The sequence below is a fragment of the Panicum virgatum genome, chromosome 8K, assembly GCF_016808335.1.
Source record: "Panicum virgatum strain AP13 chromosome 8K, P.virgatum_v5, whole genome shotgun sequence".
Taxonomy (NCBI): Eukaryota; Viridiplantae; Streptophyta; class Magnoliopsida; order Poales; family Poaceae; genus Panicum; species Panicum virgatum.
The window spans coordinates 53057614-53178364 of NC_053143.1; the positions used below are offsets into that span (position 1 = coordinate 53057614).

At 46.7% G+C, this 120751-nt stretch overlaps 3 protein-coding genes and 2 pseudogenes across 9 annotated transcripts; 4 read left to right on the forward strand and 1 right to left on the reverse strand.

Moving 5' to 3' along the window:
• The first annotated feature begins 2951 nt into the window (after positions 1–2951).
• Positions 2952–10184, forward strand: LOC120645210 (G-type lectin S-receptor-like serine/threonine-protein kinase At1g61360). Of its 7 annotated transcripts, none has more exons than XM_039921990.1 (10): positions 2953–3138; positions 3222–3423; positions 3457–3936; positions 6343–6395; positions 7472–7521; positions 7727–7824; positions 8464–8731; positions 8867–9083; positions 9208–9352; positions 9476–10184. In XM_039921990.1, the coding sequence occupies exons 3-10, from the start codon at positions 3514–3516 to the stop codon at positions 9770–9772; spliced, it is 1551 nt and encodes a 516-aa protein (XP_039777924.1). In that variant the 5' UTR covers positions 2953–3138; positions 3222–3423; positions 3457–3513; the 3' UTR covers positions 9773–10184. The 7 variants fall into 7 exon arrangements, 6 of the variants coding, with proteins under 6 accessions (XP_039777924.1, XP_039777925.1, XP_039777921.1 ...); XM_039921991.1 differs by having other exon boundaries at positions 3222–3319; positions 3466–3936; XR_005664179.1 differs by having other exon boundaries at positions 2952–3423; positions 8867–9069; positions 9476–9705.
• Positions 10185–34294: 24110 nt separating this feature from the next.
• Positions 34295–40547, reverse strand: LOC120645212 (annotated as a pseudogene).
• A 5171-nt stretch (positions 40548–45718) lies between these two features.
• LOC120645959 lies at positions 45719–59056 on the forward strand (annotated as a pseudogene).
• A 29734-nt stretch (positions 59057–88790) lies between these two features.
• Positions 88791–90608, forward strand: LOC120645960 (scarecrow-like protein 33). The gene has a single exon (XM_039922659.1). It carries the CDS (start codon positions 88791–88793, stop codon positions 90606–90608), a length of 1818 nt encoding a protein of 605 aa, XP_039778593.1.
• A 21797-nt stretch (positions 90609–112405) lies between these two features.
• On the forward strand, positions 112406–113729 carry LOC120645961. Its single transcript, XM_039922660.1, has 3 exons — positions 112406–112806; positions 112912–112995; positions 113091–113729. The coding sequence occupies exons 1-3, from the start codon at positions 112411–112413 to the stop codon at positions 113727–113729; spliced, it is 1119 nt and encodes a 372-aa protein (XP_039778594.1). The 5' UTR covers positions 112406–112410.
• Positions 113730–120751: the final 7022 nt, after the last annotated feature.

Consider the following 120751-nt stretch of genomic DNA (forward strand, 5'->3'; position numbering starts at 1 on the left):
GCCCTTGTAGGCATGTACTCGCCATGTACAATCGCCATTGACACACTTCACCTCATATTCTTTGCTGCTAGACTTCACAACTCTGAATTCCTTCCTCAACGATATAGCCCAAAGCTTCACAGCATCTTTCACAGCTTCAATGCTAGGATACTTTGCCCCCTGCACAACCTCATTCTCTCTGTATTCGTACTCATTACTCCTAATATCATGTATCACTGGATTTCCAAAACCCTTGTCTCGCCATTCACCTAGCAACGGGTAGTCCTCATCGTCTGATGAGTCCCCACATTCTTCCATCATTCATGCCTCTTGGTCTTCATTCTGTACAACTTCCACTATTCTAGGTATCCGCTCCCCCTCATCAGCTAAACCTTGCGGCTCAGGTTGAATGACATGCATGTTCTGATCTTATTTTTCTCCTACCTGATCAGCTATAACTTGCGGCTCAGGTTCTGTGTCATGCATGTTCTGATCTTCATTTTCTTGTTCCACTGTTTGGTTCATATGAGATGATGTACTTGTTGACCCTTCACCGAAATGGGCTTCCTTCTGGTGAATCTGAATTAGCATTGCAAGATGCCACCCGCTGTCAAGGGCTGCTTGCATGTAAGTCCACCATTATTTGGTGTTTGCTATAAGCATCAATTCCCAGAAATCCCCTTCAGTTCCCCAATTCGTCACAGTCTGAACGGTTAGGAAATGAATCTTTGGATTCACATTGAATATCTCGTGAAGCCATTTGCGTATGGAACCAAAACTCCTCTCTAAGGGTTTATCTACTCCGCACTCTATTCGTTCAAAAGCTGATAGATCTACTCCATACGCATCATGAGAAATATAGTAGTCACCATAATGAACTTGAAAACGAAGCTTGCTCGACATATCTGGACACACAATCATGATATTAAATTGATTGCTAATCTACTGTTTCAATAAAAATAATTACAACATAATCTATTTGTAAAGCGTAGAAGAATTTTGGTTACCTGCAGTCGCCGGCTCGAAAATCCGGCAGGGCTTCGCCTCTCTCCCTCCATCCCTCTTTTTTCTTGGTTTCTGGAATTTTAGTGCTGCAAATGAGGAGTGGGGGGATCAGCCAACCCTTATATAAGGGTGGGAGAGCCGGTCGCCCTACAAGCGGGCGGCCAGGGCTTGCCGCCCCGCTGCCGGGCGACCGGCCCCAGGGACATGCGCGCAATTTTCTCCGTGAAATTTTTTTAGAAATGCCCCTGCCGCCCCGCTGCCGGGCGGCCAGGTCCCGACCGCCCGGCAGCGGGGCGGCCGGGGTATATTCTTGTAAATTTCCAAATCGAAAATATATTTTTGTAAAAAACGAAAATAAAAAATAAAAAAATAAAAAAACCGCCTAATTACATTAGAAATCTGAAGTTTGAGTGGCGGCCCGTGCCGCCACTAGGCCCAACGTGGGTCTGCCCCTGCAAGTGGTCCCCATCACGTGATGGGAGGAACTTCATTTCACATTCTTTACACGGACACTTGTTCATTCTCACTTCATTGACTTCGCTGTCGAATCTTTTGCTTTTATAATTTACACGCTTCGTGAAATCGTTTACACTGCGTTTGGATATTGGCATTGAGGCTCTGGAATTGGAATTAGCATTGGATAGCACCAAATGCTGCTGTTTGGAGGGCTTAGACTTTGTAATTGGAAATCATTCTCAATGCCGAAGTGGTATTCGCTGCACCTGCACCTCCTCACCCTCAATACAGAGCCATCACCGTCTGTATTGGGCGGAATTGCAGATAAGGTGGGCGACGACGCGAGGCGAGCGCTCTCTTCCCCGTGTCCGGCAGCTCGGTGCCCCCTTTCCCCATCATCGAGCTTCTCCAATGACCAGCGCCGCCGCTCCCCTTTCTCCTCCTCTTCACGAATGCGTACCCCCACGGGCTTCCTCCGTCTTCCTCCCCAGCGGCCCTCCGACGTGCCGGAGCGGGAGGAGGCGAAGGCCGCGGGGCGAGCGAGGAGGCACGCCGCCCCTCCCCTGCCTCCCTCCGCGGCGAGCCCCTCGCCGCCCCTCCGCCGGCGAGCCACATGGCGCCCCTTCCCTACCTCCCTCCACGGCAAGCCCCGCCCCCGCCTCTCCGCCGGCAAGCCGCACGGCTCCTCCTCTGCCTCCCTCGGCGTGGACAGAATCAGATGCCATGGTGTGGACATCCAAACATGAATCAGTATTCGTCTTGCAATTTCATATATATTCAAACAATGGCTTTGGTATTATAACTTAGGAAAAAGTGTATTTTTCATCCCTCAAGTATTGCAAAAGTTTGAAATTCATCCCTTATATTTTATTTGGTTCAAATCAACCCCTTAACTAACTAAATCGGTGCATTTATCATCCCTACCTTAGTTTAGCAATGGTTTAGTGTCATATAATATTAATTTAGGTCATGCAATATCATTCTAATCATTGCTTAGCCACATCTAATGTTGAGTGTATCACTATAACAGTTCGGTGCGAAGGTTCCGTTAATTTTTCTGACAAAATTTTTATGGGTACCTAATTTAGAGGATTTACTGAATTTCTTAAAGGCTTTATATCTTCGACTCAGTATATTATATTGCTAAGCAGGAATTCATCAGATGATTGCGTGGCATAAACCGCTATTAGATTGCATTAAATCATTGTTAAACTAAGGTGGGGATGATAGACACACCGGTTTGGTTAGTTGAGGTGTTGATTTGCACCAAATGAAATATGAAGGATGAATATTACACTTTCGTAATACTTAAGGGATAAAAAATATACTTTTTTCACTATAACCTAATACTAATACTAGGCTGATTTAGCATTGAACCCAAATTAATGCCAAAGCCTCCAATATCGATATCCAAATGGAGGCTTATTCATTTTGGCACTTGGCACAGAAAAAGCGTCGCCAACAACCGCTCCATGCTTTCCACACGGTTTCGCGAGCAGACAATACGTAGTGGGTGAGGGTCCATGCGAGCGGACGAACAAAAACCTCTTCCATCCTCACCTCACCAGCGCCCAGAGAAACACAGTCCAGGCTTCAGCAACTCATCCTCAGAGCAGAGTTGCTGCAGAGTGAATACAAGGCCCGGAAATTCCCCAGTCTCTGGCTCTCCGCAGACCGCAGGGTAGGAGGAAGCTCGAGGTGGGAAGATTTATTTGCTCTGATTGTTGCTCTGCAGATCTTCCTTCTAACCTGACAATCCGATGAACTCGGAACCGGAGTAGTAGTTTCCAGGGAAAAGGAGTGACTGTTAGTGACAGAGTCATGCTCGGCCATCGATAGCTATAGCTTGGTACTACATGCCAGCTAGAGGAAGCTATTGGTGAGAAGAATCAATCCATTTCATTGATTGTGTTGCTGCTGTACTTGACAATAAAGTTTTTTTTATCACTGTCTGCTCTTGAGTTCAGTTGGGTGTATTCCAAGTTCTTGCAGCAGATTTGTTTTTTGAAAGACAAGTTCTTGCAGATTTGTACCCCCCCTGTCCTGTCCTGAGTCCTGACAGGAGCGGCATAGATGGCCGACCCGGTGGCCGGCGTGGAGAAGATCGTGAAGCTTGGACTCGCGATCAAGGATGCGGTGGACACGGCTCGCCACAACGAGGAGTGCCACGAGATCAGAAAGAGGGTGCTAAGGTTCAGCGATATCCTGTCGCATCTGCAGCAGACAGGGATGATTAACGACAGCCCGGCGATGAGCGGCGCGCTAGAGGACCTGGAGGAGAGCCTCCATCAAGGCCTCGAGCTCGTCATGGCCTGCCAGGAGAGGAGCACCATCCGCCGCCTCATCTCGGCAGGGGACCTGTCCAAGCAGCTGCGCCGGGTGAAAGAGGACATCCTGAACAAAGTGATGCTCGCGTCCTTCGCTATCAATGCCCACACAACCATCGTCTTGCATACAATCCAGGCTGGTGGTCATCCTCCGCTCCGGCTGCCAGAGGTACCATTACTTACCAGTATAGTAACTGTTACTGACATCACTCGTACTCTAGTACTACACTCTTTTCTTAACAGTAGTTCTTGTGAGCCATGTCGGAATCTGGAGCAATTTTATTTTGGTATATTTTAATGCAAAAATAAATCATGACTAAAATGATAAAAAAAACACACAAACAGTATTATTCGCAATACTTGTGCAGTTGTGCTGCGCTCGCTAACTAGCATATATAGATACCATATAGAATAATACTGAAAAAAACAAAGACATCCCCGACAGAGAAGTCAGTACTTGGGGCATGATTGCGATGTTGTTCAGGTTAGGTCTCGTTTAGATCCAAAATTCAAACTTCCAAAAGTGTCGCATCGATTATTGCGGCATCTGCATGGAGAATTAAATATAGATAAAATAAAAAACTAATTGCACAGTTTGCTTGTAAATTGCGAGCGAATCTAATGAGCTTAATTAGATCGTGATTAGACACTAAATTGTTACAGTAACATATGCTCTAATGATAGATTAATTAGGCTTAATAAATTCGTCTCGTAGTTTAGAGACGGATTATGTAATTTATTTTGTAATTAGTCCATGTTTAATACTTCAAATGTGTGCCGGAATATTCGATGTGACATTTTACACCAAATTCCAAATGCATCTAAACCTTAGTGGATATTCTGACCGAATCTGTTCGATGTAGCTGATTTGGCCCGAATAGAATCTTGCTGAGGACCAATTTTAGAGAATTAGAGGCCTGCTCTTCCAGCATTCTGTTGAGGTTCAGGTGCGCACGACGCTCTGCCGGGGAAGACGATGAACTGCTGCGGGGAGGACCTTGTTGTGATTTTTATGTTACTCAGGGACTTTTTCTGCAAGAAAGGAATGTACTGTGCTCTCTTTCTTAATATAAGTTACGTTCCTTCTCGCAAAAAAAAAAATCATTCTGTATGTGCACAGGGATGGAGATGCAGAAGCGCATGCACGTGTGGCAATCCAGTCTTCTTTTCCAACTTCACAGACAATGTACTGAACATCCACATATTAATAGGTTGCTTAGGATCCCCTCCACTTTCCACGTGGGATTAACTGGTTTTGAACCCCCTAGCACTTATTATTGTCCTATTTATTTATTTCAAGGGAAATAAATGGGCCAAGCCCTATTGAATCCGACAAACCATGCACCAGCATGAATCATTTGGGATGCATGTCATTAATTAGCTTATAATCACATTTTGGTTTGCATAGAGTCAACAATTATAATTTTGATTTCAAATTATTTTTTATGTCATGTATTTGACTGTTGGAGAATGATATAATAATATTTATTTTAAAAAGTAATTTCATAAGACTATATTTTTGGTATTTTCTATCTTAAGTAAGCCATTCCAAAATTTTATTATAATTTGCATTTTGTGTGTTGAGTTTCGATATTTGAAAATGATATGAGTAGTTTAATTTTGTATCAAAAATAATTTCCAAATAATATAATTTCATTATATATTACAAATATAATATAAACAGAATAAATTGTCAAAGTTGTGGTTGAACATCTGACATGTTTAGAGCATGTGTTAGCTTTTGTTATGTAACAAATATGTTACGAGATTTTTTTTGGAGAGCCTCTATATTAGTCCTCATGAGACATGCTAAACAAAATACAAATCTTATAAATCCTAAAAAAAACATTAAGCCATCAATTCAATTCTGTAGGCTCCAATCATAAGTTATAATAATTAATATATATTCTGTTACCTAAAAATTTACCTACTTCTACCATTATGAAAGTACTCTAAACTAACCCACAGATGAAGATAATCTAAAGTAACCCTCTAATATTTATCTAATTTACCCACCTATGTCTTCATGAAAAATCTGAAAAATAATGTAAAGTAACCCTACATATGTATCCACGGTACATAGTCAATTATTATTTATTTATTCACTATAAAAATTGATTGTCCTCCTCATCGTGTGATTAGGTTCATAACTCTGAAAATATAGTTTCAATCTCCAAAACCAATTGAGTGGCTCCAGATTCAATCCTCCCTAATCAACTTTCTCTTCCCATAATAAACACACCACATTGGCAGCTCAATAGTCTAGTAAATGATTTGCAAACTGAACGTATCTCAATTGATAGGTTCCTTGTGTGGTGGAACCTGTCCACTCACGTTCGACTATCGAATTTGGAATGGATGCTCATATTTTTTTGGATTTATGCCGGAAAGAAGGTGTGTCCGTGTATGCGAACATTCGTGTATGTACTATATTTCAAAAAGAAGTTTGATAAATGATTCTACAAACAAGTTTAGTAGATGACAGTACAGTTTAGTCTTGCAAAAATTTAATTATTGCTTATACAAGCTTCAATTGGATACCGAAAGTGAATCATTTTTTTCCTATATATATCAGGATACAGGAATGGCAGAGACATCACGTAACAGTCATTCAATAAATGATGCCAGGTCAGATATCATTGTCAATCTATCCTTCTTTGTCATGGCACTATGATCTAATTAAGATATAAAGAGAAGTGCACTGCAACATTTAGAACTTGTAATCTCACCTAGAGTAACTCGAAAATCGACTTTACAATTATATAGACTAAAAATTATGTCACTTATGTCATTTCAATTTATCCTTCGTGTTGGCAGTTGGCAAAAATCTGATGTTGTAGGTGAAAATCAACTGAAACATTATGTTGTTGGGACTATGGTTTGCTGTTCAACTAAGCTGTTGCATTTGAGTCAATTCAACCACAATTTTACCATTCATATACAATTCCCTAGAGCTTTTCCAATGCACCTCTAGCATTTATCTATTTTTTGTGGGTAAAGAGAGAGCTTTAATGTTTAAGTAAATTGTCATTATAATCCTGCAAAAGTAACTCCCTGATACATAGCGGGAGATGCTGACTCAGGCGTGTTGAACATTGGAGACGCCAGTGTTGCACTTTTTTACCTTCCATGGATGGTCTTTTAGCTTAAGGACTGATTATCAATGTTGGTTTTGATGTTCTCAAACTATTGCTTGAGGTCATGTTTGGCTACTATGTGTAATACTAGTGTGCTTTTGTACATCTGAAAACCACATGGAAAACCATCTTCATCCTCCTGCTTGCTGCACATAATGCTAGTGCCATTGAAAGTTAGTCAAGTGCCATCTCTTATGGTTCTGCTGTGTTGCCGATCCTTTCGGAGCGTTGGGGCCATCAGTAGTAGAGCTCGACTTTCCGTAGTTTTAATGTGATCACGTAAATGTTCATGCAAAATTCTCTTAATTCAATGATGAAAATTAAAAACATCATTGAATGCAATATAGCCAGACAATCTACAACAGTACAAAAATCATAATAAGTCCAACATCTTAATTCAAATAGTACAAAAAATGCTCCATGATATTTCTTAGGGTGCCATAGCTTTTAACTTTTTAGATCAATTACTCAATGTAAAAGTTAATTAGTTGATTGCATAACTTGCAAATATTAGGGTATCCCTTTTTTAACCTTTGGATGGAATGACATATCCAAATTGAACGACAGGAGAAACAATGTACCAGCAGGAAGCAAAGCACCCTTTCCACCCTTACTAGGTAAGTCGTATCGTGTGCTATCTTTGTTTGGATCATGATAGCTTAGCTAGTTATTGTCATTATCAATGTTCATCACCTCTTTTCTTCAAAGCTATCAGTATTTAGTTATTTACGTCTTTATTCCATCAAATTGAACAATACAGCTACAGTTCACAATTGTATAAGCTAAACTAATTTCTATATATGTGTGTTGTTTCCACATCAGGATTGAGAAAGTTCAAGTTATCTGAGTTGGAGGCTGCTACAAGTAACTTTTCGCATGACAACATCATTGGCCAAGGTGGTCATTCTATTGTCTTCAAGGTGTGTATCTGAATAAACTTATTGTGACATTACCTCCAATATGAGACTATTTGAATTAAGATGTTGGACTTCTTATGATTTTGTATTGTTGTAGATTGTCTGGCTATATCACATTCAATGATGTATTTATTTGCCCTTTGCATCATTGAACTTTATTGTGGAGAATGATATTTATTGAGATGTTTGTGATTTTGGTTAGAAACACAAAACATTACTACGAATTGGGATTTCATTGTTTTAGGTTCACTTTTACATTATCCTATAGTTATTCTGGTTTATTCTGGTTTCTAGTTTTTATAAGCTGATTTTTTAATTGAAAAATTGAACCTTCATAACTGCACCAACTGATTCTCAGCATCTAATTGTTGGGCGGATCTATCTCCTATGATGGATACAGACGAAGTATGCACCATGTTAATATACGATACAATTGTTTGTCATGTATAATTTACTTGTATAGCAATGGTCACGTTACATTTGTATAATTTACTTGTATAGCTCGACTTTCATCGTCTTTGGATTGCTCCAAGGACCAGTGTATGTGTATATATATTCAGATAGGGTGACATCATAAATATTATTCATGGTCTTATTTTATTAACATGATCCTATCATATGACATGGTGTTTTATGCTTCAGGGTGTATTAAACGACGGATACATGGTCGCAATCAAGAAAATCTTAGATCCAGATAAATTTAATTGGGCGCACACTTTAGATACTCATCTTCTTGTTTCAAAGCTTCAGCACAAAAATATAGTAAAAATTCTGGGATATGTCAACCATGAAGTCCGAACTACACCATTTCCGTGGTTTTTCAAACGCAGAGAAGGTCGAGTTATAAAAACAGAATATTTTTTGGTTGAAGAATATGCAACGAACAGAAGCTTGCACAACATTATCATTGGTATGTTAACACCACTTATTTACTAAACTATTGATCATACTTCACACTTGGCTAACTTTTTGTTCACACGATCAACTTTGTTGTATACCAGTGATTAATAGTTTCTACCCTGGGACATGATTTATATTTCTGCAGGGTTTGGACTTCGTTGGTCCTCACTTTTCCAGATAATTGAGGGGGTAGCCCAGGGCATGCACTGCCTACATGAGCAAGGCATTGTCCATTTGGATCTGAAACCAGGCAACGTCCTCTTGGATTCTGATATGAATCCAAAGATTATTGATTTTGGAATATCTGAAGTGTTGCGTGACAACATGATCTATACCCGTGTCGATGGTGTAAGAGGCACATTGTACGACGTTATTCTATATTATCATTGTCGTAACTACAAGGCATTCATGAAATCCTTTTCTTCATTCTCCTTTGTTTTTATTTTGAAAGGAACATTGTATTCCATTTTTTACTTGACCATTCAGGGGATATATAGCTCCAGAACACATGGCAGACGGCACTGTGTCAACGAAGAACGATGTGTACGCCTTTGGCATGACCCTCGTTGAGACTATTGGCAGTATCCTCAAATCGAAACCACCTAGAGATGAATACCCCTTAGATGGATGGGTAAGTATTTAGATGCACGCATATCGACTGTAACAACTATTTAATTTTGTTTCATGGTGACCTTCCAGAATATAACAGATCATTTACTTAAATTATGCATAATGCTTGTAATTGATTTGTCAGGCTTGGGATGCTCGGGAATATGGTACGATGGACGAGTTATTTGATCCGACACTGTATAATAATGATGAGTCTCAGCTAATGGAGATCAAGAGATGCGTGGAGGTAGCACTTCTGTGCACTCAGTGTGATCGAGCAGACCGGCCCCCCATGGAGGATGTTCTTCAGATGCTACGTGGCCTGAAAGAGTTGCCGACCCCAAAGAAACCAACTTATATATTACGTCCTTTTACAAAACAAACTGTAGTGAATTTTGGACTCAACGCCATCTATACTGAGAGACGTGCCATTGAGTCCTAGATGAGCATTTTCTTTTAGATTAAGGAAAAACATCCGGCCTTTATTAATTTACATCCACAAGTGAATGCTGACAGCCAAGTCCTAGATGAACATTAGTTTGCCCTTAGCTTGTAAGGTACTTGGGTCGACATAAAAAAAATGATGGGACGGCGAGGATGAGGAGAATGATCAGACGTGGAGAGTTGCAGGTGAGACATTTGCTCACCTTTCTACCAGGAAGACCTCCACTGGGTAGACATATCATGGGTGTATCTTATCTTCATCTCTAAATCGAACTACTCCATCTGTATTTATGGACATAGCAGATATGAACTCTTGTTGTGTATTTGGACATAGCAGTGTGAATGAGATTATTTTTTGAACTTTGCTATGTGCCATATGCACGTAACTAGGATTTAAGACAGTTGTGATTCCTTGCCTTCTTTTCTATCGATCCCGGTTTGTTGTTCTGCTGGCTTTGGTTTCCAGTGCTTATGAACACTGCATATATTCTCTATCAATACCAGTTATCTGCACGCATATTCTCTGCTGTCTCATCCACAAATGAAGATCCATGTGTGTGTATCCTCAGCATGTCGATGGCTGCTTCGGTATTTGATCCGGAAGAAACCCACAGATGATAAATTCGCCTGCAATTCTGATCCCTGTCAGAATCATTTGATCTGCCAATCATTTGAAACGCCAGGTACCAGCTCCTTTCTCCGGACTCCAGGCTCCAGCTGGGACAGGAGCCAACGTGAACACGAGGCAGCACTAACTGTGGCGGTGCGCCCGCGCGTGCGTGCAGCTGCCGGCGCGCGGCGGGGGGTAAATTAAAGAGGGAGGCGCCGCCGAGAGCGCACGACGACGCCAGTGCAAGGGCGCGGCGACGGCTGCGGCGGCAGGGTCTCCAGGAGTAAGCACATGTGATCCGGCGTCCGGAGGGACTCCCGCGGCGTGCGGCTGGGACGGCGGCCGGCGATCACACGAGGCTGTCGCCGCGACACGCGGCGCCGAGCACCCCGTCGCGGTCGCCCCATCCGCCTCCCCCTCCCGGAGCGTGGCGGCGGCTAGATGCCAGATGGCGAGGCTCCCAGACGCTCACGAGGAAGCGGAAGGAAGCGAGGGGCGCCCTGAGCGCGGCGGCGCTCCGGCGAGCCGCGGAGGAGGACGCTCCCAAGGGTGGACGGCGTTTGCGATACTTTGCGATACCGTCCACCCCCTGGATGCCTACCGTTCGTCCGATGCGACCTGTGCGGCTGAGATTGGGCCTGTGCGTCTGGTGGCGTCTTCCTCGTCAGGGCGCGCGGCAGCTGGCCGGTGGCCGCGGTGGTTCGGTGGCTTGGGGGAAGCAGCGGCTTGCTGGCGCCGTGCTGCGAGCGCGGCCATACATGTTCGTGGAATCGGCAGCAACCAAGAGCCTGTTCACGACGCGGCGTGCCGGCGTGGCTCCTGCAAGCAGGGCGTAGTGCCGCGGACGAGATGACCGCTGCGAACGCTTGTGGTGGCGCGCAGAGACCGCGTAGCATAAAGGACGAAGAGATATGGAGGCAGAATATGGCCGGAATGCGGCGGCGCCCCGGCCAGCCACGGCGTGCGGCATGAAGCACAGGAGGTGGGCTTCAGTTTTCCCTTGCTGCGTCCTCGTCGTCATTTGATCACCCTTGCTGCGTGCAAGATGCAGCGGCACGAAGCTGCCAGGATCATGGGGGAAGGTCGCCATGGACGGCCGGGGCGCGGCGATGCTCCGGCGAGCGGCGGCATCAAGCGGCCGCGGCGTTTCCTGCGACACCAAGGGTCGGGGGGTAGACGGTATTTCAGATACCGTCCGCCCCCAGGGTTGCTAGCAGCCGTCCGATCCAGCTTCTGCGGTTCAGATTGCGCGCATGATCGCAGGAGACGTTTTTGTCTTGAAGCTCCGACGGATCCAGTCATCCAGAAGCCCTGCGCCGGGGAAGCAGAGGCCGGAAGCCTGCTCGCCTGCTCTCTTGGCGTGGCGGCGGCCGAAGGTTCACACCGGAGGCTACCCAACATGTGGTTCTACCTCCTGCCGCTGCCGCCGGAGCTCTGGTCGCCATGGGCCACGGATGGTGTGGTCTTGATCCATCCAGGTTCGTTAAATTTCTCTGGCTGCTCTACATGAGCTAGCTTTCAAATCCTTCCGTCTGTACTAGAGCGAGCTTCTCTACGCCATGAGCTAGTTCTTGTCAGTCTCTTATACTATTTTGCTCAGGAGTTCAGGTGCTTTACTTGCATTGGAAGTTCTCCTAGATCACTTGCAGTAAAGATTTAAGACTATATACCAAAAACTAGAGGAAAATGCGAATGCAAATTAGAAGTGTCAAAGCCTGGAGTTTCTGTAGCTGATCATGAACAAATCCTCTGTACAAATTGCTTCTTCAGAGAAGCAGCGTGTGTGGATACTGACACACATCTGAAAAATTGCATGACTATAACTATGACTGTACCACAGAGTAGCTGTACAGACTTTGAAGAATACGAAACTCTGAAGGTCAAGGCAAAAATTGACGGCAAGACATGTCTGACATTTTGGGTCAGTGTTCTCCATGGAACGGTTATTCCGGTCAGGACTGCCAATCGCCAATCATTCTGAAGTTTTCATGGTTCAGTGTGGATTGAAGAGGGGACTTCTGCAGCAGTAGACACCTCAACATGAATACTGATCCTAATTGCTCTTTCAGGTGAGACACATCTTGTCACGACACCACACAGTAGCACCTCATTTTCAGTGTTTTTGTATCTCAGAAAATTATGAAGATTTTTTTTAGATAAAGGAATATTGAACAATATCCCGGCCTCTATATCAAAGAGTTATATCCGGCCCTTATTACAAACTTTGAGACCTAAACAGGAAGCAAATTACAAGCCACAAAGCCTATTACTAAACTGCCACCCGTTCCGCGCAAAGATGTCCATCGCCGTCACTTCCAAGGCGCAACATGCATCTGCAATTAAGCCTCTATCCTTCTCCTTTTGCAAAATCGCCCATGTCCTGGGAAAATTATGAAGATACACAGGAAAAGGATTAAATCAGAAGATGAGGTTATTGCAGGCTGGCAATACCGAAATGAATTCGTTGAATCTTGAAGCTGAAAGATGAAACATCAGTACTGAAAGATCGGTGGTAATTTGACAAAAATGACAGGTTTCTCTCTCTGTATATTCAGCTTTCTGAACAAACATGAGTATTGCTGCATTATTCAGCCCATGCTATAGAACTAGACATCCTTTGACAAAAATGACAGGTTTCTCCCGGCTGCTGCCCACGCCCGCACGTCTTTGATCCGACAGCTCTCAGGGACGCCAGGGGTGGACGGTATCTCGTCCACCCTAGGTCGGCCCCGTCCAGACCCTGCTCATCGCGAGGAGGCCGTAGGCGCCACTGCTCGCCGGAGCCCTGCGCCTGCGCCGGCCCGGGAGTTGATGGTTGATCCCCTTCCCTCCCACCTCTTCGTCCAGGCCTCCTTCTCCGGAGACGACAGCAACTCGCATGGCACCGGCCATGGATAGAATTGCCCGCCTGAAGGAGCCCAGATGGCGGCATCTGTGCAGCTCTTCGCCAATCCGTAGCAGCTGTGCAGTTCTTCACAAAGTGTGAGGCACGAAAGTCAAAGCCTACAGAAGGAGAACTCAATGGCAGTATCGGAAAGCCAGGCGGTGGCGGCGGCGAAGACGGCGACACGGCAGGCGGCACGTAGCTATCGAAGCTTGCGGCCTCGACGGCAAGGTTCCCGGGGTCCGCGACGGCCGGCGGGCACTCGCCGATGACGACGAGCCCGAGCGGCGCCGCGCCGCGCTCCCGCGTCCGCCTGACGAGGACGACCGAGCCGCTGACCACAGTCAATGCCTGATCTGGGACGCTCGTGCTTGATCTAACGGACGGCAGGGCTTCCAGGGGTGGACGGTGTTTCAAATACCGTCCACCCCCTGGTCCTTGTTCTGCTCGCCGTCCGCCCCTGACGCCGGAGCTACGCGGCGCCCTAGGACCGCCGCCTCTTCCGTCCAGGTCTCCTCCCCACGTGACCTCGTGACGAAACCGGCTCGGATCGCGTCTTCTTCCATGGCCACGGGCAGTAGGCAAGGAGCAAGGAGCGGAGTTCATGCCGGCCGGCGTTCAGCAGTGGTGCCTGACGGAGCCTAGGACGGCGGCGGCCTCCGCTGCTCAATAACAAGCTTGCTGTTTCCGGGGGTGGCCATGGCCGGCGGGTCCGAGCAATGCCGCGTCGAGCTCCCGCGCCTGCCTGCCTGATGAGGGACGAGGACAAACTGAGTCGCTGACCAAAGTCCACGCCCCACCTGGGCCGCTCGTGTTCGATCCGACGGACGGCAGGGAGTAATTGAAATACCGTCCACCCCTGGTCGGTGTTTGCTTCGCCATCCACCCTGACCGTCCCGTCCGCCTTCGCTGCACGCCGACGATCTCGCTAGCCATGCGATTATGCTGACGTCGTCTGCGGTGACGCAGGAGCAGGACGGCGCGGACGTCGCGCCGCCGCAGCCTGGAGAAGCTGGACGGTGTGAGCCAGGCGGGGGGCTAAGAGATGGAGGAGTGGCACTGGGAGCGCAGGACGCCAGCGCACGGCGGATGCGAACTGCCAACTGCGGCGGCGGCGGCGTGGTGTGCAGGACAGCGCGGCGAACTGCCATAGGCGGTGGTCTCCGGGAGTCGCCGGCGCTCGGGCGAGCCATGGCGTGCCGCGGAGACGGCGTTCGTCGCGGCCAAGGGGGCGGACGGTGTTTGAGATACCGTCCGGGTGGACGGTATTTGAAACACCGTCCACCCCCTGGGCGCCTACCAGCCGTCCGATGCGGCGCGTGCGGTTCAGATCAAGAGAGTCTCCTCTTCATCTTCCTCAGTCAGACTTGGATGGACTTTGACGGGTCCAGCCAGCGCCCAGGTCCACGAGCGCCAGCCATGCCGCTCGAGTTCCTCGCCGGGTCGGAGCTCCGCCGCCGGCCGGCCCCGCTCCTTTATCCGCGCCTCCTCGCTGCCTTTTGCCCAGGCAGAAGGGAGGAGCTGAGACGGCGGCCGCACGCCCACGCGCAGGCGATGACCTCGCCGGAAGGCCGCCAATAGTGGAGGGTTAAATTTGCCATGTCCTGCAATTAGCCTTTTATTTTGCCATGTTCTGTTCACCAATGGAGTGTGTGTCCGGGTCCGGGAGAATCGAGTGAAGATGGTGGCGAGCTGGTACTATACAGCTGAGTTAAATGGAAGGTTGACAGTAACAGCAACAGCACCCTTCCTTGCTCTCTTGTTAAGGTTCATTGGTTACACCAGACTTCAGAGCTAGCAACAGTGCAGTGCAACACTAGTGAGTCTGCAGACAGGTCAACTGGCATCATATCATACGAATTTCTGCAAGATTCCATTTTCTCGCTGGATGATGCTTCAGTAGGAAGTGCTCCCTGGGACTATATTTCAGCCGGATCCTCTGTTTCTGAATCCTTTCAGTTTGGTAAGCAAAAAGTTCAGTATCCTGTCCATAATGGGGTCAGATGTCTTGTTTCCCCCTCCCTCTTCTCTTTAGTAATTCTTGATTTACGTGTCTTGGCGATGCACGCGTTTGCCGTTTCATGAACAGCTGAGTGAAAAGATCTTGTTCAGAGCAAAGTAATTTTGCCACCGCGCATACTGACATCAGTTTGTATGGACGCCGTTTTGCATCCTTCGGCTCTGCTCCGCTCAGTTCATCCTTTCTGTTTGGTAACCAGGGGATCAGATCCTGCTCGGAGCAAAATAATTTGGTAGTGTTTCTTGTTATCTGCTAAGCCATTCTGGCCATGCTCCAGTTCACTTGTATGTTGGTTTCCTTCTCTTGGTCATTGGCAAATAGTCCTCTAAACAATTCTGTAGATTTGTTTCTCCAAGCAGTTGCTTCTAATCTCCTTGGCCTCACTCAGTCAATACACTGAAATAATGGAGGATTGATTAATATGAATAAACTGTTTCTGCAAGATGATTACTATCCATCCTTGTTATCAATTGCTTTTCCTTGTTGGGTAATACAATTTCTAAGGTAGGACTTCCAGCTGTGGTTCAGATAGTGCATCCCTGTTTACTTGGTCCCATGATGTTGCTGCAGTGAAATATGATAGCATGACACAGAGCAGAATCACCAAGGATTCACATGCTGCGCCCTGATCGGAAAAATTCAGATATATCACCACTTCACCAGTACCTCTCCTCTCTCTTCTCTTTTGGATTTTGGGTACCCTTAAGAGAACGCAATTTGGTTTTGTACCACTGAATCTTTTTTTAGTTCCCTATATTAATACGGCTGTTGTCACTATTTTTTCATTGGTCTTGCCTTTGATTCTTTTGAGCTACCACAAAATTGTTAACTCCCTAATTATAATTTGCTGGTCTCGGTAGTACCTCTGATACATACCGAGGAGTAAAAACTCAAATTAGTATTATACACCACTAATGAAGTACAGTTCTGGTAGGAACTAGGGTTCCACTATGCAAGGCGTATGCAGCCAGGAAGAAGAACGAGAGCGAGAGAGAGGAGAGGGGCGGCTAGCGCTTCCAGAGAAGCCGGCAACAAAATATTTGTTGCAGCTTAATTCCTCAATCACTAAATGTTTACAATATATATGAGTCTCTAGGGTTTTTCCTCTAATCAAAGGACTAATGATCCCTGGCCCATGGGCCTTGCGGCCGGCCGTGCCCCCCTAGCCACGTCCCCTGCGCCGGCTATAGGTGATGCCGGCCATAACATCTCTCGCCCCCTCGACGAACAGCTCATCCTCAAGCTGGAAGGCGGGGTAGAGGTCCTGAACTCCTGGAGCTGCTCCCACGTAGCCTCCTCTGTAGGCAGACCGTGCCACTGGATAAGGATGTACCAAACACCCTGGCGAAGCTGGGCGTGCAAGGCACGGTCTAGCGCTGGAAGTAGACAGCCGTCCAACACTGGAGGAAGAGCTGGCGATGTCGTCGGCGGAGCCCCCTTGTACGGCTTCAGGAGACTAACGTGGAAGATGCCATGCAGGCGAGCGCCCGCAGGGAGGTGGAGTCGGTACGCCACCGACCCGATGCGCTCCAACACCTGAAAGGGCCTAGCAAAGCGGGGGCCAAGCTTGCCCTTGGCGCGCGGCTCCAGGGACAGGGTCATCCGGTGAAGAAGACGCAGCGACACCCAATCGCCCACTCCGAACTCCAGATAATGGTGAGAGGCATCGTAGTACTTCTTGGAGAGCTGCTGCGCCTGGAGTAGCCGTTCACAGTTCTCTGCTAGTACCTCGTCACGATCACGCAAGAGGCCATCAACAGCCTCAGTTCGGGCCGACCCCACGCGGTAGGCCAGCAGGGGCGGCAGTGGGCGCCCGTAGACCACCTCGAATGGAGTGGCGCGCAGGGCGGAGTGGAAGGATGTGTTGTAGCAGTACTCCGCCCCAGACAACCAATCCACCCATGCACGCGGACGATCACCTGTAACACAGCGTAAATACATGGCAATCACCTTGTTGACCACCTCCGACATCCCATCGGTCTGGGGGTGGAACGCCGTGCTCATACGGAGGGTGATGCTTGCCATCTTGAAGAGGTCTCGCCACACATGGCCGGTGAAGACAGGGTCCTGATCACTGACGATCGATGTCGGGAAGCCGTGAAGACATACAATGCCGTCAAAGAAGGCCCTGGCAACGGAGACGGCGGTGTAGGGGTGGCCGAGCGCGATGAAGTGCGCGTACTTGGAGAAGCGATCAACCACCGCCAAGATGACCGACTTCCCGCCGACCATGGGCAGCCCCTCGATGAAGTCCATCGAAATATCTGCCCACACCTGGGACGGCACGGGAAGGGGCTGAAGTAGGTCGGTCGGCTGCAGGTCCTGCGTCTTGTTCCTCTAGCACGTTGTACACGTGCGCACGAAGTCTTGGACAAGAGCGCGGTCGCCTGGGATGAAGAAATCCACCCACAGCTGATGGAGCATCTTCTGCACCCCTTCATGACCAGTAGAATGGGCCAGGAGGAGCGCCTGGTGCCGGAGGTCGTCATGTGCTGGCACGAAGATTCGGGAGCCATGAAGGAGTAGGCCGTCGGTGAGGCGCCATGGCTCGCCCAACTTGCCTGCCTGTAGCTGGTGACAAAGGTGGGCGGCGTCGTCTGCAGTCGCCGTGGCTACATGGATCACCTCGAGAAAGGCGAACGACGGCCCCAAGATGGTGTGGACGGAGGGAGGCACCGCCTCGACCTCCATGTCACGGCGAGAAAGAGTGTCCGCCACCGTATTCATGCGGCCGGGGCGGTATTCCACCACGAAGTCGAACCCGTAGAGCTTGCTGAGCCATTGATGCTGGGGGACCATCAAGAGCCGCTGGTCCAGCAAGAACTTCAGGCTGTAGTGGTCGGTGCGGATGAGGAAGTGGCGTCCCCAAAGATAGGACCTCCAATGGCGTACTGCCTGAACCAAGCCGATCAACTCCCGCTCATAGGCCGCCAGCTTGAGGTGGCGAGCGGCGAAGGGGCGGCTGAAGAAGGTGCGGGGTCCCGCGTCCAGATGAAGGACCGTGCCAAACCCCACGCCCGACACATCACAGTCCACCACGAACTGCTTGTCGAAATCGTGCATCTGGAGCACCGGCCCGATGGAGAGGGCGCCCTTGAGCGCCTAGAATGCCTGGTTCGCCTCTGCGGACCAAGTGAAAGCGTCCTTCTGCAGGAGATGCGTCAGGGGAGCTCTGATGGTGCCGAAGTCGCGGATGAACTTCCTGTAGTAGCCCGCGAGGCTGAGGAAGCCCCGCAGGCCGCGGGCCGACTGTGGCACTGGCCACTTGGTCACGGCCGCGACCTTGTCGGCATCCATGGCCACCCCACCAGCGGAGATGATGTGGCCCAAGTATGTGTGGCAGAACCGCCCGACATAAACCGGCTTAAGTGCGCTAACCATCGTTGCAAAGGCAATTAGGTTTAACACACACAGCAGACGGAGCACATCGGAGGTCTGTCGTGTAAACTCCCGATAAAACCACTTAAACTTAGATCGAACAAAGCAGCATAACTCACGCGAAGGCGAGTCCAGAGAAAACAACACTATACCATATATTACAACACAGAGATTTTAACATAAAAGTAGAATTACAAACGAAGTTCCAAATTTCAAACCCTACCACTTTTGTTTCAAGTTTACTTTCATTTGGGACTCAAATCAAAAGTTAAATTTGAAAACCGACGAATGTACGTTATTACCCGATTCGAGTTTGAATTCAAATTTTCTTCAACTTTTATATGGAAACTCAAAAATATTTGAACACGAAAGTTGTTTCGCATTGAAAAAGCTACAACTTTGGTTTTGGACAAAATTTCGTTTGAACTATGGATCAAGAATTATTTTCAAAGCACGTTTGGTAAAATTTGAATCTATTCAACATTTCATGTGACCTTATTCAATTGGAATTTAATTCTTCATGCCAAAATTCTAACATCACCTATAAAAGATATTGTTGCATTTTATTTTGCATTTCATGGTGAGTATGAAAAATTACACTACTACCCTAAACCAGATGTATCCCACCCAAAGTGCAAATACAAACACACATTTATTTATTGCGACGCTTCTTGGTTAAGGGTACATGATTTGATGCTAATGACCCTGGTTTAACTAATTAAACCCATGGGGTGTTACAGCCTACCCCCCTTAAAAAGAATCTCGACCCGAGATTCGAGTAAATAGGCTAAGTGTGGAAGGTATGTGTACCTTGGAGAGAAGCTAGAAAACCACGGTAATGTTCATTTAGATAAGTTTCAGTCTCCCAGGTGGCTTCTTCTTCCGTGTGATGACTCCACTGGATTTTGTACATTTTAACTACTTTTCTTCTTGTTACTCTTTCTTTCCGATCCAGAACTTTGATAGGATATTCCACATAGGAAAGGTCCGGTTCTACCCGTATATCCTCTTGTTCAACAATCTCCGTGGGAACTCGGACACATTTCTTAAGCTGAGAAACATGGAAGATGTCATGTATTGTGGATAGTTGCGGAGAAAGTCTCACTCTATAGGCCACGGGTCCACAAGTTTCGATGATTTCATAGGGGCCTACATACCGGGGAGCTAGTTTTCCTTTCACTCCAAATCTTTGTACACCCCTGGTTGGAGAAACCCGAAGGTATACATGATCTCCAACTTCGAATTGCAAGGGATCTCTTCTTTTGTCGAAATAGCTCTTTTGCCTAGATTGTGCCGCTTTAAGATTTGCTTGGATTACCCTCACTTTTTCCTCTGCCTCGGTTACAAGATCAGGTCTGAATACCACTCGTTCTCCGACTTGCGACTAGCTCAAAGGAGTACGACACCTTCGACCATACAAGGCCTCAAATGGTGCCATTTTCAAACTCTCTTGATAGCTATTGTTGTACGAGAATTCTGCTAGAGATAAGCACTTATCCCAACTCTTGTCAAAGTGAATGACACAAGCCCTCAACATGTCTTCTAGGATTTGATTTATTCTCTCTGTTTGTCCATCAGTTTGAGGATGATACGCTGAGCTTCGAATCAGTTTGGTACCAAGAGAAACTTGCAATTGTTCCCAAAAGCGTGCTGTGAATTGAGTACCACGATCAGAAATGATCGTTTTAGGTACGCCGTGTAGGCAAATAATGCGATCGAGATAAATCTCGGCATATTTCTTGGCAGTGTAGGTAGTGTGCACTGGAATAAAATGCGCCGTCTTTGTGAGCCTATCCACGATAACCCAAATAGAATCGTGCTTCTGGGATGTGTTTGGCAATCCAACAATGAAATCCATACTTATGTCTTCCCATTTCCATGATGGAATAGACAAAGGTTGAAGAGGGCCGGCTACCTTCAAGTGGCTGGCTTTTACTCGCCGACAGTATCACATTCAGAAACATATTTAGCAATTTCCCTTTTCATCCTAGTCCACCAGAAGTTTTGTTTAAGATCTTGATACATCTTGTTACTGCCTGGATGAATGGAGAACTTGGAAAGGTGTGCCTCATCGAGGATTTGCTTTCGGAGCTCATGATTCTTTGGAACGACTATGCGGCTTTCGAACCATAGAATTCCATTGTGGTCTTGACGAAAACATTTATACTTTTCTTCCCCTTGGGAGAGCTTCTGCTTGTTGATTTTCACACCTTCATCATGTAGTTGCGCCATGATAATTTGATCGTGGAGGGTTGGTTCAATGGAAATGTGGTTTAAAGTGCCTTGGGGAATCATTTCCAAATTGAGTCTTCTCATTTCAGAACACTGTGTCTAGTCATAAGATCCCACAGCTAGGCAATTACAATGAGTCTTGCGGCTTAGTGCATCCGCGACTACATTGGCCTTGCCCGGATGGTAGTGCACCTCGAGATCATAGTCTTTGATTAATTCCAACCATCTTCTTTGTCTCATATTTAAATCGGCTTGGGTGAAGATATATTTGAGACTCTTATGGTCTGTGTAGATATTGCAATGAGTGCCCATAAGATAGTGTCTCCAAATCTTTAGAGCATGAATGACAGCTGCTAACTCAAGGTCATGGGTCGGATAATTCTGCTCATGGGGCTGAAGAGATCGTGAAGCATAGGCAATGACTCTATTGTCTTGCATGAGCACACAACCAAGACCCGTACCCGACGCGTCACAAAACACGTCAAAGGGCTTGGCATTATCAGGTTGAGCTAAGACGGGGGCCTTAGTCAGCAACTCCCTTAAAGTGTGGAAAGCTTTCTCACATCTTTCATCCCAGACAAATTTGATTCCTTTCTTCAACAGTTCGGTCATAGGCTTAGCAATTTTTGAGAAGTCCGGAATGAATCGACGATAATATCCAGCTAGACCAAGAAAACTGCGAATCTGATGAACGGAAGCAGGAGGTTTCCAATCCATCACTTCTTGCACTTTACTAGGATCAACGGCTATGCCTTCACTGGATATAGTATGACCCAAAAATTTCACCCTGTCTAACCAGAATTCACATTTGGAGAACTTAGCATATAACTGATGATCTCTAAGACGTTGAAGAACGATGCGCAAGTGTTTGGCATGGTCCTCCTCATTCTTGGAATAAACAAGGATGTCGTCAATGAAAACCACGACAAACTTGTCAAGCTCAGGCATGAACACCGAATTCATAAGGTACATGAAATAAGCAGGTGCATTTGTGAGGCCAAAGGACATGAATAAGTATTCATATAATCCATATCTTCTAGAAAAGGTGGTTTTAGGAATATCACAAGGTCGGATTTTGATCTGATGATATCCAGAGCGAAGATCCAACTTGGAAAACACCCTAGCTCCAGCCAACTGATCAAATAAAACATCAATGCGGGGAAGGGGATATTTATTTTTGATTGTCACCGCATTGAGAGGCCGGTAGTCCACACACAACCTCAAACTATCATCCTTTTTCTTCACAAATAGGGCCGGACAACCCCAAGGTGATGCACTAGGGCGAATGAAACCTTTGTCAAGAAGTTCTTGAAGTTGGATTTTTAATTCGGCCAATTCCTTAGGTGGCATTCTATAGGACCTTTTAGAGATAGGTGCAGTTCCTGGCTGCAACTCAATAATAAACTCGATGTCCCTATCCGGTGGCATTCCTGGCAAGTCATCCGGAAAAACGTCGGCAAACTCGCACACTATCGGGATTTCTTCTAATCTGGATTCTCTCATGGCATATGCACAAGAATTGGTGCACTCTTGGGAGGGCAAATAAAGAGTAGTGGCTCCATGGGTAGGGGAATTGATTTCCACAACCCGGGAAGGAATATCTAAGACTACTCCATGTCGCGTCATCCAATCCATCCCCAAAATGATATCCATGCCTTCAAGTGCCAAAAGGATCAGTTCAGTTCTGATAATTTTACTACCCAGCTTAAGGGGTACGTTTCTTATAACCTAATTGGAAGCAATTTTTCCACCCGGTGCTGATATCATATAGGACCCTTTTGTGTGACAGAAATCCAAACCCACTTTTGCACCAAATTTTGCATTAATGAAACTATGGGATGCACCGGAATCAAATAGTATAACTGCAGGCTTGTTGTGGATAGAAAAGGTACCCGTCATCACTGGTGCACCCTCAGGAAGTTCTGCAAGAGTGGTGAAGTTGACTCGCCCTTGCCTGACTTGAACAGTCTGCCTTCTTCCCTTGTTTTGGTTGTTCTGAATAGAACCTTGACCCTGGTTTTGTTTCTTAGGCTGCGGACACTCTCGGGAAAAATGAGATGAACTCCCACAGTTGAAGCAACGATTTTTATCGCCTGGACGGGCTGGTGGTGGGTCAAATGGTCTGGGACTAGTTAGCTGAGGAACAGGGGGTCGCATCACACCCTGTTGCTGTGGCGGCCTAACAACCCAACGCCCTGGCGGAGGGGCCTTCTGAGGAATTGTAGGAGAAACATTCTGCATGAAACGATACCTCGATGACTGAGCACTCGAGGGTCCAGGGGGAGCCTTTCGCTTCTTCTCGGCCCGATGAGCCACAATGCAATCCTCTTGTGTAATTGCCAGATTAACCAACTCATTGTATGTATCGACTTTAATGGGGTTCAGACGTTCCTTGAGCTTAGTATTAAGTCCTCTGCGAAAGCGGTCACGCTTCTTAACATCTGTGTTAGCATGATAGCCTGCGTACTGACAGAGACCATTAAAAGCTTGGGCATATTGGATAACTGTACGAGTCCCTTGAGTGAGAGCCAGGAACTCATTCAGTTTCCTTTCCATAAGACCCTCTGGAATATGGTGGTCCCTAAATGCATTTTTGAATTCATTCCAAGTAACCACGTGATCGGCCGGAAGCATGCCATGGTAGTTGTCCCACCAAAGACGAGCAGAACCGCGAAGCTGTTGTGCGGCAAAGAGAGTCTTATTTTCCTCCGAACATGGCACCGAAAGTAGTGCAAACTTGGACTCGATTGTGCGAATCCAAGCATCCGCATCCAGTGGTTCTTCTGTCTTGTGGAACAGAGGAGGCTGGGTTGCAAAGAAATCCTGATAACCAGCAGCTTGAGGTTGATGGGCGTGGTGTCCACCTCGCTGCTGCCCTTGGACAAGTTGGCGAAGCAACTCAGTCTGGGCGGCCAGGACTTCCGCAATGCCTGGTGGTGGGGGTGGCGGCTGCTGCGATCCGCTACCACTCGCGTTCACGAAACCCTCCGGATTGCCACGCGTAGATCCCACCATCTGTAACATGCAAAAACTCTTTTGTGAGCAAGTGATATACCATGCCCCAAAGTACAAAAGAGTAAGTGCAGATAAATGAAACTTGCATGAATTATATAACCACATGGACAAAAGGTTGTTCGTTTCAAGAACAACTCTTGACAGCAGAGGGGTATTTTAACATTCTACACCTTTGTATTCTACTCAAGCACTTCGGCAAATAAAGTCCTTCGCTGAGTTCGGTAACTTCCTATATCCAGACACGGCAGACAACAGAGTCTAGATAGACCTTAATCGTGAAAAAATAACACGTGCTCAGGTGCAAACCTCAGTATTTCCCCATTACCAAATGTACTTTTTATTGATTTCCAGTTTTAAGATCATTATGCATGCACGACCTATTCGTCCTCACAAGACAAACAACTGCCAAATAGCTTTGGACTTACGGGGTTAGCGCCGGTAGCATAGCACAAAATTACGTCTCTCCCTATATATGTCTAGCCGAATTCTAACTGTTCTAAACTTAATGTAATCGCGGTTAGTGTACCTGCAAAAGATGCATAGCATGTATATATATGAATATCCATGACTGGACCCTTCGTGCCAGCACTCACGAACGGCCCCCATGTGTCCTACGCCACATGAGTAACGCATATGCAGTTGCCCACATATTCACCCATACATTGCCATTCACTATAGAAACAACAGCCATACAATTTTCAGTCGTATGGCCAACATTAACATACGCCACTGAGATAGCGTATTCACCAGTTCCTTTACTCCCAATATAATCGACTGATGGTCGATATATTGGCAGCAGCTCAAGTAGGCCACTGCTTGAGCACAGCGTTCGGTTCGCATCACCGACGGGAAGGTCAGTCTCCCTCAGCTGACTGAGTATACTTTACTCCCAATATAGGCAACTGATAGTTGGTATATTGGCAGCACCTCAAGTATGCCATTGCTTGAGGGCAACGTTCGGCTCGCATCACTGACGGGAAGGTCAGACTCCCTCAGCTGACTGAGGATCCTTACCTTCTTACCTTCGCGTAGGTGCGTCGTTACAGAATTTAAGAGTTGATTGTGCCCAAAAATAAGGTCTGACAGAAAGTAAAGTACTGGAAGCCAGATATATAGTGACATAAGTTAGATAGCCACCTAGTAACTTCCCATAATTCCCCTAGGGCTTTACGGACTAGGCACCATCCTTAACGAACCAACGTATTTTGCAAACACAATTGTTACGGTCAATATTTTAATAAAATCCTTCAAAAACTCGTCACTAACTCTGGTGCACGCTTTGTTCGGCTCTGATACCAGCTATGGCAGAACCGCCCGACATAAACCGGCTTAAGTGCGCTAACCATCGTTGCAAAGGCAATTAGGTTTAACACGCACAGCAGACGGAGCACATCGGAGGTCTGTCGGGTAAACTCCCGATAAAACCACTTAAATCTGGATCGAACAAAGCAGCATAACTCAAATCAAAAGTTAAATTTGAAAACTGACGAATGTACATTATTACCCGATTCGAGTTTGAATTCAAATTTTCTTCAACTTTTATATGGAAACTCGAAAATATTTGAACACGAAAGTTGTTTCGCATTGAAAAAGCTACAACTTTGGTTTTGGACAAAATTTCGTTTGAACTATGGATCAAGAATTATTTTCAAAGCACGTTTGGTAAAATTTGAATCTATTCAACATTTCATGTGACCTTATTCAATTGGAATTTAATTCTTCATGCCAAAATTCTGACATCACCTATAAAAGATATTGTTGCATTTTATTTTGCATTTCATGGTGAGTATGAAAAATAACACTACTACCCTAAACCAGATGTATCCCACCCAAAGTGCAAGTACAAACACACATTTATTTATTGCGACGCTTCTTGGTTAAGGGTACATGATTTGATGCTAATGACCCTGGTTTAACTAATTAAACCCTGGGGTGTTACAGTATGCCTCCGAAGCGGCCCCAAACGAGCACTTGGAGCGCTTCAGATGGAGGCGGTGCGCCCGGAGCGCGTCGAGGACGGTGCGGAGGTGTTGCAAGTGTTCTGACCACGACGAACTGTAGACGAGAATATCGTCGAAGAACACAAGGACAAACCTGCGCAGGAAGGGCCGCAGCACATCGTTCATCAACGCCTGTAACGTTGCCGGGGCATTGGAGAGCCCGAACGGCATGACCAAGAACTCGAAATGGCCATGGTGTGTGCGGAACGCCGTTTTGGCCACGTCCTCAGGGTGCATCCGCACCTAGTGATAGCCCAAGCAGAGGTCCAGCTTGGAGAAGAAGCGGGCACCGTGTAACTCGTCGAGGAGTTCATCGACCACCAGTATAGGAAACTTATCCTTGGAGGTCTTGGCGTTGAGGGCACGGTAGTCGATACAGAATCGCCAGGAGGAGTCGGCCTTGCGCACCAGCAGCACGGGCGCGGAGAACGGAGACATGCTTGGCCGGATAATGCCCTGGTCGAGCATAGCAGTGCACTACCGCTCGAGCTCGTCCTTCTAGAGCTGGGGGTAGCAGTATGGCCGTACAGCCATTGGGGCAGTGCCCGGCAGGAGATGGATGCGGTGGTCGTTGGGGCGCGTCGGGGGCAGTCCACACGGTTCCTCAAAAACCGGCGCGAACTGCAAGAGGAGGTTGTCTAGGAGCGGCTGTGCTGTGGTGGCCGTCACGGCTCTGGAGGCCAACTCGGTGATGTCATCCCGATCTGAGCCCAGGCCCTTCCAAAGGAGGCGTCGGCCCCCTCGGTTGAAGGCCATGCAGAGGTCCTCGAAGTCCCAGAGGATGGGGCCCAACATGCGCAGGAACTCCACGCCGAGGATGATCTCGAACCCGCCCAGGTTAATGCCGAAGAACCTAAGGGCGAATTCCTCCACACCGATGGCGAGGGCCATGTCGCGGGCGATTCCGAGACACGGCGCCCGGTCTCCGTTGGCCACCAAGACCTGCATGGTTGGGTGTGGCGACGAGGCGAGGCGAAGACGGCGCATGAGCTCGGCGTCGATGAAGTTGTGCGTGGAGCCGGAGTCGAGGAGGGCGACCAAGCGGTGCCCATGCACAGTCACCGGGAGGCGCATGGCGTTCTCCATCCGAATCCCAGTGATGGCGTAGAGGGAAACGGTCGGAGCGTCTCTGGTTCGGCTGCTGCTGCGGCGGTCTCGCTAGCAAGGGCAGCTGCAGCAGCGACGGTCTCAGCGTCGGGATCATCAACGAAGTCCGTGCACTCCAAGTAGAATAGGCGCTGACACTGGTGGACCCGCACGTAGGGCTCATCACAGTTGTAGCATAGCCCTTGCCGACGATGCTCCCGTTGTTCCGCCGGTGAGAGGCGACGGAACGTGCGCGACGGAGGGTGTGCGCCCGCCGCTGGTGGTGCCGTTAGGGCGAGCTGGGTGCCCTGGCCAGCCGGAACTGCTAGAGGCAGGCGAGGGAGGGCCGAGGGCCCGGTACGCTGCGGAGGGCGTGTGCCATGGGGGACCATGGCCCCTGGTGTGGCGGCCGTGCGGCGCTCGAAGGCACGAGTGAGTTGCATGGCCGTCTGGAGATCCTGGAGGTTGCGCAGCTCGACGTCCACACGGATGTGGTCCGGCAGGCCGCCGGTGAACAGCTCCACCTTCTGTGGGGCGGACAAGTCCCGTGCATGGCACAAGATGGTGTTGAAGCGGTCGGTGTACTCCTGTACTGTGGAAACAAAAGGGAGGCGCACCAGCTCGGAGAGGCGCGTGCCGTGGAACGACGTGCGAAGCAGAGAGTGCACAGCTCCCTGAATCGGTCCCAGGCAGGCAAGCCCTCGTCCTGGTCGAGGGCGTAGTACCAAGTCTGGGCACCGCCGGTGAGGTGGTACGATGCCAGCCATGTGCGATCCGAGGCTGGGGTACGCTATCCTCGAAAGAACTGCTCACAGTGGTTGAGCCAGTTCAGGGGTTCAACCGCGCCGTCGTACGTCAGGAAGTCGAGCTTGTAGTAGCGTGGCGGGTGGGGAGCGCCGCCATGGCTAGCCACCTCCTCGTAGGGCAGGGAGCCATCAGACGAGCCGGAGTGGCCGCCGTGCTCGCAGTGGGCCAGCGGCAATGTGGCCGTCGGCTGGGAGCTCGCCATGGTGAAGACCGGCAGGGGCGATGGAGGTGGCGGCATGCTGAGCATGTGGATGGGAACCGACCCCATCCCCATCGTCGTCGATCCATAACTAGGGGGACCATATGGAAACCCTGGCGGCATGGAATACTGGGGTGGCGGCGGCGCCAGATGGAGTGCCGCCAGGTGGCCGTAGATGTCGCGGATGGCGAACAACATGTCGGTGAGCACCTTGATCAGGGGGTCCGGTGACCCTTGGGCGCCCGTGGCCATGGCGTTCGTCGAGGATGGCGGTGTGGAGGTGGTGGGGGGGATGGTGGACGCAGGCGGGCGACTTGACATAGCTGATACCAAATTGGTAGGAACTAGGGTTCCACTATGCAAGACGTATGCAGCGAGGAAGAAGAACGAGAGCGAGAGAGAGGAGAGGGGCGGCTAGGGCTTCCAGAGAAGCCGGCAACAAAATATTTGTTGCAGCTTAATTCCTCAATCACCAAATGTTTACAATATATATGAGTCTCTAGGGTTTTTTCTCTAATCAAAGGACTAATGATCCCTGGCCCATGGGCCTTGCGGCCGGCCGTGCCCCCTAGCCACGTCCCCTGCGCCGGCTATAGGTGATGTCGGTCATAACATCTCTCCCCCCTTGACGAACAGCTCGTCCTCGAGCTGGAAGGTTGGGTAGAGGTCCTGGAACTCCTGGAGCTGCTCCCACGTAGCCTCCTCTGCAGGCAGACCGTGCCACTGGATGAGGATGTACCAAACACCCCGGCGAAGCTGGGCGCGCAAGGCACGGTCCGGCGCTGGAAGTAGACGGCCGTCCAACAGTGGAGGAAGAGCTGGCGATGTCGTCGTCAGAGCCCCCTTGTACGGCTTGAGGAGATCGACGTGGAAGACGTCATGCAGGCGAGCGCCCGCAGGGAGCTGGAGTCGGTACGCCACCGACCCGATGTGCTCCAACACCTAAAAGGGCCCGGCAAAGCGGGGGCCAAGCTTGCCCTTGGCGCGCAGCTCCAGGGATAGGGTCGTCCGGTGAAGAAGACGCAGCCACACCCAATCGCCCACCGCGAACTCCAGATCACGGTGAGAGGCATTGTAGTACTTCGTGGAGAGCTGCTGCGCCTGGAGTAGCCGTTCACAGATCTCTGCTAGTACCTCGTCACGATCGCGCAGGAGGCCATCAACAGCCTCAGTCCGGGCCGACCCCGTGCGGTAGGCCAGCAGGGGCGGCGGTGGGCGCCCGTAGACCACCTCGAACGGAGTGGCGCCCAGGGCGGATTTGAAGAATGTGTTGTTGCATTACTCCGCCCAAAAAAACCAGCAGAAGCCCAAAGGGCGCGCCCGCGCCGTCCTGGGCAACAACCTTGCCGTGGCTGTCGTGGCAGCTTCCAGTTTAGATTCAACCTGCCATCGGGGAGCTCGGCAGTCTGTGCGAAGGCCTGCAGGGAAGACACTGGTGGGTCCAATTGGCCCCCGGCCAGCCACGGCGTGTGGCATGAAGCAGAGGAGGCGGTCTTCAATCTTCTACTGTTGCGTCCTCGTCGTTGTTTGATTTGATCACCCTTGTTGCGTGCAAGATGCAGCGGCACGAAGCCGTCAGGATCATGGGGGAGGGTCACCAGGGACGGCCGGGGCGCGGCGACGCTCCGGCGAGCGGCGGCATCAAGCGGCCACGGCGTTTCATGCGACACCAGGGGGTCGGGGGGTGGATGGTATTTCAGATACCGTCCGCACCCCCGGGTTCCTAGCAGTCGTCCGATCCCGCTTCTGCGGGCCAGATTTCGCGCATCATCGCAGGGGGCGTTGTCGTCTTCAAGCTCTGACGGATTCAGTCATCCAGAGGCCGTGCGCAGGGGAAGCAGAGGCCGGAAGCCTGCTCGCCTGCTCTCTTGGTGTGGCGGCGGACGAAGGTTCACGCCGGCTTCCTCCTCTCTCTCCCTTTTCTCCTTCCCCCACTCTCTTTGCTGTTTCCTTTTGTAATCCTGAGACCTTTTTTATAACTTTATTTAATTTCTGTATGGGCTTGCCAGTACAGCCACCTATGTTGTCCAGGACAAAGTTCATCATGCTTTTGTGTTCAATTCAATCATACATTGCTGTGCAGTAGAGATTTAAGACTACAAAAAACTGGAGGAAAATGCGAGTGCAAATTAGATGTGTCAGAGCCTGGAGTTTCTGTAGCTGATCAAGAACAAATTGCTTCTTCAGAGAAGCAGCGTGTGTGGATACTGACAGATATCTGAAAAATTGCATTGACTCTAACTAAGACTTTGAAGAATACGAGACTCTGATGGTTCATCATCAATGGGTCAAGGCAAAAATTTACGGCAAGACATGCCTGACATCTTGGGTCAGTGTTCTCCATGGAATGGTTATTTCGGTCAGGACTGCCGCTCGCCGATCATTCTGAAGTTTTCATGGTTCAGTGTGGACTGAAGAGGGGACTTCTACAGCAGTAGACACCTCAAGATGAATACTGATATTAATTGCTCTTTCAGGTGACACATTTTGTCTTGACACCTGATTTTCTTTTTTTTTCAACACCTGATTTTCAGGTAGCACCTCATTTTCAGTGTTTTTTGTATCTCAGAAAATTATGAAGATACACAGGGAAAGGATTAAATCAGAGGATGAGGTTGTTGCAGACTGGCAATACTGAAATGAGTTCGTTGAATCTTGAAGCTGAAAGATGGAAGCACATGGTAAGGGGACATGACAGACATATGTGGCTGTACTGTATAGTCAGCTTTCTAAACAAACATCAGTACTAAAAGATCAGTGTTAATTTGACAAAAATGACAGGTTTCTCCCTCTGTATATTCAGCTTTCCGAACAACGCATGAGTACTGCATTATTCAGCCCATGTTGCAGAACTAGACGTCCTTTGGCATTCAGACGACAATCTACTATCCATTTGGCCTTTGTAGTTTTTCAGGAGGACTGCTCTTCAGTTCAAAGAATGCCAAAAAGATAGACAATGCAAAAATCTGTTTAAAAAAAAGATAGACAAAAAGTTGTTCAGTTCCTTATTGCAGCCCAGACAACAATAATTGAGATCATATTATAACAGTTCAACTTCTTCAAATTTGTACAGTTCTTCTTTGTACTTCCGGCCATCACTGTATTATTACATACACAGAATCACAACCCTGCAATTCAGTATGCGTTTTCACATGAACACATGTTGCTTGTCTGAAGATTGACATGGTTCCTACTTTTGTCATTTCTCTCTTGCATGACTTTGATTCAGAATCCTACAAATTACCAGGATATTTGCTCACATCCAAACATGCTGCTTCAATGAACATTCAAATCGCACTCTCCTGTCATTTCTCTCTTCGAAAAATCAGACTCAGAGTGCACTGCTTTCTACAGAGCACAACGCACTGCACCATTTATTCAGACTCACTCATCCTTGGTCTTCAACACTGCAACGGCCACCGTCGTCCACTCGTCCTTGCCATGCAACGCCTTTTTCTGCAACCACCGTCATCGTCGATGCGCGTGCAAGAGGCCGGCCGGCGCGAGGCGAAGGCGCTGAGAGGATGAGCACGCGGAACCGAGGTCATGAGAGATCGTTCTGCTGCGCGCCATGCCGGTCAGCCGCGCCCAGGAGCAGGTCACTGCCTCACTGGGACTGTAAGCGCACGACGCCAGTGCGGTGGCAGCGGCGGCACGGTGTGCGGGAGGAAAGAAGCCATAGGCGGTGGCCTCTTGGAGTCGCCAGAGCTCCGGCGAGCCATGGCGTGCGCCGTGCGGCGCCGCGGCGGAGATGGCGTTCTCACGACCCCGCGGTGTGGACGGTGTTTGGGATACCGTCCGGGTGGACGGTATTTCAAATACCGTCCACCCCCTGGGTGCCCTTTATTCGTCCGATCGGGCATGTGTGGTCCAGATCAAGAAAGTCTCCTCTTCATCTTCCTCGTCAGACTTGGACTCTGACGGATCCAGCCAGCGCCCCAGGTCCACGAGCGCCACCGCCAGCCATGCCGATGCCGCTTGAGTTGCTCGCCGGATCGGAGCTCCGCCGCTGCCCGGCCCCGCTCCTTTATCTGCGCCTCCTCGCTGTCCTTTTCCCAGGCAGAAGGGAGGAGCTGAGACGGCGGCTGCATCGCCGACGCGCAGGCGCTGAACACCGCTGCCTGACCTGGTCTCTGCAGCTACCTCGCCGGAAGGCCAACAGTGGAGGCTGAAATTTGCCGTTTCATGGACAGCTGAGTGAAAAGATCTTGTTTGGAGCAATATAATTTTGCCATCACGCACACTGTCACCAGTTTCTATCGACGACGTTTTGCATCCTTCAGCTATGCTCCGCTCAGTTCATCCTTTCAGTTTGGTAAGTAAAAAGTTCAGTTATATCTAGTCTTCAGTCTATAATGGGCTCAGATCCTGTTCGGAGCAAAATAATTTGGTAATGATGCTTGCTATCTGCTGAAGCCATTCTGGCCATGCTCCAGTTCACTTGTATGTTGGTTTCCTTCTCTTGGTCATCGGCAGATAGTCGTCTAAACAATTCTGTACATTTGTTTCTTCAAGCAGTTGCTTCTAATCTCCTTGGCCTCACTCAGTCAAGACACTGAAGTACTGAAGGACTGATTAATCTGAACAAACTGTTTCAGCAAGATGGTAAATATCCATCCTTGTTTATCAATTGCTTCTCCTTGTTGGGTAATACGATTTCTAAGGTAAGACTTCCAGCTGTGCTTCAGATATTGCATCTTTGTTTACTTGGTCCCATGATGTTGCTGCAGTGAAATATGATAGCATGACACAAGCAGAATCGCCAAGGATTCACATGATGCGCCCTGATCACAAATATTTTGTTTGAGCAAAAAATTCAGATAAATATCACCAATTCACTGTTATCTCTCTATCTTCTGTTTTGGATTTTGGCTACTCTTAAAAGATCGCAATTTGGTTCTGTACCACTGAATCTTTTTTTAATTCCCTATATTAATATGGTTGTTGTCACTATTTTTTCATTGGTCTTACCTTTGATTCTTTTGAGCTACCACAAAATTTGGTAACTCCCTAATTATAATTTGCTGGTCTCAGTGGTACCTCTTGATACATAGCAAGGAGCCAAAATGACTCAAATTAGTATTCTACTAGTCTATCAACCCGTGCTCTTGCACGGACTAGTTAGATATATCTAATAATTATCTAACTCACGCTCTCTTTAACCAATTAAATATTCTAACCCAGTACAGATACATATTTATCATTATGTAATCGTAATAAATGTTATAGGTTTAGTTACTAACAATTTTTTCTCACTTTGCATCACACTACCATATATGTTTGATATGTATTTAATTGAACACTTTGTTTGAGCTATGGGAACATGGTATTCTTATCTCTTCTCTTATACAAAAATATATGGTGACATACACATTATGGTTAGTATTTTTATATAAATAATAACATAAATAAAATTTTAATAATGATAGAATTAGTAATTTAAAATTTTATATTGATGCACTTTAAGATTTTATTATAATATTATAATTTTGATTCAGATTTGGGATTTACTTTAACTTTTCATTATGATATCATTGGATAATGTATATAAAAATTTAGGGGTTTATTTGATATTATTTTATAACGGCATAAGTGGGTAATTTACATAAAGATTAGGGGTGACTTTAGATTATTTTTTATAATAGCATTGGTGGGTAATTTAGACACACGTTTACCGAGTTACTTTAGTCTATTTTCACAATGGCAAAGGTGGGTAATTTATTAGAAAAATATAACAAATCCAATGTCTATTATGATTAGAGTTACCGAATTGATTGCCGGATGTTTCTGATTTTTGTTAGAATTTGTAGAATTTATCTATTTTTTCAGACTGTCCACTTAGGATCCTAGGTGGTTTTATCTGGAGGCTTCAAAAGGAGCTTCCAATTAGTAATAGTAAGATCTCTAATACTAAGGGGGTGTTTGGGAGCACTCTGCTCCACCTAGGATGGCTCCACTCCAGGAAAAAAATATCCAAACAGGTCAGCCAACTCCACTACACCTCCAATTGACTCCACTCCATCTTTTTTAGAGAGCTCCTTAAGAGGTGCTCCACCAATTTATGGAGCTGGTGGAGTTGGGGGATAATTACCCACCTATCATTGATTACAGTCCCTCTAGTATCAGTTCGCTCCAAAAAAGAAAAGTCCACGGTCTCGTCTCCCACACACGCTCCTTTGCCCCCACCAAGGCACTAACACCTCCAACACCGCCGCCGCCCTCGGGCTCCCCGCCGTCGCCGAATGTGCCTCTTGAACAATCTCTAGTCATAATTCTGCGTATCAATCTCTAGTCATAATTCTGCTTATCGATCTCTAGTCATAATTAATAACAATGAAACATATTAGCATATCTTCTGCAATGCAAACTTAGTTGTGGTACACAATCATCTCCATAATTACATATAAAACACACAGCCACTAAACTGTGCTAAATTGTTCTCGTGCAACATAAACAATTGGCAATTTCACCACATCCACCACCTTCTCCGCCATGACTTTTTTGAAGAATTCTTCACTGATCTCATCAGATTCAGCGAGGCCCTCGCTGATACTAACACACTGCACAATGAGCATGTCATGGCACTGCATATTCAGTGGTGCCTCCTCTTGTGCTCGCAGCGTCACTGAGACATAGCACTTCGAACATGGTGGCAACGTTCCTATCTTTGGCTCTGCGCGGTACTTGGTTTGGTTGGTCATTATATTGAAGGCAATGGAGCCGCCCGTCTTGTTTGTTAGCTGGAGGCAGCTCGATATGTCCTTTCTTGTCTCGAAGAGAAAGCGCAGCTCCAGTGTCGGATCGACAGCAAGAACGTTGGAGTCAGAGCTCCTCTGCAAGAAAGAATGGATGTACTAATGCAGCGTGGAAGTAACTGATCTAGTATGTGTCTGCAAACAATCGTACCTGCTCGACAATATGACGTTTTGACTGATCTGAAGATAGTGTCATTTTCTTAATCTTGGCTTCTAGTTCTTCCAGTTCATTGACAATGTATTTTATAGAAGGCCTTCTGTTGGCGCAGATTTATGACCAACACACGAATGCGCACGATGCCCAGCGAGCGACGGCACAGGTGCGGCGCCGATGCTCAGGGCGGTCAGACCATTCAAATAGACCGGTCAGACCGGTCGCCGGGGTGAGACGGCGAGATCCGACGAACGCTCGCCCAGGAGGGACCCGTCAGAGCAGGCGCACGTAGGGTTGTTCTAGGATCGGCAGGCCACCTAGAACGCCTTCAGATGTCGCGGAGGCCAAGGAAGAACAGCAGAAAAGGGTTGGAAGGAGCTAGGGTTTGGAGATAAAAATAGAAACAATAAACATAAAAAAAAGTAATGTATTGATGTGTTTTTTGATCGATTGGATGTCTCAATCGGCCGTGGCCCTTTATATTTATAGGGTGGGTGGACTTGTCCCGCAAGAAATCCTATTACAAGATCTAAATATATGAAAATCTCTAGTTGTACTCGGACTCTGCTTGGACCGGTCAGACCGGTCATACCTACCGGTCAGACCGGTCGGCTCCTGCCGGATCGGCTACATCATCACAGACCAGTCAGACCGCCTGGGGCGACCGGTCAGACCGGTTGGTCTAGTCTGCTGCAAATTTTGGTCGTCAACATATGCCTCCCTGTTCTTTGGCAAAGCTTGCGTGCTAAAGAACACTCTTCTGGACCAAAATTGTCTAAAGGCGATGATCAACGATAAAAATTATCGGCCATGTCTTGCTTTTCTTCAAGTTGATGATGAATCAATTTGCTTCGGTCTCCAAACTTTCTTCATGGCTATTGGCTTTGTTGGCTTGACCTCCACTTCTTGCCCCATCGTTGCAATCTTCGCTTTTGGGTATGAGACAAGCCTGAGGGACACCACCTCGGCTGTAAATATTTTGAATCTTGTCTCATGTCTTCTTTGCTGCAATTAAAGTCTCTTTTGACCAGATCATTGCTAGCAACAATCGGTCTTTTTGGTGAAGCATAATTTGGATACATAGGAGGAAATTGAATATAATATGATTGCATATGCATCCTACTATAATCTATAGACGTATCAAAATAAGGATGAAACCAGGGAGTAAACGGCCCATAACAATTATTTTGATGTGAACAACAAACCGATTGCTCTTGAAGTTTTAACGATAAGCTCACATCCTTAGCTTCATCTGATCGCTTCTCCATCTTCTGAATAACTTCTTGCCTCTCATACTTATCCAAGAGTTCTTTAAAACTCGGCCTTGTCTTGTTTCTGGAGGAACTCCCAGATTCTCTGCACGCACCGGTCAGACCGGTCTTCGTACCGGTCAGACCGGTAGACTTGTTGTCGGTCTTCCTTTTGTCTTGCCCCCCGAGCGTTGAAGGATCTCGAGAGGTTTTGTTCTGCTGCATCTTCTTCTCAGGTCTCTCTTATCCAATGATCATGTTTTTTTCCCTTTGTTGATTCGGCTTGATTCGACCGAATTAAAACTTTGGGATTTTTCAACTCAAGCACATGTGTATGCAATGGAAAAGGATTTTGATCGACTTGCATTCCAAAAATAACTAATCGTCCTTCGTCTATGGCCGATTGTATTTGTCTACGAAGAACATTGCAATTATTTGTAGCATGAGAGAAGGTATTATGCAATTTACAATAAGCACGCCTCTTCAACTCATCTACTGATGGAATAGTGTGAGAAAACTTAATCTTTCCAAGCTTTGCTAATTCATCAAAGATTCTATCACACTTAGACACATCGAAAGTGTATTTAACTTCATCATGCCGATTTTTTGGAATCGACTTTAAAGAAGTACAAGTGCTAGGTTTATCGCTAGGTGACCACACAAATTCAGCAGCATAAACCTCACTATTCTCATCGTCTGAAGAATCACCATGAATCATATGCATACCAAGACGATCAGATTTACACTTAGACTCTTTGCTTCGGCTTTTTTGAGCCAAAGCCCTCTGCAACACTTGATTAACAGTTAGAAACTCATATCCTTCTAATTTTTCTTTAATATCAGATCTCAAACCATTAAGAGCTAATTCGCCAAGATCCTTTTCAGAAATAACCAAGCTATAACATCGGTTTTTGTATCTCTAAATCTTCTAATAAATTCAGCAACAGACTCATCATGCTTTTGCTTAACCGATGTTAAATGACATAGCCTCAACTCATTTTCACCATTATAAAAATGATCATGAAATTTACGCTCTAATTGAGACCAAGTTTGCACAAAATTAGGTGCTAATGCCGAAAACCATGAAAAAGTAGTGCCAGATAAAGACAAAGGGAACATTCTAATTTTCAAATGATCAAGACTCCCATAAATTCCCATTTGTGCATTAAACTGACTAACATGCTCCCATGTAGTTATACTATCCTCTCCAGTGAATTTAATAAATTTTGGTACTCTAAAATTCTAAGGATATGGAATAGAATCAAAACTTTCAGAATAAGGCTTTTGACAGACTAGAGTTTTGTCCTTCAATTCTACGCCGAAAGTTTCTTTAAACATAAGAGCCAAATCTTTCTTATGCTTCTCAAGTATTTGATTAAAATAAGAATCATTTGGCCTTTGAACATTGGTATTAGAGCTATTCGGCACATGCGGTATATGATTCGGTTGTGTATATGGTATTTGCTGCAAATGTCCATTATTTGGCATTGTACCATATGAATAACCTGAACCCTGAGGAGGCATAGTGTATGAATTATTCATTTGGCAAAAGCCAACTGAAACATAAGGTACACTAGTAATTGGCTCAGGAGACGATGGATGTGCAATTAAAGCTCCAGAATCGGTCCTCCATGACCGGTCTGCGAGACCTGTCCGACCGCTCCATGCGCGTGATACTGCTCTGGAGTTCTCTGACCATAAAAATTCATCGGCATGCCGTATTGGGGCGCATGTGCTGCTGATGATTCAAAATGCATAGTATTATGATAAAAGGGCCATCAATATTAGGTCTAGGAGTACCACTATCATCAATTAAAGGTTGCTTGCCTAATGATTTATCAATCATATTTTGAACAGTAGCAAGAATATTTTCTTGGCCACTAACCACCAATTGACTAATTTTCTCCAAAGTAATGGGCGATGTTGCAGCACTTATATTGGTGTTAGATTTTGCCTGCTCCTCCTCATCTGAAAAAATGACCACCTCCTTGTCTTTGGAGACATCAGCCTTCCGATTCTTGGAGAAGTGAGACAAGAACCACCGACGCTTTTCTTCGATTTCTTTTTCTTTGCGCCGTATGTTCTCCTCTTTGCACTCCTTGATGAAGGCTTCATAAACTTGACGATTCTCGGGTGGCAACTCATCAACAGACGGACTGCTGATATTATTGACGTTGATCTCACCGGGATCCGACAGCTTCACTATGGTAGTATATGGAGTAGATTAGATCGGTTTTACAACCAAGATCTTTTTTCCCAGCAGAGTCGCCAAAATTGTGTTGGCGCAGATTTATGACCAACACACATGAATGCGCACGATGCCCAGCGAGCGACGGCCCAGGTGCGGCGCCGATGCTCAGGGCGGTCAGACCGGTCAAATAGACCGGTCAGACCGGTCGCCGGGGTGAGACGGCGAGATCCGACGAACGCTCGCCCAGGAGGGACCCCGTCAGGGTAGGCTCACGTAGGGTTGTTCTAGGATCGGCAGGCCACCTAGAACGCCTTCAGATGTCGCGGAGACGAAGGAAGAACAGCAGAAAAGGGTTGGAAGGAGCTACGGTTTGGAGATAAAAATAGAAACAATAAACATAAAGAAAAGTAATGTATTGATGTGTTTTTTGATCGATTGGATGTCTCAATCGGCCGTGGCCCTTTATATTTATAGGGTGGGTGGACTTGTCCCGCAAGAAATCCTATTACAAGATCTAAATCTATAAAAATCTCTAGTTGTATTCGGACTCTGCTTGGACCGGTCAGGCCGGTCGGCTCCTGCCGGATCGGTTACATCGTCACATACTAGTCAGACCGCCTGGGGCGACCGATCAGACCGGTTGGTCTAGTCTGCTGCCAATTTTAGTCGTCAACACCTTCATTTCGCTCGACGTTCACACATCTTAATGCTGTATCCACACAAGTCTTCACTTGCAGGATGTTTGTTTCTCGTAATTAGCGTTTCGGCGTGCCCTGCATCCTTTCTTTCCAGTTATCAGTTACCTGCGAAATTGGCAAAGATAATGTTGCTAAGATGGGAGATGCATGCAGAAGAACCTAATGCATAACCCAGAACATGAAAAAGATCGACATCTGTCCACGGTAGAGAGAAGTTCCCCTTACAAACTTAATAAATTGATCTGGAGGCATTTCACGATGGCCTCTGTTTCCAGCCAAACTGAACACGTCAAACTATTTTTGATACAGCTCGATCGTTTATGTATTCGGGTGGCATGTAACCTCTTCATGATACCACAAGCATCAAAGATACATATGGTCAGTGAAGTAGAAATGGCAGAACGAAAAAGCTTTGTTTGAGAGCATTATTAGCAAAATAGTTTGCTTGGAAAATGATGCATCCACTTACTGCGTTCCTTTGAGAACCTCCGTTTTATGGGTTTCTGACGAAGCAACCAGTTTAGACAGACCAAGATCTCCGATTTTCGCCGTCATGTCCTTATCAAGCAATATATTTGCAGGTTTCAAGTCCAGATGGTAAATGGGTCTTTCCTGTGCAGTATGCAGGTGGTTCAAGCCCTCACAGATCCCTTTAATAATTTTGTAACATGTCGGCCAATCCAGGTCACATGATTCATCTGCAATGGAAAAAGGGACAAAACATATAAAGATACTGAATCATTTGAATGCTAAATACTCCAGAGAGTAGCTAGTAAATGTACCTGAAATGTGTTTGTCGAGGCTTCCGCATTGCATGTACTCGAAACAGAGAGCTCGCTCAATTTCTTGAGCCCGAACTAGATCCCCGTTGTGCTTAACAAACTTGTGGCGTGATTCATAGCAGTAACCGAGCAACCGGACAACATTTGGATGGCGAATCTCCCTAAGATTACGGAATTCGTTGTCAAACTCCTTATCATCCAGTCCATGAAGTGGGTGAAGCTTCTTCACTGCAACCTCTTGCCCATCAAACACGCCCTGTTGTGATTTAGTTACTTGTTAGATAGAATCAGGCATGCATTGAGGGAAAGAAAAAAAGAAGTGGCTCTGAGAAAGCAGTCGTATGTCGTACCCGATAAACATTTCCATACCCGCCGCCGCCAACTTTTAGCGCCTCTGAAAATTTCTCTGTAATAGTTTCAAGCAACTCGAGCTTAATGCCCATGTCCTCACCCACAAGGCGGCTCATCTCGGATCTTTTTCCTGAGGCAGAAAAGGGCCTTTTCAGCATGGATATGGTCTGGGTTTGTGAAGCTCCACTGCGGCACTGCCTTCTTGGGGAAGCGTGGAATCTAGCACAAGAGGAGTTGTTAAAGACTCGTGCCAATCCACCCACCGTTGACTTGATTTCGTCAGTGGGAGTACTCGATCTGTTAGTGGTTTCGCGGGAACATCGTCACATGCCGACGACCCGACGTCTTCTCGCCAGCCGACCAGGGTTTATTGGGTGAAAATGCCCCGTGATACTGCAAATTCATGATCCATCGCCTTAAGGATGGTAGGTTTGTTGGTGGGCTCTGGGTGATTAATTTATTTAGCCCAATCAGTTGGCTCGTGCGGCTTGTTTTGGTGTCTCCTGACAGTCAGCTATACGAGACGGCATGCAAAATGATTTGACTAGACCAAATAAATCTATACAATTTGTTCTTGATATTTGACATTTCTTTAATTAGACAGACCTCATTACAATATAAAAGAACACTTTTTGTGTGGAAAAAATTGGATGCTACTCCCTCCGTTCTAAATTATAAGACATCCCAAGAATCTTGGAGAGCCAAAGCAATCTCAAGTTTGACCAAGATTATAGAGAGAAATATAAAGATTTATGATATCAAATTGATGTACTATGAAAATATAACTAATAACGAATCTAATGGTACTTAGTTTATATAATAAATATTATTATTCTATTATATAAATTTTGTCAAACATAAAAAACTTTCACTCTCCAAGGTTGTTGGAATGTTTTATAATTTGGAATGGAGGGAGTAAATGAACACTTATTTAGAGACGGAATATATAATTTGTGTGTAAAACTCAATATGAAACGATGAAGCGCATCTAGGCCGATAGATACTAATGGTAAGTTTCGGTGATTAATGACAATCGTATGCGACTAACGTATGTTTTGAAGGAAAAATCAATGATTGACTTAGTCACATATGGAATATGAAAGGAGACCCCTCAATTTGAAACAAACATGGGTGTCAAGGACACATTTTCGAAGATTAAAGATTCTTCTAGTCTCAAGTGTCACAAGGAGATGAAGGACACTTGATTTAGTTAGGGTTTCATAGTTTTTAGTTCTTGACCGTACTATTAAGAAGAGTGGTTCTTGAGTTAGTAGCTTGACCAAATTTGAGTTAGCCTTAGAAATCTTGCACACTCGCTCAAATACAGCTCAAGACAGTCAAAAGAAGTCAATACAACACTTGGAAGAAGAAACGATCAAAGAAGAAATCAAATCCAAGTCAATTCAGCTACAAAACAAAAAAAACAGCAGCACCGAACCGATACTTGAGCATCGGTGCATCCGACGCTTAGCGGAAGAATCGATGCCCCTGTCGGCTAATTTCTTTTGATGCAAAATGGAATCAAGTCAAGATACTCTTGGTCACCGGTTGAACCGACGGTTCAAATATGATCATCGGTGCAATTGATATACTATTGCCTAGAGAGCTTGTTTGGGTGGACCTGGAATTGCCTTCAGCACCGGTTTAACCGATGCATCTAAGGAAGGCATCGGTGCATTGGGTGTACTATTGCAAAGACGTTATTTTGGTGGAACCAAAACACCCTTCAGCACCGGTTTAACCGATACCCCATCGGAGCATGCACCGGTGTAATGACACAAACCTACGCACTGTGTCAGAATTCCAACAGCTACTATTTGGACGCAGAGAGACCGGTTTAACCGACGCTACCGCAACACTACCGATCGGTTCTTTCGATGGTCCCGATTTTTCTGCAGTGGGTTTGTAACAGCTATGGTGGCTTCTCTACTCTATATAAGGTCACCCCTGGCTCATTTATGATGCCTTTGACACATTGAATACCTGAGACCACCCAAGAGAAGGAGAGAGAGTGCTTTGAGCCATGAGATGAAGATCTAGAGCTAGAAATTGTTCCAAACTTGATGAAATCATTCTTTGCAAGTGTATCAAGTGTGCTTGAGCTTAGGGCCAACTGAGTGTAGGTCAAGTGAAGACTTAGGAGTTTGTTACTCTTGGTGTTTGACGGCACCTAGACGGTCTTGGTGATCGGGAGGTTCTTGGTGAGCTCTTAGAGTTTGTGGGAGGCCCATGAAGAGAAGCTTGTACACGATGTGAAGCTCGCCGTTCCAGAGATGGAAAAGGAGCAGTTTTAGCGATCACTTGCTCCTTGGTGAAGCAAGGGAGCAATACCCTTGTGTGGGTGCTCCAACGTGGATTAGGGGGAGCGTCAATTCCTCGATACCACGGGAAAAAATCCGGTTGTCTCGTGTCTCTTGCATTTACTTTCAAGCAATTAAGTTTCTTTGTTTGTGACCTTGGCTTTTAATTGCTTGTTATTTGACTAGGACAATCGCATGATAGTGTGATTTTTTGCTTAAGACTTGATCCTGGTAGTGTGTCTATCCTTAGGCAAAGATGAGCTTATTAGTGTGTTTACCCACCTAAAAACCCTTTGCTAGTGTGCTCTAGTTGATAGGTTTCAAATTTATAGATTGTGCAATACTAGTTTAAACTAAGGACTGGTTAGAAATTTGAAAAAATCCCAATTCAACTCTTTCTTCTTGGGTCTCGATCCTTTCAAACGATCCAGCGGATGGAGCAATATATATGCAGGGTCATGGTAATGCTGGGTAACGCTAGCTACGCCCGTCACGTTAGCGTGTTTTAGGCCGTCACTGTTTTGCCGATAAGAATGGGGCTACAGCACGCATGCCTTGTCGCTCGATCCGAACCTTTGGTGGTCCTTCCATGTGGTGGATGAATTATTGAGCCACCGCAAACCGCGGACAGCAGCCGATACATTATTGGGAGGAAAATTCTCACCGACGCTGTTTTAAAAAATTCTCACCGATGAATTATTGAGCTTGTTTTTCTTTTTTCTTTTAAAAAAATACATAAGTAGTAGGTTTAGATCGCCAAGACGCTAACAGGATAACAAAGATGCATAGCTTCACCAAAGTACCAATCTGTTTCAGCGGCGGAGCTTCGACGAGACTGCAGGGGTATGGGGCAGGCTTAGAGATAAACACAAATGTAGGCTAGATTTGATGTTTTTTCTCAAGATGTGTAGGTGATGGAAATCTCTTCCTGACGATTCGTGGCCAATTCTCTCGCCTCTCGTCGTGCCACGTCATCGGGCGGAATCCCGGCCGTCGATCCAGCAACGAACGGCCACGAGTGCTCGCGGCTGGTGGTCGCGGCCTCGCATCCCCAGCCAGCAAGGGCGCCACGGCCAGCTCGTCGGGTCGGCCCAGACTCCTCGCGCCGCCTTCGACCGGCCGTCGGCCAGGGGCCGCCTCCGCCGCCGCGCGACTGCAGTGCCCGCCCGAGCCGCTGTTGGGCGCTGGCGGCAGCGCCGCTACGCATGCAGGTCAGCGAGCCAGGGCCGCCTCGCTCCTCCTGCTGCAACCACCGGCTTATCGTCGCCGAGTCGCCGACCTGCCCGCCGGGTCACCATGGAGGAGAAAAAAGGAGGAGAAGGAGCCGACACGGAGGAGCCGGCGACCGGCCTGCCACACCACCCGTCAAGCCGCCTCGCCTCCCGCCCCGCCCCACCACGGCGCCGCAAGCCGGGGCCGACCCACCCCGCGCTGCCCACGCCCCCATGGCCGTGCTCTGCGAGTCGCGCCCGCCAGGCTTGCTGCCGTGCCGCCTGTGTGGAGAGACAGGGAGAGAGAGTGCATCGGGGAGACAGCGAGAGAGTGCTGCGTGGGAGAGATATGAAATGAACAAGATGCAAAAAAAATGAGTGAACAACAACGCTCACACACTCCCAGACACGAGTGAGAAAGAAGGGCCGCGTGTCCACATCGTCGTGCCACGAATCGAGAAATGGCCGGGTGTCTGTGCGCGCGCCTGTGCTGCTGTGCGATTGAGAAGGGAGAGGATGCACGTGTCGCTTGGAGTTTATGGCCGATCTGCCGACAATGCACACTAATGCCTTTTTTTTGTTGAAAGGCCACCAAGGCCATTTTAGTACCAAGCATCCATAAAGGATCAAGGAGATGTTTGGTTTCTACAAGTAGCTGTCACATCGATTTGGTTATCAAATCGAATGTACAGATGTCAATTTAATCTAAAACTAATTGCATAAGTTGCAATTAAGTGTCTAGACGAATCTTTTAAGTATAATTAATTAATAATTAGAGGATAGTTACTGTAGCAATCAGTGGTCAAATTGTGGACTAATTAGGCTTAATAGATTCGTCTCGTATGATAACGACTTATGAAATTAGTTTTGTAATAAGCCTATACTTAATATTCCTAACTGGTGTTTAAATATGCAATGTGACGGAACTTATGACTTATGTTGTTGAAACCAAACAGAGCCTAAAGAACTCAGGAATTGTTCACATTCAATTTAATCACGCACACACACAATGGGTCACATTTGACAACATAGTTGATATAGCTTTCAATATATGAGTCATAGAGCTCAGTCAAGCTACAAACATGAAATGGAAACAATCCATGCAATACTTAACTTTAATACAAGCACGTAGAAGATAAGAGCGTATGATTTTTTTCTAAATCTTTAGCCATTTTGTTCAAAGCCTAACCTGTATATACAACAAAATGAAATATAGATGTATTTCAATAATGTTCAAAGACAGTTTTTTTTTTGTCTGTGAATCTGTGAAACTCCACCATTGCGCCAAAGAGTGTTATTTGAATAGGCTGATTTTTATGGTAGTTCGACGGATCTTTGGAAAGGTATCGAACCTTTCACTAGAAAAGTTCCTTGCCCCAATTAGCAGTAACTTTGATGCCACTCTCCAAGCATGCTTGGTAAAAAGGTTTATGTGAATATGTCCATGCAAGGTAGACCATGCATCATCTTTGTTCATCGGTTAAATCCTGTTTTTTTATTTCATCAACACAAATCTACCGTGCACTTGAAGCCATCTCCTAAGGTAATTAATAGTTGGGATTTGATCCATAACTGGAGCGAGCTGTCTACATGTGCGCTCCTTTTGTAGACTTGAAACTTTGCGTCTGTGGACGATTAATGGACGATTAATGACAACATTTAGCAGAAATATAAATATTTTTAGAGAAAAGCAGAAATATAGATATATGTGTTACTTATGATTTTAGCAACTCTTGTCAAGTATCACATCCCTTCTAAATGCCAATGTGGACACATATGTGAATTCCTGAAAAATAAAATGCACAAAAGTTGCCAATATCTAATGTCCAGTTAGTAGCTTACAAGTTCAGGTGCCTTTAAATTTCAATTTCATACAATATGTTCTCTTCATGCCAATCATTATAAAACCTATAAAAAAAATTTCTATCTGTTGTCATCGAAAACCATGAGTACATCCACTGGCCACCCGCGGCAAAGCCGCGGGGTTTTCTAGTTTGTGTTTATTGATGATGAACTTTTTTTAAGGAATTTATTTATGGTAATTTTAAACTCATGGGGAGCTAGGCCACCCCTGGCCTCAAGGAAGCTCCACCCCCTGCTCTGTTTTCCTGGGATTCTCTGGATGGTGTATTACCAAAGTTGAGTTCCTTATGTTGTGTTAGGGGTGCAAATTGGTGTTCCCTAGGTGCAACTTCAACCCACTTTAGTTCAAATTTTTTTACTATTTCTCAAAAGTGAAATCATATTTTGAAAAAGTAGTACAAAATATTGAACTAAGGAGGATTGAATGTGCATCTAAGAGTCACTTGTGTGCACCCAATTTTCCGAGTTTCCTGTAAAGTTCCTCAGGACCTGAATGCTGCCAACAGGGTGTTCTCCGAAACGGGAATGTTGCCGTGAAGCGGATTGATGTGAACACAAACACATTGGATGACAAGCTATTTCGTCGTGAGTTTAATAGCCTGATGCAGGTTATTAACCACCGGAATGTAGTTCGGTTCCTCGGCTTCTGTCATAATACAGAAGGTGAAGCGATAAAAGAAACAGGGTCAGAAAACTTCGTTTGGGCCCAGAAAAGAGAGAGATTACTCTGCTTCGAGTATGTCAGCAACGGGAGCCTTGACAAATATATTACTGGTACGACAATGTTGCATCACTCCATTTTGGCTCTTCTTTTTTTGCTTCTTTATCTTCTTCATTCAGTAGTGTGCTTCTCAAGCAGTCAAGCCACATTCCAAAAATAACTAGGGACAGACTTCCATTAATTTAGTTTAGCATAAACTACTACTTATTTTTTGGTTTTTTTTCTTCTGTAGATGAATTAAGAGGACTTGAATGGGATATTCGTTATCAAATAATCAAGGGAATTTGTGAGGGTTTGCATTATCTTCACAAGGAAAAGTCTATTATTCATATGGACCTCAAACCTGCCAACATACTACTAGATGATGGCATGGTGCCAAAAATTACTGATTTTGGTCTGTCAAGGCCTAATAAAAACACATGTACTGCAGGGGAACGTTTTGGAACACGGTAAGCGCTATGTATCAAGAGCATCCATTCAAATTTCTTTGACATTTTACAGCCTACCTTTCCTTTCCACCATGATCATGCATCATACTGTTGATTTTCTTGCAGAGGATATTTTGCTCCAGAATACATGAACGATGGCAAAACTTCATTCAAATCTGACATCTATGGTTTGGGTGTCATAATCATAGAACTAGTAGCGGGACGTAAGGTTGTCAACGACAGTAACAGCAATGTAAGAGTTCAGTTTATTCAAGCATTTCGAGAGGTGTTTTATCATCTTGTTCTTGAGCAATAAGTCGTTTTATCATATTGTTCTTGAACAATAAGTTAGCTTATATAAGTTAGAGGACAAACAAAGCATGTCTTTAATTCCTTAATGGGCACTAAAAATTGTTAGGTCGATACAGAACACAGCCTGCACTTGGTTTTGCACTAAATAAATATTCGGAAATCACCATAAACAACTACCATTTCTGAAATGTAGGTACTTCGGAGGTGGAGGCACAGGTGGAAGAAACCACCGACGCTGCAACAGTACCAACAGTTAACAAAATGCCTGGAAATAGCGGAACGTTGCAGGAAACAAGAACCAAAAGATAGACCTTTTATATGGGATATAATCCCTTATCTCAGTGAAACTGAAAGCACGAATGGGCACGCTGACCAGATAATAAGTTTTTCGTTTGCTCCCTAGCTAGCTAAGAACCAAGGGCGCTATTATCTTAGACAATGCAAGTGGTGCCTCCAATATTTGTTCATTTTTCCAGATAAGCAAACTAGCTACTACCTCCGGACCGTTTTATATTATAAGGCGCCCATCACAGATTAAGATTCAAAACTTTATAATCTTTGACCAACAATATAACTAATAATTTTTAGCTTTAATAATATAAACTTGATACGGTTAGATTTGAAACAAAATATAGTCTCCAATGATCATAAGTTTATAATCATAAACAATATAATATGAATGGGCTGAGAGAAAGCTACAAAAAATCCATATGGCCAGCAACTAGCTGTATTATTAGCCTTGCTCTTAGAGACTACATTAATTTCGCTTCTGAGAAGGACATTGAGTTTTACCAGTTAGCAATGCAAGTTTGTAGGGAGCTGCCTGAGTTCGAGACTCTGCCACTTCTAATTAAATTGGAGCGTATCAAAATCAATCGGTTACACACAGTTTGTCGCTATGCACCACACATTCACTAGTGTCTATAGTCTATTTTTTCCACATATTATACTAAACTGAGTGTAAATTGCTTATTTAAGGTCCTAAACGAATTCAAATTTAAAAGTGGCCAACTACAAAGTTTCATAACTTTTTGAGATCTACAACTTTTATTTTGGCTATTTTTCCATCCAATGTTGTGTATAAAATTTGAAATTTGCTTTACCGTGTGCCAGATCTAGAGCACACGGTAAAGCCTGGTCATTTGCCGTGTGCCAGATCTAGAGCACACGACAAACATCTTTTTAAAAAAAAATTCTACATGGTGTACCAAATTAATTAGTTAAATATAGCAAATAAATATAAAAATGTACCAAATTTTAATATAGAGTGCCACATGTTGTATGTGAAGAGCATAAAAGGTTTCGAGGTGAGAAGAGAAAAAAATTTATTATTTTGCCGTGTGCAAAAAAAGCATACGACAAATTTATTACTTTACCATGTGAAAAAAAAGCACATGTGCCCAATATCTACCGTGCGTTTTTTTGGATGACACACGGCAAAAGTGTTGTTTGCCGCGTGTCTGGAAAGTTGCCCACGACAAACTTTGGGCACACGAAAAATACGATCTTTCCTGCAGTGACACATGAACTTTTTATTTATGTGTAGGGATTCCAATTTTGTTTTCTAGAAAGCTTCAATATCCAACGAAGTTAGGTAAATTTGAAAATAAAAATCAATTCGGCCAAGCCTGTATGAAGTTTTTCAAAATTCAAAGATAATTTTATTGAATAATTAGTTTCCATCATTCTTGGTGCATAGTCATGCGACTATAGTGGTAGGTTCATTCAACAAAATAGCAATAATAGAAGTATTAGCGCAATTAGAGATGAAACACGATATAAAAAAAGATAAATTCTAAAAATTCTTATAAAAATCAGAAACATTCGACCATCTACTCAACCGACTATAATCATCATCAATAGTATAACCATCAGGATCTATAATCTTGTCTATAATCATCATCAATAAATATAAACTAATCTTCTAAGAACTAAGGGCCTGTGTGGAAGAACTCTACTCCATGTGTTTTTTTTAATTACAAAAGATAATTTCAAATCTTTCCTACTAATTCTTGTGTATTTCCCAGCCTCTGGGGCTACCCACGTCACCCCGAATTCCTCGGCCAGGTGGGGATGTAAATTTTGCAACCACCCAAACTTTGGTGAAATCAACTCGCGGTCCATGGACGACAATTTTGCAAAAGGATTCCCAGACTTTGTGAATGCTAATTTTACAAAACCTAAACTTTCGACACACACTCTATTGACGGTAATTTTATGAATAACCCCCACTACTACAATAACTATTTTTTGAGGCGGTCAAAAATAATTAACCGAACCGCCTCGGACCAAGGCTCGCGGAAAATAGATGATTTACCGAGGCAGTTTTTGCTGTCCGCCTCGATTAATCAAAAAAACATTTAAAAAAAGAAAAAGACTGCCAGTCTGCCAAGCCAAGCCCATGACGCCGCCGGCCGGTTCCAGTGGCGCCCGCGCCGCCGCAACTCGCGTCGAGCAGCCGTGCCAGCACTAGGTCCACCGGGATGTGGACTCGCAGCGCCCGCCGCCGCGACACTGCTGCCTATCCTCGGCAGCGCCACCGTCGTGCTACGCCTGCGCCCTCCGCCGTGCCTCCACCACCACGCGCCGGAGGGAGGGAGGGAGGGAGACAGGGAGGGCGCTGTTGGGAAGGTTGGGGAAGGGGCCACCAGGAGGGAGGTTGCTGCCGCCGCACCATCGCCGGATGCGCCACGTGTGCTGCCGGATCTGCTCCCCGCGCCACCGGATCCACCCCTGCTCCCTGGATTGATCCTGGCGCCACCGGATCCACCCTCCCGCCGCCTAAGCAGGGGCGTCGCGGAGGGAGGGGGCGCGGCTGGCGTCAGGGGTCGGAGGTGGGGTGGCGTCAGTGGCCGGAGCCTAGAGGTGATGAGGCGTGGGGGGGGGAGAGAGAGAGGCAGGCAGGCCGCTGGGCCGTGGGAGAGAGAGGGAGGGGAGGAGAGGGGTGCGTGAGATGAAAACCTAAGTGCAGTATATATATCTGGAGCCATCTATCAGGCCGAGTTGGGCTTTTCTTGGCTTGGCCCTTTTAACCGAGGCGGACTTCTTATAAATAACCGCCTCCAAAATGCCATTTTTGGAGGCAGACCTCTTATAATGCCCGCCTTCAAAAATAGATTTTGCAAGGTGGTTTTTTATAACCGCCTCAGTTAATAAAAAATGACCGCCTAAATTAATCGCAGGCATTAACCGAGGCCATTTTTAAAAGTCGTAGTTAATATTTTTTGTAGTAGTGCCCCTTAACTTTGGCGAAACCAATAACATCAAATTCACATAAAACCACGAGACTTTTGCTAAACCAACCCCCTTAATGTGTATCACACTGCATAGACATATTTCAATGGTCCACACCTCACACACATACATTCAACAATCCAAATCAAATTTGACCGACCCGCAACAAAACTTTATAAGCATGGATATATACGTCTGCAGTGGCGGAGCTAGCAAATATTCCAGGGGGGCAGCAAAATCCATTCCACCGCCACGTGTCGCTCCTATCCGGTGTTGTTGGCGCCGAGGCTCGTGATTCCGCTCGTCAGCAGCAAAGGCAAGCCGATTGCCATGGCCGCGACGGCGACGGCTCATACGAGCGGCGGCGTTCCTACCTCAGTGCCTGCTTAATAGATGAAGTCATGAAGGGGTCTCAAAATTTTTTTGCAGTGTTGGAGGTGCCCTGCTAGCCCACCCTGGCTCTGTCGTTGTCCGTCCATGACGGGCCTCTGGGGAGCGCCAGCGGCACAACAGTTTTCTAGTAGCACTCTAAATTTTCATATAAGTTACCCACATGTGTCATTAATTATGATAAATAATATAAATGAAACCCTTAAATTTGCCCAAAATGTATGCTAATATATTTTCTAAATTGCCAGCTTCTACCACTATTATTATATAAAAAAGTAACTCAAAAATATGTGCTCTGCGTCACCATACCACGTAAGCCAAGTATACATGCATATATATATATATATATATATATATATATATATATATATATATATATATATATATATATATATATATATATATATATATTTCTATGGTTTCGAAATCATAAAAACAATTTCCTTTATGAATGAGGTATGGACCACTAAAAACATTTTAAATTATATCAATACTCTATGATAATAAATTATGTGAGCTGTTATTTTAGATAAATTTATAAATTTTGACAAAAAAACATACCTACAATAATGATAGTTTCATCTATTTTTAATAAAAAATAGAATACCACACACATAACTTTTTGATAAGAAAATTCAACATATTGAGTGTGATGGTGTAGGCAGACATGACTATTATGCCATTATAGTAATTAAGAATGCAGTCCAAAAGTTAAAATCCATATTTCTAAAAACCTGATAGAGATTACAGAGTATCTATATTTTATCCTAGAAAATGAATAGTGAGGGAGCAAAAAGAAAAGCAATTCTAATTAGTTGTAAGTACTAAAGTTATTCGCAAAAAAAGTACTAAAGTTATCCAAGAAATTTTAATTTTAATACTTAAAAAATTCTAGCCCATATACGGGTGCACGAGTTAATGGACTAATAATGCTACCTGTAAACCTTCACTAAAAGAAACCGCATTCATCATCATTTGTCTACTCAAACTTTGGCAGGAAGGAGCATGTATCCTTTGTGACAATGCCTTTATCTCTCTTTTTTCGCAGATAAGCCTTTATTCGGAGGATGACATGCTTGGAATTGAGCCCCTCGAGCTACGTTTCATTTTGAGCTTAACAAGCAGATAACAGCCCTGGTTAGGCTAACCAACGAGACAAAGCACGACTACTTAGCCTTTAACATCCAAACGTCAAGCTTGCTGCTGTACACACAGCCAGACAAAGGCATTGTGTCACCAGGATCCATGCGCAGTGTCAAGATAACACTGCGAGCACAGGAGAATGCACCGCAACGTCCGGATGAGATCATCGTACAGAGCACAAAAGTGAAGGAAGGTCTCGCGATCGAGGATATCACTGAACACATGTTTCAAGAAGAGGCCGGAATTCTTGATGAGGTGAATTTGGCAGTTGTATATGAGCCTGATAAACCCAACAGAAATCCCAAGAGTCGAGAAGACACCAAGGTGAGCCCCTTTTTTTGATGAACCACAATGACCAATTTGACTGTTGTACATGCGTTGTCTTCTGTTTTTTTTTGTTTTTTTACAAATGTGTGTATGCATGCGTTGCCAGAAAAGGAAACAGATGGTCGAATTTGCTTCCAGCGAGGAAAAACCTGGCGTCAGCGCAACTTGGCAAGCAAACGCAGTCCCCATGGTGAGCTTCTATATAGTGAGATAAGCCAACTTTTGCATCACTGCTGAAATGAGTTTATTTAATCTAATTAAGTACTTCATTATTCTGTCTGCAAGGACATTAATAATTCTATGAGCTACAAAGATGCGCGAGGACAACGTACTGAGCAAGAGCAGCAACCAGAGCGCCCTAGTTTACATGCAGCACCAAACATCATTTCGCGCGATCCAAGGACCAAGATGGGCAACAGAGCTGTGGATCTTGCAACCGGGGCCATGAGCAGCCTACTTCATAAGCTTGACGAGCTCCAAAAGGAAGAGTACAATCTAGAGATAAGCGTGAAGGAAGACATAGAGTCTTTCTCTGAAGAGCTGATGGAGATGCAGCTAGCCCTCTGCAAGGTGTCAGAGGTGCAGCGGGACAACCGCGATGACCAGATCAAGTGCTGGGCCGACAGTGTCAGGGAGATGTCGTATGACATTGAGGATGTTGTTGATGGCTTCCTGGTACACAGCGAGCCTGCCTCAAACACGGGATTCTTCATGGGGCTCATGCACAAGATGTTCAACCTCTTCAAAAGGGGTAAGACTCACAATCCGATTGGCCACGCCATCAGAGACATCAAGAAACAAGTTCAGGTTGCAGCCGATAGGCGTAAAAGGTTCAAGGTCGACGAAGACGTGGCTAATGTGGCTGTTGCAATTACCATTGACCCTCGCATTTCGGCTATATACAAAGATCAAAAAGAGCTCGTTGGCATCAAAGAGCCAAGAAACGAGCTAATCAAATGGCTCTCTGATAAGGATGGGGATGTGTCAAAACAGAAACTCAAGATAATCTCTATTGTCGGATTTGGAGGTTTGGGCAAGACAACACTTGCCAAGGTTGTGTATGACAAGCTTCATAATCAGTTCCATCCTAGAGCTTTTGTTTCTGTGGGTCGGAATCCTGACGTCAAGAGCGTTCTCAAGGAAATTCTCCGTGAACTTGGTTATGATTCCAGTGCAACAAGCTTAAATGAAAAGCACCTCATTGACGAACTCCACAAATTGCTTCGAAACAAGCCTATATGGTGATGGGACTATATATAGTAATTAAGTGTAGGATCGAAATGGTGACCGAAGAGGATGAATGGGAGTTGATAAAAATTTCTTCTCCAAGAAAGAACTTAATCTATATCCCGTTTACAGCACAATGTATCTATCTTCTAACTGCTAAGATGATACGAGCCAACTAGTCATATGCTCAACTTAGAAACGGTAGGATTGTAACACCCCGTGTGTTAACTACCTTAATTAAGATTAATTGAGAGCTTAATAGGATCATTAGTACTAATAGTGCACTATTGGGTCCAGATATTCTTCGGGAAGCCTCCCGAACCGCAAGCTCGCTTTCGTGATCAAATCGACCACGGCACCGCGCTCGCTCTCTCCCTCGCCTCTCGCTCGCGCGTGCGCCGCCATGGTCGTCGAGGCCACGAGCCGAGCTACGCCGCTACTGCCCCGACCATGCCGTGCCTCCTCTACTCGCGCGCAAATGCCGTCGCCGCACGCCGACGCCGCCGGCTGCCTGCGCGCCGCGCGCACTGCGCCGCGCACCTCCACGCTGAGCTCTCCGCGGAGCACCCTTTCCCGACCCTCCTCCCCCCGAGCAAGCCATCCCACTAGCTTCGCCTCATCCCGGTAAAGCTTCCCGACCGCTGCTCCAGCCACCAGCTCACCGGAATCGAGCTCGCGGCTGCACGCCGTGGCCGCCGCCCTTGCAGCGCAGCGGAGCCCCACCTCCGGTCCTCCTCGACCCCAAACGACCCCGGAAATCGCATCCTCTTGCCGCAGTGAAGCTCCCCGGCCCGCTCGCCGTCACCCAAGGCCTTCGGAGCTCCGCCGCCGCGGCACAGGGCCGGCGGCGGCCGCCTGCTCCCGTCGCTGGCCCTCCTCCGGCCACCCCGACATCAACCGAGACCACCCAGAGGTAGCTCTCGAGTCCCTCTAGCTTTTCCCCAACTTCCCCCATGCCGCCGTTGAGCCCTGCCGCCGGAATCGGGCCAGAAATCGCCGCCCCTGCTCTGTTTCGCGACCAGAGACCTCGGGCAAGAATTGAAACAAATTCAGGGGGTTATTTGCATAGCTATAGACTCAAATGAATAGTGCTGCGAAGGGTTGTTTTGCAATAATTGGCTGAAACTTTGAAAAATCATAGTAAATCATAGAAAAATCAAAAAAATGCAAACTAAAATTTGTTGGATTCCTTGTCCTAAGATATACATCTTTCCTTACAGGTTGATCTTCAGTTTCTAAATAGTTTTTGCTCTAGTTTAAATGTTAGTTTAAGTGGTTGCAAGCTTTGAAAATGCATAGTAAATAGTAGAAAAATGGTAAAAATGTAAAACCAGTTGAATTAGCTTTTATTTGGCATGTAGAACTTAGGAAAAATATTTAACCTGCTGTTTATTAAATGTTTTCATGATGTATTGATTTAATCATGGTTAATGCTTGTTTACGCTTGTCTATTTAATATCTGCAGTTTTGGATGTTCAAAAATTATGAAATTTATGCAGTAGCTTACTCTTTGCATGTTTAGATCAATGTTAAAATTTCAGAACCAGAAGCTATGTGCATGTTTGTAAATCTATTTTTGTTCTGTTTGTTTTGCTAGGGCTAAATTAAATATTTTATGTTGTCAATAAATGTTGGAAAAATATTGTTACATGCTTTATCAATAGCTCATCATGCTGGTAAATTTTGGTTGCTAGATCATGTCCTCAAGTTAAGTTTTTGCATTTGTTTAGTTTCTAGTTATATCTTTCACTTTCCAAAAGTATTGCTAAGCCATTCTTTTCTGCATGGTTTGATACATCAAGTATGTCATTTTTGGGTGAATCATATTAAATTTTGTTGGCTAGAAGGTTTGGCTAATTTCTTGAATGGTGGATGCTTGCAGTGGTTTAATTTAAGTTAATTTGTGTGGCATGCTTGATGTGCTTGTCATCTTCTATGAGATGCTTGAGTGATGGTTAAGTTAAATAACTCTATGTGCTTATGCTAGTATATTGTACTTTTATGAATGCCTTGCGTGTTGCACTTCCATGCATTCATACATATGCATTGTCGCATCTCATTTAGGTACGATAGATGAACCATATGAAGGACGTGCTACTGGAGCCGAACCCGAAGACGATGTTGGTGGACATATCCCAAAGACGGATGGATGGAACCCGATGTGCATGACCAAAGGAAGATGCTCGCCAAGCGAGTATCATCTAACTAACACTGACTTAGTGTTAATCCCAGGCAAGCCCCGGTGCATATCCTATTAGTTGAAATTATGATACCTATATATGTATTTATTACTTGTGCATTACGTTTCAGGAGTTGAGTGGAACCCTAGTTGCATGATCTCTAGGTTTCTCTGAGTTATACTAGCATGTATAGGACGATAGAAATGCTATGCTTAATAGTTCTCGATAGAAGTCGAGTGCCTTCTTGCACTCGCGAGATATAGGATATGTATAAGTCGAGTGATTTCCTGTCACTCGCGAGCTATAGGGCAAAAGTCGAGTAATTTCCGGTTACTCGCGAGATTTATAGTTATCTTTATATTCCAGTATATGAGATATGGAATACAATATGAAATGATTGGGAATTTGAGACCGGACGGGGAAATAATGATGAGATATAGATATGGCAACAGGACAGGATTCCTGGTGTCTTAGCCTCGTCTGTGTCGATTGAGGACCGTACCGTTGTTGGCCCTGCTGATCATGTTTGAACTGTACTAATCGCATGCCGGGAGTAGGAGGTAGTCGAAACCGAGGGAGTAGGAGGTAGTCGAAACCGGTAAGCCTAGTACTGCCTTGTTTCGAAAGTACAGAACTTCTACCCACCCCTTAGGGCAGTCGAGTGGCCGCGGAGAATTGAGATGCATATGTTTACTTTTGGTGGTCTCTCGTAGGGCTCGGTTGACTATATGCAGGTGGGGCGGTTCTGTAGTTCCAGGCGGGGAGGGGAATGGTTGGTTCGTATTGTCCGACGGGGCAAATACGTGCCGTGTTGGTTAGGTTCACCTTGCAAGGTTAAATCGGATCGATTCGCCGTTTGTCACTCTCGGACATGAGCAACTTGATCTCCGAGTCACATCGTAGTAAGAACTTGGAAGGGAATAAAATGATCAATATGGTTGTACCTAATCCATTGTTTTTCCACACTGATTACTGATTGGTGTAGAAATGCAAACTGTAGAAAATAGGTACTCATTCCTAATTTTGAGCTAAAATATTGAAAGTAAGGACTCACTCTCAATTGCTTTTCCGCAAAACAATCCACAGCCAGAAAGCCGTGCATGTCTAGATAGTGGGCTAAGTATACCCTTAGTCGGGTGAGTCTTGCTGAGTATTAGTATACTCAGGATTTGTTGTTTACCCTGTTTCAGGTATAGGAGCTAACCCGGATTCACATCGGTGAGTTCGATGTGACGTCCTCACGTCTCCGTAGTTATCGTTTTACTTCATTTTATTTCAGTTGGTTTCTAATGAAAATCTTCCTCAGGTTAGACTCTCTCTACCGCTGATATTATCTATTATGTGAACTTTAATTTGTAAAAGTCATTTTGTAAATACCTTAATATTGTTTACTATTTTGTAAAATTGTATCATGCTGGTACCGTCTGCACTCGCCGTCGCGCGAGACTTCTGGTGTGTTTCGATCGGCCTGTGGGTTGGAAACAGGCTGTCAGGTTACACTTAATTAAGCTAATGCGCCTGATGCGTTCAAATGATGGCCATTACGCTTAATTAAACCGTTTAACTTGGCGGTTCTGTCACAGGAAGCCTCAAAGAATAGAGGAAGCAAAACTGAAAGATCTACCCACTAATTACTGGCTGAAACAAGCACCATAGTACCTGTCGCCAAGACATCAAAGTACATAAGCACAACCGCGATGTGTACAAAATAAATAAAAAAGAACAAAAAGAATTAGAAAATTCTCCGAATTAAAACCTGAATAGTCATCCTTTGCAGCTTGTTTCGTTTACCAGCTTTACTAAGATTTTGCTACTGCCTGCCATGTATTCAATATATTTCCAGGTACTTCCTAGTGATTGATGATATATGGGATTCCTCAGCATGGTATGTTATTCAATGTGCTTTCCCGGTAAATGATTGTGGCGCTAGTGTGCTGACTACTACCAGGATTCTCTCCGTTGCGGATGACTGTTGCAAACACTGCAGAGGATATGTGTATAAGATGAAACCACTAAGTGATCAGGACTCAAGAAAACTATTTGTTAATAGAATATTTGGATCTCAAGAAGCTGGCCTAGATGTACCAGAAGAGATTTCAGCTGATATTTTGAAAAAATGTGGTGGCCTGCCACTTGCTATTATCAGTACAGCAAGCCTTCTTGCTCATAACCCAAGGTCAAGATGGGATTCTGTGAGGAATTCTTTGGTGTCCATGTTTGAAGGAGACCAAGATGAACTGAAACAAATGGAGCGAATATTGGATCTAAGCTACATGCATCTCCCTCATCATCTTAAGACATGCCTACTTGATATTGGTCGGTATAGAGAGGACTACGAGATAGAAAAGGATACTTTGTTGAGGGAATGGGTAGCTCAAGGTTTTGTGAGTAGGACTCGTATGCGCGATGCCGTGGATGTTGCAGAAGACTACTTCTACGCGCTCATCAACATGAGCATGATCCAACCTTGGACGATGGAGGACGATGAGGTAGAGACCTGTAGAGTACATGATATAATGTTTGGTCATATCAGATCCAAGGCCGCAGAAGAGAATTTCAACCTTGTGATAAATGGCCCAGAAGTCGTGGCAGGGGAACATAAAAGGGTGCGCCGAGTCTCTATTTGCTATGATGGTGAAGAAGATGGCGCAATACTGGCAGCCATCAAGGGGTCACTGTCGCATGTTCGATCAGTCTTACTTTTCAGGGGGTCACTTGTGCCTTCTTTTTTGGTATTGAAGTATGTCCGAGTTCTTCACCTCCAAGTTGCTGCATGTGAGAGGCTAGATCTCACTGGTATTCATGGGATGTTTCTGCTAAGGTTTTTAAAGGTTGTGTGCAGTACAACTGGAGAATATGTGAAGCTACCTGATCAAATTGGGGAGCTATAGCAACTGGAGACAATAGAAGTTGAGATCTCAGATTGTTTCCTAGGCAAACCGACATCTCTTCCACCGGATATTGTTAGGTTGTCCCGGTTAATGCATCTCAGTTATACAGGATCAGGTTTGGTGTTGCCTGACGGGATAGGCAAGCTGAGATCTCTTCGCACCCTACAAGCCGTTGATCTTTTGGAAAGTTCGGCAGAGAATATTAAGGGCATCGCCGAGCTGACCTGCTTGCGACAACTCAAGAAATGCTCGACTTTCCATTGTTAATGATGAGAGGGTGCATAAATTGGAGTGGAAGATGCGCATGGATGCATTGCGAAGGCTCTCCGGCAACCTCAGGAGCTTTATTATGGGAGATGACTGCCACATCGTAGTACCGGCCCATGACTGGACACCGACTCCTCCACCTCGTCGACTTCGGAAGCTCGATCTAAGTAGCTGCCATTTCCCAAGAATCCCTGAGTGGATTGTTCACCTCCACGAACTCTGCAGTTTAGACCTTTCCGTCAGTGAGGTGGCTGATGGTCTCAGCATTGTTGCAAGGTTGCCTTCCCTTGCCTACTTCAAATTGCAGACTTTGTTACATAAATATCCAACAAATGAAAGGGCAATCTGTTGGCGCCAATCTAGGGCCAACACATGAACGCCCTTGATCGCGCAGCGAGCGACGGCACAATTTGCAGCGCCGATGCTCAGACCGGTCGGGGTAACCGGTCAGACCGGTTCGCCGGTGCAGAACGGCGAAATCCGAAGAACGCTCGCTCGGGAGGGACCCCGTCAGGGCAAACGCACGTAGGGTTGTTCTAGGATCGGCAGGCCACCTAGAACGCCTTCAAACGTCGCGGAGACGAAGGAAGAACAGCAGAAAAGGGTTGGAAGGAGCTAGGGTTTAGAGACAAAAGTAAAGGCAATAAACATAAAGAAAGGTAATGTATTGATGTATTTTGATCGATTGGATCCTCAATCGGCCGTGGCCCTTTATATTTATAGGGTGGATGGACTTGTCCTGCAAGAAATCCTATTACAAGATCTAAATCTATGAAAAACCCTAGTTGTACTCGGACTCTACCTGGACCGGTCGGACCTACCGGTCAGACCGGTCGGTCCCTGTCGGACAGGCCACAGTGCCTCGACCGGTCAGACTGCTCGGTCAGACCGGTCAGACCGGTTGGTGCCAATTTTGGCTATCAACATATGCCCCCCCTGTTTTTTGGTAAAGCTTGCTTGCCAAAAAACATTCTTCTGAGCCAAAATTGTCTAAGGGCGATAATTAACACTACATCGGCCATTTTTTTTTACTAAAGGCGATAAACAGTTATCGGCCATGTTTTGCTCAAATCGATGTTGAGACAACTTGTTTGGGCCGCCACACCTTCTTCATTATCGCTGACGTCTGCGGCACGGCCTCCACCTGCTGTTCCATCGACTCCTTCTTGCGCATACGTTGCAGCCTTCGCTTCTGAGTATGAGACAAGCCTGAGGGACACCACCTCGGCTGTAAATACTTTGAATCTTGCTCCTTGCTCTTTTCATTCTCTTTGCTGCAATCAACATCTTGTTTGACCGGATTATTGCTAGCAACAATCGGTCTTTGTAATAATGCATGATTTGGATACATAGGAGGATATTGAATATAATATGATTGCATATGCATCCTACTATAATCCATAGGTATATAAAAGTAAGGATACTAGCAATACCATGGAGCAATCGATCCACTAGATGAAGTATAATTACCTCGACTCGATTGCTCTTGATGTCTTGACGATGATCCAGTATCCTTAACTTCGCTTGGCCACCCTTTCGGTCTCTGAGCACTCCGTTCCTTCTCATATTTGGCCAAGAGTTTCTTAAAACTCGGCCTTGTCTTGATTTTGGAGGAGTTCCCAGATTTACTGGGCGCACCGGTCAGACCGGTTCTAGAACCGATCAGACCGCCTTTTGAACCGGTCAGACCGGTCGACTCGCTATCGGCCCCTTTTTCCTTGTCCTGCCCCCTGAGCGTTGAAGCCTCTGTTGCAACTCGAGGAGTCTTGTTTTGCAGCACCTTTTTCTCATGCCTTTCCTCACCAACCACCACATTTTTCCCTTTAGTCGATTCGGTTTGATGCGGCCGAATCAATACTTTAGGATTTGACAACTCAAGTGTATGAACGAGAAAAGGATTTTGATCAATTTGCATCGTAGGAACAACTAATCGTCCTTCATTTATAGCCGATTGTATTTGTCTACGAAGAACATTGCAATCATTAGTGGCATGAGAAAAAGTATTGTGTAACTTACAATATGCACGCCGCTTCAATTCCTCCGTTGATGGAATAGTGTGAGAAAACTTGATCTTCCCAAGCTTTGCCAATTCATCAAAAATCCTATCACACTTTGTCACATCAAAAGTAAATTTAATCTCATCTTGCCGATTTTTAGAAATCGGCTTTAAAGAAGTACAAGTGCTGGGCTTATCACTAGATGACCATACAAATTCAGCAGCATACACTTCATTACCCTCATCGTCTGAAGATTCTCCTTGTAGCATATGCATATTAAGACGATCGGGTTTAAACTTAGACTCTTTGCTTCGGCTTTCTTGAGCCAAAGCCCTCTGCAACACTTGATTAACAGTTAGAAACTCATATCCTTCTAATTTTTCTTTAATATGAGATCTCAAACCATTAAGAGCTAATTCGGCAAGATCCTTTTTAGAAATAACCAAGCTATAACATCGGTTTTTTGTATCTCTAAATCTTCTAATAAATTCAGCAACAGACTCATCATGCTTTTGCTTAACCGATGTTAAATGACATAGTCTCAACTCATTTTCACCATTATAAAAATGATCACGAAATTTACGCTCTAGTTGAGACCAAGTTTGCACAGAGTGATACTGCTCTGGAGTTTTCTGACCATAAAAATTTATCGGCATGCCGTATTGGGGTGCATGTGCTGCCGATGATTCAAGATGCATAGTATTATGATAAAAAGTACCATCAATATTAGATCTAGGGGTACCACTATCATCAATCAAAGGTTGCTTGCCTAATGATTTATCAATCATATTTTGAACAGTAGCAAGAATCTTTTCTTGACCATTAACCACCAATTGAGTAATTTGCTCTAAAGTAGGCAGTGTTGTAGCACTTACAGTAGCACTTGATTTGGCTTGCTCATCTTCATCCGAAAGAATGACCACCTCCTTGTCTTTAGAGATATCACCCTTCCGATTCTTGGAAAAGTGAGACAAGAACCACCGACGCTTTTCTTCAAGTTCTTTTTCCTTGCGCCGCTTGTTCTCCTCTTCACACTCCTTTATGAAGGCTTCATAAGCTTGACGATCCTCGGGCGGCAATTCATCAACAGACGGTCTGCTGATGTTATCGGGATCGATCTCACCAGGATTCGACAGCTTCACCATGGTAGTAGATGGAGTAGATTAGATCGGTTTTACAACCAAGATCTTTCGTCCCCAGCGGAGTCGCCAAAATATGTTGGCGCCAATCTAGGGCCAACACACGAACGCGCTTGATCGCGCAGCGAGCGACGGCACAATTTGCAGCGCCGATGCTCAGACCGGTCGGGGTAACCGGTCAGACCGGTTCGCCGGTGCAGAACGGCGAAATCCGACGAACGCTCGCCCGGGAGGGACCCCGTCAGGGCAAACGCACGTAGGGTTGTTCTAGGATCGGCAGGCCACCTAGAACGCCTTCAGACGTCGCGGAGACGAAGGAAGAACAGCAGAAAAGGGTTGGAAGGAGTTAGGGTTTAGAGATAAAAGTAAAGGCAATAAACATAAAGAAAGGTAATGTATTGATGTATTTTGATCGATTGGATCCTCAATCGGCCGTGGCCCTTTATATTTATAGGGTGGATGGACTTGTCCCGCAAGAAATCCTATTATAAGATCTAAATCTATGAAAAACCCTAATTGTACTCGGACTCTATCTGGACCGGTCAGACCGGTCGGACCTTCCGGTCAGACCGGTCGGACCTTCCGGTCAGACCGGTCGGACCTTCCGGTCAGACCGGTCAGTCCCTATCGGACAGACCACAGTGCCTCGACCGATCAGACCGCTCGGTCAGACCGGTTGGTGCCAATTTTGGCTGTCAACACAATCATCTCCGGCAGCGGCAAGTCATTCCGAGCGCTCAAGCCCTTGACTTTGATCTGTCCTTATCTGACTCTGGACTTCCAAGAAGGAGCTCTTCCCAGACTCGAGAAGCTCGACATATGCTTCCGTTACTACGTCTGGCCCCAACAACCGGTTGACATCGAGCACTAGCCTGCTGCCACCCTTCGGCAAGTCCGTTTAGTGGTGGACGACAAGGATGCGGAGGTACCGGTCTCCTAGTTGGATCAACACAGAGCAGGGGTCGAATCGCTGCTGAGGAGAGCGTTTCAGCCGCATCATCCTGCTGCCGACATAACTGTTTACTTCGGTGACTATCGAAGATTAGGGCATCCCCAACCCTCTCCATGGTTTCCATAGCATTAAATATAGTGTCATGTAAAACTTTTAGCTTATGTAGCACCGTAATAAATAAATATGGAACCGATCATAACCATAGATGCAACTGCGTGGGTAACAGCAAACAGAACCAAGGATTCACACGCCGTGGCCCGATCAGAAATATTTTGTTTGAGCAAAAATTCAGATAATACCTCCTCTCCTCTCTCTTCTGTTTTGAATTTTGGCTACTCGATCTTTTTTTTAGATAAAGTAAAGTTCCGGCCTTGAACACTCTCTAGAGAATGTCTACAGCCAACTGAGGGATCCCACCCTCGAGTTACAAGAGTGGCTATTCTTAAAAGATCGCATTTTGGTTTTGAACCACTGAATCTTTTTTTAGTTCCGTATATTAATGCGGCTGCTGTCACTATTTTTTCATTGGTCTTGCATTTGATTCTTTTGAGCTACCAAGCGACAGCAACTACAAAATTTGGGAATTCCCTAATTATTATGATTTGCTGGTCTCAGTATGGTACCTCTTACCTCTTGATACATGCCAAGGAGTAAGAAAACTCAAATTAGTATTCTATACCACTAATGAAGCAAGCAGTTCCATGTCCTTGTGGCATATGCATTCTCATCTTGATTTGTGGCGATTCATGGGCAATCTTGTCAGGGCGTTGTGTTCTAGAAAAAAAAAAAGCTTGTCAAGGCGTTGAGACTGGACCTGCCCGAGTTCAAATCATACAACAGGAAGCATTGGAGACGAGAAAGGCAAAATTCCGGTACTTGGCAATTGGCATGGAGAAAAGACAGGCTGATCAGGGATGAACTAATAATGCACCAGAGTTGGACGGGATTGGACAAGGGGCTTCAGAATTCAGACTTGTGGAGGATGGACTCAGTTCAGCAGATGGCTAGCTTTGTACAATTATGGGATTTGGTGCAGCAGGTGGTACTATCAGATGAGCAAGATCAGACTGCCTGAAAAAAGACAGTAAATAAATGGCAAGCATACTACGTACGAAATCAGCCTATGACATCCAATTTTCAGGCTGTGATGGACGGGCAGCGGGAGCTGTTCAGGACTTGAGGTCCAACCTGGCAGTCTGGCAACGGCGAGCTCTGCAATTTTCTTTCTTTGCATGGAGAATCGAATCGTGGGAACTGCCGATGCCGATGCCGAGTAGATTCAGCGCGGCACCGTTGCAGACGCCGTTTCCGTTTCAGTCAGCGCGGCACCGTTGCTCAGATTCCGTTGCTGCATGCCACGTCCATCATCGTCCTTTCCGGCGCGAGGCGAGGACGCCGGGAGGATGAGCACGCGGAGCCGAGGTCACTCTGCGCGCGCCATGCCGGCCAGCCGCGCCCAGCAGCCGGTCGCGTCGCAGGGGAGTGGCGGCGGCGGCGGCTAGATGCGAGAGCGTGAGGCTCCTAGACGCTGACGAGGAAGGGGACGGAAGCGAGGGACGCCCTGAGGGCGGCGGCGCTCCGGCGAGCCGCGGAGGAGGACGCCCCGAGGGGTGGACGTGTTTGTGATGCCGACCGGGTGCAGTGGACGGTATTTCAACTACCGGGCACCCCCTGGATGCCTACCGTCCGTCCGATGCGACGTGTGCGGTCGAGATTGGTCGCGTCCCAGGTGGCGTCTTCCTCGTCAGGGGCGCGCGGTGGTTCGGCGGCTTGGGAGGAGCTGCGGCTTCCTCCCTTCGGCGGCGACGGCGCGGCCAGCGGGGTGGTGCGAGCGTGGCCATACATGTTCGTCGAAACGCCGCACTGGCCAAGTGGCCAGACATGTCCGGCGAGGCGAGGCCTGGTGCTTGCCCCAGTGCCGCGCGGCGCGCGCACTGGACGCGCCGCTGAACTGGAGCGTGTAATCGGCAGCAACCAAGAGCCTGTCCGCAAGGCGGCGTGTTGGCGTGGCCCCTGCGTGCCGGCGCGGACGAGACCGAGGCGAACGCTTGTAGCGGCGCGCAGCGTTCGGTCATCCTCGTCGGGGTCGGAACACGGAGGGCGTGACCGGCGGCGAGCTGCTGCAGTAGAGCACGCTTCGTCGACGCCGGAGGAAGAGACTACGAAGAGAGACGCGGGAAGGATATGGCCGGAACGCAGTCGGCGGCGCCCCGGCCAGCCACGGCGTGCGGCATGAAGCAGAGGAGGCGGCGGTCTTCAAATTAATTTCCCGCGACCCCTGGGATCGTCGTCGTCGTTCGGCTGCGTGAAAGATGCAGCGGCACGAAGCTGTCTTCTAATCCTCCTCGTCAACCTCTCAAGGTTCCTGACTCCGAGCCTCGAGGCCGTGCGCGTCCCCGGCGGGCGCCCCGATGGGAGCTCGGGTCGCCATGGGCCACGGGTGTTGTCGATCCATCCAGGTTCGCCAACATTCCCTGGCTTCTCCAGCTGGAGGTGTACCATTCCTGATTAATAAATCTAGGTGTTTAGCCCGCACATTTGCGCGGCTAGTATTGAAAATTCAAAAATTTTCATGTCGCTGTATCCTTACTTAAATGTTATACTATTTTTTTTTTACCATACATCATCTTTTTCATTATCATAAATTATGTCTTATTGTTGATTAAAACAATTCAACTATGATCAACCTATAATAACAATTTGATTTGTTGAGCTTTTATTATGCAGATAATTTTTCTTATTTTTATTTTATTTTGATTGATTGTTGTTATCTTTAGTTTTTATTAATAGTATATATTTGTAACTGATACATAGCTAAATGATATTTTATATTTAATTTTTCATAATGGCATTGGTGGGTAATTTTTAATTAGGCACAGGGGTATTTTAAGCTAATTTAATCGTAATGGCAGTGGTGGGTAATTTTTATTTTTCTATTTTTCTCCGATTAACGTGGCAATTTCTAAACCTTGAGAGCGAACATGGAGGCTCCGTTTTTTGGCCAAATAATAAGATAATAGATAGATAGCAAATGATATGAATTTGAACGAAATTGCTCTCGGAGCCATTGCCAGCGAACATGGCTGCATGCGACGGCCTGTTCCTGCAACCCCACGTCTCCCGAGTCCACGGTCCATGCCATACTCATGGCTCTGCTGGTCGATGGCGCATGCAAGAGGCCGGCGCGAGGCGAGGGCGCCGAGCGGATGAGCACGCGGAGAAGAGATCACGAGAGATCGTTTTGCGCGCCATGCCGGCCCGCCGGCCAGCTGCGCCCAGGAGCTGCTAGCGTGCGTCGTGCCTAGGCGCCGTAGGAGAGTGGCGGCGGCGGCTAGATGCAAGAAGGCAAGGCTCCTAGACTCTCAGGGGAAGGGGACGGAAGCGAGGGACGCCCTGAGCGTGGCGGCGCTCCGGCGAGCCGCGGAGGAGGACACCCCAACGGGCGGACGGTGTTTGAGATGCCGACCGGGTGGACGGTATTTCAACTGCCGTCCACCCCTGGGCTCGTAACGACCGTCCGATGCGACGTGTGCGCCTGCGATGGGAGTGTTGCATGGGGGGGGGGTCTTCCTTGTCAGGGGCTCACGGCAGCTTGCCGGTGGCCGCGGTGCGTCGGTGGCTCGAAAGACAGGAGAAATCGCTTCGGCGGTGATGGCGGCCGGTAGGGTGGTGCGAGCGAGAGCGACCAGACAGGCTCGTCGAAACGCCGCACCGGCGTTCGGCGAGGCCTTGTGCTTGCCCCGGTGCCGCGCGGCGCGCGCCGCCTGAACTGGAGGCGATCGACCGAAAGCTGCCTGCGCGTGTGGAATCGGCAGCAGCTAGCCATCACCAACGCATCGAACTCGATCGAGGAGGAGGGTTGAGCCCAGAACACATCGATTTGCAGATTAGCGTGGTGGTGGTGCGCGTGCATGCATCTCGGCATCTGCCGCCGTGGCTGAAAGAGGCAACGGTCGACGCGTGCGGCGGCGGAACGGTCTCCAGGTGGAAGTAAGCGGCAGGCGGGGGCCGCCGGGACTCGCCGGCGCTCGTGCAATCCGCGGCGTGCGGCGGAGACGCCGCTCTCGCGCGCCCACGGGGGTGGACGGTGTTTGAGATACAGTCCGGGCGTCCACCCCCTCCGTGCCTACCATCCGTTCGATCGGATTTCTACGGCCAACATCGGCGAGCCCCTTCCTCTTCCTCTGTTCAGTCCATGAACGCTGATCACGCGGCTCCCTGCTCCTTTGCCTGGGTGCACCTACGCGCTGCCGAGTGCCGGAATGGAGGCGAGTGCACACCGCGCGCAGGTGCTGACCATTGGCCGGAGTGGCATGGAGCAGAGCACGAGGAGTGGTTGTGCAGACGCCTTCGCTTCATGCCTTCATCACGGAGCCCCGGCGTACAGGAGGAGAGAGCCAGCGGAAAGTGTTTGCAGAAATGCCGCTCGGTTGGCCGGCGAAGGACAAGTTGAGACCCGGCGCGACCCACTCAGATGTGCTCATCGTACATGGAAGCGAGCGCACAACGCCAGCGCGGCGGCTGCAAGGTCTCTAGAGGAAGTACGTCGCAGTCAGGGGCTCGCCGGCGCCCGGGCAAGCCACGGCGTGCGATGGAGATGGCATCCTGGTTCAAATACCGTCCACCCCCTAGGCTCGTACCGTCCGTCCAATGCGACGTGGGCGGTTGGGATTGCGTGCATCGCAGGGGCCTCTTCCTCGTCAGGCGCAGCAGCCGGTGGCCATGGCGAGCTTCCCCTCCCTTCGCCGGCGACGGTCTCCGCGGATTGCGCCGGAGCTCCGCGGCGCCCTGCGAACTGCGGCGGCTGAGGCGGCACGGTGTGCACGAACAGAGAATCCATAGGCGGTGGCCTTCGGGAGTCGCCGGAACTCCGGCGAGACATGGCGTTCTCGCGACCCCGCGGTGGCCTTCGGGAGTCGCCGGCGCTCGGGTGAGCCATGGCGTGCCGCGGAGATGGCCGACCCCGCGGGGTGGACGGTGTTTGGGATACCGTCCGGGTGGACGGTATTTGAATCACCGTCCACCCCCTGGGTGCCTAGTTGCCGTCCGATCGGGCATGTGCGGCCCAGATCAAGAGAGTCTCCTCTTCATCTTCCTCGGTCAGACTTGGACTCCGACGGGTACTCCAGCCAGCGCCCAGGTCCGCGAGCGCCAGCCATGCCGCTAGAGTTCCTCGCCAGATCGGAGCTCCGCCGGCGGCCGGCCCCGCTCCTTGCTGCCGCTGGCCATGCCCACGCTCAGGCGCTGACCACCTTTGCCTGGCCTGGTCTCTGCGGGGGGAATGCCCTGCATCCTGCTATTGACATTTTATTTGCCATGTCCTGTTCACCAATGGCGTGTGTTCCGGGGGAATCGAATGAAGATGGTGGCGAGCTGGTACTATACAGCTGAGTTAACTCAATCTCGCTGTGCTGTTAAATGGAAGGTTGACAATACAGCACCCTTCCTAGCTCTCTTGTTAAGGTTCATTGGTTACAACAGACTTCAGAGCTGGCAATAGCAACAGTGCAAGGCAAGAACACTAGTGAGTCTGCAGACAGGTCAATTGGCATCATACTGAATTTCTGCAAGATTTCATTTTATCGCTGGATGATGCTTCAGTAGGAAGTGCTCCCTGCGATTGTAGCCGGATCCTCTGTTTCTGAATCCTTTCAGTTTGGTGAGCAAAATTCAGTATCTTTTCCATAGTGGGTTCAGATGTCTTGTTTCCCCCCTCCCTCTTCTCTTTAGTAATTCTTGATTTACGTGTCTTGGCAGTGCACCTGTTTGCTGTTTCTTGAAAAGTAATTTTGCCACCGTGCGTACTGACAGTTTGTATGGACAACGTTTTGCATCCTTCGGCTCTGCTCCGCTCAGTTCATCCTTTCTGTTTGGTAACCAGAAAGTTCAGTAGTATCTAGCCTATAAAGGGATCAGATCTTGCTCGGAGCAAAATAATCTGGTAATGTTTCTTGTTATCTGCTAAGCTATTCTGGCCATGCTCCAGTTCACTTTCCTTCTCTTGGTCATTGACAAATAGTCCTATAAACAATTCTGTACATTTGTTTCTCCAAGAAGTTGCTTCTAATCTCCTTGGCCTCACTCAGTCAAGACACTGAAGTAGACTGATTAATCTGAACAAACTGTTTCAGCAAGATGGTAAATATCCATCATTGTTATCAATTGCTTTTTCTTGTTGGGTAATAGGATTTCTAAGTTAAGACTTCCAGCTGTGCTTCAGATATTCCATCCTTGTTTGCTTGGTCTCATAATGTTGCTGCAGTGAAATATGATAGCATGACACAGAACAGAATCACCAAGGATTCACACGATGCACCCTGATCAGAAAGAGTTGTTACGGTGCTTGGGAGGAACCTCTAGTTCCTCCCCTCTAAAAAAAGCAGAGTCGTTGATCTATAGAAACTACTTTTTTCTATAATTAGGGGTAGTTTAGTAATCTGTCATGTGAACACTAAATAGATTGGGATGGCTTCTCCTGTGCCCACACGCCGGCGGCGTGCGCCCACCAGTCTCGCACTCAGCTTAGCTGTGCCTCCCGGCCGTCTGCGATCCCCGACGCCGGCGCCGCCCCGCGCCCCGGTGCAGTGCTGCGGGGGAGAGACCATCGTGCTGCGCCGCAGCGTGGCTCTTCTGAGATGCAATTTGCACTCTAGCTTTCATCCTAATTCGATAAGTAGTTGATCGGTTCGAGTCAACTCATGACATCTGACAAGTGCCAAATGAAAATCATAGCCTGACCCTTCTTCCCAGACCTTCACAACCTTCGCTTTCATCAGTACCACTCAAATCGAGTCTTAAATTGCAACAATTCATCGTTAATTCGAACAGGGCCATGCAGCACAATTGCCGACCAGATCACGTCAAGGAACTCGTCCTCGAGCAAGAGCTCGCGAATGGTATTCACGGCCATGCCAGCACCGAGGACGCGCCCGCTAGTGCCATCCAACCGTCCCCGCTCCTTGACGCCATCGCTGTGCCGCCCGGCCGTCCTGGCTCCTAGGTGCGCTGCACCTCTTAGCTGCCCACGAGCCCCGCCTGTGCTGCGCCGCCATCCTGGGATCAGGGACATGCGGTAGCAGGGTCCGCCCGCGGCCCGCCGCCGGCGTCGGCAGCAACGAAGATTGGGTGACTTCAACGGATTTTTTGGAAAGCGTTCTCTATTTATTGAGCAAAAGGGATAGGAAAATACTAAAATATCCCTACCATTATTTTCATAAGTGGTTCCTGGCCCACGTAATAATAGGTTCTGGTCCACGTTGTTGGTTCTTTATAATAGGTTCCTCCTCCTTTCTGACCATTGGATCTGGGCCCCTCAACGGCTCCTAAAATTTCCAAGTACTATAAAATTTCTCTTTGTTTGAGAAAAAATTCAGATAGTATCACCACTTCTCCAGTACCTCTCCTCTCTCTTTTGTTTTGGATTTTGGCTACTCTTAAAAGATCCCAATTTGGTTTTGTACACCACTTGTTGACACAGAATCGCGCGAACACACTCGAATGCGCTAGAACGCGCGAACGATCGTCAAAACGATCAACACCCGCGAAACCCTGGGTAGACCGGTCTGACCAGTTTCGCCGACCGGTCTGACCGGTGCAGGCAGGGGCTCGCTGGAAACCTAGAACAGCGAGCTCGGGAGGGACCCTGTCGGAGCTCGTGATCGTAGGGTTGCTCTAAGGTCGGTAGGCCACTCAGAACGTCTTCAAACGCCGCCGGGACGAAGGAAGAAAGCAATCTAGGGTTGGAAAAGGATAGGGTTTGAGAGATAAAAGTAATGCGATTTTTTGTATTGATTCGATTGGGAATTTCCTCAATCGGCCTTAGCCTTTATATTTATAGGCCGGGGAAGACGTACCCCTTCACGAGTAGGATTACATGAGGACTCTTTACAAAAAACCTAATTCTACTCGGACTGTACAGACCCGACCGGTCTGACCGGCCGGCTCGACCGGTCAGACCGGCCGGCTCGACCGGTCAGACCGGCCGGCTCGACCGGTCAGACCGGTCGGCTTCAGCAGATGCCAAATTTGGCTGTCAACATATGCCCCCCTGTTTTTTGGTGAGTTTCACAAGCCAAAAAGCAAGAACTATCCTGATGTACATGTTTTACACAGAGCATGCAAGTCTAAAAACAAAACTAAGGGCGATATACAATACCGCCCGTCTTTGTCTTCATGCACTTTGCCATATGCTAGGATAAAATTTCTTCAAGTATCTCCCGTTGATAGCTCTAGGTAGACGCTCACCTTGCAACGTCTCCATCATATATGAATTACCGGAGATAACCTTGATAATCTTGTAGGGACCCTCCCAACTTGGCGACCATTTGCCAAACTTGTTGCTTTTCATCCCAAGAGGCAAAATTGTCTTCCAAACTAAATCTCCAACCTGAAAAGACTTAAGTTTTACCTTCTTATTGTAGGCTCTAGCCACCCGAAGCTTGTCCTTCTCAATTTCCTTCAAAGCCTTCAAATGCTTGTCGGTTATCTCATCAGTATTATCCATCATAATATCATGATAATCAACAGCGGAGAGGTCATTTTGTTTTGCTAATCTATATGCGTCCAGATTTACCTCAACAAGTAAAATGGCCTCTTGACCATACACAAGCTCAAAAGGAGTAACCTTAGTAGCACCATGTCTAGATATACGATGAGCCCATAATGCTTCGGATAACACTTCATGCCACCTCCTAGGATTTTCTTCTATCTTCTTCTTGAAAAGTTTGATCAAAATCTTATTACTAGACTCGGCCTGCCCATTGGCCTGAGCATAGTATGGAGATGAATTGAGCAATTTAATCTTGTAAGATTCGGCAAAGGCACGCACCTCTTTTGATACAAATGAAGTACCTTGATCCGTTGTTAAAGTTTGTGGAATGCCGAATCTATGAATAATATGCTCAGTAATAAACTCAATTACCTCTTTATCCGTCATATTCTTCAAAGGAACCGCTTCGGTCCATTTAGTGAAATAATCGGTAGCAACCAACACGAAGCGATGCCCCTTTGAAGATGGAGGATTAATTTGTCCAATGAAATCCAACCCCCAACCTCAAAACGGCCGTGGTTTAATAATAGGATGCATCAACGCAGCAGGCACCAATTGCAAATCACCAAACCGCTGATATTCTTCACATCCTTTATAGTACTTGAAATAATCGGATAGCATAGTGGGCCAATAAAAACCGGCTCTTCTAAGTAACCACTTCATCTTAGGAGCCGATTGATGAGTACCACAAATACCTTCATGAACCTCACCCATAGCAATCCGGGCCTGATCCGAGTCTAAACATTTGAGGAGCAAATCTTCGGCAGTTCGACGATAAAGTTCATCGTCAATTAAAATATACTTGAAAGCCAAACGCCGAATATTTCTCTCTGCACCACGACCAGGATCTCTCAAATATGATATAAGAGGGACCCTCCAATCCTGAGCTTCGGCCGAAACAATTGAATCAACTTTTTTGGCCGAATCAGAATCAGAATCAGAATCAACAGCTGCATCACTGGTCAGACCGGTCTCTGGACCGGTTAGACCGGTCTGGACGGCCAGACCGGTATCGCCGACCGGTCGGACCGGTGTGTCCAAAACCAGAAACTCGGCTTTCGTTTGCATCGGCTTGCGAATATTGAAATATTTTTTCGTAACATTATAACCAGATGCCTGCTGAGCCAGAGTATTTGCCTTTTCATTTTCTTCCCTCGGTATATGTTTAATAATAAATTCATCGAAGGAGGAAATAATATCAAGGCATTTACGAAGATATACATTTAGAGAACCGTTATAGCATTGGCATACCTTAGATACTTGCTGCACCACCAGAAGAGAATCTCCAAAGGCTTCAACATGCTTCACGCCCATGGATTGCAAGACTTCCAAGCCAAATAAAAGAGCTTCATATTCAACTTGGTTATTTGTGCACTCTTCTTCCAATCGGTTTGAAAATTCAAAAATAGCACCATTCGGAGAAATAAGAACAGCACCAATCCCTTGACCATCATCACAAACCGATCCATCAAAGTACAACTTCCATGGTGTGCAAGTAATATAGCCGACTTCTAAATCATGCTTGTCATTAATCCGATGCTCAACAATAAAATCCGCTACAATTTGGCCTCTCATAGATTTTAAAGGTTCACAAGCCAAATCATACTCAACCAAAGCATAAGCCCACTTACCGATTCTCCCACTCAAAATCGGTTTCTGTAACATATGTTTGATCACATCGGTTTGACATACTACTATGCAAGTACTAGATAATAGATAATGTCTCAATTTGGTACAAGCATAATAAAGAGACAAACATAACTTCTCAATAAATGTATACCTCGTCTCTGCATCAATAAGTCGTCGGCTTAAATATGTAATAATATACTCCTTCCCTTCGGTCTCTTGAGTCAAAACAGCCCCAATAACCTTGTCTTCAGCAGCCACATAAATTCTGAAAGGTACTCCTCTCCTAGGTGCTTTGAGTACGGGTGGTGAAGACAAATAAATCTTGATCTTCTCAAATACTTCTTGCTGTTTTGGCCCCCAAGTAAATTCGGTTTCATCTTTTAACCGAAGAATAGGAGTAAAAGCATCGATCTTCCCGGACAAGTTAGATATAAATCTTCTCAAGAAATTTACCTTGCCCAAGAACTTTTGTAAATCTTTCTTGCATGTAGGGGCTTCAACCTTCTTCATGGCTTCAACTCTCTTAGGATCAATCTCTATTCCCTTCTCATGAATAATGAAGCCAAGAAACTTTCCAGCCGATACACCAAAAGCACATTTGAGTGGATTCATCTTTAAACCCTACCGGCGCATCCTTTCAAGAGAAATCCTTAAATTGGCTAAATGATGATCTAAACCGGCCGATTTAATGACAATATCATCAATATACACTTCCAAGATGACACCAATCAAATCATGGAAGATTAAATTCATAGCTCTTTGATAAGTAGCACCTGTATTTTTCAAACCAAAAGTCATAACCACCCACTCAAATAAGCCAACAAATCCCGGACATCTAAAGGCCGTTTTAGATATATCTTCTTCAGCCATAAATATTTGATTGTAACCGGTGTTACCATCAAGAAAACTAATGACATGATGTCCGGAAGCTTCATTGATCAACATATCGGCTATAGGCATAGGATATTCATCCTTGGGAGTAGCTTTATTAAGATCTCTAAAATCAATTCATACTCTAATTTTCTCCGAATCTTTTTTCTCAACGGGCACAATATTAGAGATCCAATCAGCATAACGACAAGACCGAATAAATCCAGCATCAAGCAAATGGTTAATTTCAGTTTTAATTCGATCATAAATAATGGGGTTGAAATGCCTAACCGGTTGTTTATAAGGTCTAAAACCGGCTTTAATTGGTAAACGATGCTCAACAAGATCACGACTCAAACCAGGCATTTCACGATACTCCCAAGCAAAACAATCAACATATTCCTTCAATAAATTAACCAAATCGGCTTTATATTCAGCCGATAAATTTTTGTTTACAAAAGTCGGCCTAGGAATAGTTCCATCACCAATATCTACCCTTTCTAAAGGATCAGCCGATGTAAACCCTTGGCCCAACTTATCTAGATCACCAGAATCTTCAATGGCTTCACACATATCGTTTGTACGCGCCCGATATTGATCTAGCCTCTGCTGCAGCCATTCTGCGTTGGATCGGTCTGACCGGTCGGCCCTGTGCGCCAAACGGGACAGGACCGGTCTGACCGGTTGGCACTAGCGGTCTGACCGGTCTCCTCTGGAGTGTCTGTTGTACTCATCTGATTTACATTAAATGATTTAGCCGATTATCCATCGGCTTTAGTACAGCAGAAACAAAACCATCGTTAGTGCAACTGATCAAATCATAATCGGACAGGTCCACGCCCGACAAACACTTGACGTTGTCGTGTGCACTAATGGAATCCGAATCGGCTAAAGCAACAAAGGATGAAGTGTCCACATGGACAATCTCAACCTCATCGCCGATCCACTGAACAAGAAACTGATGCAAGATAGAAGGAACATACTGATTTGCATGAATCCAATCCCTCCCAAGAATCAAATTGTAGTTACCTTGCACTTCCACGACGAAGAAAGCTATAGCAAGCGTCTTACTTCCAATGGTGAGCTCCATGGAAGCAACTCCTTTGGCGCTAAGGGGCTCGCTCCCTCCAACACCACTGACGGTCATGTTCGTCTTGATCAAATCTTCGTCTTGGCCACCGAGCTTCTTGTACAACGAGTAGGGCATAAGATTCACAATGGCCCCACCATCTACTAGCATGCGAGTCACCGGCTTCCCGTTGATGTGTCCCCTCATGTAAAGAGCCTTGAGGTGATTGTCCTTCTCGCTCGGCTTCTGGAACACAACTTCACGGGGCCCGAACTGAAGATGAGCCAAATCCTCTTCCGGAACCACGAAGTAATCCGAAGATAAGTGCACCACATTGACCTCCATATTGGTGCGCTCTGGAGACACTTCGTAGTCTACCAATTCCTCGTCTTCATCTATCAGAGGAACTGCTGAGGCTTCATCAACAGAAGGAACCGAAATGGGCGGCACCGATTCGGCTGTTGCCTCTGCACTGGGCTCGACCGGTCTGACCGGTTGGTCAGAGCGGTCTGACCGGTCCTCCTGACCGGTCTGACCGGTCGGCTGTGGCGGTCCGACCGGTCTGTCTGGCTGGTCAACTGTCTTAGCTTTCCACACCTTGATTTGAGGGAACATAGGCCTGTATCTGTTGAATTCCTCATCCCTCATCTTCTCCTTCTCCTGTTCTTTCTTTTCTTTGTTGCGGAGGCGTTGTAATTTCCTTTTTTGAGTATGAGTTAAACCTGAAGGGCACCACCTAGGTTGATGGTACTTGTCTGCCGCGCTTTTGCTGCCACCGGCCTCATGATCATTGGCCATGACCGGCTTTTGTGAAGGAACATCAACCGATGTATCTACATCCATCGGTCTCTTGCCCGTATCTCTTATGGGCACTCCGATTTCACCGATTTGAACAACATCGGCTTTGGGCTTTTCTGAATCAACCACGGTCTTCTGCTCCCCCCTCTTTTCTTTGACGCGATACTCAAACCTTGGAATAGGAGCTTGACCCGGCTTTTGATGAGACCGGTCTGACCGGTCGGTGTGTACCGGTCTGACCGGTGAAACCTGCTGCACTGGACCGGATTGGCGTGGTCCCAATCGGTCATGCACCGGCATCCTAGAGCTTTCCCCTTGATAGTGTGGAGGATAAGGCATCAGGAAACACTGCAACCATATCCCCCCATGCTCCCATGCCGGATTTGTTGCATTTGAAGCCGGTGGCATCCACGGCATGGTAGCATACATCTTTTGAGGAGGATATAACGTGACAACATCACCTTTGCGCCTGCTAGATTCCCTCCTTGGGGACGCTGGACGATCTTGACGCAGTGGTGAACGCGGTCTCTTTTTTAACGGCCGATTGTTTTGAACGGCCTTTGTGTACTTGTTGAACAACTGGTTGAAGGTGGGCTTCTGATTAGCAGTTCTTCCCTGCACCTTCACTTCGTTGGTCTTCCAAGTACCCACTTCCGGACGTTTTGGCTTGAAGGTCCGGGGACGGTCACCAGGGCGGTCTGACCGGTTGGAAGAACGGGCCTGACCGGTCGAACCGGTCTGACCGGTCACAGACACCGGTCTGACCGGTCGTGCCTGATCAGCAGACCGATTATCTGGTGGAGAGCTTCCTTGCCCCCCCCCCCCGAGTCTGGGATTTCTGACAATGATCTTCAAAGTATCTTGGCCATCATCAGTTTTTTCTTTGACAACTTCACGAGCAAGGATTTTATCACTTGTATCCATCGGTCTTGGATCACCGATAACAACATGCTTCCCCTTAGCTCCTTCGGCTTGTTCCGGCCGAATGAGCACCTTTGGATTGTTCAATTCCAGCGTATGAACAGGGAAAGGAGCTTTGTCAATTTGCATCTCAGAAAGTACCAATCGTCCTTCATTAGTGGCCGATTGTACCTGTCGACGAAAAACATTACAATCATTAGTAGCATGAGAGGTAGAGTTATGCCACTTACAATATGCATGTCGTCTAAGTTCGTCGGGAGATGAAATAGCATGTGACAATCGGATGTTACCATTCTTAAGCAATTCATCAAAAATCCGATCGCACTTATAAACATCAAAAGTAAATTTCGGCTCCTCTTACCGATTCTTTTGAATCGGCTTGAGAGACGGAACCGAACTGGGTTTGGCCTTTGATGGCCAAATAAATTCAGCGGCATATACTTCCTTACTATCATCGTCCGAACCATCCGAATCAGGATCAAGAACATGTGTGTTGGACCGATGAGGCTTGAAAGTATCTTTAAGATTTTTATACTTAAATTCGGTACCAATAGCTCGCATTTGCAAATGATTAACCGTAATGTAATCAAAACCTTCAAGTTTTTCCTTCAAGTAAGAACGCAAGCCATTAAACGCTAAATCTGCCAAATCCTTTTCTGAAAGAAATGAATTAAAACACTGATTTTTCAAAGCTTTAAATCTCTGAAAGTAATCCAAAACTGTTTCATCTCGAGTTTGTTTAATCGATGTCAAGTCTAGCAATCGAACTTCGGCTTCCCCACTATATAAGTGATCATGAAATTTGCGCTCTAATGGATTCCAATTTAAAATAGATCCCAGCGCAAGTGAGGAAAACCAAGTGAAAGCGGTTCCAGTCAAAGACAAAGAAAACAAACGAACCCGCAAGGCATCATTAAGACCCGCTTCTCCCAATTGCAAGACATATTGGCTAACATGTTCCCAAGTCGTACGAGAATCTTCACCATTGAATTTGACAAACTCGGGAATACGCCAACCAACAGGATATGAAATAAAATCAAACTCAGGAGGATATGGCTTTTGATATAAATGCGACCCACCCATATCAATCCCAAGTTTAGATTTAAGCACCCCGGCTAAATCTTCTTTAAATCTACTAAAATCGGCCTGATAAGCTCCACTGGCCGAAGTATTCGGAGAAGATGAAACACGTTGCATGGTAGGACCGGAGTAAGCCATGTTAGTGTTAGAAATCGGCCCTCATTGAGGTCCAGATCCCTGCTGTGACGTAGCATGAGGCCCTGTATACATCACCATCTCATTAGTTCGGCTAGGGACGGCCGAACTAGGGTTAGACGTATACGGTACAGAGGGCACTGGTTGCTGTCCGGTCATACCGGTCTGACCGGTCGAGTAACCGGTCTGACCGCCTGCACCGGTCTGACCGGTCGAGGTGACCGGTGGGACCAGTGCGCGCATGAACAGTGGACGGCAACGGAGATTGCCCTGGAAACGAGTTCGGCGGCATCCCATAGAATTGATCTTGGGTAAAAGATGTGCCAGCCGAATCTGATTCCGTGAATTGAGCGCCACCCTCGACAGTTTTACCTTTTTTGAGCGCTGCAATTTCATCATTAAGCCCAGCAAGAGTCTCTCCCGAAGCTACTTGCGCAACAGATATTTTCGAATCTACCATGAGAGAGAATTGCCTAACTAGTTCAGAGGGATCATTAGGAAGTACCTCGACCTTGTCTTGGTTTAACTTGAACGATGGCATCACGAACTCCCCGACCCTCTTGACTAGGCCTCCTCGCTCTTTCTTGAATCCCTGAAGAAACTGCTCCTTCAAGTGCTCTTCAGCGATGAGGTAGGCCTTGCGCTACTCTTCAGTGAGCTCCTCCATGGTCGCCTTGATGTTGTCGTTGTGGATCTCACCATGAGTACCCATTTTCTTGGAGAATCTAGACTAGATTGGTTTTTTGAAACTAGATTAATCTGTTTCCCAGCGGAGTCGCCAAAAAGTGTGTTGACACAAAATCGCGCCAACACACTCGAATGCGCTAGAATGCGCGAATGATCATCAAAACGATCAACACCCGCGAAACCCTGGGTAGACCGGTCTGACCGGTTTCGCCGACCGGTCTGACCGGTGCAGGCAGGGGCTCGCTGGAAACCTAGAACAGCGAGCTCGGGAGGGACCCCGTCGGAGCTCGTGATCGTAGGGTTACTCTAAGGTCGGCAGGCCACTCAAAACGTCTTCAAACGCCGCCGGGACGAAGGAAGAAAGCAATCTAGGGTTGGAAAAGGATAGGGTTTGAGAGATAAAAGTAATGCGATATTTTGTATTGATTCGATTGGGAATTCCCTCAATCGGCCTTAGCCTTTATATTTATAGGCCGGGGAAGACGTACCCCTTCACGAGTAGGATTACATGGTGTGTTGACACAGAATCGCGCCAACACACTCGAATGCGCTAGAACGCGCGAACGATCGTCAAAACGATCAACACCCGCGAAACCCTGGGTAGACCGGTCTGACCGGTTTCGCCGACCGGTCTGACCGGTGCAGGCAGGGGCTCGCTGGAAACCTAGAACAACGAGCTCGGGAGGGACCCCGTCGGAGCTCGTGATCGTAGGGTTGCTCTGAGGTCGGCAAGCCACTCAGAACGTCTTCAAACGCCGCCGGGACAAAGGAAGAAAGCAATCTAGGGTTGGAAAAGGATAGGGTTTGAGAGATAAAAGTAATGCGATTTTTTGTATTGATTCGATTGGGAATTCCCTCAATCGGCCTTAGCCTTTATATTTATAGGCCAGGGAAGACGTACCCCTTCACGAGTAGGATTACATGAGGATTCTTTACAAAAAACCTAATTCTACTCGGACTGTACAGAGCCGACCGGTCTGACCGGCCGGCTCGACCGGTCAGACCGGTCAGCCTCAGCAGATGCCAAATTTGGCTGTCAATACCACTGAATCTTTTTTAGTTCCCTATATTAATACGGCCGTTGTCAATATTTTCTCATTGGTCTTACCTTTGATTCTTTTGAGCTACCACAAAATTTGGTAACTCCCTAATTATAATTTTCTGGTCTCGGTAGTACCTCTTGATACATACCAAGGAGTAAAAAAAAAAACTCAAATCAGTATTCTATACCACTAATGAAGTAGGCAGTTCCATGTCCTTGTGGCATATGCATTAAGCATTGGAGCGGTAAAAAACTCAAATTAGTATTCATGGGCAACCTTGTCAAGACGTTGAGACTGGACCTGCTGGAGTTCAAATCATACAGCACTAAGTACTGGAGATGGTAGAAAGGAAAAATTCTGGTACTTGTCACGGAGAAAGGACAGGGTGGTCAGGGATGAACTAATAATGCACCAGAGTTGGACCTGGGGCTTCAGGCCTGTGGAGGATGGACTCAGTTCAGCAGATGGCTAGCTTTGTACAATTATGGGATTTGGTGGAGCAGGTGGAAAGATCAGACTGCCTGAAAATGAAATGGCAAGTATATACTACGAAATCAACCCATGACATTCAATTTTCAGGCTACAGTACCACTGTTGCGTTCCGGGTATGACAATATGCCAAGCTCAAGCAGAAGGGAAGCACAAATTCTCATGATCTTGTTCTTCGACTGGTTTCAGTGTCACAAAGACTGCATGCGTATTACTACTTTCTCATGGTTCTGGTCATCTTCTCTTGCAAACAAGCGCGAACTGTTCCCGACAGCAGCAGAATCTGTTGTGGTCACGTCGTTCTGTTCAAGAGTTCAGAGTTGCTGCAATGCCCAATGCACAGTAAAGTTGAAGCACCTCTAGATTTAATCATGTATGGATTCCCTTGAGTGCTCGGTACAATGGCTGCCACTATGAACTGACACCTGAAGATTCGGCTGATTGTGTCTTCACTCATCAGGTGCAGCGACTAGCGATAAGCATCTGAAGCTTAATTTTTTTAGAAAAGGGAAACTTTATTAATTTCAAGTTTGATACATCGAGGTGATACATCGCCTTGAAATGTTCCCGGCCTTTGTCCTAATGACACACAACCCTACAAAAAAGTTTTTGATAGAAGTCAAGCACATTAATAGCTGTCAATCTTAAGACTAGACTGCCACCCATGCACCCGAGCAAAAAAGTCCTTGGCCACCTGGGCCAAAAAATGCGACGCCGCCACAAGGGTGTCCTGCGAAGAGGGCCGTTGTAGGATAGCCCATGTTCGTAGCCAATGTGTAGTCGCGAAGATAACCTGCAAGAAAGAATGTTTTTTTGTTATCAAATATCGCTGCATTTCTGCAGCGCCAAACAGACCAACAAAGGGCTACAGCACCTACAAGGACAAGTGGTTTGTAATCTTTTGGTACACCATTCAACCAGTTTCCAAACATATTAGATACACTACTTGGTTTAGGCAAACCCCAAGCCGCGTAGACCGAGCCCATACCAGCCGTGTAACGTGGCAATCAAAGAAAAGATATTGTATTGTCTCATCTTCATAACAAAAGTAGCATTGTTGGCTCCCTTGCCAATTACGTCTTGCCAGGTTGTCTTTTGTAAGTATGACTCCCCGTTTTAGGTACCATAGAAAGATCTTGATCTTGAGTGGGATTTTAAATTTCCAAAGCTTTTTGTTTGTATTTGGGATATTCTGATGCATTAGTCCGAGGTAATGTGATTTTACTGTAAAAACACCTACCTGGTCTAGATTCCATTTGAAATCATCTTGTTCGTGTTTAAGTGTAATATTAGCTAGGCGTGCAGCAAGGTTATTCGACATTACTAATTTGCTACCAATTAGATCTCTTCGCCAAGATAGATTGGGGGTACCTGAACTCAGTACCTCAGCCACCGTATCCTGTTTTTTGTGAACTATGTTATAAAATTGTGGGTATTGTTCGTAAAGGGATCTAATACCTTACCATGCATCTTCCCAAAATCTTATCTGAGACCCATCCTTAATGATGAAGGTGCCGAATTTTAAGAAGTTTGCTTTGACTTTCATTAGGATTGCCTGGAAATGTGAATCCCCACTCTTCCATTGGACTTGTACTAAAGGTTTATTCCCTAAGTACTTATTGTGTAGGATTTGCTGTCATGTACCGTTTGTCGTTAGAAAATGATATAGCCACTTACTATGCAGAGCAATGTTTTAAGCTCTAGGTTATGTATTCCTAGTCCACCGTGATCCTTAGGTTGGCACAGAATACTCCACTTTGCCAAACGGTATTTTCTTTGTTTTCGTCACTTTGCCAGAAGAATCTAGACCGAAAGTAATCCAGCTTTTTACGAACCTCTTTTGGGATTTCAAAGAAGGACATCATGTACATGGGAAGGCTGCTAAGGACCGAATTGATGAGTGTCAATCTGCCTCCAGTTGAAAGGTTTTTCCCTTTCCAACTACTGAGACATTACTCAAATCGTTCTTGGATCCTAACCCAATCATTATTAGAAAGCATCCTATAGTGGATCGGAATGCCTAAGTATCTGATTGGGAAGTTGCCTGAGTTGCAACCAAATAGTTCCATGTAATGGTTTTTGTAGTTCTTAGCTTCGCCAAAGCAGAAAATTTCACTTTTGTGAAAATTGATTTTAAGACCAGATAACTGCTCAAAAGTGCAAAGGATGTTCTTCATGTGTTGAGCTTGTTCCAAATTGTGGTCCATGAATAGTATTGTGTCATCAGCGTACTGTAGGATAGAAAGCCCACCATCGATTAGGTGTGGCACCACTCCATGTACCTGATCATTGGCTTTGACACTATTGATGAGGAGTGAGCATATCTGCTACTATATTGAATAGGATGGGTGAAAGCCGATCTCCCTGTCTCAGCCCTTTCTTCGTTTGAAAGTAATGACCAATCTCATCATTGACGTTAATCGCCACGCTGCCGCTTGAGATGAACGACTTAATCCACTCAATCCATTTGGGTGAAAAGCCTTTCAACTGAAGCGTTTGCAATAAGAAGTTCCACTTTACTTTATCGTAGGTATTTTCAAAATCTATTTTGAAGATAACCCCACTCAGATTCTTTTGATGTAACTCATGTATGGTCTCGTGTAGAACTATGACTCCCTCTAAAATGTTCCGGCCACGCATAAAAGCTATTTGTGTAGGGCTGATAAGGTGGTCTGCCAGTGAATTAATACGGCATGTGGCCACTTTTGTGAATATCTTAAAGCTAACATTCAGCAGGCAGATGGGTCTGTATTGTTGAATTTTATTTGCTTCTCGGGTTTTAGGCAATAAGGTTATGACACCAAAATTGAGACTGAATAAAGGCAGGTCACCAAAGTGCAGATCATGGAACATGTTCATCAGGTCACCTTTGATGACTTCCCAAAAATGCTAGTCGAACTCAACAGGGAAGCCATCCGGGCCTGGTGCTTTGTTGTGTTCCATGTTAAAAATCGCTTCCCGGATCTCCTTTTCAGTGAACGGAGCCGTGAGAAACTCATTTTCTGTTTGATTGACTTGAGGGATATCATCCCTCATATTTTTCAGGCTGAAGTGGTTGTCCTCCGGTGGTCCAAACAGGTCTTTATAGAACTTGGTGATATACTCTTTGAGGTTTTGTTGACCCTCTATCCCCCCCCCCTCATGTTCTAGTGAGAAAATACGCTTCTTTCGATGTTTGCCATTAGCAATCATCTGGAAGTATCTAGTATTGTTATCCCCCAAAAGGACATCAGTTGCTTTGGCTCATTGATAAAACCTAAGCTCTTCTTCCTGTAGAAGTTTTATTAGGTCATCACGAGCAGTCTCCAACTGGTCTCTCTCTCCTTGAGATGATTTCTTATTTCAGCTTGAGTGTCTAGGTTAGTCACAATCTTTTGTAGGTTTTCCTTTTGGGCTTTATACACCCCCATGGTGATGGCGTGCCCATCCCCACAGGTGTTTTCTAAGTGCCCCTATTTTTCTATTCCAACATTGAACCGAATTTTGCCCCACAACTGATTGAATCCAGATTTCTTTGACTTTTTCTTTAAAGTCCTCATGAGACAACCAACTGAGTTCCATCTTGAACTGTTCAGGATGTCCCGAAAAATCTGGATCACCGGTCTCTAAAAGCAGCGGAGTGTGATCCGATACCCCTCTGTCTAATGCGTGTAACGTTACCAATGGATATTTGAGTTCCCATTCAGTTGTCATCAAAACCCTGTCAAGTTTTTCATAGGTAGGATCTGTTAGTTTGCCCAGTTGAATTGTCGACCTGTCAACTCTATCTCCCGAAGATCAAAACTATCTATGGCAGCATTGAATAGGAATGGCCATCGGGGATTAAAGTTATCTTTGTTTTTTTCTTTGATGTGTCTCATGATATTAAAATCTCCCCCGATTAAGGTTGGCAATGTATTTTGTTGACAGGTGCGAACAAGCTCGGACAAAAAGGCTGATTTAAAATCCTCCTATGCTGGGCCGTAGACTGCCATTAGAAACCATTTGAAATCATCTTATTTGTTGCGGAGATGGAATTTTATGAAAAATTCCCCTTCCACTATTAAAGATAAGTCAAGGATTAAGGAGTTCACCCCCAGAAGAATGCCACCCGAATGTCCACTTGGCGGTAGACAATGCCAAACGAAATCCGCACCTCCCGAAAGTCGGTTAAGGTTGGCTATAGACATGTCTTGTTTCCCGGTCTCCATGACGGCGACAAAGTCAAGGTTGTGATCTCTGATAGCTTCTGATATATACCGGTATTTAGTCAAGTCTGATAGACCTCTGCTATTCCAATAGAAGCCTTTAATGGGGAAATTCCTTTTTTAGTTTTTTGGGCTCTCTTTCTAGCCTTCTCATTTTTCGATGATGATTTAGATTTACGACCAGATACCTAGGTCACATATTTTTGTGCCAAGGTCCAAGTCATCCAAATCAACATTCGTTATGTCTTTCACTAAGCGGGAAAGAAGACTACTGTCATCTTCAGAGTCCTCCCCATCGCTTAAAGAAAAGGGATTAACTTCACCACTACTAGCTGTACCAGCTTTTGGTTGAACTTTGATTTTGTCTATTTTGATGTGTTTCAACGCATTGTAGGAAACTTTAATTGTCTTTGGAGTGCTACCCATAGAAATTCCTATCAAATTTAAATTTGAAGTACAGGTATCAATTGGTGACTTACCTGTATTTTTAGGCTTGTTGGGACCTTTCTGTGGAGTTGCCACCGAGCTGTCTAATTTCCTTTCCGCAGCTCTTCTTGTGGCCTTATCCATCACTAGCTCGTCCACTGCAGAATACGAGTAGTTAGTCCGCGTACTCCGACGTTTCCCATCAATAAAAACTGAACCAATCTCATCACTAGACTGGTCATTACCTGCCATGTTGTTGGATGGAGTCGAAACAACAGTCATGGGCGCCTCCTGTGACTGACCAAACTCCATCCGAACAGGCGACATTCCTTTGTGTAGTTGGTCCGGCTGTATTAGGCGGTGTTCCAACTGCATCCAATATGGTTTGTGATTTCAGTCTATCTTGGTTTTGAAACGACAGCATGGATGGGGAGCACTCACCTTATATAGTAGATGCCCCGATGGTGGAGACCTGCGGCTTGCTCTTCCGAGCATCGGCCGATGTCGACTTCTCTTCCATCTCTCTTGTCACTGCCAGCTTGTCTAGGGGGCCAGACTGAGAGAGCATGGCAGTAGCCATCTCCTTTTGTGCCGCAGAGCTTAATGTCTGATCGAAGTCTGTCCAATGAATCCATCCAAAAATGGCCGACTGAAATAAGCGATAGACTGCAAAATCCACGCTGCAGAGCGACCTGGTGGTGCCCGTGCGTGAGTGCAGTTGCTGGCGGGGCTAGAAGGGGAAGGACGGGCACTGGGAGAGCACGACGGAAGCCAGCGCACGGCGGACGCAAGCGGCGGCGGCGGAGGCGGCGCTGTCTGCAGGAGGAAAGATGCCTTAGGCACTGGACTGGCCTCCGGGAGTCGCCGGCGCTCGGGCGAGCCATGGCGTGCGGCGGAGACGGCGCTCTCGCGCCCCCACGGGGTGGACGGTGTTTGGGATACCGTCCGGGAGGACGGTGTTTCAAATACCGTCCACCCCCTGGGTACCCGTAGACCGTAGGATCAGATTTCTGCGGTCAAGATCGATGAGCCTCTTCCTCTTCCTCTATGAACGCTGATAGAACACACCTCTCGCGCATTGCTGGCCAAAGCTCCGCCGGCCAGGGCCCGCTCCTCTCTCATGGGGTCCTCGCCGCTGCACACAGAGTGGCCATGGTCTTGCGTTGCTCGGTTGGCCGGCGGCGACGAAGACAAGGCCAGCGACAACTCAGAAACCAGAGAGGCGCGCCATGGCGGTCCCCGTCCAGGAACGCCGAGCAGCAGCTCCTTCCTTTCCATGGACCTCCCTGGGACAGGAGCCAGCACGAACAAGCTGGCAGCGCAGCTGTGCAGGCGGTGGTGTGCGTCCAGGAACGATTGTTTTGATTTGATTAGCAGTTGGGCTAGTTTCCCGTGCTCTGTCCAGCGAACTCGCTCAAGAGGTAGAATAATGAATCCACCGTTCCTGAGGAAACAATTTGCACTCTCCGCAGAGAGGATTCTGACGAAGCCATGGCGCTCGCTCACCGTCGTTCCCCATGAGCGGTGGTGAACTGGAGCTCAATGCGGTTGCAGAAGGGCTAAGAGGGGTCGGAGCGCACGACGCCACCAGTGACTCGTGCGGCGGCGGAGGAAAGGTCTCCGTGAGGAACGCCGTCGCAGGCGGGGGCCGCCTGGACTCGCCGGCGCCCGGGCGTGCGGCGGAGATGGCAGCATGGCGCGATTTGAGGGGGACGGTGTTTGCGACACAGACCGGGTGGACGGTATTTGAAATACCGTCCACCCCTGGGTGCGTCGGAGCCGTCGGATCAAACATGTACGGCTCAGATCGGCGTTTTGTCAGAGAGTCCTCCCATTCCTTCCTCCCGAGGCTTGGAGTTCGATCAGGCCGCTCGCTTCCGATCGGTCGCCGTCCCCTGGCTCCTCGCTGCTGCACGGCACGGCGCAGTGTCTACCGGCCGCGTTCATCGTCCGCCCCCGTCGCCCGAGATCTGCCCTATGTTGTCGATCGCCGTCAGCGTCTGCGTGCCGCCGGCGCCGCAGGTGATGGCCACGAACAAGACCAGCTTGTCCACGCTCACCAGAGACTCCTCCCCGTGCACCGGCGGCTTGAATGTGCTTGTCAACCAGGAGCTAGGGGGAGAAGACGGCGACGGCGGCGGCGTAGTCGCCGGTACTGCTCCTGCCATTGGGAAGGCGGTACTTTTATCGACGGTGGGCACCGTGGCGTGGGCGCCGCGCGCGAGCATCGACTCCTCAAGCTCGTTCTCTCCATCCGGTGCTCCTGCGTGATGACGACGGCGAGGGGTTGGAGGAGATCGAAGCAGGAGGAGCCTGTTGGGCGGCGTGGCTGACGCGGCGCGAGAAGCTTGTCTGCCTGTGCCCGACGATCACGACAAGGACGTGCGATGATGCAGAGGTGGACGGTATTTGAAACATCATCCACCCCCTGGGTGTTTATTGGCCGTCCGATGGATCCTGTGCGGCCGAGATCGGCGCATCGCAAGAGACGATTCTTCCTCTTCCTCGCGAGACCTGGGAGTTCGATGGGTGGCCTTCACCGGCCTCGCGTACGCCGAGGCAAATCCATCAGGGCAGGGCCGCTCCTCCGCCGCCCGGCCGTCCCCCGGCGGGGGCTTCTGGTTCTCCGGCCGGTGTACTGTGTACAGGAGAGGGGGCGGAAGGTGCTTGTAGAAATTCCCTTGCCCCGTCGAAGCCTTCTTCCGCTTGCCATCCGGTTACCTTCTTCTTCCCAGCCTCTTCTGTTCTTGGCTGTAGTTGATCATGGAAGCAGTGTTGGGCACGTACGGATGGTTCCTTCAGCAGAATTCCGCTTCAGCTTTTCTCATGCACGTCCGGTCGATTGCCGTCCCTGCCGCCAGCCGGTAAGAGCTTGGCTTCAACAAGAGACTACTGTACTTGCAGGCTTTAAGTTTGGATCCAGGACGATTAAGCTCAAACGTCTGGTTCTTCAGTTGGGCAGATGCATTCATGTCAGGAATCGAGGACGTCCATTTGGTTAGATTTGTACCAGTAAGTTAGGCAGCAATAATTGCACGTGAATTCAGGTAATTGCAGCATGCTCATGCTAATCACCTAGCTCCATGGGGCTTATATACTTAACGATAGTTTTGTTTGTTAGTCTACTCTTCTGTGCTGTTCAGGCTTCTGATTCTCGATGCTCTGTTGGATAGTAGTATTATTAACTATTAAGCTCACTATCAATATTTCCGTGTGTCTGTGAACCGCATTGTACTGCATTTTTGCTTGGTAAACTGTCACCGGGATCGAGTCAAATACTAGAAGCATGAATGTTACTCTGATATTGATTTGTGTTCCTTGTAACAATGGTGACATGGGACCTGTTGCTCCTGGTCAGAAAAAGAGTACTCTACCAATAGTAGTTGGGTGGTTCACATATATAGAGGTGTAATTTTGGTCGTTGTTGGAGAAAAATTGAAGTATGGACCGTCATTGCAGACTAAGAACAGGATAATTTATTTCTTACACAGTCTCCACCGTCATGTAAGTCTCATGGTAGTAATAAGGTGTGCTGATTATGCCTCTAAGTCAGAAATTACCATTTATTAGCAGTAGCATTTCAAAAATTACAACACCAGAGACACATGATCAACCTGTATATTTGTTCCATAAATCTTGGCATACATGTTTCATAATGCCTCACTTGCTTCACATATCCAAAAAAAAATATGTAAACACCTATCTAAACTCGATCAGCTTCTGTCCCTAGTAATTCTTCCTAGATCACTATTACTTTATCTAGATGTGCTTTGCATCCCACACCGGTATTTCTTATTGCTTTGTCATTTACAATAGGTCGGACAATTGGGGTTTGTTTCGATGATCTTCTTTTCAATTTATTATATTGATTTTTGTTCTGTGCAGTAGCTACCTTTCACGACATTTGACCAAGCAACATTGGAAATATAGCTAGACATGGTCTCCACATTCAAGCGACATTGGAGTTGCAGCTTGCCATTGTCTTTTGCACTCCTGGATCATAATATGCTGGAATCATTAACCAAGAGTTTGTCTATTCTTCTCATTATGATATATTTAACCAAAAGATACAGCGCCTCCCGTTAATTACCACTGATCATCAGGGCCACCACACCAGAGGAATTCTTCGTCAAGGGTCTTATGGAGCAGTCACAACCATCCCTTCTCGAGAAGTCCAGTGGCATGAGTGAGGGCTGTCAACAGCATGTCGTCCCTAATGACATGATGCTCCCTTACATCTCTCACATGCTCTTGGAGGATGACATTGATGATAATGAGCTCAATGATCACCCTGCTCTACTCCAGGTGCAGCAACCCTTTGCTCAAATTCTCTCCTCCTCTTCCTATGGTGCTAACACCAGTAACACAGACAGTGCCAAAGATTTATTGCAAGATGGCAGGGATGATGATAGCACACTCAACCTCAACTCAGCCTTATCCAAGGGTACCGACGCAATTCGGGCGTTCCTAAAAGGCATGGAAGAGGCAAACATGCTCTTGCCCAAAGACAACAAGCAGTTTAGAGGGGGTGTGCAGGTGAATCAGATGGTCCAGAAAAGCAGCAATCATAGTGGGGATAAGAAGAGGTATAATAGGGATAACCATATGGAGGATGAAATAAGGACCGGCAAAGCTGCAAAGATGATCAAGGATCCAGAGGAGAATTGTGCCAATGAGATGCTTGATGAAATGATGTTGCATGCCTATGATACATGCATCAAGGGCATGGGGAAGCTGCATGTCTCCATGGACACCAAGGTGGATAAGGGAAACAGGAAGAAATATAACAAGGCGGCGAAGAACAATATGGTGGACATACGCACATTGCTAATATCTTGTGCGCAGGCCGTGGCAACAAACAACCACATGAGGGCACGGGAGTTGCTAATGGAAATCAAGCAACATGCATCAGCAACAGGGGATGCCACACAACGGGTAGCTCTGTGTTTCACCAAGGGGCTGGAGGCACGGCTAGTGGGTGCAGGTAGCCAGCTTTGGCAGTTGCTCATGGCAGAGCATCCCTCCATCGTGGAGTTCCTCAAGGCCTATAGACTTTACTATGCAGTCTGCTGCTTCAAAAAGGTGGCACTCAGTTTTTCGACGATGACAATCTTGCAGGCCATGGTGGGTAAGAGGAAGCTGCACATTGTGGATTACGGTATGCATTTTGGCTTCCAATGGGCAGGCTTGCTCCGCTTGCTGGCGGGTAGAGAAGGTGGCCCGCCAGAGGTGAAGATCACCGCCATAGGCCCTGCCAAGCTCAAGGCCTGTCCAGCAGAGCGAATTGAGGAACTAGGGTGCAGGCTCAGCAATTGGGCCAATGAGTTCGGCTTGGCTTCTTTCAAGTTCCACACAATCATGAAGAAATGGGAGGATGTTCGCATCGAAGACTTGAACACCAACACAGATGAGGTGCTTGTCGTGAATGACCTCTTCAGTTTTAGCACCTTGATGGACGAGAGTGTATTCTTTGACAGACAAAGCCCTAGGGATACCGTCCTCAGTAACATCAAGAAGATGAGGCCCAACGTGTTCATCCAGAGCATTTTGAATTGTTCATGTGGTTCCTCATTCGTGGCACGGTTTCGAGAGGTGATGTCCTACTACATGGCACTATTTGACATACTGGATGCAACCATGCCAAGGGAGAGCAAATCTCGAGTGGTGCTGGAGCAGTTCGTGCTTGGTCGTCCTGCACTTAACATCATCGCCTGTGAGGGACTAGACTTGGCGCAACGCCCTGAAAAGTATAGGCAATGGCAGGTGAGAAACCAACGGGCAGGGCTGAGGCTGCTGCCATTGAAATCAAGAATTGTAGAGGTCGTAAAAGATGCAGTCCAGAAGCACCACCACAAGAACTTTTTGATATGTGAGGATGGCCATTGGCTTCTACAAGGGTGGAAGGGGCGCATCCTATTTGCGCACTCGTGTTGGGTAGCCCAAGACACCTCTCAATGACGCTTTTTTGGCACTGAATATGATATATCATGGTGTTCAGCAGCTCCATGTCAAGTAGATCTATACATGGACGTCCATGAGTGTATAGGTTGATCGAACTGTTTACTCACTCTCAGGCATATGTCTGTCAACGTTGATGATTGTGTGTTTGTTGTAGTATCTAGTATTCTAGTATTATGGGCTTATAGCTAATAAGAGTCGGTGCCATTAACCTAGTATTTGTGACTCCATGTTTCCTCCGGTGGCCAATTGGTATCTTTGGTAATAACTTTGATTAGTACTCCCTCTTTGTAGGAAAAGAATGTCGTTCTGGAAAAGATTTGGGCCATACATTAGAAATATAAATCATGAATAACTTTTAAATTATTGAGTTTGAAAAAATAAAATCCATATGAATATATTTGTCTTAAAAAACACTTTTATAAAAATATAAATATATCACTTTTCAAGCAAATATTTTTATAGAAATAAGCATTCAAAGTTATGCTGAATAATTTTTTTATTGCACTTTGTCCCCCATGTTGTTTTCATTTGATTTTGTCTTCGCCCATATAGAACCATCGCAGATCAAATATGCCTTGCATGTGCACACAACGCCAGTACACTCGTGCAGTCGTGCGGAGGCGGCGGAGAAGGTCTCCAGGGGGAAGGATGCTGCAGTGCCCGCTGGGACTCACCGGCGTCCAGGGGATCCGCTGCATGCGGCGGAGATGGCATTCATGCGATCCAAGGTTTGGACGGCGCCAAGGCCAATCAATCAGGGCCGCTCGCTCCGCCAATCAACCCGATTACCTTCTGTTGGAGGCCAAAATTGGCAATAACCGAGGCTGACCGGTCTGACCGGTCTGGGCCTGTAATCCGAGTAGGGTTAGGGTTTTGTGTTTAGAGTCCTTTTGTAACCCGGTTTGGAAGGGGGTACGTCCTTCCTGGTCTATAAATATAAAGGCTGCGGCCGATTGAGGGTTTCTAACCACAATTGAATAAAAAATTACTCTCTTTACTCAATCTCTCAAACCATAGATTTTTCAACCCCTTTGCTGTTTTTTACTCGTCTTTACGGCGTTCAAGGGCATCTTGAGTGGCCTGCCGATTTCAAGACAACCCTAGTTCTTCAAGCTCCGACGGGGTCCCTCCCGAGCTCGAGGTTCTAGGTCTTCGTGTGTTTCTGCATGCAACCGGTCTGACCGGTTGGAGGAACCGGTCTGATTGGTCCTGTCTGAAGCCCGCTGGTGACGATCGTTTATGATCCGCGCATTCTAGCGCACTGGTGTGTTGACTAGAAAAGTGTCAACATACTTTTTGGCGACTCCGCTGGGGAAGGAAAGATCTACATCGGTTCCTATGGCCGGTGAGAAAGCAGATCTGTCCAAAGTAGATCCATCCAACACCATCAATATCAACTATGAAGATCTACCTGAGGAGCAGCGCCTGAAGTTCAAGGCCGACCTGAAGCGGCAGAACGAGGAGATCAAGGCAAAGATGCTAGCATGCTACGGGAAGACTCGGCAAGGTGTGATTGAGAAGGAGCAATTCGTCATGACGTCGATCCTGTCTTCTACCCCGTCTGCTCCTTCCACTGAAATGTCAACTTCTCCTACTGTTGAAGTAAGTCCTCCTAAAGATCCTCTTGTTCACTTCTTAAGGGGATTCATGGACAAATTTGAGAAGTCACAAACTCTCACGCAAAATCTCTTATTTGAGATGCATGAAAAGATAGAAAAGGGCAAATCCGTAGATACTTCTTATTCCACTAAGGATCTTGCTCAAAGTTCGGTAGCACCTGCTTCTAATGCTAATGTGCAGTATGGTATGCCACCGAATTATTTCGCTGGGCAGTCACTACCTCCAGGCACCGTTCGGCCAACCATGGCCGAACCGGTCAGACCGGTCGCATCGACCATTCAGACCGCTGCCTCGGCGGCAGGTGTGGTCAGACCGGCCCCTCCGACTAGTCAGACAGGTGCCATGGTGCTGGCCTCGGTGTCCACTCCCGCACTTGCACCAATTCCAAGTTCGGCTGCCCCTAGCCGAACCAATGAATTGGAGGGTTTTGTGCCGCCATACACCACCAGGTCATATGGTGAGCCACCTTTTCCACCCGCTATACCACAAGATATTTGGGATGATTTAACTAGAAATAATCCCCATAATGCCGTACAGATAATGAGTGATACTGCTCCGACAGTAAATCGTCTAACATCTGGTGCCCAAACATCAAACGCTGAAAATTACAAGCCCGGTCTAATTAAAATAAAAGAGGATCTGAGCCAACTTTTTAGAAGCGTGCTGAGTCAACTAGGTTTAGCTCCTAGTAAAAGCCGCTTGTATCAGCGACCGTATCTCGATGCTTTTGATTTAGTCCCTTATCCTTCGTGGTGGAGGGTCCCTGATTTTATTAAGTTTAGTGGGGATGATAATCGGTCAACTTGGGAACACATAAGACAGTATATGGCTTAGCTTGGTGAGGCTAGTTCCAGTAATTCTTTACGAGTATGTTTGTTTTCATTATCTTTAACTGGAACAATATTTTCTTGGTTTGCATCTTTACCCGCAAATTCGGTCCAATCTTGGAACAAATTAGAGCAAAAATTTCATGATCACTTTTATAATGGGGATAATGAGGCAAAAATATCAGATTTGACATCGGTTAGGCAAGGACGAGATGAATCAGTCTCGGACTATTTCAAAAGATTTAAAGATATTAAAAACCGATGCTTCTATTTGACTATTCTTGAAAAAGATTTAGCTAATATTTCTCTTGGTGGTTTGCGTTCACATCTTAGAGAGAGGCTCGAAGGTCTTGTGTATTATTCTATCAATGGTTTGCAACTTCGAGCTATGAGCCAAGAGACTAAGTTTAAAAATTCTAATGATGCTTATAAACCTCATTGTTCACATACCCATGTTGTTGAGTATGATTCTGATTCATCGAGCGATGAGGATAAAGAAGTTTACACTGCTGAGTTTGTTTGGCCATCGGCGGCCCCTTCATGTGCATCACTTAAGCCGGTTCAAAAGAATCGGAAAGAAGAGATAAAATTTACATTTGATATTTCTAAATGCGATCGTATATTTGATGAACTATTACATTTAGTACATATTAAGATTACTCATGTATACCACCGCTTGAGGAGTTAAAGCGACGAGCATATTGTAAATTTCATAACTCTCATTATCATGCGACTAATGATTGCAATGTATTCCATCGCCAGATTTAATCGGCCCTGAATGAAGGACGATTGATTTTTCCTGAGATGAAGATTGATAAGACACCATTCCCTGTTCACACCAACACACATACCATTGATCTGAACAATGCAAAGGTGCTGATTCGGCGGGAACAAGCCAAAGGGGCAAAAGGCAAGAATGTGGTAATTGGTGAAACAAGGCCGAAGCATGCCGATGACAAAATTCTAGCCAGAGAAGCGGTTCTGGAAAAGGCTCTTGATGGAAAGGAGTTAATAAAAATTACGGTCAAAGCTCATGTGCCCGGGGGGCAAGAGGGTGCTTCTTCTTCCAGTCGCCCTGCTGTCCAGGATCGACCGGTTTCACCGACTGGTCAGACCGGTCCGCCCCAGGGCCGATCAAGCACCTTCAAACCCAAGCGCCCGGAAGTGGGTACTTGGAAGCAAAATGTGCCAAAAGATCAGGGAAGGTTTGCTACTTAGAAACCAACTTTTGGCCAGCTTCTAAATAAGTACACAAAGGGCGTTCGACAAGATCGGCCACTAAAAAAGAGATCTTGGTCACCCCCCGTCGAGCTGGTTCCCCAATAAGGGAAGGACCTAATAAGCGCAGAGGTGATGTTATTACCGTGTTCCCTCCCCAAAAGGCTTATGCTACTATGCCATGGATGCCTCCGGCATCAAATGCTACAAATCCGGTGTGGGAACACGAAGGAGTATGGATGCAATGCTTCCCTAGGCCATATGCACCAATTATCATGGGGAAGGTTTCATAACACTGGTACATGATCGATTGGGCCCGCGCCAATCAGGTCAGTAGCAGAATGCTGCACCGGCCAGTCCGGTCCAGCCCGATCGGTCAGACCGGTCTCAGCAGAGACCGGTTCAATCCCATCCTCTAAAATAGGAGTATCGCATTAAGAAAAAAGAGGACGAGGTTCAGCCCAAGCAAGTTGATTCCGGGAAGACCACTGCCGACGAGGTTGTGAAAGTCGGCGATGTGAATGTGGTCATCAAAGATGTTGGAAAGAAGCCGATGGTGTTTGGCAAATAGGCTAAATCTGATTCTCAGAAACAAGTGTTTGCTAATGATCATGAGGCCAGCAACAGCTCGGCGAGCAAGTACCATCAATCTAGGTGGTGCCCACCGGGTTTAAGCCACTCTCAAAAAAGGAGATTGCAGCGCTTAAGGCACCAAGAGCAGAAGGAGCAGGAGGCCGAGAAGCTCAGGGATGAACACTTCAACAAATACCGGCCAATGGTTCCTCAAGGTATAGAGTGGCGGGTTAAGTCCGCTAAGCAGCCAACAGGACCGATTGAACTGCTCCAGGTGACCGGTCTGACCGATGCAGAGGACTGGTCTGACTGCCAGGCCCAACCGGTCAGACTGGTCGAGTCTGTTGTCGAGCAAAAGGCCGAAGCAGCTACTTCAACTTCACATGATGAAGTTCCAGCAGTTCCTGCAGCTTTGGGTGATGAGGAACTAGTGGACTATGGGGCTTCTCCAGAGCACAGCAACATGGAGATAAATGTTGTGCGTTTCTTCGAAGAGTACTACACCGTTTTGGAGGAGGAGGCGGCGGCTCATCTGGATTTCGGGCCATGTGAGGCCGTATTCCAGAAGCCCAAAGAATTGGACAATCACTTGAAGGACCTCTATATGAGGAGACATATCAATGGAAGGCAGATTTCTCGTATGCTTGTTGATGGAGGGGCAATTGTAAATTTAATGCCCTATTTGTTGTACAAGAAGCTTGGGGGGGACGGATGAAGAGCTGATCAAGACAAACATGAAGGTCAGCGGCATGGGTGGAGGCGACCCTATTGGTGCTAAGGGGGTGGCTTCCATGGAGTTGACTGTGGGGAGCAAGACGCTAGCAACAGCTTTCTTCGTCTCCGAGGTGCAAGGATGCGACGGTATGGTTTGAAGATGAATCCACTTAAATATGCTTTTGGAGTATCGGCTGGAAAGTTCTTGGGCTTTATTATTCATAAGAAAGGTATAGAGATTGATCCAAAGTGAGTTGAAGCCATGAATCGTGTTGAGGCTCCAACTTGTAAGAAAGATTTGCAGAAATTTCTAGGCAAGGTGAATTACTTGAGGAGATTTATATTTAACTTGTTTGGGAAGATTGATTCTTTTACTCGTATTCTTCGGTTAAAAGATGAAGCTGAATTTATTTGGGGGGCAGAACAGCAAAAGTCATTTGAGAAAATTAAGAATTATTTGTCTTCACCACCAGTACTTAAGGCGCCTAGGAGAGGGGTTCCTTTTAGGCTTTATGTGGCTGCTGAAGATTAAATTATTGGTGCTGTTTGACTCAAGAAACCGAAGGTAAGGAGTACATCATTGCTTATCTAAGCCGATGACTTATTGATGCGAAAACAAGGTATACATTTATTGAAAAGTTGTGCTTATCACTATACTGTGCTTGTACCAAGTTGAGGCACTATTTGTTATCTAGTACATGCATAGTTACTTACCAAGCCGATGTTATCAAGCATATGTTACAAAAGCCGATTTTAAGTGGAAGAATCGGCAAGTGGGCTTATGCAATTGTATAGTATGATTTGGCCTATGAATCTTTGAAATCCGTAAAAGGCCAAATTGTAGAGGACTTTATTATTGAACATCGAATTAATGATGAGCATAATTTGGAAGTCGGCTATATTATTGCACACCATGAAAATTATATTTTGATGGATCGGTTTGTGATGATGGGAGATGAGTTGGCATTGGTAATATTCTTATCTCTCCAAGTGGTGCTGTTTTTGAGTTATCAAACTGGTTAGAAGAATTTTGCACAAATAATCAAGTTGAATATGAAGCACTTCTATTTGGTTTGGAGTTTTTGCAATCTATGGGCGTGAAACATGTTGAAGCCTTTGGTGATTCACTTCTGGTGGTGCAGCAAGTATCCAAGGTATGCCAATGTTACAATGGAGCTTTAAATGCATATCTTGATAAATGCCTTGATATTATCCCTTGCTTTGATGAATTTGTAGTTCGACATATTCCAAGAGAAGATAATGAAAAGGCTAATGCTCTGGCTCAACAAGCATCTGGCTATAATGTTATAAAGAAATATTTCAATATTAGAAAGCTGATGCGAATTAAAGCCGAGTCACTGGTTCTGGACGAACCGGTCCGACCGGTCACAGAGACCGGTCTGATCGCTCAGACCGGTCTGACTGGTCTAGGGACCGATCTGACCGCTGAGGATGGTGCGAGCAGCAGTTCAGCTAAAAATTCTACTCAAGAGATTGATGCCAAAGTGCAAGATTGGAGGGTGCCTATCATAGCGTATTTGAAAGACCCTGGTCGTGGTGCAGAAAGAAATATTCAGCGTTTGACATTTAAATATATTTTGGTTGACGATGAGTTTTATCGTCGGACCGCCGATGATATTCTTCTCAAGTGTTTGGGTACTGATCAGGCCCGTGTTGCTATGGGAGAAGTGCATGAAGGCATCTGTGGTACACATCAATCGGCTCCTAAATTGAAGTGGTTGCTTAGGAGAGCCGGTTTTTATTGGCGAAGTATGATTTCAGATTGCTTTAGATATTATAAAAGGTGTAAAGAATGTCAGCGGTTTGGTGATATTCAGTTGGTGCCTGCTGCGTTGTTGCATCCTATTATTAAGCCTTGGTCGTTCAGAGGATGGGGTTTGGATTTCATTGGTCAAACTAACCCGCCTTCTTCAAAGGGACATCGCTTTGTGTTTGTTGCAACGAATTATTTTACTAAGTGGACCGAAGCGGTGCCTTTGAAGAATATGACATATAAAGAGGTAATTGAGTTCATTACGGAGCACATTATTTATAGATTCGGTATTCCTCAAACTTTGACAACGGATCAAGGTTCGTCATTCATATCAAAGGAGGTTCAAAAATTTGCCGAATCTTATAAGATTAAGATACTCAACTCATCTCCAAATTATGCTCAGGCCAATAGTCAGGCCGATTCTAGTAACAAGATTTTGATAAAGCTCATCAAGAAAAAGATAGAAGAAAATCCTAGGAGGTGGTATGAGGTTTTATCCAAAGCATTATGGGCTCATCGCATATCTAAACATGGTGCTACTAAAGTTACTCCTTTTGAGCTTGTTTATGGTCAAGAGGCCGTTTTGCCCGTTGAGGTGAATCTGGACGCTTATAGGTTGGCTAAACAAAATGACCTTTCCGCTGTTGATTATCATAATTTGATGATGGATATTATTAATGAGGTGAGTGACAAGCGGTTGCAAGTGTTGAAGGAAATTGAGAAGGACAAACTTCGGATGGCTAGAGCTTACAACAAGAAGGTAAGGGCTAAATCTTTTCAAATTGGTGAGCTAGTTTGGAAGACAATTCTACCTCTTGGGACAAAGAGCAATAAGTTTGGCAAATGGTCGTCAAGTTGGGAAGATCCGTACAAGATTGTCAAGGTTATCTTCGGAAATCTTCGGAAGATGTGGACAACACATGTCTTCAGAAAAGCTCTAGGCCCTCAACTGCAGCAAATTGATCCTGAATACGTAATCCCCGAGGAAGAGGTACTGATTTTATGCATCCATCCTTTTAAATCATCTACTCCTTTCTCTTGGCTTAACCTGCTCATCCTGTCAGCAGCAACAAGATGGTCCAGAACCCACGACCAGTACTGGAGAACCATTTCACTTTCTTCCAACTGCTCCTGATGTACTTTTCTGCAAAGGATCACCACTAATGAAGAAAGTGATAATGTCTGTTCAGCCAGACTTACTTCAGTCGGCTTCCAAGCGAAGACAAGCCTCTGCAGTAGTTGCCCCCCGAGTCTTGACCAAGAAAAAGAAGATGATCACAAGGCGAGTAATCAAGAAACCAGCACCAGCATCTCCGAGTCCATCCGAGTTTAACACCAACCAGGTAACTCATCTTTCAAAACCTTCTTCTTTATTTTAGACATATATGCTCTGGTTGACTATAATTCCATTTCCATGATGCAGCTGAAGAAACCTCCAACGTAGAAGGCCTGAATCAACATGAGACGGCTGCAACTCCCGATGCACTGATGGATACAAGCGAAGAACAAACTGATACAGTCGAGGCTCTTGACGCTAACACCAGCTCTGATAGGACGATTGCTCCCGAACCAACCAACACTTCTTCTTCAGAACAGGTAACATCATAAAACCAATTCTGAACCAGCCGATAACTTCATAAATGTATATTGTTCTAACTCCAGAGATGTCCATAGAGCTTTGACATTTCAGGTTTACTTTCCTTCGACCCGGCATCAATGGGTCTGATTGTCCCTGGAACAGAAGCATTACCTCTGCAGCAATCGGCTAACTTGACACATCAGCTTCAACTCATCAAGGATCTTCTATCCGCTCCAATCACCGCTCTGGTTGATGATTCCAGCAAAATAAAGAACATCTTCGAGCAAATAGAACCCCAACTCCCAGAGCCATTGCAAATCAAGCTCTGGTCAGCCAGCAACCTCCCATTCTTTCGGATATAAGTCAGTAAAGCACAACAAAGGATGGAAGCACGTCGCTCCCAAACTTCTCTGAAAGCTGACATTACCCAAAAGTGCAAGGCCCTCAACCAGAAGAAGGCAACTCTAGATATCAAAGCTGACGTGTCTGCCAACATGAACCGACTCAACCCCCCTAAAGAAAGAACTGGCGGAACTCGAAGAAAAGGTCCGCACCACCAAAGAACTCATCCAGACCGAGGAAATCTCCATTGCAAACTCCAAACAAGAAACCCAGGAAATAGCCAAGCAGATACAAGCAGAGTTTGCAGAAATCAGCACCTTGAGTCGGCAGATAGTCACAAGCGATGACAAGGATGACAAAGCAATTATAGCACGAGCAGATGTCGTCCGTACTGAAGCCATCCATGCCATAGAAGAATTCCTGAACTAGTAGATAGGCTCAAGATAGAATTAGTACCGCCTGTTAACTTGAGATTTGTAACTGTCCTTTAAAAACATCTTAAGTCGATGGTCACACATCGGCTGTTCGCTTTTCATATATTTCACTAGCCAACTCAAAGTGTTGGCCTATCATGATGATTTTTTTTTACTGGCCAACTCAACGTGTTGGCCTTTCATGACTCTCTCTTTTTTTTTTTGCGCGGCCGACTCAACGTGTTGCCCTATTACACTGCAGCCAGATGGATCTCATCGGCTTTTCGTTACTCGCCTTCCCACATGCTCGGGAAATACTTCTTGAGATGCTGACCATTGACAGCAACAGGAAACTTGACGCCGTCCAATTTTTCGAGCATGTATGCATTCCCAGGCAAAACCTGATCAACCTTATACCGCCCATGCCAAGTCGGAGACCATTTACCAAACTTTTTGTCTTTAGTCCCCAACGGCAATACCGCCTCCCAAACCAAATCTCCAACTCGGAAATCTTTAGGCTTGACCTTCTTGTTGTATGCACGGGCAACTTTAGCTTTGTTCTCTTTGATTTTTTCCAGCGACCAAAGCCTTAGCTCTGTCAGGTCCTCCACATTATCGTTCATCAAGGCTGCATACTGTTCAGCAGATAGATCATTCTGAAACTCAACACGCCTTGATCCAGCCGTGATTTCCCATGGTAGCACAGCATCCTGGCCGTAGACTAGATGGTACGGCGACGTCTTGGTGGACCCATGACATGAAATACGATATGCCCACAAAGCTCCTGATAACACCTCATGCCAGTGCCTAGGGTATTCATCAATCTTTCTCTTTATGAGCTTGATAAGGCTCTGGTTGGATGCTTCAGCTTGTCCATTAGCATGGGCATAATACGGAGATGATCTGATCAGCTTAATCCCCATGTCATCGGCAAACTTTCTGAACTCCTCTGATATAAAGACCGATCCTCCATCGGTCGTAATGGTCTGAGGGATCCCAAATCTATAAATGATGTGTTCTTTGACAAAGCTGATCACATCTCTCGATGCTACTGACCTCATGGGCACTGCCTCTACCCACTTTGTGAAATAATCTGTGGCAGCTAAGACCCATTGGTGACCCTTGCTAGACGATGGGTTGATCTGTCCAATCATGTCCATGCCCCATCCTCTGAATGGCCAGGGTTTGATGATAGGATTCATCACTGATGCTGGCACTATCTGAATTTTGCCAAACCTCTGACATGCTTGACATCCCTTGTAATATTTGAAACAATCTTCAAGCATAGTGGGCCAGTAATAACCCGATCGCCTAATCAGCCATTTCATCTTATGAGCCGATTGGTGAGTACCGCAAGCTCCTTCATGTACCTCATGCAAGAGCCGATTTGACTCTGAAGGTCCCAGGTATTTAAGTAATAGTCCTTCCAAGGTCCTGTAGAACATATCGTCCCCTATCAGAACATACTTCATGGCCTTGAGTCTTATCCTTCTGGGTGCCCCCCGAGCCGAATCCTTCAAGTAATTGAAGATATCGGCTCTCCAGTCTCCGGGTTCTAGAAACTGGACCTCCACCTCGACTCCATCGGCTGTCTCCTTGTAGCCAGAAGCCATCTGTGCCAAATCATTAGCTTCATTGTTCAGAGTCCTGCGTATCCAGTGGAAATTGATGTACCTAAATCGTGACATCAACTCACACCACTGCATCCATATTGGGAAAAGAGCCTCGCTCTCACACCTATATTCCTCCGTGAGCTGAGAAATCACCAGCTTCGAATCTCCAAAAATTTCCATCGCTTCTGCACCGGCTTCGAGAAGCAACTCCATCCCTTTGCGAATAGCTTCATATTCCACCAGATTATTGGTGCACGGGGCAGTCATTCTGATGGAGAAGGAATAAGTCGCCCCTCGAGGCGACACCAACAGAATTCCCACACCGCATCCATCATCACAAGCCGATCCGTCGAAGAACATAGCCCAAGCACGAATAAATAACGCAGCAATATCAATGCTGATCCTATCCGCAACAAGATCTGCCAGTGCTTGTCCCTTGACTACTTTCGCAGGCTGGTATCGGATATCGAACTCTGATAATGCAAACATCCATTTTCCGAGCCGGCCTTTAAGGACAGGGGCCGACAGCATATGTTTTATGACATCCGATTTGCATATGACAATTGTTTCCGCCGAGAGCAAAATATGGCAAAGCTTTGTACATGTAAAGTATAAGCAAAGACAAAGCTTCTCGATTTCAGGATACCTGGTCTCGGCGTCTAACATGCGTCTGCTGAGGTAAAAAACCACCCTCTCTTGGCCGTCATGCTTCTGGACCAGCACCGAAGCAATGGAAGTGTCACCAACGGATAGGTACACATAGAACGGCCTATCTTGCTGAGGAGGAACCAATACTGGAGGCTTTGACAAATATTCTTTGATTTCATCGAAAGCTTGCTGCTGTTCCGCCCCCCAGCAAAACTCATCATCGGATTTGATCTTTACTAAACCCATAAACGGCTCAATGCGTCCAGACAGATTAGAAATAAATCGCCTGACAAAGTTAATTTTACCGATGAGTTTCTGTAACTCCTTCTTTGTAGTAGGTGGCTTCATCATCTTCACGGCTTCTTGACTTTTTAGGCCGATCTCGATTCCCCTTTCATGCACTAGGAATCCCAGAAATTGACCGGCCGATACACCGAAGGCACACTTCTTTGGGTTCATTTTGAGCCCGAACCTTCGAGTCCGCTCCATAACTTGACGCAGATCTTCTAAATGCCCCGCAGCTGACTTGGACTTGACCACAACGTCATCAATATAAATCTCTACCAGCTTGCCGATGAGATCATGGAAAATGTAATTCATAGCACGTTGGTACGTTGCACCGGCATTTTTCAGTCCGAAGGTCATAACCAAGTACTCATACAAGCCAACTGCACCTGGTACTCTGAACGCAGTCTTGTTCACGTCCTCTGGGGCCATGAAGATCTGGTTGTAACCGGCGTTGCCATCCATAAAACTCATCATTTTGTGGCCAGCAGCGGCGTTGATCAACGTCTCTGCAACAGGCATTGGGTATTCATCCTTCGGAGTTGCTCTGTTGAGATCTCTAAAATCGACGCAGACACGCCATCGGCCATCTTTCTTTTGTACCGGCACCACACTGAAGATCCATTCTGCATACCGGCACGGCCTGATGAACCCAGCATCCAGCATCTTCTCCACCTCTTTCTTAACTTCTTCTAGGACTTCGGCCTTCATCTGACGTGTCCGTTGCTGAAACGGCCGAAACCCTTTCTTGAGCGGGAGCCGATGCTCGACTATGCTTCTATCCAATCCAGGCATCTCCGTGTAGTCCCATGCAAAGCAATCCCGGTATTCTTTTAGGAGTGTGATCATCTCCTCTCGCAAAGCCGGATCCAACTTACTGCTGATAAATGTCGGCCGTGGCTTATCCCTAGGACCGATGTCAACCTCTTCCAAATCATCAGCTGATGTGAATCCATATCCGAGTTTGCCGTCATCTAAAAAATCGGCCGCGAATGCGAGCGAGTCTTCACTATCCACAATGTCAGCAGCAAACATAGGGAGATGACAAGAAAAATTATTTGGCCAACCGCACGGGCTGGCCGCTTCTATACTTCTATTATTTCTCAGAACCCAATAGTCAATAGATAGCCAACTGCTATAGGAGGCCTTCATGCGTACATGATGTAACAATTCCAACCAAAAACAGAATTTTTCTATTTTTCGGGGCCGGTCGCCGGGATCGGCCTCTCTATTTTCCTTACACCCCGTAGCTAGCCAGGGTGCATCTATTCTGTGAGACCAGTGGATAAGACCAGCCTCAGTCCATTTTTTGACGCCTCAATCCGATCATAGTCTTCCAGGGCGATCCCGGAAATCGGCTCTTGTCCTTCCGTATCCCAGGCGTTCATATCTGCGACCGAGACCTCGCTGGAATCATCTGCAGGGACCACCTCTACTTCATCACCATCCCATTGGACGAGGTACTGGTGCATTGTGGAAGGGATACAACAGTTGGCATGAATCCAGTCTCTTCCAAGCAGCACCGTGTACGTGCTCTTGCTGTTAACGATGAAGAACGATGTCGGTACAGTCTTGCAGCCCACTGTCAGTTCCACATTAAGAACACCCATCGCCTCTGATGGCTGTCCATTAAAGTCGTTGAGCATCACATTGGTCTTGATCAAATCGGCAGAAGAACGACCCAATCGGCGCAGCACAGAATATGGCATCAGGTTAACTGCAGCACCAGTGTCGACCAACATCCTGTTCACATGTTTGCCGTCAATGAAGCCCTTGAGATATAACCCCTTCAAGTGTTTGTAGCTCTTCTCCTTGGGTTCTCGAAAATAATTGGTCGTGGGCCGAGATCCAGCTGCGCGACGGGCAATTCCTCCGGTTGGGGTGCTCGAAACTCCGACGGGAGCACGAACACCATGTTCACGTCAGCCGATGGCTTTTCATCGGCCTTTGTCTGCTTGGGGCGCCATTCCATCCTCGGGGGGTGCCTCTCTTCCCTTTGCGGTCACCTAACTTGCTCCGCGAGATCCGGACGCGCTTTCCTCAGCACGTCAAGATACTTTGCTTCTGCGTCTTTGAGGTTGCGCAAGCGCTGTACTCTGCGCTTCTGCGACCGATTGAGCCCATCAGGACACCACCGTGGGCGATGGTACCTGTCTTCTTCCTCTAGCTCTGAATCACCTCCGGATGGGCGCCCCACATGGTCGTCCTGACATGTTCTGGGCCCCAAACACCGGAACACCGATGTCTTGTCCTGTTGGTGCCCTCGAGGCCTGCACTCCAAGCAATCATCTATAGTAGGCAATCGGCTCATGCCAGAATTCCAACAGTACCTGAAGAATGGGCAATGCTAGTGGTCGCGTATAGCCTGGCGCCTGCCCAATGTCCTTCCTGAGCGGTGCTCGTACTCGTCTTCCTCCGATTTGTATCGGTGGCGTAGCTGGTACTGGTACTGGTATTTCTCCAGAAGCCGATTAGAAGCTGGAAGATGATTGCGGTTGTGACGTACTTGCTCTTCAGTCACATGCTGCTATTCCAACTCGTGTTCATTTTGCGGCCGTTTGCCAGAAGCGGCCTCTCTCCTCTGCTTGTCATGGCGGCGCATAGGTCCCACCATGTTGATGTGGAATGCCAAGTCCTGGCCCTTGGACCTGAAGTCTGACAGTTCCACCACGTTAGCTTGTGGGAAGGGCTTCGTGTCCACCTTCATAGTGTGTTGAGCTAGGATTAATCGGCCTTGCTCGATAGCCGATTGGATCTGGTGACGCAGCTGCTTGCATTCACCAGTGGCATGAGTAAACGAGTGGTGCCACTTGCAGTATAGCCTTCCCTGCAACTCTTGTGCCGTCGGCAGCTTGTGATTTTCTGGGAGCTTCAGCTGTTTTTCTTTGAGGAGCAGGTCGAATATCTGCTCTGTTTTGGTTACGTCGAAATCGAAGCCCTTCACAAGCCCCTGCTGCTTGATCCACTTGCATGGGACAGGATTTGCACCCCGAGTCCACTCTGCCACGGCCACTTCTTGTTCTTCACCCGAGTCGTCAGATTCTTCAGCTTGTGCCATGTTTACATGGCGCCTGAACTTGTCCTGGTACAGTTCAGGATGATAATGCTCGTATGCGGTAAGCTTTTGCACAAGGTGCGCCAGAGACGTAAGCTCCAACTGAAAAGCCGCATCCTTGATCGGCTTGGCAAGTCCCAGGACAGCCAGATCGACTGCCTCTTTCTCTGTGATGCGTGACGAGTAGCATCGGTTCTTGACCTCCCTGAAGCGCTGTATGTACTCTGACACGGTCTCTCATCGCTTCTGCCTGACTTGGGCGAGGTCGGCAATTCCGGCTTCTGCAGCTTCCGAGTGGTACTGGGTATGGAATTGATCTTCAAGCTGCCTCCAAGTCCGAATCGAATCCGGAGCTAGCGACGCGTACCATCCAAAGGCTGGACCTGTAAGGGATTGGCCGAAGAACCGGACCCTCAATGGATCCGACACTGAGATCATCCCAAGCTGCGATAAGTATCGGCTCACATGCTCAATGGAGCTGGCTCCCTCTGATCCGTTGAACTTGGTGAACTCAGGAAGCCGATACTTGAGTGGTAGTGGGATCAAGTCATAGTCGCTTGGATACGGCTTGGAATAGTCGATCGCTTTCCTCTTGGGCAGGATGCCGAACTAGTCTCTGAGTATTGCACTGACCTGCTCCACACTAAGAACTCCTAAGGCCGATGGCTCAGCACTCGGCCTAGTAGCATACTTTGCCAGCCACGCTTGTTTTTCTGCGTCTGTTCCAGGAGCTCCTAGGTTCACCATCTGCACCGAGCGTGCTGGACTGACGCTGTCAGGGATGTAGGCGCATGTGTAGCCGTGCGGAATCTCCTTAGGTGGCTCGGTGAGGAACTGGCCTTCTCCAGGATCACCGCCGATCTTGTGGACGACGTAGATCGGCGAGCTGTGTGGCCTGGGAGCTGCAAATGAGAATGGTAGTTGCGGCCTAGAATGCAGTGCAGCTTCCTCTGCGTGACTCCCCAGGATTGGCCCCGATGGAGAGTACTGGTTCTTGATTATCTCCTGGATGACGCGATGCGCCATGCGCTCGAGTTCATTCATCAAGCTCTGAGAGTGCCGATGAAGCGCATGGGCCACCATGTAGTTCATCTCCTGACGCAGGGCTCTGGTGCGTTCTTCAGATGGTACAGACAGATCTACATTGTCCAGAGCACCTTCTGGTGAGAACCCCTTCCACTTGATGCCATGGTTGCGAGTCCTCTCAAAAGAGCCGATGAGATCGGCTTCCAGCAGAGCTTTGATCTCATCGTACTTCTTCTTGTGTTCAGGAGGAAGCTCATCATATGTGACGGGCTTGGGAGCGGGTTCTTGATCTTGAGCTCCGGTCATCATTGCGGTGGATGTTGTTGCCGAGGGTCCCACCGGGCGTGCCAGAATGTGTTGTCGACCAAAACCCACTGGCGAGCAACGACGGGCAACACGAAGAGCCGGGAGGTTGCTAGGGCACTAGAGGCACTGCTCCCTCGTCGACGGCCCGCAATTTCCATCACGCGCCCGGAGGATGTGTGAAAACCGGGCGTGCCACCTGACCTATACCCGATCAGGAGGGTGCAGACGTGCTCCGAACAGTTTCCTGCATACAAAGACATGTGTAAACGTAAGTCCGAGCCATGGTCGGCTCCCCGGGACGACTCTTGCATCGGCTTTGAAGAGCCGATCGAGTCCCGGTGTCAGACGGGATCTGATTGTATCCGGATATAATAAATAGAGCAAATCACTATAAAACTGCTTCAATCAAATCTAATTGATCTTAATCCACGATGGTAACATCTTCACTGCTAGATCGGAACATCCTACACGTGACTAGGCCTAGCGAACGTAACAAACAACTGAACCACAACCTAAAACAGAGGCCTAAGAACTAGCAAGAGCCGATTCCCGGAACAATCCCTATCAAGGCTAAGATAAAGCATCTACTACGCCACCAGATCATCCAATCCGTTTACAAGGCCTAACCTAGCAGATATTATGCCAACTCTTAAGATAAGAGCAAATCATAATAGATCAGATCTACTAAATATGAAAGAAGCAGGGTGTTGTCCCTGTGCGACTAATTTTATGCGATAAGAACTAGCAAGAGATTGAAACGTGACTGCACAGAGACAACATGATATTCGCAGATGATAAGCAATGAAGCACAAAAGATCTACTAAAAGCCATGCTACGAACATAATGATAACTAGTACTACTCGCCATCAAAAACGCTTCAGTACGAGTAATACCAAGGTAAAAGCAAGAACAATACTGCCCTGATCGCAAGAAGCGATCAGGGCAGCATGGCACTTACTTGGATGAAACCCTAGGATTAGGGGTGGCGATGCGCCGAGAGTTGTTGTTTGCGAGTCGTGATGACGCTCTTTTATGAATAACGAAGGATACATATTTATAGTCCGGAGACTTGGGAAACAATCTAAACTAATCTTGTCCCGATTGGACTCTATCTCTAATCTCAAACTAAATCTAAGAATACACGGCCAATGTGGCCCAGACGCTCACGCAGGAGCCGATTTACAAGCCTTCCTCATCTTTTGCTTTAAGCCCATCTTGATTTCGGCCCATAAATTAACCCTGTTAATTTATGGCGATAACAGCAGGGCAACAGCCCTTGGGTCCTCGACACTGGAGCGACATCTCATATGACCTCCAATGACGGTATACTTCTATCCCGTCTTTCCCATTCGCCGTCCTTCATCACAGTCGGCAATGGAAATTCCATACCAATTGCTTGTCGTGGCACTTCCAGTATTCCTATAGCTGATTATCTCTTTCATCTCAATAATGTTCTTTTCGCTCCGCATCTTGTTCGTAACCTGTTATCTGTTCGACAGCTTACTCGCGATAATAACTGTTCCATTGAGTTTGACGCCTTTGGCTTCTCTATTAAGGATCTGAAGACCAAGACTGTGATTCTTCGCTGCAATAGTGGCGGGGATCTCTACACCATTCCACCCACCCACGCCAGCTCCTCCGCAGCCACCTGTCACGTCGCCTCTGCTTCGTCCTCGCTGTGGCACTCACGTCTTGGTCATCCTGCACCAGTCGCCATTAGTGAACTTAATAAAATTTCAGCTATTTCATGTAATAATGCAGCACGTGGTCTTTGTCATGCTTGCCAGCTCGGCAAACACACGTGTCTGCCCTTTACTAGTTCATCATCTAGCACTTCTGCCCCCCTTTGAACTCGTTCATTGCGATGTCTGGACATCACCGGTGCTTAGCATCTCAGGTTTTAAGTACTATCTTGTGATGGTTGATGATTTTACACATTACTGTTGGTAATGCAAGTTTGTAGGGAGCTGCCTGAGTTCGAGACTCTGCCACTTCTAATTAAATTGGAGCGTATCAAAATCAATTGGTTACACACAGTTTGTCGCTATGCACCATACATTCACTTGTGTCTATAGTCTATTTTTTCCACATATTATACTAAACTGAGTGTAAATTGCTTATTTAAGGCCCTAAACGAATTCAAATTTAAAAGTGGTCAACTACAAAGTTTCATAACTTTTTGAGATCTACAACTTTTATTTTGGCTATTTTTCCATCCAATGCTGTGTATAAAATTTGAAATTTGCTTTACCGTGTGCCAGATCTAGAGCACATTGCAAAACCTGGTCATTTGCCGGTGCCAGATCTAGAGCACACGGCAAACATCTTTTTTTAAAAAAATTCTACATGGTGTACCAAATTAATTAGTTAAATATAGCAAATAAATATAAAAATGTACCAAATTTTAATATAGAGTGCCACATGTTGTATGTGAAGAGCATAAAAGGTTTCGAGGTGAGAAGAGAAATTTTTTTTATTACTTTGCCGCGTGCAAAAAAAGCATACGACAAATTTATTACTTTGCCGTGTGAAAAAAAGCACATGTGCCCAATATCTGCCGTGCGTTTTTTTGGATGACACACGGCAAAAGTGTTGTTTGCCGCGTGTCTGGAAAGTTGCCCACGGCAAACTTTGGGCACATGGAAAATACGGTCTTTCCTGCCGTGACACATGAACTTTTTATTTATGTGTAGGGATTCCAATTTTGTTTTCTAGAAAGCTTCAATATCCAACGAAGTTAGGTAAATTTGAAAATAAAAATCAATTCGGCCAAGCCTGTATGAAGTTTTTCAAAATTCAAAGATAATTTTATTGAATAATTAGTTTCCATCATTCTTGGCGCATAGTCATGCAACTATAGTGGTAGGTTCATTCCACAAAATAGCAATAATAGAAGTATTAGCGCAATTAGAGATGAAACACGCTATAAAAAAAGATAAATTCTAAAAATTCTTATAAAAATCAGAAACATTCGACCATCTACTCAACCAACTATAATCATCATCAATAGTATAACCATCAGGATCTATAATCTTGTCTACATATTTACCCAGCTCTGCCATTATAAAATAAATATAAACTAATCTTCTAAGAACTAAGGGCCTGTGTGGAAGAATTCTACTCCATGTGTTTTTTTATTACAAAAGATAATTTCAAATCTTTCCTACTAATTCTTGTGTATTTCCCAGCCTCTGGGGCTACCCCCGAATTCCTCGGCCAGGTGGGGATGTAAATTTTGCAGCCACCCAAACTTTGGTGAAATCAACTCGCAGTCCATGGACGACAATTTTGCAAAAGGATTCCCAGACTTTGTGAATGCTAATTTTACAAAACCTAAACTTTCGACACGCACTCTATTGACGGTAATTTTATGAATAACCCCCACTACTACAATAACTATTTTCCGAGGCGGTCAAAAACAATTAACCGAACCGCCTCGGACCAAGGCTCGCGGTAAATAGATGATTTACCGAGGCAGTTTTTACTGTCCGCCTCGGTTAATCAAAAAACATTTAAAAAAAGAAAAAGCCCGCCAGTCTGCCGAGCCCATCACGGGTCCGCCAAGCCCATGACGCCGCCGGTCGGTTCCGGTGGCGCCCGCGCCGCTGCAACTCGCGTCGAGCCGCCGTGCTGGCACTAGGTCCACCGGGATGTGGACTCGCAGCGCCCGCCGCCGCGACACTGCTGCCCGTCCTCGGCCGCGCCACAGTCCTGCTACGCCTGTGCCCTCCGCCGTGCCTCCACCACCACGCGCCGGAGGGAGGGAGGCAGGGAGGCAGAGGGCGCCGCCGGGAAGGTTGGGGAAGGGGCCACCGGGAGGGAGGTTGCCACCGCCGCACCATCGCCGGATGCGCCAGGTGCGCTGTCGGATCTGCTCCCCGCGCCCCGGATTGATCCCGGCGCCGCTGGATCCACACTCCCGCCGCCGAATCAGGGGCGTCGCGGAGGGAGGGGGCGCGGCTGGCATCGGGGGTCGGAGGTGGGGTGGCGTCAGTGGCCAGAGCCTGGAGGTGATGAGGCGTGGGAGAGAGAGAGAGAGAGGCCGCCGGGCCGTGGGAGAGAGAGGGGGGAGAAGAGGGGTGCGTGAGATGAAAACCTAGGTGCAGTATATATATCTGGAGCCATCTATCAGGCCGAGTTGGGCTTTTCTTGGCTTGGCCCTTTTAACCGAGGCGGACTTCTTATAAATAACCGCCTCCAAAATGCCATTTTTGGAGGCGGACCTCTTATAATTCCCGCCTTCAAAAATAGATTTTGCAAGGCGGTTTTTTATAACCGCCTCAGTTAATAAAAAATGACCGCCTAGATTAATTGCAGGCATTAACCGAGGCCATTTTTAAAAGTCGTAGTTAATATTTTTTTGTAGTAGTGCCCCTTGACTTTGGCGAAACCAATAACATCAAATTCATAGAAAACCACAAGACTTTTGCTAAACCAACCCCCTTAATGTGTATCACACTGCATAGACATATTTCAACGGTCCACACCTCACACACATACATTCAACAATCCAAATCAAATTTGACCGACCCGCAACAAAACTTTATAAGCATGGATATATACGTCTGCAGTGGCGGAGCTAGCAAATATTCCAGGGGGCAGCAAAATCCATTCCACCGCCACGCGTCGCTCCTATCCGGTGTTGTTGGCGCCGAGGCTCGTGATTCCGCTCGTCAGCAGCAAAGGCAAGCCGATTGCCATGGCCGCGACGGCGACGGCTCAGACGAGCGGCGGTGGTCCTACCTCAGTGCCTTCTTAATAGATGAAGTCATGAAGGGGTCTCAAAAAAATTTTGCAGTGTTGGAGGTGCCCTGCTAGCCCACCCTGGCCCTGTCGTTGTCCGTCCATGACGTCCATGACGGGCCTCTGGGGAGCGCCAGCGGCACAACATTTTTCTAGTAGCACTCTAAATTTTCATATAAGTTACCCACATGTGTCATTAATTATGATAAATAATATAAATGAAACCCTTAAATTTGCCCAAAATGTATGCTAATATATTTTTCTAAATTGCCAGCTTCTACCACTATTAATATATAAAAAAGTAACTCAAATTAAAAATATGTGCTCTGCGTCACCATACCACGTAAGCCAAGTGTGTGTGTGTGTGTGTGTGTGTGTGTGTGTGTGTGTGTGTGTGTGTGTGTGTGTGGTTTAGGAATCATAAAAACAATTTCCTTTATGAATGAGGTATCGACCACTAAAAAACATTTTAAATTACATCAATACTCTATGATAATAAATTATGTGAGCTGTTATTTTAGATAAATTTATACATTTTGACAAAAAAACATACCTACAATAATGATAGTTTCATCTATTTTTAATAAAAAATAGAATACCACACACATAACTTTTTGATAAGAAAATTCAACATATTGAGTGTGATGGTGTAGGCAGACATGACTATTATGCCATTATAGTAATTAAGAATGCAGTCCAAAAGTTAAAATCCATATTTCTAAAAACCGGATAGAGATTACAGAGTATCTATATTTTGTCCTAGAAAATGAATAGTGAGGGAGCAAAAAGAAAAGCAATTCTAATTAGTTGTAAGTACTAAAGTTATTCGCAAAAAAAAAGTACTAAAGTTATCCAAGAAATTTTAATTTTAATACTTAAAAAATTCTAGCCCATATACGGGTGCATGAGTTAATGGACTAGTAATGCTACCTGTAAACCTTCACTAAAAGAAACCGCAATCATCATTTGTCTACTCAAACTTTGGCAGGAAGGAGCATGTATCCTTTGAGACAATGCCTTTATCTCTCTTTTTTCGAAGATAAGCCTTTATTCGGAGGATGACATGCTTGGAATTGAGCCCCTCGAGCTACGTTTTCATTTTGAGCTTAACAAGCAGATAACAGCCCTGGTTAGGCTAACCAACGAGACAAAGCACGATTACTTAGCCTTTAACATCCAAACGTCAAGCTTGCTGCTGTACACACAGCCAGACAAAGGCATTGTGTCACCAGGATCCATGCGCAGTGTCAAGATAACACTGCGAGCACAGGAGAATGCACCGCAACGTCCGGATGAGATCATCGTACAGAGCACAAAAGTGAAGGAAGGTCTCGCGATCGAGGATATCACTGAACACATGTTTCAAGAAGAGGCCGGAATTGTTGATGAGGTGAATTTGGCAGTTGTATATGAGCCTGATAAACCCAACAGAAATCCCAAGAGTCGAGAAGACACCAAGGTGAGCCCCTTTTTTTGATGAACCACAATGACCAATTTGACTGTTGTACATGCGTTGTCTTCTGTTTTTTTTTATTTACAAATGTGTGTATGCATGCGTTGCCAGAAAAGGAAACAGATGGTCGAATTTGCTTCCAGCGAGGAAAAACCTGGCGTCAGCGCAACTTGGCAAGCAAACGCAGTCCCCATGGTGAGCTTCTATATAGTGAGATAAGCCAACTTTTGCATCACTGCTTAAATGAGTTTATTTAATCTAATTAAGTACTTCATTATTCTGTCTGCAAGGACATTAATAATTCTATGAGCTACAAAGATGCGCGAGGACAACGTACTGAGCAAGAGCAGCAACCAGAGCGCCCTAGTTTACATGCAGCACCAAACATCATTTCGCGCGATCCAAGGACCAAGATGGGCAACAGAGCTGTGGATCTTGCAACCGGGGCCATGGGCAGCCTGCTTCATAAGCTTGACGAGCTCCAAAAGGAAGAGTACAATCTAGAGATAAGCGTGAAGGCAGACATAGAGTCTTTCTCTGAAGAGCTGATGGAGATGCAGCTAGCCCTCTGCAAGGTGTCAGAGGTGCAGCGGGACAACCGCGATGACCAGATCAAGTGCTGGGCCGACAGTGTCAGGGAGATGTCGTATGACATTGAGGATGTTGTTGATGGCTTCCTGGTACACAGCGAGCCTGCCTCAAACACGGGATTCTTCATGGGGCTCATGCACAAGATGTTCAACCTCTTCAAGAGGGATAAGACTCACAATCCGATTGGCCACGCCATCAGAGACATCAAGAAACAAGTTCAGGTTGCAGCCGATAGGCGTAAAAGGTTCAAGGTCGACGAAGGCGTGGCTAATGTGGCTGTTGCAATTACCATTGACCCTCGCATTTCGGCTATATACAAAGTGAGGGACCGAAACTAGCGACCAGAGGGGGGGTGAATGGGAGCCGATTAAAATTTCTCTCGAAATCGATCCGTCGGCCTATATCCCGAAAATCACCACAATCCCTCGAACCTAGGGTGAGAGAGTAGCTATGGACGAGTTATCTCTAAGCAAAAACCCCTAGGAAGAGAAACGGAAGCGATGCGGAAAATCTTCTCAAACAGCAGCTCTGCTGAGTCAGACCGGTCTGACCGCTAGCACAGACCGGTCGGGCTGGAATTTTGAATATCCAGACCGGTCAGACCGGTTACACAGACCGGTCAGACCGGTTACACAGACCGGTCAGACCGGTCGCTCCCAGACAGCCCGCAACCAAAGCTCCAAATGGCAAATCTCGAGCAAACGAAGTCCAAATCCAGTGAAACTTGGAGGATACCTCCGCAACTAACCTGCGAACATATCCCCAAGAGATCTTTCCCAAAAGATCAAAGAATCTTTAGAATTTAAGGGAAGATCAAGAAGGATTGGGGTTTTCTCAAGAACTCAAAAACTTCAATTCGTGAGAACTCGTGATTCCAGAGGATTTGGGACGAGGCTAGGGGTACGGGAATCACTACAAAGAGCTCTACGAACCGTCACGATCATGTGCACCAAAAATGAAACAAAAATCCATCACAAAAGAGCACAAGAGAGATGGGATTGGATTGATTCAAAAACCCATAGGGCACAAGGAGGATGGAGCCTCCTTTCCCAATCAAATCCAATACAAAGTCTCACAAATCCATAAGCAAATCCTATTCTAAAGAGAAGAACGGGGGGAGAGAGACACAGGGGCGGCGGCCTGGAGAAACAAGCAATCCACGGACGAGTTACAAAAGCCGCAAAAACCTAATACAAGTGAAGGGGTATTTATACTCGCGGAGACCGGTCAGACCGGTTCCATGGACCGGTCAGACCGGTCGGTTAGACCGGTCAGACCGGTGCCAGGGACCGATCAGACCGGTTGGTCGGCAGTATCCCCCTGTACACGATCCCATCTGATGGTTGCGGTTCTTTCTTCGGAATGAAGTCTTCTCCACGATGCCGCCATCTTGATGAAGATCTGGTCCGCGGTTTTGGAGGGTCCGCGAAACCCGGCTAGGTGGCCGGTTTTGAGAAAACCGCAAAACTCCTCGCGCGGGAAGATTCCCGCCTCCACGCCGTGGCCCTAGAGGCCGTTCCCGCCTCGGCCTTCTGACGGCCCTAGACGCCGCCCGACGCCCGTCACCTCCTCGCCCGCAGCGAGGCCCTAGATGTCGTCGACGCTCGTCGCCTCCGTCAGTCCCGAGACCGACGCCCGTGCCTCCACGACTTGGCGTCTTCAACCGCCGTCCGCCTCCTTGGTTTTGTGGCGCAAACCAAGAAACCCGCCTTCCGTCGCCGCTTGCGCCCTCGATCCAGGAGTGGACGCCACAGCTGCCGCCCCGTCCGAGCTCCGGTCCCGGCTGCCCTTCACCACCGTCCACCGCACGGTCCATCGGCCACAGCACCTCCACAGCAGCTCCCCGTCGACACTCGACGCCCGTGTACCTGCAATCCAAAGACCAAGCGCACGATCACACCATACGGTTGACAATTCACTCATCACAGGCATGATAGAGTACTCACATTCCTCAATCTCCCCCCTTGATGAGTGCATTGTCAACACACCACAAACTAGCCAGAGAAGTGATAAACAAAGAAGCAAAAAGAACGAAGAACTCAAGCAAGTGACAAAAAGCTCAGAAAGTCAAGAATAGTCACTTACTCAAGCACAGATCGATTCCCTAAGACAAGGGCAATGGCTCGACACAATCGATCAAAAGCCACAACATGACTCCTCAAAGACAGAGGTAACGCTCGACGCAGTCATGCTCGAAGTGGAGAGAAAACTAGGAGCCAAACACAACAGAAACTCCCAAAGCAAAGTTTCTCCCTCTCACAAGTGCAACTCTCCCAAAATGATGCACTCTCAAAGCCTTGTGCACAACAAGTTTTTCAAAAATCAAACAAGTATCCCCCTTGTTCGATCACTTCTCCCAAAATTCTCCCCCTTGTTGGCACATGCACACATCGAGTTTAAAAAGACCTAAAGCTCCCCCTGAAGCTGAAACTCCCCCTGAACAGAAGCTATGCAATAAATGCAATGCAAGAGGTGTAAGTGAAAGCATTCAGGGATACAATGATATGAGCAACATCTAGTCACAAGCACGTGTGCATCCATAAACAAGACCTGCATCTAGCTCAACAGGGTATATCAAATCAGTCTAGAGCTAGGCAAGTTTAGTTTAGAAGAAATAAAAGCATCACCCATGATCTAGCACTAACAAGTAGGGAATGGAAAGCAGTGCTAATCATACTCATACAGGTGAGCCAAAACAGCCAGAACATGTTGCAAACATTCATTTTCCGATCAAATTTATATCAAGCAATTCTTAATGCCAGGGGTTGAAAGCTTGTCATGCTTTACTTAGCAACGAGGCCAAGCCTATGCCAAAGACAATCAGAAGCTTAAGGCACTCATTTCAGTCATGCACAGCCTTACCCGGGTTCTCACAAGTGCAAAGTGAGCCGTCCCGAAAGCTCGATCAGTGCGACAAGCAATCCCATCTGGGTCTTTTCAATCCATTTCAAGAGCAGTTCAAGCAATTTTATCAAATTTAGATCATTTCAAGTATGAATTGCTGAACAAAAGGCTACACTAGCATGAATAAGATAGCAAAGCATATCAATACGCCCGAACATGCTAGTAGCCAAGACAGGGTGATCATGTTTTCAGATTTTCAAATCAAAATAGCTTAACTCAGATGATGCTATATACACAGTGGAGCAAGCTATACATGATCAAATTTATCAACTCACACTAGCAGGCACTAGAAGATCATAGCAATGTATACAAGAATGCTAGTGCAAGTGAGACAATGCAAAATGCAAACATGTACAATGCATATGCACATTGCAACTACCAAACCTAGAAAACAAAAGAAGAGCAAACAAGACCTACAAATCTAACCAAAGAAAAGTCAGCGATCAAAAGGGGTAACAAACCCCAAGCTCCCCTCGCAAGCGAGCAAAAGTGTCCTGCTCTAGCAGTTTGGTGAGGATATCTGCGGTTTGCCTCTCAGATGGGACATGGATCAAGTCTATGTGGCCTCTCTCATGATTGTCTCGCAGGAAATGGAACCGGATATCTATGTGTTTGGTTCTGGAGTGTAGGACAGGGTTCTTTGCAATGCTAATGGCGGACATGTTGTCTACAAAGATGGGAACCCTACCGAAACTCAAACCATAATCCTGCAAGGTTTGTTTCATCCAAAGTATCTGGGAGCAGCAGCTAGCAGCGGCAACATACTCAGCTTCTGTAGAAGAAAGCGCTACACTAGCCTCCTTGCGAGAGGACCAAGACACCAAAGATGTACCGAGAAATTGACAAGTGCCGGATGTCGACTTGCGATCCAACCGACATCCACCGAAATCGGCATCAGAAAAGCCCACCAAAACCAGAGAAGAATCCACAGAATACCAAAGACCAAATTCAGGGGTGAATTTCAGATACCTGAAGATGCGTTTCACCACCTGCCTGTGGGAGGTGCGCGGAGAAGCCTGGTAGCGCGCACAAAGGCAGACGCCGAACTGGATGTCCGGTCGCATCGCCGTCAAGTACAGGAGTGAGCCGATCATGCTCCTGTACTCCTTCTGGTCCACCACCTCGCCGTCCAAGTCCTCATCAAGCGTCGTCTAAGTGCTGATCGGAGTCGGCTGAGGAGACAAGTCACTCATGTCGAACTTCCGCAGCAAGTCCCTGGTGTACTTTGCTTGATGGACGAACGTGCCCTGAGGAGTTTGCTTGATCTGCAGCCCGAGGAAGAACTGCAGCTCACCCATCATGCTCATCTCGAACTCCCTGGACATCTGCTCAGAAAACTTGGAGACAAGAGCGTGAGAAGAGCCACCAAAGATAATATCATCCACGTATATCTGAACTAATAGAAAGTCATTGCCAGACCGCATGAGGAACAAAGTTTTATCCACACATCCCATTTTAAAGCCCTGAGCCAGCAAAAAAGTTTTCAACCTATCATACCAAGCTCTAGGTGCCTGTTTCAAACCGTAAAGAGCTTTTTTAAGTTTATAAACACGGTTTGGAAACTTGGGATTTTCGAAACCAGGGGGTTGTTTCACATAAACCTCTTCTTCGATAAAACCATTCAAGAAGGCATATTTAACGTCCATTTGAAAAACTTTAAAACCCTTGGAAGCAGCAAATGCAAGAAATATTCGAATAGCTTCCAAACGAGCAACAGGGGCAAAAGTCTCCTCAAAATCAATACCCTCTTTTTGGCAAAACCCGTGGGCAACAAGACGAGCCTTGTTTCGAACAACCAAACCATCCTCACCCTGCTTGTTTTTGAAAACCCACTTCGTTCCGATGGGATTACAAGCAGGTGGAGGCACGACTAAAACCCAAACTTGGTTTCTTTCAAAAATTTTAAGTTCCTCATGTATGGCATTGACCCAATTAGAATCAGAAAGAGCATGTCCAATATCCTTGGGCTCAAAAGAGGCAACAAACGCTGAATGAGCAAAGCCAGCGATACTCGTTACCTTGGACCTGGTGATTCGCTCGTTGAGATCACCTAGCATCTGTTGAGGTGGATGACGACACTGAATGTGTCGCGGTGCTTCCCTTATCGAAGTCGCCTCCTCCTCAACCAAATCTAGTGTCTCCTCAGGTGCTACTGGTGAAGCCTGAGTCACCTCCTCGATCGGCCCCCGTGAAGTAGACGTAGTCGGATCGGGGCCGTCATCATCGTCTGAGCTCGTGGCGGAGGCAACTAGGTCCACAGCACGCGTGGTAGCCACAGCCTCGCCCTCTGCAGCTTCTTCCTCCTCATCTTCAAAGATGGAGGTGCCGAGCTCATCATCCCCTGCAACTTCAAAGACAGAAGAATTGCACGGTGCAGTCTCGTCGAAAGTGACTTCACAAGTCTCTCTGACGATGTTAGTATCAATAATCAGTACGCGGTAAGCTCTGGAGTGACAAGCATAACCGAGAAAAATGCCATCAGACGAGCGAGACTCAAACTTATCAAGATTACCATCTTTCAGCACAAAGCACTGGCAACCGAAAACTCTGAGGTGGTCAACACGGGGCTGGCGTCCAAACCGCAACTCATAAGAAGCCCTGTGCATGAAAGCACACAAGAAAATGCGGTTGGACACGTAACAAGCTGTGTTAATCGCCTCAGCCCAGTATTTGCGAGGAGTCCTATGCTCATCGAGCATCGTCCTTGCCATCTCAACCAGTGTCCGATTCTTCCGCTCTACAACTCCATTCTGCTGTGGAGTGTAAGGAGAAGAATACTGGTGTTCAAGCCCTTGATCACTGCAAAAGGCGTCAAAACGAGCGTTTTTGAATTCTGTGCCATTATCACTGTGAATCGCTCGCATGGCCTGGGGTAGCTCGTTTTTCAACCTCAAGATCAAGTCTCGAACAAACTCGAAAGCCTCATCATTGGTTCTCATGAAAAAGACCCAAGAATAGCGAGAAAAGTCGTCCACGATCACAAGAACGTACCACTTCCCACCAACAGACATCACCCTAGAAGGACCAACTGTGTCCATGTGTAGCAACTCTCCAGGGTGAGCGGTCATCACCTGATTAACAGGTGGATGAGAAGCGGCAATCATCTTCCCATGGCGACACGGATGGCAAACAAGGTCCTTATCAAACTTCAATTTGGGCAAAACTCGGATTAGGCCAAGTTAGCTAAGTCTCAACAACAAATCAAAGCTCAAATGTCCAAGTCTCCTATGCAACTTCCACAAATCAGAAGAAGGACCAGCCAACAAGCAACGAGAAGGGCCAAGAGGAGTTCCAGAGAAGTCAACCAAGAAAACCCGATCGCGAGGTGTAATCCGGCAAACCAAATCTCCTCTGGAATCAAGAACACGCGAACAACCCTCTTTGAAGCGAACCTCAAACCCCTCATCAAGAAGTTATGAAATAGAAAGCAAATTGAACCCAAGGTTCGAAACCAAAGCAACCTCTCTCAGGGTAAAGCGATCAGAAACTCGAACAGCGCCAAGTCCATGTACCTTTCCTCTTCCATTATCCCCGAACACAATGTATTCCTTTAAGTGCATCGGGGTGAGGCTGGAGAACCATTTGTCATTTCCGGTCATGTGGCGCGAACAACTGGAGTCCATGATCCACTTGTTCTCCAAGCCTCCAACCTGCACATCAGTAGTGACAAAGGGTGAGCAAATGTCTCAACACTGGGGGTTAGCAAAGTAAGAAGCAAACCAGTGTCGAGCCATTTGCTCTACAGAAGGGTTAGCAAAACCAGGCAAAGCGTATCCCCCGTCCCGTCTACCACATGACAGACGAACACCACCATGAGGAAAGCGTGGAGCATCGAAACCTCCTCCAAAACCTCGGTCTCGTGGTTCATAGCCGTACTGAAAACGACCAGGAGCACGACCGGCAAAGCGACCACCCGCTGGAGCACGGTAACCACCACCGTCTCCCTGACCTCCACCTACACGGCGTGCCCTAGCATCTTGCCTACCACCACGCCGAGAAGGACCATGCACCCGAGCAGAGTACATGTCCGCGTTTCGTCTCTCCTGCTCTCGCCTCACAGATCGCTTCCTTCTGAAGCAAAACTCCTCCAGGTGACCTTCCCTGTCACAGTACTCGCAGTGGTACCTCACCTCACACTTGGGAGGTGAAGGCCTAGCCTGCGGACGGGGAGGAGTAGCCCCCTTCTTCTGGGCAACCTGGGCTGTGGAAGCAGGGAGCGTGTCGAGGGGATTCCTCAGCTCATTGGGCTTTGGAACCCAAACCTGCTTCTGTGGAGGTGCTTTTTGTGGTTCTTTAAGCACACCATCGGCGGGGTCAACAAGCGTAGGCTGCGTGCTCGTGCTAGCAGTGTTTCCAGCAGCCTTGCCAATCTTGCCACACAACCTGTCAAAGTCTGACTTCATGTATGTGTAACCGACCCCAAACCCATCACCACGCTTGAACTGCTTAATCATCA

Excerpts from the sequence above, each read along its gene's own strand:
- LOC120645210 (XM_039921987.1), top strand. The coding sequence starts at position 3,514 with ATGGCCGACCCGGTGGCCGGCGTGGAGAAGATCGTGAAGCTTGGACTC. Across the intron at positions 6,396-7,471 it reads CATTCAATAAATGATGCCAG|GAGAAACAATGTACCAGCAG; the intron begins GTCAGATATCAT and ends ATTGAACGACAG. Across the intron at positions 7,522-7,726 it reads ACCCTTTCCACCCTTACTAG|GATTGAGAAAGTTCAAGTTA; the intron begins GTAAGTCGTATC and ends TTTCCACATCAG.
- LOC120645960 (XM_039922659.1), top strand. The coding sequence starts at position 88,791 with ATGGAGCAGTCACAACCATCCCTTCTCGAGAAGTCCAGTGGCATGAGT.
- LOC120645961 (XM_039922660.1), top strand. The coding sequence starts at position 112,411 with ATGCTTGGAATTGAGCCCCTCGAGCTACGTTTTCATTTTGAGCTTAAC. Across the intron at positions 112,807-112,911 it reads AGAGTCGAGAAGACACCAAG|AAAAGGAAACAGATGGTCGA; the intron begins GTGAGCCCCTTT and ends ATGCGTTGCCAG. Across the intron at positions 112,996-113,090 it reads AAGCAAACGCAGTCCCCATG|GACATTAATAATTCTATGAG; the intron begins GTGAGCTTCTAT and ends TCTGTCTGCAAG.